The sequence below is a fragment of the Trachypithecus francoisi genome, unplaced genomic scaffold (assembly GCF_009764315.1).
Source record: "Trachypithecus francoisi isolate TF-2019V2 unplaced genomic scaffold, Tfra_2.0 Lachesis_group17, whole genome shotgun sequence".
Classification (NCBI taxonomy): Eukaryota; Metazoa; Chordata; class Mammalia; order Primates; family Cercopithecidae; genus Trachypithecus; species Trachypithecus francoisi.
Window position 1 is genome coordinate 89,535,161 of NW_022681462.1, and position 144,179 is coordinate 89,679,339.

The window sequence follows — 144,179 nt, forward strand, 5'->3', positions numbered from 1 at the left end:
TACTTTACCTAGTCCACCAATTTAAATGTTGATATCATCTGGAAATGCTCTCAAAGACACACATAGAAATAATGTTTAATCTGGGAAGCCTGTTTCCCAGTTCAGTGGAAACACAGTGGAAACCATCACAATACATTTGCTTTCATAAATAATGAGTTATCCAAGTGGGCCTGTTATAATCATGTAAGTCCTTAACAGCAGAGAGCTTTTTCCAGCTGGAGGCCGAAAGAGAAGTCGGAGGGATTTGAAGTGTGAGTCCTGAATAAACCTTGGCTACTACAAAGATAGAGGGCCCTATGGAAAGCATGAAGAGGAATATGCGCAGCCTATAGGAGCAGAAAGAACCCCTGACTGGCAGCCAGCAGGGAAATGGGGACCTTATTCCAACAACCGGCCATCTAAAGGAACTAAATTTGGCAACAACCTGGGTGAGTTTGGGAGCAATTCCTTCCCCAGAGCCCCTAGATGAGATCCCTGCCTGGTCAGCAAGACCCACTTTCTCCCATGAGATCCTAAGCAGAGCACCCAGTTACAACGTACTAGGACATTGACCTACAGAAACTGTGAGATAACAAATTTGTTATTTAAGCTTGTAAGTTTATGGTAATTCGTTATACAAAACTAATATTCCCTACTGTTGTGCTTCTTTGGTTCCTCTGCCCTCCTGCCTCTGCATTCAGCACCTATAGAAGTGAGATTTGGGGTTCATTGAGTTAAAGGCCTTTCAAACCACATCTTCCAAGCACTGAGGGTAGCCAAAACTCCCAATTAATCTATTAAAGTATTCTAATTTAGAATTGCAATATTGCTTTAATTGAAGAGAATGGAGAAGAATCTATCATAGAGTTTTCCATAACCAGTTATCAGTACCTGAACTCCCTAAATCAGAAAATTATGCCCTAAACTCACCAGTGACACAGTAGGTTGTTGGGTTGATGGATAAATTCTGAAAATTTGATTCAAACTCACACCTTTCTGAGTTAAAATGTCCATTTCTCTTCTCTTAGAGTATCTTCAAAACAGCTTGTTGAGATAAGCAAGGCAGGAGTTTATCACCCCAGTACTAAAGATGAGGAAATTGAGGTCCTGAGGGAACCCGGAGGCTCTCTCACAGTCGATCACTGAGAATCTGACAACCTGCACTCAAAAATACTGCTATGAAAGGTTATGAGTGTCAGTTACATGCATTTTACAATTTGTTATGGAAGTTTTTGTACATGTTAATTTGTTTCATTATCAGGTGTTATTATTAAGATAATTTCTATTTGGAAGTAAGGAAACAATGTTAGAGAGTTTATATAATTTATTGAAAATCACAACGGCTAGTAACTATGAGAGCTACCTTAAAAATCTGTCCAATGCCTAGCTTTCCGTTTACCTGAAATAATGAAAGACCTATTAGGGTGTTAGATCAAGCCCCAAATAATTTGAATCCTTTTTGAGTTAAGTTGGCCATGGGGGCAAATCAAGACAGCTTAATTCTGTTTGATGGTAGGCTTCCTGCCTACTTTACCATGTCTGACATTAAAAGCTGCTTATGATTTTCACTGTGGCAAAGACCAAGGTATTCTCACATCTGTCCTATGTATATGTTTCAATGCTCGAACAGTCATGAGCCAATATTTGCTCATAGAATATCAAATCTACATGTACTTAGTGTGTCAAAAGAGAGTTCTTTCAAATTTTTGTAGGGTTAGGGAAGATAAAAGAAATGGGGGAAGGCTTGACAGATGATAGGAGAGGTGGGGGAGGGAGAGAGTGGGATGATGGTTCCAGGAATATGGAGGAACTTGGAGAAATGCCCAGGATTGGGAGTGGGAGCTAGGGAATGAGACCCAGAGAAAATAAGGGAGGTGATACAGACAGACTCAAAGTGTAAGGAGGCCTTGAACGTCAGGGCAGGAAGTTTGAAATTGATGATGGAGGGACAGAGGAGACAGAGAGACATGTAGGGAAGTGGGGAGTAGTGTTGTCACAGGAGCCCTGGAGGCCTGTCATGGGCATTGGGAGTCTGAGCGAACTGGGGCTTTGAGAAGAAAATATTGCAGAGGAAAGGAGAATTGGAAATTCTCCTGTGCCTCACAGATATATAAATAAAGCACAATAAGGACTATAATGAGGAAATAAATGTCATAAAAATGTTTGATAGCAGATGGAACATACAAACACAAAAAGATGCCAATAGCCTCCAGCCAAGAGAAATAAGGGAAGGAGTTCGGTGTAGGTGACCCCGAAGCTCTGTTTCAGCTTGCATATTCTGTAATTTTTATGCTTTGATTTATTGAATTTCACTAGTGTTTGCCAGCTACTGCCTATGTAGAAAGCACTATGCTGCATAGTAGAGAGTGAGGAGTGAGAGGAAATGTGAGGTTGAATATAATCTAGTTCCCTGCTTGGAAGAAGATTTCTGTATATTGGGGGAGAAGACCCTTCAAACTGTATCACATTCCAGAGCGAGCAAGTGCCCTAAGAGGATTATATATAGAATGGAAACCTCAACAGGAGGATGGGTAGACTTCAAGTCATCTGTGAAGTTGATGGTTTTAGACACAGGCAAGCCCTATGTCTGGTAGTTCCCTTCTAGACAGAGGAAAACCCGTGTCTAAAGGGGTAAGAAAAATGCTCTGTGTATAATAATTATGGTAAGCAGAATTCCAATTTGATCTCCAGTGAATCCCATCCTTGTATAAGCCCCTCCTCTTGACTGCAGATGGAACTCTAGGCTTGCTTTGTCAGAGGTGGTGGATGTCATTCCCATAATTATGTTATGTTGTATGGCAAAGGCGTGGAAATATTCACTCCTGTGTTTGTGTTTCTTTATATAAGACTCCATCTCAGCACAGTGGAGAGAGATTTCCTGCCACCTTTGACGAAATGAGTTGCCATTTGTGAGAATTCCACTTGGCAAGGAAGTATGGGACCCTCTAGGAATCGAGAGCATTCCCCAGCTGAAGACAACAAAAAATAACAACCTCAATCTTACAACTCCAAGGAACTACATGCCATTAGATTGGTGCAAGAATAATTGTGGTTTCTGTCATGAAAAGTATGGTAAAACCCACAATTACTTTTGCACCGACCTAATACCAACAAGCAGATGAGCTTGGAAAACACCCCTGAACTCCAGAAAGGAAAGTAGCTCAGGGCATACCTAGAGTGTAGTCTTGCAAGATCCTGAGCAGAGGATCCAGCTAACACATGCCTGGACTCTAGACCAATAGACAGTAAGATAGTAAAGGGATGTTTCTCAAGCCACCAAATTTGTGGTAATTTGTTGCACAGCAATAGAAATATGATACTATAAGCTATCAGGTTAAGTTTGAGCTCTGAGTACATGTTGGGGGTTGGTGGGATGGAAGGCTGAAAAGATTGGGAAGAGACAATTTAGTCTAGTCCAAATTAGAATCTATGCACTGAATGTAGTCTTATTCAAATTAGAACTAAATGAAATTCCAGTGGTTGGGACAATGTTGGAAAACACCATGTGAACTACCATGTTCTGTGGTAATGGTCATGGCATAGTTTGGGCAGTAAGAGGGAGACTGAATATTCACAAACTGGTAGGAGTTATCCCCATACTGTCTTTCTGGCACTTGCCTGGCTTGCGCAAGTTTGCAGCCATTGCCAGGATTTTCTATGGGGCTCCTCCACTCTTTTTGAAGTTGTTAAAGTCTCACAGCACAAGGTAGTGGAGAAGCACAAGGCAGGAATGAACTATGGTTAGACAGAAGTACCACAGAATTCTGGAAGTTTGAGGTGGGTAGAAGCCTTAAAGGTATGTCTCCTATTTCTCTCTATGATGCATGGCCCTTCTCTATAAAGTTTCTGATACATGTACATCCACCCAAATTACTAACCAATGGCTCACTGCTGTGGAAAGACTGGATTGTTAAAGCACGTCAGTCACGAGAAGTTTTATTAATCTGAGCTGTAATTTAATGAAATGGCAATTGTCAGAGGTGAGAGGTGCCTTTAAGATTATCAGTTTAAAAGAGGAGAAAACAAGACCCATATAGGAGAAGATAATTATACATGCTCCCATAGTCACTCGATAACAGGGCCAGATAGAACCAGCACCCCTTCTACCAGCAGCCTCTCAAGTATGGAACTGACAAATCAAGGAGGAAGGATTTATTTAAACATGCTATTAGGTACAAAATATGGCCGACTTTGCCTTTCAAAATTTATATCCAAACCCAACAATTATCCAAGCATTGCCATGGCTTACTAGAGAGAGCCCTGTCAAATTGGTTACAAGTACATATACCTTTCTGCCATCTGTTCTTCTTGACTATTTCTACTTCCCTTTATTTGTTGAGTATATATTTACTGCATAAATGTGAATCTTTTCCTTTAGAAAAGCAGGGCTAGCAGTAGGTTCATGTTTACTTCTAGGGTTGTCCTCTTAATATTAGGGGGTGACATCCCTTCTTATCTATGAAACATGCTTTTCTCTCTCTGGGCACAGTTCTCATTGGCTTCCTCTCAATTTCAAGTAGATGTTGAAAATAAAAATCTGCCAAGCACTCCAATTATAGTTGCTCTCCAAAACCAGAGCAGCAGAATTGCACCACTAGAATGACACATGAATGTTGGAATGACAGTTGAGGAAATGATAACAGCTCAGAATCACCCAACATGGGCACTCTTACCTGCAAAGCAACTTCTGTCTCTTCTTTCCTCTGAAATTCTCCCATAGGGAAGACACAGAGGAAGGGACAAGAAAGAGAAAAAAGGAAAAAGGAGCATGGGAGGGAGGAAAATTGAGGAAGAGAGGCACAGTAGAGTATTGAAAGAAGAGAAAAGAAAGGGAACATATAACGTTAGATTTTTTTTTTTCCTGACTCAAAACATTAAAAGCAATTTATCAACCTGTGTGTGCACCCAGACATATTTCCCTTGATTGGAATGCTGTGGCTACTTCAGTCGCACAACCAGCCGCCCATTAAACACATATTGATATCCTGGAAATTTGGGTGGAGGTCAGTGACTATCTTAAAACGAAGTGAAATTCCTGTAGCCAGGATGGCTGAGTGAAGCCCCTTGCACCCTACTGTAGGGTCTGTCCAAGGCTTCATCTGAAGGAAATGACAAATAGCCACTCTCCAATAGCAGAATTGCCCCCCTGAGAAGCATTCCTGGGAAAGAGCATAAAACCACAATCAAATGACCATGCTGCTTCCCATATTAAGTGAGTGGTTCATGTGTGGGCTTTGGACAGAAGTCTAAATCTCCAGACAGACACTTGGACGGCTGTTGTTCCTAATGACTCCACTGGCCTTGACATGTGAGCAAGCAGAACATGTACCCATTAGAAGCAAATTTTTATTAGAGTGGCCATTCCAGGGATTATTAGGAACTTGTAAAGAATGTAATTACCACTTAAGCTGTATTCAGTTGAATATATTTGAACTATAATTGAAAACAAATGAATGCTTAACTGTATGGTGGGTTAGGCCTCCATAACCAACTGTTATCTTATTATTTACATTAATTAAAACAACATGCACTGGGATTTATTTGCAAGTGTGCAGTTACAATTCAATAAAGGCTCAAAACAGATTTCTTTATTTAGCGTCTGCTCTTGCAGCATTGGCTCAGTGTTGGCCAGTATGATTTTTGCCACAAACTCTTCTGATCCACTGAAATGAGAAAAGAGAGATATGTATTTCTTTTCATTAAAATAAAATGAATGCTTTCAAAAAAGCATGTAAACTCATCAAATTCTTTCTTTTCTTTGGTGTAACAGGAAGGCTCTGAATGGTTGTGGCCACCTGACCACTTTAATCTTGATGATTTTCAAAAGAAATCAGCTTTCAGCTTTTGTTGATCATTATGTGTTTGGCGCTTTGAACTGCTGAGAGTATTGTATCTGTTTATAAGCAAATGCAATCATCAAGAATCTCCTAGTATTGTTTTGCCTCATATTTGATGTTTTTTCCCAACGTATTAGGAAAAAGTAATTTTAGGGGAGTTTTCTGTAATTCTTTAACTTGCCTTCTGAGGAAATCTCTAAGAGCCTATATTGGAAATACTGGAGCTGACTCTAGCTCCCTTGTTCAATGCAATACTGGGACATGACTTTGTGTCCCTGGACTTTAATTTTGCAATCTGTAAAAACAGGGATAAAAATTTGGTCTTATCTACCTAGCAGGGATATGTTGAGACTGCAGAAGATAGCACTGGAAGGGTTTTGAAATCTATCATGAATATCCCAGAGGTCAGGATCATGACCCATGGTCATCACAGACCCATGAAGTTGGTCTTCATTGAAGGCAGCAAGAGTCTGACACTTAGTAGATGCTCCATTAATGTTTCTTGAACGGTTTTATGGTATGCATTTTTACTACTTATTGAGATACATTTAGGACAAGCAGAAATGAACCTCAGCCTCAGTTGTGAGGATTTATGTAGTTTGAAAGAAAAGTGCATGTGTTTGCCACAGTGAGCTGCAGGAATGCCTCCTGAAGAGCATTCTGCAAGTGTCTTTTCCACCTGTCCTTCCACAGTTTTCCTTGATCCTGTTGTCACAGCTAGCTAACTGATTCTTTGGAGGCATTGCCCTGTTTCATTTTGCTTGTGGTCATCAACCTTATTGTCAATTTAAGGGACATCTTTGCTTAGCTAAACACAAATATCCGTACATTATTACATCTTCCAGTGACCATAGGACGTGGCAATGAGAGATGCGAACCTGAGGGCAGTGCCCGGAAGAAGAAGAAGATGTGCCACAGAGAGGACAGGAGCTCAGGATTCAAAATTATTTAAAAGATTCTGTCATAAGATCCTGACAGAGATAGGGCAAAGGGATTTAATTTTAAGGAACCAAATTCTAGGAAGTCAAAACTAGTTACAGGTGAAGTTCTGGTAAATTATCCTTTATAAAACAACTACAAAATGGACACGGCAGACAAGATTTCATCAAACCTGATCTTAGTCTACTTTCCCATCTTGGTTAGTCATCACTCTCACCACCTGTTTACTCATGAGACACATATAATCTACATGTGAACAGGCAGCAATGTCCCCTTCTCTGAACACGTCATATTTTTATTCTTGGGTGCCTTTGTACCTACTGTTATCTCTGCCCGCAATACCTACTTCCTGTCTCCCTTGGAAGCTCAGAGTTTTATGAAGATATAATTTCATGTCTGCCTCCTCCACAACCCATGAGCCTCTTGAGGGCAGAATCTCGTCTCAATCATTTTTACACTTTCGAATCTCAGTCAGGTGCTGGCAGGGAGTGTTGACTTACTGAAGGCATATATGTCATTGGTGTCTGATACAACTTTCTGTGAAGATGTGAATGTTCTAGATGTGTGCTGTCTGGTCCAACAGCCACTAGCTATATGTGACTATTGAGCACCTGAAGTGTGGCTAGTGCAACTGAGGAGCTAAAGTTTTAATTTTAATAAATTTAAATAGTCACATGTGACTAGTGACTGCTGCACTGGACAACACAGCTATAGGTAATGATAAAAGAATGGCCAAAAGAGATTCTAAGAAATGCTGCTCACGATCTATGACAAGAGGACTGGTATAAACCCAAATGAGTGAGACGAGAAAGGGCATTCTACTCAACCCCATTTCTCCCTCATGTGATGTTGATCATGTAGTTCTGCAGCTAGCTTGGAAGCCAGAAGATGCCAGTATGCATAGCTGTGCTTTCTCTCCCTGACTTGACTCCACTCCTGAATGGTCAACACACTCTGTTGGGTTGGTGCCTGTAAAAAGAATCCTTTCCATAAAGTATGAAGAGGGCTTTGGAAAGGGAATCAAATTCAGTGACAAGGGAGGGAATGAACTTCTTAGAGTCCACTGAAGGAGCCCTTTTAATACAAGGCAGTGCTGTAAGACCCTTCTCAGGGTGGAGTTGCCTTGTCTTTGGCACACCATTCCTGAAAGGCCAGGAAGGGCCCAGCTCAGACAGGGAGACAGAGAATGTCTGGGTTGGGAAAGAGAAAGAGCACTGCAGGGTCACCAGTTGGAACAGACTGAAACCAAACCCAGCTGGAGGTCAGGCGACATGCTTTCCAGATGTCTCCCAGGGACTGGCTCCCATTACTTTCTGCAAAAGAGGTGCTTGAAATTAAAGTGAAATCACCACAGCTCCATAGTCATGTCTTTGACTCCCTAACACTGCCCCGTCCTTGCTGGGGAGTATTTAAATGTTCATCACCTTGAGAGTTTCTGACCATGGCTTCAGAAGATCCATGAGTCCCCGGAATGGTAGGTCAATTTTGTGTGTGTAAGTATTTTCTAGAAAAATGAATCAAAGCATTTGTAAAACGTTCAAGATTTATAAATCAAAAGATTTAGAACTGCCGTTCTATTTTACATTCTACCTGCCCTGTCTCATATGAAGAACCAAAGGCTAAGAGAGCAAAAATGACATTTCCCAGGCCATGCACTGAGTCAGTGGCAGAACAAGAATGGAAGAGGAGAGACCAAAGGGTAGAGCTCATAGCTCCTCATCAGAGATCCCATCCTCTCTTCCCCAGCAATCATCAGCACTTTTGAAAGTAGTTGGTCTACCTAATATGCACCCATCATGTCAATGTCAGCCTTTATTTCTCCAGTGTTCATAATATATCGTGAGAAACTTAGTTGTGCTTGGGTGAAGTCCAGAGTGAAAGTCAGGTCTTCATGATTCCCAGTGGTCTCTGGAAACTGCAGAATTAACACAAATAATCTGTTCATTCTCAAAGCAACCAAATATTATCTGTAGACTGAATAAATTACATTTTCCACATACAAATGAGTGCCTTAAAATGAATGCAGATGCTATTGAGATAAAACAAAATGCTAATTTATCTAAAGTTAATGTATTTCAAACAAAGCACTAAAAGTTAAACAACCACAATTGGGGCTACAAGCTTTGAAGTATTTTGATACCATAAAGGAATCCTCACACTCACAAGAGTATGAACCATTAAAGTACGTCTACTATATTTTCCTGATTTGGCAATGAATAAATAAAGTAAGTTCAAGTTTATTTCTCTATAGCTAGTGTTTCAAATGTTTTTTCTATTCATTAAATAAAAAAAGCTGTTGACATATCTCAAGTGACGGTGCCCTATCCCATGACCAGGGTCCCTAATGCTGCCAGGCATTCTCCATTTCATGGAGGCTGCTGCCACTTAGAAGAAGCACACAGGTTTCTGATTTGTAGGAATAGGACGTAGGTACCCCTACGTATCATTTCTAGGGATATTGGCCTTATCTGTGTATAGATGGGTTGAGGTTATAATAGCTTTTTCAAAACTGAGGACAACTGGTACAGCTATGGATTGTAATGGGAAGGTGGCTCTGGGGTTGACTGGATCCCATTCTGCCAACTGCATGATGGGCGGACTGTCTCATCCTAGGTCCCAGAAGGAAACAAATGGCCAGTGCAATCTTCCTGGTTTCCTTATAATAAAGACACCATTTATTATGCTCTCTGCTTTGTTTATTCTCACTGAGATTTTTCATAAATAAAAACAAATTTGTGGATTATACAGTTATGCATATGTAAAACATACTTGTTGGGACCCTCCAGTTGTCTCACATCATTGTTTTCTCCCGAAAGTCCTTAATTAAATTCTAGGCCAAATAAATCCAAGGGAATAAGACCACACATAGTACTTTAAACTGTGTTTTAGGAGATGATGGATAATGCCCTCACGGTAGCAGCTTCTTAAAGACATTTCAACTCAGAGTTGTTTGTTTAGACATCTAGAGACAGGCACCCCATTCTGCAACCAGAGCACAGAGGACCTCCTTCTGCCTGAGTTTTTGGAAGTAAACAGACAAATGGCCCTGGTCCTGCTATAGGAGGCACACATGACATCTCCCCAAGAAGACTGTGGGGTTGCTTGCCAAAAGGAAGTTAACACCAGCAGGGACTGCAGGGGCAGCAGAAATTCTGTTATAAGGAAGCAGGCTCACTAGGAAAACGCATGCAGGTCTTGCTAAGTTTATTTATAGAACCGAGTGGCTCACATGCACCAGACCTACTCCTCGCCCAACATTGGCAGACATGACTCTCTAGTGTTTTACGTCCTCCAGAGTTAGCATAGGCTTTGGGGCTCTATGTCCTTTTTTCCAGCCAATAGCCACCATCTTGTAATGTCACCGTTCCTTCCACTTAACACTTTTTTCTCTACTATGATGCCACTACTCCTGTATCTCATGTTAACATCCCTTCAGTCATCCATTCCTCATCATAATGAATTTTCAGACTTTTTTTCTCCAGAAAGTAGTTTTGACAGTGATCTGTTGGACATAATCATGAATAGTTTGATTGCTAATGAGAAGGCAAAGAATATTATGTCATCAAGGTGAGTGAAGATGATGGGAGATGAAAAAGGGAACTCTATATCAGCCTACTTCAATGGACCAAATACCTATATGTGTTTTGGGAGTTGAGTTCCAGGTGTAAGAAGTTACCAGGGCCATATATGATTAGACTTGGAAATAAGTTCTTCATATAGCACTTCACATCATGGGCTTTTCTGATAATTTATCTTGCTTTTATCAACTACTAATCAAAGCCAGTAGGGATAGATAACTACTGACTCCACCCCTAACCAAAGCAGGATTTCATAATACCTGATTACAAATATGCCTTGTACTTGACATACTCTTGGCATTTTTGCATTCCCAGAAATAGAAGAAAGAAGCTTACAATGTCCACCCAATTTACTAAGAAAGAGACGAGTTTTGGAGGTTTAGAATGATGTGGTTTGGACCAAAAGATATGATTGGTAAGTGTCACAAAAGTGCCATGTAAATCTGGAAGATGGTACTTTTACAGATGCTTGAAATAGTCCCAGCCCAGCAAACCCAGTTGATAACGAGTATCTTTTGTCAACAGAGGAGGCCTCCTGAAACTAATTTATAAAAGTAGTTAACAGTGGACCAAGTGCTTTCAACCACAGGATGTTGAGGATTTTTCACTAGAGACTGAACTTTTAGAAATAACATTTGTCAATGTTGTTTTTATAAGATGATTGATTATTTTAGTTAGCAAGAACTTAATGAACACCTACACTAGATGGATCAGTAACACAAACATGAAAACAGGCTTAGTTTTGGGTATGAGGCACACCCAGATTCAAATGGCTTCTAGGGAGCACACTTGGTCGTTGGTTTGAAAGTTAATTCAACACAAAAATATCTTTCTGAACAAAATTTCTGTAAATAAGAAAAAATATAAACCCAGAATTATAGCAATGGAAACACAAATTTCAGTTTCTACAAAAATAGTTTTTTAAAGATCATAGACGATGAGAAAATTAAAAAGGAAACATACTGGCATATTAGAATTGTATGGCTAATTTTTCTCATTTTATATTTAAAGAAACTTAGGCTCAGGTAGGGAAGGGACATTTTTGAAGTAACAGTAAAAAATTTCATAAAATTCCAACTTAACTCCAAGTCTAGTATGTTGCTCCTTTCTCTCCTAATCTTCATTGTTTTCCTATTGCCTTCCTGCTACTGGTAACAGTTTTGAGTTTTTTTGTACTGAGGCACTGATGAGGCCAGGGGAAAGTGCACAGGAAGTCATCATTTGCCTGCACATAAGCAACCAGGCTTTTTATTCCCTCAGTTGAAAATGCAGGCTGTTTTTTAGTTGGGTGACATAGCAATTAAAAAATTCTGTATGACTGAACATTCTGGTCACCTCTACAGAGGGTTATATTTCCCATATGTACTTTTCCACAGAAGCCATCGTAGAGCTGTGGTGTGATTCTTTCTTCCCTTCCCTCCAGTTGTCTGGGTCTTTCCCACACATTGTAAGGAATAGGACAGTCCCTCTGATGTGCTGGTACCTGGCCACCATGCAGATCATGTGGGGAGAGAGGCAGGCTGCTTCAGGGAATCCTGCCACAGAGGCTGGGTGGGAGAGAACAGGAGCTCGGATGTGAAGAACAGGGACAAAGGAGCAAGGTAGAGCAGCACCAGCGTTTTCAGAGTCAAGGCAAGAAACTGTGAGAAGCCCATCTTAGAAACTCTCTTCTCTGAGCTATCCCAATAATGCGATTTTATTATACTGTTGGGCCCTAAGATAACATTCTTCTACCAGGAAGAGGGAGATTGACTATTTTATCAGTCATTAATTTTAGTAAGTATTTTTGAGTCTTATTCATATAATGAAAACTAGACTAGTTGGAAAAACAACTGGCAAACTGTGTGTGTGTATGTGTGTGTGAGTGTGTGTGTGTGTATTAATCATATATATCACATGTATGATATATATGTGGTATATATTATATGTATGTATACTTCTTGATTCTGCTCAGCTTTCTGTTCCCACGTGAGTATAGAATTTATGTTGGGCTCTGCAAAAGACAAACCTCCCCACTCAAAGCTTTTGCTCATTCTGGGATTCAAGAGTATTACAAACTACCAATGCAAGGCAAGGTTGGACAAATGGGCAAATGAAGAGCGCTGATAGAGACAGACCCTTGGGAGACTTTGCTATTGATAATTCCTTGACTGAGAGTCCCACCAGGGAGCTCTTGCAGTGGCTGGTTTCAAACACCTCTGGTAGCTCCAACAATGACATGCACCTCTGTACTCTCACCCTGGTCTCAGCATTGAGGCCTGAAAATACTTGCATTTTCTTTTCCTTAAGAACAAAGATAATCAGTCCTGTTTTTATTCACATGTTTCCTCTTATTTTATCCCTTGCCAGGACCCCCTGAGGCAGATCCCAGGTAATTCTGGCAGTTACAGGCTACCTCGGAATAGGGCTATTTTTTGTTTGCTGTCTGGGTCAGGTCCAGAGAAGCTTTATGGAGGACCCTTTATATTCTCAACCTGGGTTATCATGGAGTTCACAAAGGAGGAATACCTGGTGTTCTAACAAAATTATTCAGGAAAAGAAAGAATAGCATTGGTATTCATTTGCCAGGTATATATTTATTAAAATAGGGCTCAGTGTTGGAAATAGAAAGAAATAGATAATCCCTGCTGTGGAGAGGCCTACACTGTGGTGGGAAAGCAGACATGGAAACAGGCAATCACAAAGTGGTGTGCTGCTAGCAGACAGGCATGCATGCAGTATAATAGTAGCATAGAGAATAAAATCATCTCCCATGTGAGAAGGAGTCATAAAAGAGGTGAGGACTGAGTTGAGCTATAAGGAATAATCTAGGGTTTACCAATCAGGAAAGGGTAAAAAACATAAACAGACAAAAGACACAGCATATGCAATACTGCAGAAGACATATTATAGTTAATCTATTACTCTAACTCAAGTGGGATAAGGTGTAGTTTATATTTCCCTCTGAAGCCATTGCAATTTTCCCTTCACCTATTGGATTTGTTGTTTGTTTTGAGAAATAAACAGATAAGGAGGAAAGAATTAAGGGCAGAGTGGGATAGGGAGATAAATAAGAAAAAAAGTAAATTTGCTAGACCCTTCCTTACATTATTACCACACTAAAAGAAAGATGGGAAAAATCTCCTTCAAAGTCACTGATTCATTTGTGCAAACCCCTAGTAACACCTAGCAACTTCCTATTATTGAAATTGTGAAACTAAGCCTGGAATGGAACATTCGATATCAGCCTTAGTCATTGATCCCATTGATTCAGCATGGTGCTTCATGGAATCCAGGAGATTGCCTAGATCAGGATTCATTATTTCTGTTTCCCCCAAAGTGCCAGCAAAGCACCTTCAAGTGGAGCCAGCTGATCTGAACAGCATTTGAGCATGCGGTGCTCCCATGAGTTACCAGTATGTGAGTTACAGGCAAGATGTGCACACAGGGATAGACACCACTGACTCCAAGAGGCCCTCAAGGGAGGAAGACTTCTTGGTCCATCAAGTTTGGTGATACACCTGGATCCTTCAGCAATGGTATACAAAAGAGCGCTCCCTGAAGAATAGGCTCCTGAATGCAACATTATTTATGGAAAGTGAAGCAGTATAGCGAAGGACCTGGCCTCTTCCTTTCTCCTGGGCTCTGAGTAACTCCCTTGGGAAGGCTGTCCAATCATGGCAGTCAGAGGTTACGTCCAAGTATTGTTTGAGGGGAGCAACAAAGAGCCAACTGCAGGTGTAGGCATGCCCCCTCCTCCATCCTAGGCCTTCTGGAGAAGGCTGTGCTTTCTGAGAAAGGCCTAATGAAAAGGATCAAGCTCACACAGAGTCCCTGCTGTGCAGGAAGATTGCTTCCAAGAAGCGATTCATTTTTAGTTTAACAACTGTGCGTTTGGTCCCCACACAATTTATCTTCATGCAAAATCACATACCTGTGTGCCAGATGTGCACAGCTGTATATGAGCAACTGCTGATCTATCTGTATCACATGCCAAGTGCCTGTTTCTTTAAATTAGGGTGGGTTGAGATTTGGGCCGTGTGAAAATTTCATTTTGAAACCAGAAACCAAGCAAGCCCTGACTATGGGGCCAGGGGCAGGGGTGGGGGTGGTGATTTGAGCATAGTATGATGATGAACCAAGGTTGACTTAGTCTTTTTCAGGACCCCCCAGAAACTCCCCCTTTCACGACCCCTAAGATTCAGCTGCATTCTAGGTCTGGAGAGGTTAGGCTATCTGGAGACTTAGTTCTGCCAAAGTGTGCGGCCCTTGTAAATGCCTGTGGTGAAACTGCAAAACCTCTGCCCAGCCCTCAGGAGCTCTTGAAGCAAAATAGAACTTGACATGTTTAGATGGTGTTTCAGTTTTTACCCTCCGAATTCAGAAGAAGCAAGATCACAGTACACGAAACGAGGGCTACTACCCCAGTAGCAGGGCATTGCAATCTACCCAAGAGCAGGCAACTGAAGTGATGAGGGGATCGTTCCTCCGGAAACACACATCTTTGTGTGCACTGAGGGATCCACAGCAGAACACGTGGACGTCTCCCCTCTGGTCTTGCCTGTTTGTCCTTTCACGGCCAGAGAAAGTCAATAGGAAAAGGAGACTCATCCATCATTTTGTCAGTTTATGACCTATTTTTGAGTATCCACTAATGCTAGGTGTCCAGGTAGATATCAACAGGAGGTAAAGGAGTACAGTGCTTGACCCATAATAAATATTCAATATATGTTAATTGCTGATAAGGTGATTGCAGATGTGCTTTTTTTTTTCAATTTTTGAGGACCTACCAGATGTCAGATACATAAAGTCCCCTGTTAATTCTTATATCGCAACAAAGCAGGCAATATTACTCCTATTTTTCCAGTAGGAAAACTGAGGCTCAGAGAGGTTACAAAACTTATTTAAAAAGTCATATATCTCATACATGGTGGAGTTAGGCTTAAGATTTAGCTGTGTTTGATTTCAAATTCTGTCTTCGTTCCACTATGCTGCTGTTGTTTCTTCTCTAGCATTTCTCAGAGCCTCAGGAGAAGGCTTTTCCCTCTGGGAGTGTACTGCATTTGCTCCTTCTGGCCTGGGGACCTGCCTCTTTAATAGGTAACCTGGATGAAAGACCCCAGAGCGGCCTCCCCATAGTTACACCTCCTAGTTCCTTTCTGGTTCTCACATGGGCAGGCACTGATAAATCAGCTCACAGTACACAGGCTCAGTTTGAATTTCAACAAAATTTTCTAAAAACAGTAACCAGATGCAATTCAAATCACATTGTGTCCACATAAGGAATCTATTCCAAGAAAAGTCAGAGGATGCGTCTCAGTCAGAGGAGTGGCTTCTAATCTTCCCTGGCCTTGTTTTAGAACTCCAAGAAGAAATAATATCCAGATTAATTTTAGAGTTCAGTCATTGAATTTGGTTTCAGGAAAATTGCATATTAATTTAGTCTTATGACGATGACCCCGAGATCAAAGATCACTCAAGGGTAGTGATCCTTCTAGACACCTGCCACACTCAGAACAATTTCCTCTTTTCAGCTTAAAGAACTGTTTCAGACTTTGTTTTCTCACAGGCTACTTTGAAGAAACAGGCCACCATCCTGGGAGTAAAACAGAGTTCTTCACGAATTACATCATTTATTTTTCAGCAAATATTAATTTAATTTGGTTTAGTTTAACAAGAGCGCATGATCACAGATTTGATAACCAAATGGACGCCTTGACGTAAACTTCAGTCCTGGTTTAGCTCTCTTCCAGGGAGAAAAACAAAATCTTTCAAAGGTAATTGGTATATCACTCTCCCAAAATGGAAAAAATAAAGGAAGGGTAGGCTTTCAATTTTCTTAAACATAACTCAAAATCCACATATAATAATAAATAAATGGTTTAAGGCATTTATGTCATAAATGTCCTGCCATTATTTAGTTATGAATTTTCAGGTTCAGGAATTATGCTAAAACCCAAGAGTCATTATGGAATGTCTGTATATTTGATTTCCAAAGCTCCAGATAGGTTTTAATGTGTTCAATATTATACCACTGTACTCCCCAAACTATTTCTGTATCCTCAGAGACATGTCCTAATAGCAGGCCTCTGTGTCTTCTGCTTAGTGAAAAGTGTGAATAATAGCTCCAAAAAGAATATATTTGTAATATATAGTTTTTTTTTTTTACTTTAACATATGTTCCCACATAGCCAAATGATTCAACTCAGTACAGCTAACAACTTAGAAAGGGATTCATTGAATTTTCCAGGTCTCTTCATGGCCAGAGTTGCTTTGTAAGGAATAATCAACATGTTAAAGTAATCTAGATGTTTATGATTTGATAACTCTTTGGTGCATTGTTTAACAACATGTTTTCAATTTACTTTCCTTCAAATAGCTCCAAATAACCCCGTGATTTTGGATGATTGATTATGGGAATGCTGCTTTTACTGTACATCCAAGGTAATTTTAAAATTACATCTTCTTTTCATTGTTAAGGGGTAAAATCATTTGCAGGTCTTGACATGATTTATCAGAGATAGAGGGACAAAGGGTCAGTCCTGGTCTCACTCTACTAGGACATTATTATGTGATCCCAGAAGGAAAGCAAGCAGCTCTGTGGAAGCTGGGTTCTAGTTCCAACATGTCAATAACCAGTTCTGTGGCCCTAGAAAAGTCATCAATTTCCTGGGCCTCACTTTCCTTCCATATGAAAACAAAACAATTCAAATCGACACTTCTTCCCTAGAGATTCTGATTCATTATAAGTGGAGATGGGCCCAGAAATCTGTATTTTCTGCTTAAGAACCTGATGTTTATAACCAGACTCGTTTGGAAAACACTAGATTAAATAGCTTCTAAGTCCAAGTCTAAAATTGCACAACTCTAGAACCAAGATTTTCTGTTCTCCAGACAATTTTTCTTTCAATGTAACTATTGGATTTTGTAAAATTATTTATCCATTTTAATGACAAAATCTTACTTCACAGTGACTGATGCCTGTTTCTCTCAGGCACTGTGCTCATGTTTGTATGTAAATAACCTGTTTCATCCTGCTAAGAACTTCACACTGTCAGTATGTTAGTATGATTATTAATCCTAGACACTGCAACAAACTCCCCAATCTCAGGTGCTTAACAAAGTAAAGATGTATTTCCTGCATATATAAAATCCTCCTTCACCTTGTAACTATGCCGTCCGAAACACATGTTCTTTATAGAAAGACAGGGACACTCTGAATGATACCTATCTCGACACTTCTGTTCACAGTTCATTGGTTAAAATATCATATAACCTGATCTAATTGAAAGGCAGGGAAATATACAGGAGGAGATACACATCTGGTGAGCAAAATCATTCACAGTAGAGAAGCTAGATTTCACAGTTTAAGAAACTGCAGCTCAGGAAGGCCAATTAAGAGTAGGGTGGGACTGGCCGGGCGCGGTGGCTCACACCTGTAATCCCAGCACTTTGGGAGGCCAAGGCAGGCAGATCACAAGGTCAGGAGATCAAGACCATCCTGACTAACATGGTGAAACACCATCTCTACTAAAAATACAAAAAATTAGCCGGACATGGTGGTGGGTGCCTATAGTCCCAGCTACTCAGGAGGCTGAGGCAGAAGAGTGGCATGAACCTGAACCTGGGAGAGGCGGAGCTTGCAGTGAGCCGAGATTGCACCATTGCACTCCAGCCTGGGTGGCAGAGTGAGACTGTGTCTGGAAAAAAAGGGGGGGGGGTAGGGTGGGACCATACTTGAAGAATGTCACTTGCCATTTCATACAAAAAAAGAAGGTAGAGTTTCCAATAATAGAATGTATATTTTTCCTTAGAGAGAAGATTTTTCAAATACATAAATAGAGAAATGATATTGTTAAAGTTGTCCTTGGTACTGTGTCTTTGCATGCTAAAATCGAAAGACATCTCCCTCCTTCAAGCAGGCAGATATTCCTAATAAGTGGCCATGGGGTCTAAGGAGATTGACTTTGCTGTAGTCTACTGTGAGTGTGACTCACTCATGGCAATGAAATAGGGATATCCAGATGTCAAAAATCATTCTTTCACCTTAGCTTTTTCAAACACTTCTCATCACAGATCATTTCTTCACAACTGAACCCGTGAAATAACAGCTTTGCATATTCAGAGCACACCTGTCATAGATAGATACTGTTTTCTTTCCATCAATTTTTTGATGCTGAGAAACCTCTCAATAATTCAACAATTAATTGTAAGGGTGTGGAGGGACTCCAAGATCTGTGGCAACAGAATTCGGGATGATAGGTCTTGTGTTGGAGGAGCCTCTAGTCTGCAGCAAAACAAAAAAAATCACAACAACAAAGACACTGGATGGTGCCATCATCAGTGTACGTCTGAATTAATGAGGCCTAGAGAAGGAAACAGGTACTTCTGCTGGCTTGAGGAGTCAGGAAGGGCAGGGGAAAGAGAGGGAAAGAGAGAGAGAGAGGATGATGATTGATACAGGTCTGCATGGATGAGGTGTCATCGGTCAGATATATGGAGTGGGGCAGAAGTTGGAATGCATTCCATGGGAGGGGAGAACTTGAGCAGGAACGTTTAGGTAGCAGAGAGTCTTAGCATTTGGGAGAATGCAGTGGGCAGGTGATGGCTAGAAATATGGCTTGAGCTAAATGTTCAAAAATCTAAATATCATACAAAGGAGTTTGGTCTTTACCCTATGTGCATTGGAGGCATCTGAGGTTTTTAACCAGGAGATAAAATATGTGCTGTGGAAGGATTATTTGGGTGTTCTGGAGAGATGGAATGCTGCACTTGCACGACATTTCTGGATAAATCTAAACAACAGTGTAACACTGACAGGTAGTTAACTATGCCCCAATATCTATCTTATTCTGCTGATATATAATAATAGACATTCAAGCCAGGCATGTGACTACTCAGAAGGAAGATGAATTTCTCAGGTTTTCTTACAGTTGGTATGACCACAAAACTAAGTTCCAGTCAATAAGACTTCAGCTTGAAGACTGTGGCTGCTCCTGGATGTTTCGCTTAAAAGACCTCTGACATGCATGGAGGCATCTCTTGTCTTCTTGCTGCTACTTAAAATGCGAATGAGAGGTCTACTCATTTGGGCCCCTTTTTGTCAAGGCCAAGTTGAATTGAAAAGGCCAGTTGATTTCTTCTTCATTTGAATTGCTTTCCCACTTTTGTTAAAAGTCAGTTGGGCTTACATGTGTGGGTCTATTTTTGGGTTCTCTATTCTGTTCCATTGATCAATGTGTCTATCTCTCTGCCAAGAATGCGTTGTGTTAAACACTGTGATTATACAGTCAGTTTTTATGTCAGGTAGAGTAATTCCTCCCAATTTATTATTCTGTCTCAAAACTCATGATCCATTTGAAGAAACACATTTTACTTCATAACCCAAAATACACATACATGTGTATGCACATATACATGAAACATGTTTCATGAAAAACTTACATTGATTATTTGTGATATGGCCTAATTTTTTTCTAACCTATACTATTGTATTCTGTTTCATTCTATTTTTTCATTCAAACATACTGGTCATGATACACTAAAATGACTTCATTATCATCTAATAGATCTCTTGATCTGCAGTTTAAAAAACACTCCACTGGAGGGAGAGGGTAGTGCATATTAACCATAAATCCACCATATCCCACATAGATGAAATCTATAGTGAAAGCCTCATTGGAGGTGGAACAAACAATGAAGCTGTCCCGCTGCACATCATGTTTCTTTTCACTTGGGAGAAGGGCTTGTAGGGAACATACAGCCCGTTTTTTTGAGGATGTTCTCACCAGGAAAAAAAAATCTCCCGTCTCTAAATATGGGATTGGTTTTCTTTAAAAATAGAAAAAAAAAAATGCTCAATACAAAACTTAAAAACTGTAAAATGATATTCATTTTCATGCTAATCAGCAGACCAATTTTTCTTTACATATTGTCTTTTATCCTTATACTATACTGCTCTAAGAGTTATACGTTATAATTTCAATTTTCCATATAATGAAAATACAGACGCATAGAAGTTTAGTGATTTGCCCAGATTTGCATATCTGATTGGCAGCACAGGTCAGACTCAAATATGTGCCATGACCCTGAATCTCATGAATGAAACCAAACTGAGACCCTCCTCGTGGTCAAAAGTCAGGAGCCTGTAAAGGAGGGAGATGGACTCTTCCAGAAAGTTTGTAAGATTCTTCTGAAGATGACATAATAACTGCCAACATGGACCATGAAGCTGAGGGTGACACCCTGAGCTGCTTTCTTTTGGGTCTCCGAGAAAGCCTTCATGGAGTGGAGCCACCACACTAGCCCAAGACAGCTACAGCTGTTCTTCTACATGAGTAGAAAGACAAACTTTTATCGGGTTTAAGTCACTGTTATTTTGGGTTTATGTTATTCACAGTTGAATCTAATCCTAACTGATACAACCACTATCCTGCAAAAACGGTGGCAAAAAATATATATATCACATATCCATCACATAAATCCACTTTTATAAGGAAATGAAGTGAAATTATTACCCCCAATAAAAAGGTGTTTTGCAACATGACCCAGGAATTTAGAAGGACCATTTGTTCACTATTTCTCCCTGTCTCACAGCTCTCGTGGCCTCAGCGGATAAGTATGTGAGAGCACAGTTTTCCTGGTTTCAGAATATGAAGATCCAGGGAACAAAGAACCTCAAAGAACAACACCTGGATTGTCAAGGTTTGGCCGGCAGTGCACTTTCTCCAACCTTACAGTCACACGCAAGGTGAAAAGCTCTCTTGTTTTCTCTTTTCCTAAGTTTTCTTAAAGAAGAAAGAAAAGGGACCAAGGTAAGTGGAATTGAAGAAAAATGAAATATAAACAAACTACACTTTTCCCTGAACAGAAAAGCTCAATTAAGCAAAGACAGAGAGAAGAGACATGTAGGATGCTAATTTAAACCACAGCCCCATGTCTAATGCTTTTAGCCAAGGAAAGAAGAGAAAAGCAAAAAAGAAATCTGAGTCAGAGGGAAGATGTCATGGTGAGTTTCAATGGGAAGAATTCCTTATTAATTCTAAAGAACACGATGCAACATGGATTTAATTATACAAGTCAACCCACCCACATTCCTCCGCTGCCTTTCACACACATGGGCTTCTGAGGATGATGAAAGGTGGGTGGGTAGAAAGGGATAAGGAGGCAAAGCACAGGATGGCTAGGGCCACTGAGAAGATGGCGCTACCCTAGAGCTCTGTGGCTGTGGCTTCACCCTCTCTAAACATGAGCCCCCGGTTGCCCAACTCCAGTTGCTGCAATGGCACCTGACCATGGCCTAGCTAATTCATTCACCTTGGGTCCGGGACACTTCTGTGTTGTTCTATTAACTGTGAGGGAAACTTCTTAAGCCTTTGAGAAATGGAGAGAAGGAGGATAGATAGGAGCGTAAAAAAAATCTCTCAGCTGCTTTTAATTTCCTGTGGGAAACACAACGCAATCTCACCAAGTTTTTCCCTAAGAGCAAGTCTCCATTAAAACTCCAAAGAGTTTAAATGTATTAGAAATTTGAAACACTACTCAGGTTTTCCTAAAGTTTCCTTGGGACTTTTAATCTATACTGTCATCAATACCCCAATCTCTGCACCAGCAAAATAATTAAAAATGTCCCATAACCAAGACCCCATTGTTTCTTCCTGCTTTTTCTTTCACTTTCAGACAATACCTGTGAGGGTCCTAGCTGAGAGAGATCCACTGACCATTCTGTGCTTTAGCTAACTATCTCTGGACAGCTTTAGACTTTTAAACGGAGGACATTCCACTTGGATAGAAAGCCATGATGGAACTATGAAGTCACAGGGCATCAGCATGAGGGTTCAGTTGCAGATAACAAAACAAACAAACACCCACTCTAGCTGTCTCAAGCAAAAGGAATGTGATGCAGGGAACTGCGTGCTTAGAAAACTTTTGAAAGGCTTTAGGCAGACTTCCATGAAAGACTCTCAGGACAGCACCACCGAACTTGTCTGTCAAAGTAGCTACTTCATCTCAACCAATTTTTGAAAGGTGATTTTCAAAAATTTTTCAATGACTCATTTTTAAAAAGTAAAGTTATTTGGAGATAATTTGAGATTTGCATGCAAGTAAGTATTTAAGAAATAATACAGATTGCTGGTAAGATGGCTGAATAGGAACACCTCCACTCGGCAGCTCCCAGCAAGACTGACACAGAAGGTGGATGATTTCTGCATTTCCAACTGAGGTAACCAGTTCATTTCATTGGGACTGGTTGGACAGTGGGTGTAGCCCATGGAGGGTTGAGCTGAAGCAGGCTGGGGCATTGTCTCACCTTGGAAGCACAAGGGGTTGGGAGTTCTCTCCCCTACCCAAGGGAAGCCAAGAGGGACTGTGCCTGAGGAATGGAGCACTCCAGTCCAGATACTGCACTTTTCCTACAGTCTTCGCAACCCACAGACTAGGAGATCCCTCTGGTGTCTACACCACCAGAGCCCTGGGTTTCAAGCACAAAGCTGGGCAGATGTTTGGACAGACACCAAACTAGCTGCAGGAGATTTTTTTTTTTTTCTCATACCCCAGTGGTGCCTGGAATGCCAGAGAGACAGAACAGTTCACTCCCCTGGAAAGGGGGCTGAAGCCAGGGAGCCAAGTGGTTTGGTTTGGCAGGTGCCACCCCCACAGAGCCCAGAAAACTCAGATCCACTGGCTTGAAATTTTCGTAGCCAGCACAACAGTCTGAGCTCGACCCGGGACACTCCAGCTCAGTGTGGGGAGGGGTGTCTGCCATTGCTGAGGCTTGAATAGGTGGTTTTACCTTCACAGTGTAAACAAAGACACCCAGAAGTTTGAACTGGGTGGAGCCTACTGCAGCTCAGCAAGGCCACTGTGGCCAGACTGCCTCTCTGGGCAGGGCATCTCTGAAAAAAAGGCAGCATCCCCAGAAAGGGACTTATAGATAAAACCCTCATCTCCCTGGGACAGAGCTCCTGGGGGAAAGGGCGGCTGTGGGTACAGTTTCAACAACTTAAATGTTTCTGCCTGCCGGCTCTGAAGAGAGTAGCGGATCTCCCAGCACAGCGTTTGAGCTCTGCTAAGGGTCAGACTGCCTCCTCAAGTGGGTCCCTGACCCCTATGTATCCTAACTGGGAGACAACTCCCGGTAGGGGCTGACAGACACCTCATACAGGAGAACTCTGGCTGACATCTGGCAGGTGCCCCTCTGGGACAAAGCTTTCAGAGAAAAGAATAGGCAGCAATCTTTGTTGTTCTGCAGCCTCCGCTTGTGACACCCAGGCAAACAGGGTCTGGAGTGGACCTCCAGAAAACTCCAGCAGACTTGCAGCAGAGGGGTCTGACTGTTAGAGACCCCATATGAAGGTCACCAACATCAAAGACCAAAGGTAGATAAATCCATGAAGATGGGGAGAAACAAAAATTCCAAAAACCAGCTTCTCCTCCAAAGGATCACAACTCCTCACCAGCAAGGGAACAAAACTGGACAGAGAATGAGTTTAATGAACTGACAGAAGTAGGCTTCAGAAAGTGGGTAATAACAAACTCCTCCGAGTTAAAGCAGCATGTTCTAACCCAATGCAAGGAAGCTAAGAACCCTGAAAAAAGGTCAGACAAATTGCTAACTAGAGTAACCAGTTTAGAGAAGAACATAAATGACCTGATGGAGCTGAAAAACACAGCACAAGAACTTCGTTCATAAGTATCGATAGCTAAATCGATCAGGCAGAAGAAATGATATCAGAGATTGAAGATAAACTTTATGAAATAAAGCAAGAAGACAAGATTAGAGAAAAAAGAATGAAAAGGAATGAACAAAGACTCCAAGAAATACGGGGCTATGTGAAAAGACCAAATCTCTGTTTGACTGGTGTACCTGAAGGTGACAGGGAGAATGGAACCAGGTTGGAAAACACTCTTCAGGATATTATCCAGGAAAACTTCCCCAACCTAGCAGGATAGGCCAACATTCAAATTCAGGAAATACAGAGAACACCACAAAGATACTCCTCGATAAGAGCAACCCCAAGACACATAATTGTCAGATTCACCAAGGTTGAAATGAAGGAAAAAATGTTAAGGGCAGCCAGAGAGAAACATCGGATTACCCACAAAGGGAAGCCTATCAGACTAACAGTGGATCTCTCAGCAGAAACCCTACAAGCCAGAAGAGAGTGGGGGCCAATATTCAGCATTCTTAAAGAAAATAATTTTCAACCCAGAATTTCATATCCAGCCAAACTAAGCTTCATAAGTGAAGGAGAAATAAAATCCTTTACAGACAAGCAAATGCTGAGAGATTTTTGTCACCACCAGGCCTGCCTTACAAGAACTCCTGAAGGAAGCATTAAACATAGAAAGGAACAACCAGTACCAGCCACTGCAAAAACATACCAAACGGTAAAGACCATCAACACTATGAAGAAACTGCATAACTAACAGACAAAATAACCAGTTAGCATAATAATGATAGGATCAAATTCAGACATAACAATATTAACATTAAATTTAAATGGGCTAAATGCCCCAATTAAAAGACACAGACTGGCAAATTGGATAAAGAGTCAAGACCCATCGGCATGCTATATTTAGGAGGCCCAACTCATATGCAAGGATACACGTAGGCTCAAAAGAAGGGGATGGAGGAATATTTACCAAGGAAGTGGAAAGCAAAAAGCAAAACAAAACAAATAAAACAAACAAATGAACAAACAAAAAACAAAAGCAGGAGTTGCAATCCTGGTCTCTGATAAAGCAGACTTTAACAAAGATCAAAAGAGACAAAGAAGGGCATTACGGAATGGTAAAGGGATCAATACAGTAAGAAGAGCTAATTATCCTAAATATATATGCACCCAATACAGGAGCACCCAGATTCATAAAGCAAGTGATTAGAGACCTACAAAGAGACTTAGACTCCTACACAATAATAATGGGAGACTTTAACACTTACTGTCAGTATTAGACAAATCAATGAGATAGGAAATTAACAAGGATATTCAGGACTTGAACTCAGCTCTGAATCAAATAGACCTAATAGACATCTACAGAGCTCTCCACCCCAACTCAACAGAATATACATTTTTCTCAGCACCTCATCGCACTTATTCTAAAATTGACCACATAATTGGAAGTAAAACACTCCTCAGCAAATGCAAAAGAATGGAAACCATAACAAACAGTCTCTCAGACCACAGTGTAATCAAATTAGAACTCAGAATTAAGAAACTCACTCAAAACTGCACAACTACATGGAAACTGAATAAGGAGCTCCTGAATGAATCTGGATAAATAATGAAATGAAGGCAGGAATAAAGATGCTCTTTGAAACCAATGAGAACAAAGACACAATGTAACAGAATGTCTGGGACACATTTGAAGCAGTGTGTAGAGGGAAATTTATAGCATTAAATGCCCACAAGAGAAAGTAGGAAAGATCTAATATCACAATTAAAATAACTAGAAAAGCAAGAGCAAACAAATTCACAAGCTAGCAGAAGACAAGAAATAACTAAGATCAGAGCAGAATTGAAGGAGATAGAGACACAAAAACCCTTAAAAAAAATCAGTGAATCCAAGAGCTGGTTTTTTGAAAAGATCAAGAAAATATAGACCACTAGCCAGACTAATAAAGAAGAAACGAGTGAAGAATCAAATAGACACAATAAAAAAAATGATAAAGGGGATATCACCACTGATCCCACAGAAATACAAACTATAAACAGAGAATACTATAAACACCTCTACATAAATAAACTAGAAATCTTGAAAATCTAGAAGAAATGGATAAATTCCTGGACACATACACCCTCCCAAGTCTAAACAAGGAGAAGTCTAATCCCTGAATAGACCAATAAAAGGTTCTGAAATTGAGGCAGTAATTAGTAGCCTACAAACCAAAAAAATGTCCAAGACTAGACAAATTCACAGCTGAATGCTATCAGAGATACAAAGAGGAGCTGGTACCATTACTTCTGAAACTATTCCAAACAACAGCAAAAGAGGGACTCCTCCCTAACTCATTTTATGAGGCAGCATCATCCTGATAGCAAAACCTGGCAGAGACAAAACCACAAAAGAAAGTTTCAGGCCAATATCCCTCATGAACATCGATGTGAAAATCCTTAATAAAATACTGGCAAACAGAATCCAGCAGCATATCAAAAAGCTTATCCACCAGGATCAAGTCGGCTTCATCCCTGGGATGCAAGGCTGGTTCAGCATACACAAATCAATAAATGTAATCCATCACATAAACAGAACCAATGACAAAAACCACATGATTATCTCAATAGATGCAGAAAAGGCCTTCAACAAAATTCAACAGCCCTTCATACTAAAAACTCTCAATAAACTAGGTATTGATGGAACACATCTCAAAATAATAAGAGCTATTTATGACAAACCCACAGCCAATATCATACTGAATGGGCAAAAGCTGTAGGCATTCCCTTTGAAAACCAGCACAAGACAAGGATGCCCTCTCTCACTACTCCTATTCAGCATATTATTGGGAGTTCTGGCCAGACCAATTAGGCAAGAGAAAGAAATAAGGAGTATTGATATAGGAAAAGGGAAGTCAAATTGTCTCTGCTTGCAGATACATGATTGTATATTTGGAAAACCCCACTGTCTCAGCCCAAAATCTCCTTAAGCTGATAAGCAACTTCAGCAAAGTCTCAGGATACAAAATCAACGTACAAAAATCACAAGCATTCCTATACACAAATAACAAACAAACAGCCAAATCATGAGTGAACTCCCATTCACAATTGCTATAAAGAGAATAAAATACCTAGAAATCCAACTTACAAGGGATGTGAAGGACTTCTTCAAGGAGAACTACACACAACTGCTCATCAAAATAAAAGAGGACACAAACAAATGGAAGAACATTTCATGCTCATGGATAGGCAGAATCAGTATCATGAAAATGGCCATACTGCCCAAGGTAATGTATAGATTCAATGCCATCCCCATCAAGCTACCAATGACTTTCTTCATAGAATTGGAAAAAACTATTTTAAACTTCATATGGAACCAAAAAAGAGCCCACATAGCCAAGACAATCCTAAGCAAAAAGAACAAAGCTGGAGGCATCATGCTACCTGACTTCAAACTATACTACAAGGCTACAGTAACCGAAACAGCATGTTACTGGTACCAAAACAGAGATGTAGACCAATGGAACAGAACAGAGGCCTCGAAATAATACCACACATCTATAACCATTTGATCTTTAACAAAGCTGACAAAAGCAAGCATTGGGGAAAGGATTCCCTATTCAATAAATGATGTTGGGAAAACTGGCTATCCATATGCAGAAAACCGAAACCGGACCCCTTCCTTACACCTTATACAAAAATTAATTCAAGATGGATTAAAGACTTAAACATAAGACCTAAAAGCATAAAAATCCTAGAGGAAAACCTAGGCAGTGCCATTGAGGACATATGCATGGACAAAGACTTCATGTCTAAAACACCAAAAGCAATGACAACAAAAGCCAAAACTGACAAATGAGATCTAATTAAACTGAAGAGCTTCTGCACAGCAAAAGAAACTATCATCAGAGTGAACAGACAACCTACACAATGGGAGAAAATTTTTGCAATCTATCCATCTGACAAAGGGCTAATATCCAGAATCTACAAAGAACTTAAGCAAATTTACAAAAAAAAAAAAAAAAAAAAAAAAGCCATCAAAGGTGGGCAAAGGATATGAATAGACATTTCTCAAAAGAAGACATTTATGCAGCCAACAAATATATGAAAAGAAACTCATCATCACTGGTCATTGGAGAAATGCAAATCAAAACTGCAATGAGGTATCATCTCACACCAGTTAGAATGATGATCATTAAAAATTCAGGAAATAACAGATGCTGGAGAGAATGTGGAGAAATAGGGATGCTTTTACACTGCTGATGGGAGTGTAAAGTAGTTCAACCATTGTGGAAGACAGTGTGGTGATTCCTTAAGGATCTAGAACTAGAAATACCATTTGATCCAGCAATCCCATTACTGGGTATATACCCAAAGGATTATAAATCATGCTACTATAAAGGCACATACACACATATGTTTATTGTGGCACTATTCACAATAGCAAAGACTTGGAACCAACCCAAATATCCATCAATGATAGACTGGATAAAGAAAATGTGGCACATATACACCATGGAATACTATGCAGCCATAAAAAGGATGAGTTCATGTCCTTTTCAGGGACATGGATGAAGCTGAAGAGTATCATTCTCAGCAAACTAATGCAAGAACAGAAAACCAAGGACTGCATGTTCTCACTAATAAGTGGGAGTTGAACAATAAGAACACACGGACACGGGGGGGGAATATCACACACTGAGGCCTTTCAGGGTGTGGGGAGCTAGGGGAGGGATAGCATTAGGAAAAACCTAATGCAGGTGATGGGTTGATGGGTGCAGCAAACCACCATGGCACATGTATACCTATGTAACAAAACTGCACATTCTGCACATACACCCCAGAACTTAAAGTATAATAAATAAAATAAAATAAAGACACAATACAAGCTGTGTGTGGTGGCTCACGCCTGTAATCCTAACACTTTGGGAGGCCAAGGCAGGCTGATCACCTGAAGTCGAGAGTTCAAGACCAGTCTGACTGACATGGAGAAACCCCATCTCTACTAAAAATACAAAATTAGCCAGGTGTGGTGATGCATGCCTGTAATCCTAGCTATTCTGGAGGCAGGAGAATCACTTGAACCCGGGAGGTGGTGAGCTGAGATTGTGCCATTGCACTCCAGCCTGGGCGACAAGAGTGAAACTCTGTCTCAAAAAAAAAAAGAAAGAAAGAATACAGAAATTCTAGGCACTTTTTACCCTGTTTCCCCCAATGACAATGTCTTACAAAACCATAACATCACAACCAGGATATTGACATTGGTACGATCTACTTGTCTAATTCAAACTCGCCTGGATTTAGTTGTACTTATGTGCGTGTGTGTGTGTGTGTGTGTGTGTGTGTGTGTGTGTGTGTTTAGTTATTTGCAATTTTATCACTTGTTTAGATTTGTGTATCTGTTACCACAGTCAAGACATAGACCAGGCACTACGTTGGGCTCAAAAGCCGGAGATGACTGTAAGGAATGGTAACGGGCTATCTTGAGTGGTTCGTAAGATGGCTCCAGAGATGATTTCTACTGGAATCCTGGAAGAGTTTTTGCTGTGGCACTTTTTTGTGATAATTCTACAGCCTCCTTTCATAGCAACTTAGACTGAACTTCTGCCATGATTTTGGTGTCTGTATGTTTAAGATAAAGCTAATATTTTGTTATTTCTCCTGGTTTTATTTCATTTCTGGACTAATAATTATTGGCCCTTCTGCTTGGGTGCCAAGGGCTGTGATAGTGGAGACAGAGTTCCTGCTCTGAAGGGCTCATAGTAGGAAGAATCATTATCATAGAACCCACTTTATTTTTATATTTACTCCCATGAAGGTATCAAATTTTGCTCATCTTGGCTCTCACCTGCTCCCTTGCTCCAGCCTCCCCAGAGTCTTGGTGCCATTGAATCCTCTGGGCTCATTCCTTCTCCAGCAGTCTTTCCATTCCCATCCACCTTCTTGGAGCTTCAGAGTTCATTTTATTTCTCATAAAGAATAACATATTCCAGTTCCAGCCAATCTTATTTCCCACCTCTTTCCAAGAGTCATGTGTGAAAACTGCAAACTCCACTCAGAGTGTCCACTCCATGCCCTAAGAGTAGACATTGACCATAGCAAGAGTGAGGAGCATTGGAACAGAGAAGACACTGCAAAATAACAACTACAATCACTATGCCTGCCGTAGAAAACTTCTCTCCCCCGAGTCACCACTGTCTCTTAAATTCAGTTGTATCTTTCTTCAAGAGTAAGCTCAAAACTGCATTATCTAAGAATCTTTATTTATCTCACCCAATTTAGTCTCTCATTTCATCTTGGACAATCACTAATTTATAAAGTTCCCTTCTGATTCCCACATTCCTCACATCACTGTCTTACTCAAAACCTATTAAGTCATCACTGCTGAAAAGACTCTACCTCATTATTATGGCACTCAAGGCCCTCTTCAATCTGTATTCAACTATTCTTTGTAGGCTCATCTCAATAACCTTTCTGCAAACATCCTATGCTCCTTTATTACAAAAGCACTTGCCATTTCCTATAATGTGCCATGCAATTTTGAATTATGGCTTTGTGCATTTCGATCCCTAAGGCTGAAAGTACCGTCATACTTTTTTGGCCAATCAAATCTTACCCCAAGACTACTCAAATGGCTCCTACTTAATGAGGCCTTTCCTGATTTACCCTTCCCTTCTTGATCCCTGTTGGGAACCTACAATCAACTGTGCTTTGACACATGCAGTAAATCAATTGTAATGTAGCCGGTGGGTATTTGATGTATCCACTGAAGAGTGAGCATAGGAAGGAGGCTTGAGTATGGTTCACGTTTCTATCTGTAGAACCTCACACAGGTATGGAGGGGCACAGTGGAAAGGAATAGGAAATATTCTCTGTTTAAACCAGAGAAATTCTGGAACATACTGCATACTACTAGAATTTTTATTAAGATTTAGGTATCTGGAAGAAATGGTTTAAAGGAGGTCTGGGGCTTGAGGATTGGGACCCTATGTCATTGGGGTTATAATCTTGAAACAAAAGAAGGTAAAAATCTGGCTTTAGTGTCTGAGGAAGTCCTAGAAATTAGTAAACTCATTTTGAACTGGAATATAATTAAGTAAGGTTCAGAGGCCCTATTTTGAAACACTGGAATTTCAGAGAAAAAATATGCTTGAGATGAAATACAGTAATTTCACTTGGTTATCCTTGAAGCAGATTCCTGGTAACTCATTTCAAGTTTTTGTGTTGTAGGATGATAATACCTGAAAGTTCAGAAAGGCTTTTACAAAGTCTCATCAGCAACTATAATTCCTAGGATAACTATTCCAAGATTTGGGACACCTTTGAGTGATGGCAAAAACAAGAGTAATGGCAGTTCCAACAGCAAGAGCAGTTTCAGAGGTGGTAAGAGCAGCAGCAGATGGGCTTGGGGCCCACAGGGAAACTAGCAGCAATGGTGATACCACCATTGACTGAACACCTACTGTGAGCATGAAAAGCTGCCAGATGCCTAATAGACATTATAGTTAACCTTCATAACTACAATTTAAAATATATATAATCCATATTTTGCAAATAAAGACACTGTCTCAAAATGAGGAGGTAACTTGCTTAGATTCATATTGTTAAGTAGTAGCAGAATTTGGATTCGCTCCTGCCACATTACAATTTCTCTTAAAAGTGAGAATACTTGAAAGGACATATGTCCCAAGAAATTTTAGAGTATAAAGGCGCTGAGTGAAACTGTTGCTGCTGTTATTCATGTCAGAATCATTAAGGCTGGCACAGTCTTGCGATACCAGTAGGTCTAAAATAAGTGGTTGAATTAAATTGAAAGGAACTGATACTAATGCCACAGTCTAATCCCACTGTCTTCACCCACAATGTGTTTAGGAATCTTCTCTGCCTCATTTAAAATGTATTTCCAGCATTCTTCACTTGGTGGGAGAAGTTCCCAGAGTTACCTCTCAAGAAGGAAAGTAACCATTAAATGTGCCACTGATTTTTGGAGGGTTGGAGGGAGGCTAACTAGAACCCATCAATGGTTAACCTCAACAGGAAGAGGAAAGAATGATTGTAGTTATTAATGTGGTTTAGTTAAGTCTGGCTTAGCAAACTGGGAATCTGAGGCTAAGAAAAACAACAACAACAAACACATGCCCAGTACTGCCATTTTGTCCTCCCTTTCTCTGGGGTCACTCCTGAATCACCCACAAGCATCTTCCCTATGTTTCTACCAATCTCAGCAAAGAGCTCTTCAACCATTTCATTGATTTGGTCTGCTCTATCATGACTATTTTTGCCATGGTCTTCTCTCGTTCACCTCCCCGTCTTTTCATGGGCTGTTGGGGTCACTTGACTTTAGCCCCTCTCCTAGATTTTAGAACCTATCCTTAATTAAAGATATATCCAATTCCATGATCTAACTCTTAGGTGTTTTCTAGAAGAAAGTCTCTAAGAGAAAGGTGGATTTTAAGCCTACAATACACATGTTGATCTAGAGCTTACTTTAAAAAAATTCTAAGCCTTTTCTAATACATATTGATGACCAAATTACAGGATAAAATAAAGTGTAGAATTCTTATCATGAGTTGGTGCTAGTCATGGGAGCTGATAGGTTAAGTGGCCAGCAGGTGGTCTCTTTTCACCAGCCATCATGCCAAACCCATCCATTGAGGGTGTAGTTGGAAAAAAATCCCAGCTGCAATCTCTTAGGCATTTCAGCATTCTAAGCACTAACAAAATAAGAGACTGTAAAGATTCCTTGTGAACAATCCATATTTTAGGCCTAAGGGTTTCTAGAATTTTGGACAAGATATGTCCGTTTCAGAAGCCCTGGTAAGTTTATAGATCTTTGAAAGTGAATTTGACCCTCTCTTCTTGATTTTAAGCAGTATTGGGATACATGGTACAAAGAGATGCCGCAGGAGACTTTTCAGAGGAACGTGATCATACCAAGGTGTCTTCTATCCTATCTTTACTGCTGTCCTCCTTAGCCTCTCCAGTTCTTATTGTCTACTCCCCATGGTGTAGTCTGCTACTAATGAATTCTCTGAGTTTTTATTTTCAACAATTTTACTTGTATTTCCAACAATTAGCTGTCTTTTACACAATTTTCCAATGTTCACTTTCTACTCTGTAACATGGGTCCTCTATTTGCCTGTAATCTTTGGCAGCTTGGGGGTATGTCTGGCTCTAGTGTTCTACCTTCCTTAATCTAGCTTCAGTGAGTTAGCAGTTGATTATATTTTCTGAGGCCTGCCATGTCTCATGGACTACAGTCCTGGTTCCAGTTAAGATTTCGTTTTCCAAATAGGAAGATAACTCCTTATTTTAATATATCCTCCTGGCTACTTATGGGAGGGAGGTCGCAGAGCAGACATGGGAAGTTTTTAGGGGTAACATAAACAGAGGAGACTATTGAGCCTTCTCTATTTACTGAGTTTCTGCAGGTCATTCTCTTTTAGCTGGCAACATCTGTGAACCGGCTTTGCCTGCCATACAGAAAGCTGACTTTTCTTGTACCAACCACACTTTTCTCCTTCATCTATTTACGGTTCACACACTTTCTCAAACTAACCCTCCTGTGTTATATCATTTCACTCAGTCATCACTTCCACTCTTCCACTAAAAGACTTTCTGTTTACTTTTACCAAATCACATGATATGAGATAAATGTTCAAATCCTTATTTATGGGCATTTAAAGATTGCAACACTCCTTTTACAAGGCAGCTATTTGATTCCAGTATGGATAAGCTACAAAGCTAGAGTTGGCCTCCATCGTGACTTGCAAAATGAAGGGCACTGAAGTTATTTTTACTCATAAAAAGGTAAATAATGAGGCACAGTCCTGGAAACAAACAGAACCAGAGTGTACCCTGCAGAATGCCAGGATGGTCTATTGGAGTGACATCACTATAGCGGTACAGTCACAGTGGGAGAATCAGTATAGATTCCCAAATTCTGTGAGCTGTTAGCCAATTATATTGCCTAATCAAACTTGTCTACAGTAACAACACTTAAAACAAGTGCTAACATTTATTGAATGTTTAGGACAGTTCTGGCACTACATAGACATTTTTCATCTAATCCTCACAACTACCATTAGGAATAATTTCCATTCTACAGATAAGGACACTAAAGCCCAAAGCAGTTATACCACTTGCCCCAGATCACACAGTCAGAAAATGGCAGAGCTAGGTGTGTCAAGTCTGTTTTGAGTTGCTATAAATTAATACCTAAGACTGAGTAATGTATAAAGAAAAGAAGTTTTATTTTGGCTCATGGTTCTACAGGCTGTACAGGAAGCATTGTGCCAGCATCTGCTTCTAGTGAGGGCCTCAGAGAGCTTACAATCATGGTAGAAGGCAAAGAGGAAGCTAGAGTGCCACGTGGTGAGAGGGAGCAAGAGAGGAAGAGGAGGAGGTGCCAGGGTCCTTTAAACAAGCAGCTTACCTGTGAACTGATTACTATGAGGATGGCACCAAGTCATTTATAAGGGGTCCACCCCCATGACCCAGACATCTCCTACTAGGCCCCACCTCCAACACTGGGGATCACATTTCAATATGAGATTTAGAGGCAACACAACTCTCAAGCCGTATTACTTGGGTTAAAACCCAACCCTCTGGCTCCAGAGTCCCTGCCCTCAGCCATAGTGCTCTGCCACTTCTCCAAGGATAGGTCTCCATTCTGTTCCCCATACATGAGCCAGAGCTCACTGTCGCTCAAGGGAGCCATTTCTATTGCTTCACAGAAATTTCAGGATGCCTTTCCTCATGTTGAACTAAAATCTGCCTGCCCGTAATTCTTCAGTTGAGTCTTTTTCTACTTTCAGATACATCCAGAATATTTTGTTCTTGTTGTTTCTTATTTTCTTTTAACAACCTTTAGAGATTTGAAGATATAAATTGACCCTCTAATTCATACCTGAATATTATTTTTGTGGTTAGTGAAAATAATCTTATCCTGATATAAAAACTGTTGCATCGAGTAATGAAACAGCTCTCTACCTTTCCAGCTAGTGGTTGGCAAAATAGGTCCACAATGGAGTGTAAAGTGCTTGAGGAGTAATCTCAAGGCGATAAGCTATGCTGATAAAAATTTACATAGTTATCCACAGTGTTGTTTATATTAACCACAAATTATAAATAACCTGTGTCCAAAATAATGGAATTTATAAATAGATTATAATTTATCCATGTGATGATAAAATACACATTCATTAAAATTTATGCTTTCAAATTACACTTAAGGATGAGAAATTCTCAGAATAATGTTAATTTTGAAAAGTAGGATTTAAAACAATATTTAGAGTGTTGTCCTAGTTTTGAAAAAAACATGCAAAAAGAAAAAAATACTAGTGAATACATGCAAAAATACATAGAATGCCTAGAAAAAAGAATGAAAAAATGCACCATTGTAGTAATAATGAATTATCTTTTATCTATTTTAATAAATACTCTGTATATTTTCTAAATTTTCTAAAATGGCATTCATTACTTTTGAAGTCAAGGAATACATTGTTGTTGTTGTTGGTATTGGTGGTGGTAATATGTGTGTGTGTGTGTGTGTGTGTATGTGTGTGTGTGTGTTTAAAGGTCACACTATGTCTAAGAATTACCCTCAGCTGAAGTTGGACTTCAAGATTGGGGAGAGGGGCAAATGACATTGGAATAGGGTGCTTCTACCATCCATTATGATCCCAATGTTTGGCCCCCAAATTGCTTTGAATGCCCCTGTGCATTTAAGAACTCAGCAACCAGGATATAAGAGTGACTGGGGCCTCTTCCCTCCTCCACACTCCATCTCTTGTGCTGTTGTAGTGGACAATGTCAGTTAAATTTAAAGCTTAGATAAACAACAAATCTTGCATAAGACATACTTATATTTTAAAATTACTGATTACCTAAAAATCAGACGTAGCTGGGAGTCCTCTATTTTAGCTGCTATATCTAGCAACCCTACCTCTAAATCCCTTCAGATGCCTTTTCAACATTTTTGTAAATATAAAAATTTCCCTCCTCTCCTTTATTGGTCCACCCTGGGAACATTTCTTTATTAAATCACTCACCCAGGAGTCTTGCTTTTGATGCTTCTGTGGAACTTAAACTCAGGAGAATCTTCTTCCCCTTTGCTGCCCCCATATCTCTTTCTCTATCTATTCAGCTCTCTCTCTTTCTTAGTTATCTCTCTGGCATTTCTCCCTCGAAGCATTTCTCAAAAATTGCCCTCATTTACTTTTCCATGGATTATCTAAAAAATAAACATCCTCAGGATTTTCTCCAATGTGTAAACACATTACCAGTACAAATAATAATCAAAACACAAAACTGACAAAGGATACAAATATAGAGTTGATAAAATCTGTTGATAAGAGAATAATTAAGTAGGCTATGAAATACAACCCAGGAAAATTGACCATAATGTAAATAGTAACCACAAAACTCCATGATTTTAGAAATGATACATGATGTTTGTTATTGACAAAAAATAGATACACCCTAATTATATTATTTAGAGATAATTAACTGATCAGTTGAAAATAATTTAAAATGCAGATAAAAATGGAATGTGCAGATTAAGAATTTAATTAGCTTGGAGTTCACTCAAGAAAATGTTTCTTCACTGGAAATTCAACAGTGCTGACAAAATTCTGAGGGAAATAATTTTATTCGAAGTCCTCAGGGTCAAAGTCAAGAGGTAAAAAATGTTATGCTCAAAGTGTTCTGTGTTGATGGACAATCTTGGCAAAGTTTGTCAAAACATAAGAAGCACATGGAATCTCATTCTGCTGCCTAGGGAGGGATACCGAGGGAGAGGTGGGTGTGAGAGGGGCTTAGGTCATGCCATGGAGCCATAATGAAAGCTGCTTTGTATTGGCCAGGCATGGAGTAATAATAGCAGCAATTCTGAAGGTAATTGCCATAGTGGCCTAAATACATACTTTTGATCAATAGGAAAATTGTGGAACACTTACTAAGGTGTTGGACCCTAGGCTAGACATGAGATCACCATCATCTCTGTGATCACATGAACTGTTTTTCCCACTTGCTATATGAATATTGAGACTTAATGAGGTTTAATAGTGTTAAATTCACACAGCCAGAGATGTCTGACGCCAAAGCTGAGCTCTTAACACCTGTGCTTTGTGTCAGGCAATATGTCTTCCCCATTCGTAGAGCACCTCACTTTGGGTGGACTTCAGTGTCAGATGAAGGACATAGGAATCAAATCTGTCGATGCTGGAGAGTGTTATGCAGAGTTCTGGAACCATATCATTCCTTTCTTAAGTTATTCCAGAAATAAGTACAGGGTCAGGGGAAGACTAGAAGCAAAGAGAACAACTTAAAATATTTTAATATTAAGAAATGACAAAGGCTTGACCCAACTGAGTGACAGTAGGGATGAAGTACAAAGGAAGTATAGAAATATACTGTGTGGGTGTAATTACCAGGGTTTGGTGGTTAACTAAATATAGGTCATGGAGGAATGGGGTCAAAAATGAATCCAGACTTAAGTTTGAGTGATTGGAAAGTTGTGCTGCAGAGAAAGGAAATTCACTGTAAGAATTTCAGACCCGAGGGGGCGGAGCAAGATGGCCAAATAGGAACAGCTCCAGTCTCCAACTCCCAGTGCGAGCGACACAGAAGACCAGTGATTTCTGCATTTTCAACTGAGGTACTGGGGTCATCTCACTAGGGAGTGAGAGACAATCGGTGCTGGTCAGCTGCTGCAGCCCGACCAGCGAGAGCTGAAGCAGGGCGAGGCATCGCCTCACCTGGGAAGCGCAAGGGGGAAGGGAATCCCTTTTCCTAGGCAGGGGAACGGAGACACACAACACCTGGAAAATCGGGTAACTCCTACCCCAATACTGCGCTTTAAGCAAACGGGCACACCAGGAGACCATATCCCACACCTGGCCGGGAAGGTCCCATGGCCACAGAGCCTCCCTCATTGCTAGCACAGCAGTCTGCGATCTAACATCAAGGCAGCAGCAAGGCTGGGGGAGGGGTGCCCGCCATTGCTGAGGCTTAAGTAGGTAAATAAAGCCGCTGGGAAGCTCGAACTGGCTGGAGCTCACAGCAGCTCAAGGAAACCTGCCTGTCTCTGTAGACTCCACCTCTGGGAACAGGGCACAGCTAAAAAAACAACAGGGGAAGCAGCAGAGGCCTGTGCAGACGCGAATGACTCTGTCTGACAGCTTTGAAGACAGCAGTGGATCTCCCAACATGGAGGTTGAGATCTGAGAACGGTCAGACTGCCTGCTCAAGTGGGTCCCTGACCCCTGAGTAGCCTAACTGGGAGTCATCCCCCACTAGGGGCAGTCTGACACCCCACACCTCACAGGGTGGAGTACACCCCTGAGAGGAAGCTTCCAAAGGAAGAATCAGACAGGTACACTCGCTGTTCAGCAATATTCTATCTTCTGCAACCTCTGCTGCTGATACCCAGGCAAACAGGGTCTGGAGTGGACCTCAAGCAATCTCCAACAGACCTGCAGCTGAGGGTCCTGACTGTCAGAAGGAAAACTATCAAACAGGAAGGACACCTATACCAAAACCCCATCAGTACGTCACCATCATCAAAGACCAGAGACAGATAAAACCACAAAGATGGGGAAGAAGCAGGGCAGAAAAGCTGGAAATTCAAAAAATAAGAGTTCATCTCCCCCTGCAAAGGAGAGCAGCTCATCACCAGCAACGGATCGAAGCTGGTCAGAGAATGACTTTGACGAGATGAGAGAAGAAGGCTTCAGTCCATCAAACTTCTCAGAGCTAAAGGAGGAATTACATACCCAGCGCAAAGAAACTAAAAATCTTGAAAAAAGAGTGGAAGAATTGACAGCTAGAATAATTAATGTAGAGAAGGTCATAAACAAAATGACAGAGATGAAAACCATGACACGAGAAATACGTGACAAACCCACAAGCTTCAGTAACCGACTCGATCAACTGGAAGAAAGAGTATCAGCGATTGAGGATCAAATGAATGAAATGAAGCGAGAAGAGAAACCAAAAGTAAAAAGAAGAAAAAGAAATGAACAAAGCCTGCAAGAAGTATGGGATTATGTAAAAAGACCAAATCCACATCTGATTGGGGTGCCTGAAAGTGAGGGGGAAAATGGAACCAAGTGGAAAACACTCTTCAGGATATCATCCAGGAGAACTTCCCCAACCTAGTAGGGCAGGCCAACATTCAAATTCAGGAAATACAGAGAACGCCACAAAGATACTCCTCGAGAAGAGCAACTCCAAGACACATAATTGCCAGATTCACCAAAGTTGAAATGAAGGAAAAAATCTTAAGGGCAGCCAGAGAGAAAGGTCGGGTTACCCACAAAGGGAAGCCCATCAGACTAATAGCAGATCTGTCAGCAGAAACTCTCCAAGCCAGAAGAGAGTGGGGGCCAATATTCAACGTTCTTAAAGAAAAGGATTTTAAACCCAGAATTTCATATCCAGCCAAACTAAGTTTCATAAGTGAAGGAGAAATAAAATCCTTTACAGATAAGCAAATGCTTACAGATTTTGTCACCACCAGGCCTGCCTTACAAGAGACCCTGAAGGAAGCCCTAAACATGGAAAGGAACAACTGGTACTAGCCATTGCAAAAACATGCCAAAATGTAAAGACCATCAAGGCTAGGAAGAAACTGCATCACATAATGAGCAAAATAACCACTTAATATCATAATGGCAGGATCAAGTTCACACATAACAATATTAACCTTAATGTAAATGGACTAAATGCTCCAATTAAAAGACACAGACTGGCAAACTGATAAAGAGTCAAGACCCATCAGTCTGCTGTATTCAGGAGACCCATCTCACATGCAGAGACATACATAGGCTCAAAATAAAGGGATGGAGGAAGATCTACCAAGCAAATGGAGAACAAAAAAAAAAAAGCAGGGTTGCAATCCTAGTCTCTGATAAAACAGACTTTAAACCATCGAAGATCAAAAGAGACAAAGAAGGACATTACATAATGGTAAAGGGATCAATTCAACAGGAAGAGCTAACTATCCTAAATATATGCACCCAATACAGGAGCACCCAAATTCATAAAGCAAGTCCTTAGAGACTACAAAGAGACGTAGACTCCCATACAATAATAATGGGAGACTTCTACACTCCACTGTCAACATTAGACAGATCAACGAGACAGAAAGTTAACAAGGATATCCAGGAATTGAACTCATCTCTGCACCAAGCGGACCTATAGACATCTATAGAACCTCTCACCCCAAATCAACAGAATATACATTCTCTCAGCACCACATTGCACTTATTCCAAAATGGACACATATTGGAAGTAAAGCACTCCTCAGAATGTAAAAGAACAGAAATTATAACAAACTGTCTCTCAGACCACAGTGCAATCAAACTAGAACTCAGGACTAAGAAACTCAATCAAAACCGCTCAACTACATGGAAACTGAACAACCTGCTCCTGAATGACTACTGGGTACATAACGAAATGAAGGCAGAAATAAAGATGTTCTTTGAAACCAATGAGAACAAAGATACAACATACCAGAATCTCTGGGACACATTTAAAGCAGTGTGTAGAGGGAAATTTATAGCACTAAATGCCCACAAGAGAAAGCTGGAAAGATCTAAAATTGACACTCTAACATCACAATTAAAACAACTAGAGAGGCAAGAGCAAACACATTCAAAAGCTAGCAGAAGGCAAGAAATAACTAAGATCAGAGCAGAACTGAAGGAGATAGAGACACAAAAAACCCTCCAAAAAATCAATGAATCCAGGAGTTGTTTTTTTGAAAAGATCAACAAAACTGACAGACCGCGAGCAAGACTAATAAAGAAGAAAAGAGAGAAGAATCAAATAGACACAATAAAAAATGATAAAGGGGATATCACCACTCACCCCACAGAAATACAAACTACCGTCAGAGAATACTTAAAACACCTCTACGCAAATCAACTAGAAAATCTAGAAGAAATGGATAATTTCCTGGACACTTACACTCTCCCAAGACTAAACCAGGAAGAAGTTGATCCCTGAATAGACCAATAGCAGGCTCTGAAATTGAGGCAATAATTAATAGCCTACCAACCAGAAAATGTCCAGGACCAGATGGATTCACAGCTGAATTCTACCAGAGGTACAAGGAGGAGCTGGTACCATTCCTTCTGAAACTATTCCAATCCATAGAAAAAGAGGGAATCCTCCCTAACTCATTTTATGAGGCCAACATCATCCTGATACCAAAGCCTGGCAGAGACACAACAAAAAAAGAGAATTTTAGACCAATATCCCTGATGGACATCGATGCAAAAATCCTCAATAAAATACTGGCAAACCGGATTCAGCAGCACATCAAAAAGGTTATCCCCCATGATCAAGTGGGCTTCATCCCTGGGATGTAAGGCTGGTTCAACATTCGCAAATCAATAAACGTAATCCAGCATATAAACAGAACCAAAGACAAGAACCACATGATTATCTCAATAGATGCAGAAAAGGCTTTTGACAAAATTCAACAGCCCTTCATGCTAAAAACGCTCCATAAATTCGGTATTGATGGAACGAACCTCAAAATAATAAGAGCTATTTATGACAAACCCACAGCCAATATCATACTGAATGGGCAAAAACTGGAAAAATTCCCTTTGAAAACTGGCACAAGACAGGGATGCCCTCTCTCACCACTCCTATTCAACATAGTGTTGGAAGTTCTGGCTAGGGCAATCAGGCAAGAGAAAGAAATCAAGGGTATCCAGTTAGGAAAAGAAGAAGTCAAACTGTCCCTGTTTGCAGATGACATGATTGTATATTTAGAAAACCCCATTGTCTCAGCCCAAATCTCCTTAAGCTGATAAGCAACTTCAGCAAAGTCTCAGGATACAAAATTATGTGCAAAAATCACAAGCATTCTTATACACCAGTAACAGACAAACAGCCAAATCAGGAATGAACTTCCATTCAAAATTGCTTCAAAGAGAATAAAATACCTAGGAATCCAACTTACAAGGGATGTCAAGGACCTCTTCAAAGAGAGCTACAAACCACTGCTCAGTGAAATCAAAGGGGACACAAACAAATGGAAGAACATACCATGCTCATGGATAGGAAGAATCAATATCGTGAAAATGGCCATACTGCCCAAGGTGATTTATAGATTCAATGCCTTCCCCATCAAGCTACCAATGAGTTCTTCACAGAATTGGAAAAAACGGCTTTAAAGTTCATATGGAACCAAAAAAGAGCCCGCATTGCCAAGACAACTAAGTCAAAAGGACAAAGCTGGAGGCGTCACGCTACCTGACTTCAAACTATACTACAAGGCTACAGTAACCAAAACAGCATGGTACTGGTACCAAAACAGCATGGTACTGGTACCAAAACAGAGATATAGACCAATGGAACAGAACAGAGTCCTCAGAAATAATACCACACATCTACAGCCATCTGATCTTTGACAAACCTGAGGAAACAAGAAATGGGGAAAGGATTCCCTATTTAATAAATGGTGCTGGGAAAACTGGCTAGCCATAAGTAGAAAGCTGAAACTGGATCCTTTCCTTACTCCTTATACGAAAATTAATTCAAGATGGATTAGAGACTTAAATGTTAGACCTAATACCATAAAAACCCTAGAAGAAAACCTAGGTAGTACCATTCAGGACATAGGCGTGGGCAAGGACTTCATGTCTAAAACACCAAAAGCAATGGCAGCAAAAGCCAAAATTGACAAATGGGATCTAATTCAACTAAAGAGCTTCTGCACAGCAAAAGAAACTACCATCAGAGTGAACAGGCAACCTACAGAATGGGAGAAATTTTTGCAATCTACTCATCTGACAAAGGGCTGATATCCAGAACCTACAAAGAACTCAAACAAATTTACAAGAAAAAAACAACCCCATCAAAAAGTGGGCAAAGGATATGAACAGACATTTCTCAAAAGACGACATGCATACAGCCAACAGACACATGAAAAAATGCTCATCATCACTCGCCATCAGAGAAATGCAAATCAAAACCACAATGAGATACCATCTCACACCAGTTAGAACGGCAATCATTAAAAAGTCAGGAAACAACAGGTGCTGGAGAGGATGTGGAGAAATAGGAACACTTTTACACTGTTGGTGGGATTGGAAACTAGTTCAACCATTATGGAAAACAGTATGGCGATTCCTCAAGGATCTAGAACTAGATGTACCATATGACCCAGCCATCCCACTACTGGGTATATACGCAAAGGATTATAAATCATGCTGCTACAAAGACACATGCACGCGTATGTTTATTGTGGCACTATTCACAATAGCAAAGACTTGGAATCAACCCAAATGTCCATCTGTGACAGACTGGATTAAGAAAATGTGGCACATATACACCATGGAATACTATGCAGCCATAAAAAAGGATGAGTTTGCATCGTTCGTAGGGACGTGGATGCAGCTAGAAACCATCAGTTTTAGCAAACTGTCACAAGAACAGAAAACCAAACACCCCATGTTCTCACTCATAGGTGGGAACTGAACAATGAGATCACTTGGACTCGGGAAGGGGAGCATCACACATCAGGGCCTATCATGGGGAGCGGGGAGCAGGGAGGGATTTCATTGGGAGTTATACCTGATATAAACGACGAATTGATGGGTGCTGACGAGTTGATGGGTGCAGCACACCAACATGGCACAAGTATACATATGTAACAAACCTACACGTTATGCACATGTACCCTAGAACTTAAAGTATAATAATAAAATAAAAAAAAAAGAAAATGTAACAATGTTTACAAAGTAACCATATCAAAATGACAATTACATAAGGGACTTGTATATGGACTAAGTATGGGCTTCTTCTAAACATTGGAAAAGACCAAGGAAAATTATTTCACTTGTCATTTTCCTTGTATATACCAAGCTCTTCTTGGGTGTCACTATGTCATTGTTTGATTAAAAAAAAAAAGAATTTCAGACCCATACTGGTTGTCCCACCTAAACTTCCATTTGTATGTAAAATACATGAACTTCATAATTACAAGTTTAGGTGTGCAAACTATTGCCATTGTTATATTCTACAAGTTGTCAATATAATTTTGAATTTTTTGTCCACAATTTGACTTCTTCAGTAAAACATAAATCTCTCCATTATAGAAGAAACTCGATCAAATTCAGTTTTGTTATTGTTGTTTTTTTTTTTTTTTTTTTTTTTGAGACGGAGTCTCGCTCTGTCGCCCGGGCTGGAGTGCAGTGGCGGATCTCAGCTCACTGCAAGCTCCGCCTCCCAGGTTTACGCCATTCTCCTGCCTCAGCCTCCCGAGTAGCTGGGACTACAGGCGCCCGCCACCTTGCCCGGCTAGTTTTTTGTATTTTTTAGTAGAGACGGGGTTTCACCGTGTTAGCCAGGATGGTCTCGATCTCCTGACCTCGTGATCCGCCCGTCTCGGCCTCCCAAAGTGCTGGGATTACAGGCTTGAGCCACCGCGGGAGCACTTCAGGTTGCACATTTATTCCTCAGCAAGACTATTCTTCCTTTATTATCATTCTCCCTAGTGTTGAGACGAAATGGTAGCTCTGGTGTGAGATGCAGAGCAGTGCACAGGGGAGGGTGGGAATAAGTGGGAAAGTCAGAGACTTATGCAACTACAACCTTGTTTTGGTGGTGGCAGAGTTAGACTCATCTACATCTTGGTCTAGGTCCTTTGGTACCATATTGGAATATTGTTGCCTTATCATTGTTAGATGCATGCACCTTCCTAATATTGGCCCACAGAGAGGGGGCCTGAGCTCCTATCGGTGGCAGCAAGGTCAGCCCACATGTTTTGCTATGTGACCAGCGTCTAATCTAGGTCACTGGAGCACATGACCCTTGACTCCCACTCCCTGTAGGAATACAGAAAAGTTAGCGCCTAGCTCTTCTCTCCATGCCACCTGGGACCCACCTGCAGGGCCTGGGGAGGCTGCTCGCTGACTCGTGTGCCTCACAGAGTCACTGTGCCTGCTCAGGCATCATATGCTATCAAAAGCTTCTCTCCAACGCTTACTTTCTTTTCACCTATGCACCATTTTTGTCTAGGAGGAAGGTAAAGATGGCCATGAAATGCTCAGACTGATGTGGGGAGTTTCTGTGTCTCTCTTTTCCCAGGAGCTTACTCAGGGTGGAAGGTAGGTCATAGGCCAGTATCTAATCCAGTGACTTTCTCTAATCCTTCTTTTCCTCCCCAGTTTGTGGGTGTTCAGATTGTCTGGGGTTAAGTGGAGAGGATAGGAGATCTGAATTCCTACAAACACATTTGCTTTGTACATCTATGTCTTTTAACATCAGCGTTTTAATATTCAGTAGATAAGAATTTTCTCCTCTGCTCTCTGATCCCACCATGAGAAATAATCCCTGTGATGAATGGTCTTAACTATACAAGTTGATGAGGGGGAACCAGAAGGAGAAAAAAAAAATGTTGCTTAATATCTTACATTATGACATTTAACCACACAGTAGGTCAGCAGGTATAACAAGAACATCATAACAAGAATCTAGCTAGAACTTGACCAAAACTAAACCAAATCCAATGGAAACTTTTTTTTTCTTGGCACACCTTCTGAATGTTGCCGTAGACCAGAGGACAGAATAATGTAGAAAAACATCTTCTTTTTCCAATCTTAAGCTGATCATCGTTTAGTTGGAAATAAATCTGAGATCCTAAATGGCAACAAAAACAAAAACAGCTCAAGCAAACAGGCAGTATTCACTAATGATGACTTTGGTGAAATAGAGGAAAGGAATTGGCAGGAAGAAGAAGGGAGGCCATGGAAAGTGAATGTCCCTTTGCAGCCATCATTTTTCTAGGGTTGCAGTAGGGGTACAAAGGCAGGGCAACAATCCCCTTTCAGACATGACATGCTGGGGAGTTGGAATTAGTGAAGAGGAGATAACACCCTATTTAAAAATTTAGTTGCTTCCAGTTTCTTTGGGTCACTCATGGTTGTGGTTCCACTGAACTGCTTGCTGTAAATAGAAAGATTTTTCTAGTTAGACTTAAATGATAAAAATCTGGTTTAGTGGACTGTATGACTATAAAAAAATGTCATAGCCAACCATTTTAGGGCAAGCTAGAAAAGGTGAAATAGTAAAGAGGTATGAAATACACATATCCATACATTCATTTATTTAACTAATTCATTGAGCCAACAACTGTAGTGCACCTACTGTATTCCAGGCCTATGCTAAGCAGTAGAATACAGAAACCAATAAAAAGGAGTATGCACTATCTAGATGCTCACTGTGAGGTAAAGGGACACACAGCAACCAGCTATGTTACATGAGATTATTCTATGGCCAAGGTATGTTAGGGGAAGAGACCAGCTTTACCTAGCTGGGGATTGGGAAGGTATCACAAAGATAGCAGGGAATAATCAAATGTATCCTTTGAAGGAAAGAACATCTTGGAGTTAAAAAGACTTTGATGAGGACCAGAGGCCACAGAGAGCACAGCATGTTTAAGGAAATGCCTAGACTTTAGAGTGAGAGGACCTCAGAGAACTTTGCAGGAAGCAAATGGAAATGAGCCTGGAAAGTAGGCAGGGGCTGGATAATTAAGGACCCCTTAGCCCATCATATAAAATCAGGACATTATCCTTTGATGGAGGAGCACCATTGGCTGGTTTTTTAGCAGGGAACGCGTGACCAAATGTATCACATTTTAGAGACAACACTTTAGTGCTATTGTGTTGAGTTAATTACAAGGACTCCACAGTGGAAACTGGAAGTCTATTGTATACTATAGGGGAACTAAAATGGGGTCCAACCTAAATCAATAGGAGTGGGAATGGAAGAAAGGGCAGGTTCAAGAGGTGGTATGGTGTAGAACTAAGGCGTTAGGATGTGTGTAAAGGCAAGGGGGGAATAAAGACAATGTCCAGGTTTTTGGCTCAAATGGGGAATAATAGAGCATACAAGATAGAGAGAAAGAGCATACAGGATAGAGGAGGTTTCCTGGGGATTAGAGGGTGGAAGTTCAGTTTTAGACATGCCAAATTTGAGATGCCTGTGGGACATCAAAATGGAGATGTCTTACAGCTGTTTGACATACAGGTCTGCAGCTCAGTATAGAGGTCTGGGCTGATTTATATTTGGGAGTCATGTCTCTGAGGCTGTGAATCAGTCCTGTCGAGAATGTTGATATTTATGAACTAAGAGAGAAGAAGAGTAGCCAGTGAAAGAGACTGAAAAGAGTAAGTCAGAGGTACAGGAGAATATGGGGCCTGATTACCAGGACACAAGGAAGGAGAGAGCATTAGGAAGAAGGGAATGGTTAGCATATTCAAATTCTATAGCAAAGTCACATGGGGCCATTGTAGTAAAGCTGGAGGGCAAAATGACTACTTGCCAGGGAGAGGCAGATTTTGCTCCAATACATGGGAGAGCTTTCTCGCAATCGATACATCTAGTCCCCTGCATACAGCAGGCAATTGGTAAATATTTGCTTGAAATAAGGGTTATTTAATGATGGAATTATTTGTCTGATGAGGACCACACAGGAGTTCATTAAGCAAAGGTAAGCTGCTCAAGTGACAGGGATGCTGTAAAAGGGATCCCTGCGTTGGTTGGAGATCTGTATAAAGAAAGCCCTTTGAACAGTTTGGATGGCAAATGTTTGGTGTGAGTGTAGTGGTTTTTTGTTTTTCATTTTAAAATAAAATTACTTTGGCCAAATAAAGAGTGAAACCCAGCCCACTCCTTACTCGTCATGCCATTTGACGTAATTCTTGTAACCCTTGTGTCATAATTTCCTCACCCATAAACTTGGGACATATCATCTGTCCTATCTACTCCCCCGGAGAATAAATGTGCTTGTTCAGTGTTTGGGAACATGAAGAAAAAAAGAAGGATCATGATACAGGACAGGTCTGGGGGATCTAAGCTTGGCTTTGCTACCATTTTCCTAGGTTGACTTAGACAAACTAGATTTTACGTTTATAAAATGAAGGGGCTAGGCAAGAAGTCGAAGCTCTCTTCTGCCCCCATTTTCTTTCAGGCTGTGATGTTCATTTCTTTGGCATGATCACCATCACCATCATTCCCAGGTTCAGGGCACAGGCAGGTGGAAAGGACTTTTTAAATGCACACTGGCTCAGGTGACCCCCAGTGCAGACGAGTGATGGGGGTAGGGACGAATCTCAGTATTGTGTCCACTTTCCAGATGACATTGCTTCTCAATAAAGTCAACCATGACAGGCCTGGGGTCACAGAACTGACAGACGCTGGAATGGAACCTTCAGCTTGGTTCTTTTCTCTCCAAAACCATGCTCTGTCCACCTCCCTACAGCATTGTGTACTTATGTTGGGCATTGTTATTATTCAACAGCAACCCTGGATTGATAAGGAAGAGGTCAATCCTGCCTTCAGAAGGCCCGACTTAGAGTCCAGTCTTAAGCCCTTGTTTCATGTTCAACATTGAGAAGGTCATTTCCCCATTGTGGAGATGCTCAATTTCTGCATATACAAAGAAGAGAGCCATTGCATCCTGCAGCTTCTGAAGGTCGTGAAGAGGGTGAAATGAGATGAGGGAGGCAGGCTGGGAATCACTATGCACATTGCAGGGCCTGTGTTTCTGTGAGGTTTGCAAGCACATGGTACAGTTGATTGCACAGCGATTACAGTGCTTTTCAATGTTGTGGGGGTCAGCATGCCTGCGCTGGGAGCTGGTTCTCTCCCAATGGCTTGGGTAAAATACCCTTCAGAGGGGCTGCATCCTCCCTCCCTTTCAATCCAAATATTTAGCTTCAAGCTTGCTTCAGCTGTGCTTTGGCAAGAAGTGTTCGGGAGGAGGAGGCTGCTCTGAGGGGCCCTCGTTTGAAGCCCTGGATGTCCTACAGTGATATGGGGCCTTGGCCAAGCAAGTTGAGCTTTGAGGCCAGCAGCAGGTTTGAGACATTCCGGGGGCTGCTGACTTCAGCTGAGGGGGCTCAAAGCCCAGATCCCCACACAGCTGTGGACTCTCAAGGATCTCTCTCTCTCTCTCTCTGTTTCTTGGGCAGAGCTTCATATGCATCTGAGCCAGCCCTGCAGCAGCCCTTAGCAGCCCTTCTCTGGGGCTGGGTTATCTGTATGCCCAGGAAATCACTGGGCTGAGGGTACAAGATGGGATCTTGGCTTTCTCAAAAGAAGAATGAATTATTATCATTGAGTCCTCTGGGGGAACTCTTGGGGCTGGACTCACCATTACTCCCAGTGACCTACTTGGGAGATTTCTGTTTCTTGTTCCTGAAACCTTAGATTCTGAGGGCTGTTTCTACCATGAGATATAGGACTCATTAACTTAAAAATATGACCACTGCCGATCAGTTTGGGCCCACTGTACCCATAGAATAGCCGGCAAAGAAAAGAGTTTGTGTACTGGCAGTTGTAATACACCCTGATCATAAGGAGAAAGCATGGTTATTTCACAAAGAGGGTAGGGAAGGGTAGGAAGAATATTTACTTTTTCCTCAGGAGATGCCCTACTCTCTAAATAACTGAATTCCTATTGAATGTATTGAGAGAAGTTGGCACTTAGGTATTGTGAATGCTGCCACCTATATTAGAATCAAAGGTAAGAAAAAATTGGAGAGCAATGGAAGTTGAAGAATAAGATCAATTGAACATATACGGAAGAGGTGTGTCTCTCCTTTAGGTCCAGGTGTGACCTTGGCATTGTATAAGGGCAGGAGGCAGAGGAAGGTGGATGTCCTTCTCTCCAATGGCTCTGCACTCACTCACCTTTCTCAGAATAATTGGTTGTGAGGACAAAAATGATGTCACTATACCACACCATCTCCTTATTTGAGGCAATAAGGATTTAGGTGAACTTGAATATACCATTATGATTGAGAGAAAGTGGAGAATCATTTGGGGAAACAAACTAAAAAAGCAGGTTTGTTGACTCAATGATTCATAAAATGGTCACTGCTTTATTTTCTGTAGCTGGACATTTTCTCCTCTCTTTAAGGTGAGTGACTTGAATAGATTGATGTTCTTGGGGAAGAATACCTATCTCAAAGGTGGAATCACTGATTAATGTTTTCCAGGGATATGTTTATCACTGAATCTGCAATGGCTACAGCAATTCCCGGCAACATGGGTACTCAGAAAATATTTGATGAGTAAACAGAAGGAAGGAAGGGAGAAAGGAAGGTGGGAAAGAAGTAAAGGCAGGGAAGGAGAGGTGAGAGGAGGGGATGAGAGGGAAGCAAGGAGGCAGCAGAGTGGTAGGGAGAGAGAGAGAAAAGGGAGGGAGGGAGGGAAGGAAAGAAGGAAGGAAAGGAAGGAGGGAGGGAGGGAAGGAAAGAAGGAAGGAAGGAAGGAAAGAAAGAAGGAAAGGAGGGAGGGAGGGAAGGAAGGAAGGAAAGGAGGGAGGGAGGGAGACAAGGAGAGAGGAAGGAAGGAGGGAGGGAGGGAGGAAGGAGGCGGGGAGAGAGGGAGGGAGGGAGGGAGGGAGGGAGGAAGGAAGGAAGGAAGGAAGGAAGGAAGGAAGGAAGGAAGGAAGGGAGTTTCTTATTTGTGGCTCATCAGACTTAGAGGTCACACTTGTGATACTATTCCGTGATAATGTATTTGGTATCCTGGAGGTGGGAAAAATTCATTTTTGTCTCATTAAATTTATAAAACCCATGGCTTTTTCCTAAGGGAAGAACTGTGTTTATAGAATGGTGAAGTGTTTCAAAGTAAATTGATCCTGCATGCAAAAGTGTATAACAATTTTGTTGACATCAGATTTTTACTATGGTAAGTTCAGAAGGTTGATGTTCAGAAAGCTGATGTTCCTTGACTGTCCCTCTTGGTCTGGTAGAGGTTTCTTTCTGTCACTCCCGTATCGTAACTGCATCACTTTGTATTATGGCTCCTCCTCACCTAAGACAGTTTACTTCTGCCTGCTCTTAAGCAGCAAGAATTGAAAGAAAATGTGTAGACTTAGAAGAAATAATACCCCAGAGCCACCTTTAAATGCATTTTTCCAAGGCATATCAAAATATCCTTGGAATTTGTTGTGAAAATTTGACCACATCCTAGTTAGCATGAGGTTAAAATTAACAGTAACATGTGTTTTAGGGATCTCAATTTGCAAAATATTAATAGAGTTCATGGGCAGTTAACTGCAATAAAGGGAGGAAATGAAGTTTATAGTGCAGGGCCCTGGGGATTACAGCTTTCTCTACCCCTGAGCACGTTCATATCCCAGAACTCACGTAAAGTGAGGAAGGCCATAAAAGGAACAAAGAACGAAAGCTCAAGGTTGATGTTATAGGTCTCTTTCTCTTCCCTCCTGGGAGGGCTTCCAGTGCGTCCAGGGGTAGCCTTACTTAGCCTTAGTTTCCTTCTGCCCATTCAGAAACCCATGATTCACCCTGAGGTGCAAAAACAGGGACCTTCAGTGAGACTCATAGCTGCTGACACATCAGAAAGGAGACCTGACCAATTTCTTATCAATTCTGTGGAAATGTGATTCTTATTGCATTTTCCTCTCAAGTTAAACTACTTAGGCATAAAAAAATTTAAAAAAATGCATGAAGACATTCCAGATTGAGAGTCAGTAGACATGGATTTATGCATTCTCTGCTTTTGACTCTCTGGTGACTTGAAGGAAATCATGCCTGCCTTCTACACTTTTGCCTCCTCACCTAAACAGAAGTAGTAGGGCTAGGGGATCTCTAGGGGCTCTTCCTGCTCTTTAGTCTGTAGTTTAATGTGAATCTGACTTTTGTCCAGTGGACTTTCTTAGGAAAATTTACCAAAGAATGATTATTGAATACAAGATTCAGATATTAGAGCCAGGAAAAGTCCATGCAAACTAAAGTAATCACAATAGCAAGAAAGGCGAGACGGAGATTGAATGATGGGAGAGGAAAGAGGTCATTCCAGGCAAAGAGAAGGCTTAGGGTAAAGACCTGAGGTGTGAAGATACAAGGCATGATTTGAAATTCAATGGGAGAGCAAGGTAATTGGAGCAAGTTGAAGAAGGAAACAAAAGAGGAGGACCTCCACAGCCTTCCCAGGACTTCATCTGGACCATTTCTGGGGCCACCTTCAGGGACACACGTCAGTGTAGTATATAGGAACATTTTTGGACTCAAAATGTCAAAAAAGGTGGCTGATCTGGACTGTTTCTGATGAGGGCCCTACTGGTCTCGCCTGCCGAGTTAGTGCTCTTGTAGCTGAGACCTGACTTTCTCACTCCAGTTGGTAGCTGTCCTCATGTCAGTTCCTTTCACACTAGCTCCTCCACAGGCCTTTGCCATACTCACCTTCTGCTTCTAGAATGGGAGTCATTCTGCCTTCGAGAGAGCCTCCATGGAAAGAATCTGGGAGTGATGACTTTCCAGGGTGTTAACATATGAAATCTTTCACCCTCTTCATATATACATATAGTTTTTTTTTGTTTTTTTTTTTAGGTAGAGTCTTGCTCTGTTGCCCAGGCTAGAGTACAGCAGTGCAATCTCAGCTCACTGCAACCTCTGCCTCCCAGGTTCAAGCGATTCTCTTGCCTCAGCCTCCTGAGTAGCTGGGACAATAGGTGCATGCCACTACTCCCGGCTAATTTTTGTATTTTTAGTAGAGATGGGGTTTCACCATGTTGGTCAGGCTGGTCTTGAACTCCTGATCTCGTTATCCACCCGCCTTGGCCTCCCAAAGTGCTGGGATTACAGGGTGAGCCACCATGCCCGGCCCCCTCTTCATATTCTTTTGTTGTTGTTGTTGTTGTTTTTTGTTTTGAGACGGAGTCTCGCTCTGTCACCCAGGCTGAAGTGCAGTGGCCGGATCTCAGCTCATTGCAAGCTCTGCCTCCCGGGTTTATGCCATTCCCCTGCCTCAGCCTCCGAGTAGCTGGGACTACAGGCGCCCGCCACCTCACCCGCCTCTTCATATTCTTAAGGCTCAATCTTCTGAGCTTCCAGGAGGCCTAATGGTACCCAGTACTCACACCACTTCTGCTCTTGGCAAAGTTATCAGGAGCCTTCTATCACTTCAATCTTTGGGACAGTGAAGTTCAGTGGAGCTCAGACTATCATGAACCCTTGCTAGTATCCATTGACTGGGTTTGACACCCAGGCACTCTCATTAGATTCTAATCACTTTTTGCCACAGTGAGGTCTGAGACTTAGTACTCTCTGGGTCACCCTGCTGACATCTCTATTCCCTCTGACCTTGTCACTAGAACTGGGATCTGGCCTTGTATTTTTCTTAGTCATGAGCCCCTACTTTGTTAAGTGTTTCAGGCTCCCCAGGACCACAGTTCTCAGCTCATTTATCTACAAATATTAATATCCTGCCTTGTGCTTGCCTGGATTCTTTATCTGACTGGCAGGTGCTCTGGGGTAGACCACCTTCTGAACTGTGACCTAGGTTGCAACAGCCTCTCACACCTGTATCCTTAGGCTCATTTGTGTTGCATGCTTCAATTCCCAAAACATTCATCACACATTCTTCTTACATAAACTTTATTTCTTGTCCTTGATTTGTGAGCAGTTAGGGCAATAGCCCCCCACAGAAATATCAAAAGCTGTTTGTTATTACAAAGACCTCATTCTACTCTCATTAAAGATGTTGGGAAAGAATGTCATGATTCTAGCTCATATTCTTGATGGGAATAATTTGATAACTACCTGATAAAACTTTTTAGTCTCATAATCACTTGCTCTGAATCTCCAGAACACTGAGAAATTGAAGGAAATATGTAGGGGTTGTTTGTTCCTTTATTTGCTTATTTTAATTAAAGTCAGCATTTTCACAAAAGTTGTGGTCTTTTTAATTGTGCACACTTTGTGCCTTAGTTTATCTGTGTTCAGTTCCTGGCCAGAGATCATTTGTTTTCATAGGAATGTACATGTGTCTGAAGCATCAGAGCTACAGGCACTGCTCCCACCCCGTCCCTGCAGACTTCATCCTGCTCAGTCCAAGGCAAGGGAACTATCCACTGGCTCAGACCCATTATGAGAGAAGTCTAGAATTGTCTTATCTATTAGTCCTGGGCCAAAAGGAAACTGAGGAAGCTCTTCAGTACACAAGAGTCTAATGGATGGCAGGTCTCTCAACCCCCACAAGCATGCCCACCACAGGCAGAAGATGCCCACTGCCATCCCTCACCAAGCTGATTGAACACTCACAATCTCATGGGACTGCTCAGTGCTGAGTTAACAGAACCCCTTTGGAGCCTGCGAACTGGATTCCTCAGTACATCCAACAAGGGCTTCTACACTTTTTCCTCACCCAAGACATACTGAACTTTTTTCCCTCAAATGGGCCAATGCAATTGGTGCCTGTATGGTAGACACATCTGACAGCAATAGCTTAACTGAAGCCTACCCTGAGAATGACCCTGTACAGCAGATGGACCTGACAGCAATAATTTAAGAAATGAGGGTGCTCATGTGGAGGTTGCTGAGGAGAGGGTACTCAGTGAGGATGTTATGTAAACTGCATGTGTTTTTGTGCCAGCAGTTCTGGTTTTCCTGTCCAGCCTGCCACCACTGAACCATCCCTGTATGTAAGTTCCCGCAAATAAAACCATAGGCCTCTTTTGCTGGCTCTAGGTCTCTTCTCTAGCCTCTTGAACCCAGTGCCATCCCTACTGAAGTTAATAGGGGTCTGGCATGACAGTGTCACAGCATGCTTCAATGCCTGCAAAATAGACCGAGTCTTATGGTTTTGGCTCTGTTGAGTTTATTCTGATGAAGGCAAGGTTCTTATCCTTTTCACTCATCCATAGTCAAGGAGAAAGGCCATCCATGGGAGCTGACGCCCCAAGGGGAGATCACCTATTACCCTAGATAACTCAGGTCTGGTCTCCCCAGCACAAGTGTCAATATAGGTAAAATTACTTCTGATTCCAATCCCAAAGTTCTTCATATTTCTTGCTTTTCCAGCAGATTCCCTTAAGCAGCCCAAAATCCTCTGAAGGGCTTGACATGTGCTGAGCTCCTGAAGGCTGTGGGTAAAGCCAACTGTGGAGCTTCAGGGGATGTTTGCATGCTGAGCAGGCTTAGCAGAGACACTGTGCCAAGGAGTGTTTTTAGAGTGAAGAGGAATTTGAGTTTTTCTCATCTAGGACCAGGAAAGATTACTGGTATGACTCAGAGGATTACAGTAAGAGAGCCTTTTCAATAATGGGGTAAAGAGGAAATCAGACTGAGTTTGTAGGAGGCATCTTGGGGTTTTAATCCCTGCTCAACAACTTACCAACTCGGGGGCTATAAGCCATTTATTTCTCTTAGCCTTGCTATCTTTATCAATTAAATAGAGATAATAATACGCAGGTACCCTGAGAATTACATGTGGCCATGGTTATAAAATATCTAAACAACATTTGGTACACAGTAAGTGCTCAATCTATAGAAGCTGTTTACTACAATAAAGGAGAGTTAAGGCAGGTTACTGGAATTACTTCATCATTTTCTCTAGATCTGAGAGATTCCAAAGGAGCTGATATAACCAGACATATGGCCTAGTTAGTTCTAGGAAAATCTATAACAAAACTCACTTTTCTTATAAGCTTCAGCAGAACTAAGAGAAATAACTGCCCCAAAGTTTGGAGAAGAGCAAAAGGCTGAATTCAGGACCTATTTGTCTTGCAGACAAGTAGAAGCTCCCTACGGCATACTCAACACCGCATATGTGCACAGAGGTGCACAAACACAAAGGTGCAGACACACATGCACACGTGCACATATTCACATAAGGAGCTCCCACTCCAAGACTGAGCTACCTCCCTTGCCCACTGTTCTTAAGCTCCTATGCTGTATCAAAGGAGAAGAAACTGATGTTTCAAGCTTGTTGAATTCTAACTCATCAAAATAGTTTGGTTTACCCCCTGTGCTACTTTACAAGGCACTTAGGCATTTTTTCATGGGGTTGCGAAATCATGTTTCATCAGTAATAAACAGGATCAACCCCCAAAGACTGAAGCTCAATTTCAAGCTCAGAACCCAGGAGGTCAGAGTGGATTCTATCACAGAAAATCACAAACTCCCTTTCCTTAGCAAAGCAAAACATATTCTGGGAGAAAGAGAGGAGGCTTCAAGTCAAGCACAGCAGTTTCTAATATTTTTCCACTTGACTTTTCTTAATTAGTGTTGACTAGCTTAACGAAGCAATTAAGGGGCTTATTTGCTTTTTAAAATCACATGTGAAATTTAAGAAACCTTGAAATAGAAGATATATTTGTCCCCAAGATCTTACTCCACAAGGGATATCAGTTTGAATATTCTCCAACCACTAGAAAGTGAGAACAACTGGCCCTGTTCTCCAAATGAGGCCTAAGCAAAACAGAAATCGCAGTAGCCGGTTCTGCGTGTAGAAATCCTCAGTAAGTGAACGGCTGCTTTTCAGATGTTATTTCTGAGACTTCCATTGAAAACAATGATAATTAGTTTTTGATAATAAAGACATCTACCACTTATTGATTAATTATGAGCTAAGAAGTGTGTTGCAGACTTTTCATATGTTATTTCAATTTAAATCTGTAAATGTTCCCTTCCCTTTTTACTAGAGTAAGAAAATAAGGATTCAGAGCGGGTGAATGGCATGCCCAGGGTCACACACCTGTCAGGACCTCGACTGGAACTTTTCTCATTCAGACACATGGTTGTCCCATGACATTTCACTTTCTTCCCTTGTGACAGTTCTAAACCAGGAGAATTGTGGCTTAAGCACACCAAAGATCATTAAATAACTAAACTTGTGTGTGCATGTTTACACCTACATTTATATAAATAGCATATACAATAGTAAAAAATTGTTATTTTTAATAATTATATCTAATTATCTGTATGACAATCTAACAAGCCCCTAATAGATAGTATATTAATCATATGATTATAGTTTAAGTTATTTACATGAAATAATAAGCTTACATATCACAATTTATAATTGATATAAACAAATTGATAATACAAATAAATATATAGTATATTAAATGTGATATGTATGTAACATATACATGAGACCTACAAATCCATATGTAATACAAGCCATAATATAACATGATATATAAAACATATAATACATAATATTGTGATATATATAATGTGTTTGTATAAAATACACAACACATGATATATAATACATGGAAATTATGTCTTTAATAATTGTGTATAATTACAGAATTATCAGAAATTTTGATACTGGGTTAACAATTAGATTTTAATAAATAATTATACTTATAGGACAATATTCTATATTATAACTCAATAAATAAATTTAATTATTAAATAATAATATTATGGAGTAATTAACTGGACTATCCAGAGTTTAATGTGTGCATCTGGTCATACACAAGTTCACATTTATTGTCTATCATGTGCTAGAAACAGTGCAAAACACTTTATATATCACCTTTTTAAACCTTTCCACAAACCAGCAAGGTAGGTACCATTCACTGAAAAGAAATTGAGGCTTTTATCAGTCAAATATTCTTTTTTTGTTTTTCTTTTAGGGGCACAGAGCTAGCAAAAGAGCCAGGAATCAACCCTTATTTTGTCTTATTCCAAATGACATCAAGTGTTTGTATTCTACCAAGTCAGATAAGTAAAGTGACAAAACACAGGAAGGACAAAGAGATTATGTCTTCATGCTTCCCTGCTCCTTGAAAATGTAGTATATGCCAAGTTTTCATTGATTCAGTGGGGAAGGCAAGGGACGCTGGCCTGGTGCCAATTCAACCACTCTCTCAGTCTCTTGTTTATTCAGCAAGCTGTTCCTCTGGGTCCTGGGGAAGAGGGAATTATTTGGGGTGGCAGCCCATGGCATATGTCCTGATGCAGCCTGTGGCATATGTCCAAGCCCCTGCCACTGCGACACTCTTGTGACCAGGGTCCATATGCTCATGGCACTCCCTTGGACTTAGCTATTTTTTCATTGCCTCTGGGACTGCAGGCTCAATACTTGGCACTGGAAACACTGCCAGCAGCAGCACAGTTTGGGAGTACATCCCACAAGGGCACTGAGTCAACAGTGCCAACAGGAGGAAAACATATGAGCCCAGGGAGATTTCTTAACTATTTACCCAGTGGGGGAAATTGTTTATTTTCTACATATCTCCCAAAGAGCCCATTTATGAGCTCCATTTATGACTTCAAACAGGTAAGTTGGCAGAGACATGGCAGTGAAGATAAGATGATGACTAATTAATAGCCTTGCAACAGGTTTCAACACCCAGATCTACAACTACCATTATTATTTTTCTTAACCACTAACATTTATTTTCAAATACAAACATGCTTTTAAGTATTTTTCTTAATACAGATAATAGTTTTATCTTGTTCTTGGCACCATTTCCTCTTCCCAATAGGGTTATAAATAGGGTATTCCATTTGGCAAGGGTCTTGTCCATGGCATTGGAGAGACGGTTCTATAGTTACTGTAACAAAACAGCACATAGTTGGCATATTTCTCCCCAAACTTTCCTAACATTTACACTGCCATCTGCATACTTTTCACTTGACTTCACTCTGAAAATTGACTGTTCCTCTGATACATACCAGAGACTTGGCTACTTGGACATTTGGAAACAAAATAGAAGGAACAAAACATGAAAAAGGAAGCATTCTTCCCATTTCTGATCCCAGGCACTCAATACTTGTAGTAGTACAGTAGTTTGTAAGAATGGTTGAAGGTAGCTTCCTTTGAGGTCAATTTTAATTTTAAGATTTTAGGATTCTGTGAATGAAGGGATAATTCATTAATTAATATACTAATATCAATAACTGCTTTATTTTCCTGAGTTCATACGGCTATCTGCCCATATTTAAATATATATGTAGAAAAATGTGGGATCACTATGTGTAAGAAAACTCAAAAATGAGTCTTAAAAACACAATAAAGTTAAAATGGAAGATCCAGACCTAAAACCCTTTCCAAAGTTCTGCTCCCAACATTTCAAATAAGTGTCAGATAACGCAAATGAGTTTTTAAGAGGATTAAGATGCTAGAACATAATATATCTGGAAGTTCAAGGATTTCCATTGTTGTGAGACAAAGAATGCATAAGAATACAAATCTCCATAGTTTTGTCTTCCAGATAACCGGATAACCCTCACCAGCTGGGCTTCACTTTCTTTTCAGGTTTAAATAAAGGAGGGGGAAGGTTTCAGCAATAGCTGCAGCAGTTATTGATGAATTGAGGATTCTCCAAAATGAGACTTTTAGAGAGATAGAATACACATAGCCCTTGCCTGGAGAACTGGATAAATTCACTCTGTCTTCATCAAACATGGTTAGCCCAGGCATCATTTGAATGAATGTGAAGGAAAAACTAACTTCTCGATGTTTTTTCCTGAAACTCTGCCTGTGCATTTGCTCATGTCATATGAGCATATAGAAGAGAAGCCAGGTCATTGAGTTAATATTGGCCCACAGCACATTTTATGGAAGGCTATTTGGTGCCTAGTCATTCCCAGGACGTCTTCATATGAGGATTTACTGAGCCAAAAATTTAAGATTTATTTGAGAAGTCACCCAAGTGATGAGTCCATTTGTGGATACAAAGATATTAGTGATTAGAATGGTTGTGTTGGAGATGAGAAGTTGCATTGCTGTTGCTGCTGTTGTTTTATTCTTTTTCTTTGCTCTTATGCAAAATACTGTAGGAAAATAATTTCGTTTTACCAAGTTTAATGTGAGATTTTACTTGTGATTTTGATATTTTGATCCCAAGCCTTACAGTTGGAGAAGTCAAATTTTCTGTTTTTGTTTTAAAAATCGTTTTAGCTTATAGAATGAAGGAGTGGACACTGGCTAACTTTACAGAATATTTTATCCATAATTAAGAATCTAATGAAGCTGAAACAAGAACATTGTTTCTTATGGGTTTAGAATAATATAGATGATGTATTTTCATTACAAGTGCTTTGGAGATAAAAATTTGAGGGAGAATAAACCAGTACACACCTGCACACTCACACACACACTCACACACACATTTACACACATACAGAAAAAAAAATACTTTTTTAAGCCTTACCTGCTGACATATGTTGTGTTTAAATGAATATTCACTACATCCAACTCTTGTCACTTTCATCCATCTTAGGTATTTAACATTAAATATCGAACATTAACATTTAACATTAATATTTAACATTAACATGATGTCTAATAACATTAACACAGAGCTATGGTTGAGTTTGTAAGACAATATCACATGCACAACATATATTTGTGTAAGGCATGATGCTGGGTTCTGGATGTTGACTGAGAGATGAAAGAATGGACATCATTTTGACATTGGAAAAATTCATAAATTTGGTGGAGAACAAACATTTGTCATACAAGCTAAATGAGTGTAAGTTGCATTTTAAACTCAGCAGTTCACAAATTTATCGGTTACAACCTTAACATCTTCTTTGATACCAACTTCCAATTCATCTATCTTATACTTTTCTTACCTTGGCCTCCCCAAATTATCTCAGTTCATCTCTCTTCTTCAGTCAGTCAGTGTCTGCTTCCTGTGAGTAGACCTACAATTCTGTACTAACCTGTCACTCTGTAATTCAAGTCTCTCTTGATTGGCACTGTCTAAAATGGTAGCCCCTAGCCACATCTGGCTTTTACATTAATATTAAAATTAAATTAAACTTTCAGATTTTTATTCAAACCAGTCACCTTTCAAGTGCCCTACAGCCACATATGGCCCATTGCTACTATTGGTGAATGACGCTGGTATTTCCACTGGCTCAGAAAGCTCTGAGACAGATCTGCTCTAAAGCACAGTTCAAAGCTCGCTTGCCAGGCTCTTCTCCCCATGGTTTCCTCAGGCAAGCGAGCCTCCAATAAGTTAAATATCCATTGTTTTCTGCATATATTCTGAGCTTCACTGACTTGGGGGCTTTCCTATTTCCAAAGCTTCAAGTGTTCTTTTGAAATCCTATTGTCATTTAAGGCCTAGAATAAAGAATTGTTTCCCCTTCTTTTAAGAGGCCTTTTCTTTTCTTTTCTTTCTTTTTTTCTGTTTGTCACACAGCCTTTATTTCTCCCTCACTTTTTTTTTTATTATAATACTTTAAGTTCTAGGGTACATGTGCACAACATGCAGGTTTGTTACATAAGTATACATGTGCCATGTTGGTGTGCTGCACCCATTAAGCCTTTTCGAATCTTCCCAGTGAGAGCTTTGACTCCTCTGGAATCTGAGAGCACACTTTGTGCCTCAGCTGTGCTTCACTTAGAGCTCTGTTTCAGCGACAAGAGTTGGATGCAACGGATGTCCAGTTCTTCAAACACAGCATATGTGAGCAGATAAGCCTTAAAAAATTGTGAACTGCTGAGTTCAAAATGTAAGTCTTCAGAAGATTTTTTTTTTTTTTTTTTTTTTTTGCTCCAGTAGTTGGTTATGCTAGTTTTTTGAGGTCAGGGGAAGCATGTAATTTTCATATTTCATGACCTCTGGTTTTTCTTCTTTGTGTGTTTTATTTTACTTATTTTTTTTTTAAGTTTTGAGGACACTAAAGATAAAATAAACGAATAAAAAGGGAAGAAGGACACAATTGGTGACAAAATCTGAAGGTGAAAATGAAGAAATAGAGTTACATCAACCATATATGAGGGAAGGATGGGGTTGCTGCACACTGTAGAATAAAGTCCTATAATTAAACTCTTTTTCTGTTAATTTGCTTTCTGGATCTATGTGAGTTAATTATTGTCACTAAACCTGTCATTTGTTTTTGTTTTATTTTATCTGTAGAATAAAAATAGTAATGCTTACCACATAGGTTGTTGTAAATATCCCTTAAGGTAATATAAGTAAAAGCGCCTCTTAAAGAAAAAAAAAAAATGTCTCATACAAATGTGAGTGGTTGTTTACAGCAAGCTTCCAGAAAAGGAGGGTTTGGAATGGGGAGAAACACGTTCTCCTGTCCCTTCACAAACCCCCTTTCTTCTGACAAAGCCCTGCCGACTGATAAAGTTCCAGTAGGCTCTTTGTGAGTTATCCACAGGGTTCTCTTTTTATCTCACAGAAATATTTATATAACTATACATTTCTATAATATTTTTTATTCCACCCTCCTTGGGATGTAGTTATGACTGTTGAATATTTACTTTTCAGACATTCCTTCTCCCTTTGAAGAAATCCACAAAAGAAAAAGCAAAATACTGACAAGTTTTCAAAGCCATGATTTACAGGAATGAATTCTGAAAAGCAAGTGGCTAACATCCGAGTTCATCATCAAATAATATTTCTAAAGCACCCTCTAGTGTCTGGCCCCAAGCCAGATGATTCAACGCCTGGAGAAGCTACAGACTTTTTAAAAGTAAAATAGACTCATGTCTGCTCTTGAGAAGCAAGTCGGCATCATTTAGGATGTCTTAGGAATGTCTCTCTAAATAAGGATTAAAAATGGATTGCTGTAGAAAAATTAATACAGGTACAAACACTAATAATATTGAATGCAATTTAAATTCCATTTTAAAATAGATAATAGGGTTTAAAATAACATGTCGAAAATTGTACTGGAATTAGCAAAATTTAAAATCTTAGGAAGAAAAATCCTGATTTGTATGTGAAAAGGTGTTGAACTGAGGAAAATTAAGACTAGCAAGAGTAGATAGGGGTTGTCTAGTAGGAATCATAGACCCATCAGCCATCTGATTATGCTGTGACTGATACTAGCCTGTAGTTTTCATCCAGTAAATCATCAAGTGGTGCAGTAGAAAGAGCATGGTATGTAGAATCATAAGACTCATAGTTTGGGGTCAACTCTACTACTCACTTGGCCATGTGGTTTGGAACACATCACAAAAGATTTATGAGCCTTCGCTTCTTCACATGTAAAATTGTGATGATTTTGCCAACTTCATAGAATTGTTTAGACTTTAGAGTATTACATAGGATACAACGGACTAGTTCCTTGAACAAAGTACTTGCCCCCGAAATGTTACTATTTTTTCTAGTTGTGTGATTGATTTTGCAATCCGCAATTTAATATTATGCATTCAATAGGTTTATAATATGCATTCAATATGACTCTTGCATATATTTCATAAAAACAAATTTGAATATTTTTCTCATTTTCTCATTCACATTCTTTGAGAATGGCATCATAGTTTTATTTTGATAATGAAGTAATAGAGTCAATTCCTGAATAGGCTAGTTGACTTTAATGAGAAATACCCATTTATTCATTAATTTCATTTTCAACTCTTAAATCCATAATGGCCCCTTCACTATGGGTTTCTTATATTAATAAGATGGACCAGATACTTTTATCACCTACAAAAAAAAATCTTTGTAGGCGGAGCAATAAAGAGTACTGAATCATTTTAAGAAGTCACATAGAAAATGACTTTTGAACATGGAAGGACTCGGCTTGATCAAGCAAATTCTATTTCAAAGTTTTACTTGCAAGGTTATTTATTACTGTGTGGAATCTCACTCCTGTGGCTGGGGTCAAGAAAAATGGGGACACAGGTGTCTGCCTATTTGCACAGGCATTAAAAAGTATTGTAAAATGAGCTTCAGCCTTTTAAGTTACTGTCTTCTTTATAATAATAATCTTTTCCATTTTACAAGGTCTATATTATTTTTAGGTAAGAAAACACTGTAGAGTTCATGTTTTATTGTTCCTTGCAGTTATATAAATTATATTTGGCCAAAACAAATGTAATTCCTACTGTGTGAACTGGGAACCCAAAATGTTGATTTTCCTCAAGTTATAAACAATGTGAAGATATGTTATACTAGGTCACAATTTTCCAGAGCAGAGCAAAATATATAACTCAGTTTTAATAACAAAACTGCATATATCATTAAAGCTTCCTACTCCACACAGAATGTATTATATTACTCTGCCCAGCAAGAGACATCCTTTGTGTAGACCACAATTTCTAAAATACCATTTGATTGAATAGAAAACAGGTTAGCCATTTGTTAGTTTAAAAGAAAACATAATGGGTAAATGCTCATGGACATTCTGCTTTGTCTTTGCTAGTGAATATTAAATTTCTTCTCACTAAGTTTAAATGTCACAGATTTTGTAAACAACAAGGTCTGGGGGAAAACCATTATGACCCTTTTCTGACTATTAGATGAATCTTCATATTTTTAGCAACTTAGAAGCAGATGTCCTCTCCTTTTCAGCACCAATAAACCTTATTTATACATGTACTATATCAACTTCAAGCCTTATTGTAATTATTTACGTACAAGTCTGCCTCCCCAAATAGACTTGCAACTTAAGGCAAAATCCAGACTGCATTATGTTTGTATTCTGAGCCCCTGGTTCAATGTCTACCACAAAGTTGGAACTCTAGAAATATGAAATAAAAGAGTATATGCTGAAAATTCACCACCAAATTGTTAATTTACCCACCTGCCGTTCCTTTCAGAATAACTCCAAAATTTAAGAAATTGTAAGTACTATCTTTACAACACTGATAGGAATCAGGAACTATTTCCTTTATTAAAAACTCACAGATGGGATTATTAGCTAGTCTCTCCTCCTTATTTCACAGATGGGGATTTGAGGGACCAGAAGAAGGACGCTTCTTTACTCTTGCTATATCATAAAACTGATACCAATTATGTTTATATGATATAAAAATAGTCCATGTTAATTCTAAACATTTTGACAAGTTCAAACATACATAAAGGAGCCAACAACCACATGAGAAGATAACTTGAAAAGTCATTAAATGTAAATCAAAACCACAATGAGGTATTACCTCAAACTTATGAGGAAAGCAAAGCAGAAACCAGAAACTACCAAATGTTGGTGAGTATGTGGAGAAACTGGAACCCTTGTGTGCTGTTAGTGGGCTTGTACAATGGTGCAACTGCTATGGAATAGTATGACAGTTCTTCCAAAAATTAAAAATAGAATCACAGCATGATCTAGTCATTTTACTTCTGGGTATATATCCAAGAGAACTGAAAGCAGGGTCTTGAAGAGATATCTGCATGTCCTTGTTTATAGAGGCAAAACCCAAATGTCCATCAGGGTATTAATGGACAAACAAAATAAGAAATGGAATCTTACCCAATCTTAAAACAGGAAGGTAATCTGTCACATTCTACAACATGGATGAACCTTGAGGACATTATTTTTAGTAAAACATTCCAGTCACAAAAAATCAAATACTGTATTACTTCACTAATATGAGCTATCCAAATTAGTCAAATTCATACAGACTGAAAATAAAATGTGATTTTTCAGGGGCTACAGGGAGGCAGTACTGGGTAGTTGTTCAATGTATGTAGAGTCTCAGTTTTGCAAAATAAAAATTTCTGGAAGTATGTTGCATCATAATGTGAATATACTCAACACTACTGAATATACACTTAAAAATGGTTAAGATAGTATTTTATTTTTTTCTACACTTAAAAATGTATGAAAATACACATAAAGGAAAATAATTAAAAAATATATAAAATAACATCAGAAAAGGTATAATTAATATATTTAGTTGTTTTATGCAATATTTATCTATTTGAGATCATACTATGTAATAATATACCTTATTTTTATAACAAAAATAGGACAAAAGCATTATTTTATTTGATTTTTATTTTTATTATACTTTAAGTTCTAGGGTACATGTGCATAAGGTGCAGGTTTGTTACATATGTATACTTGTGCCATGTTGGTGTGCTGCACCCATCAACTCGTCATTTATATCAGGTATAACTCCCAATGCAATCCCTCCCCCCTCCCCATGATAGGCCCTGATGTGTGATGTTCCCCTTCCCGAGTCCAAGTGATCTCATTGTTCAGTTCCCACCTATGAGTGAGAACATGTGGTGTTTGGTTTTCTGTTCTTGTGATAGTTTGCTAAGAATGATGGTTTCCAGCTGCATCCATGTCCCCACAAAGGACGAAACTCATCCTTTTTTATGGCTGCATAATATTCCATGGTGTATATGTGCCACATTTTCTTAATCCAGTCTGTCACAGATGGACATTTGGGTTGATTCCAAGTCTTTGCTATTGTGAATAGTGCCACAATAAACATACGTGTGCATGTGTCTTTATAGCAGCATGATTTATATCCTTTGGGTATACCCCAGTAATGGGATGGCTGGGTCATATGGTACATCTAGTTCTAGATCCTTGAGGAATTGCCATACTGTTTTCCATAATGGTTGAACTAGTTTCCAATTCCCCAACAGTGTAAAAGTGTTCCTATTTCTCCACATCCTCTCCAGCACCTGTTGTTTCCTGACTTTTTAATGATTGCCATTCTAACTGGTGTGAGATGGTATCTCATTGTGGTTTTGATTTGCATTTCTCTGATGCGAGTGATGATGAGCATTTTTTCATGTGTCTGTTGGCTGTATGCATGTCTTCTTTTGAGAAATGTCTGTTCATATCTTTGCCCACTTTTTGATGGGGTTGTTTGTTTTTTTTTCTTGTAAATTTGTTTGAGTTCTTTGTAGTTCTGGATATCAGCCCTTTGTCAGATGAGTAGATTGCAAAAATTTTCTCCCATTCTGTAGGTTGCCTGTTCACTCTGATGGTAGTTTCTTTCGCTGTGCAAAGCTCTTTAGTTTGAATTAGATCCCATTTGTCAATTTTGGCTTTTGCTGCCGTTGCTTTTGGTGTTTTAGACATGAAGCCCTTGCCCATGCCTATGTCCTGAATGGTATTACCTAGGTTTTCTTCTAGGGTTTTTATGGTATTAGGTCTAATATTTAAGTCTCTAATCCATCTTGAATTAATTTTCATATAAGGAGTAAGGAAAGGATCCAGTTTCAGCTTTCTACTTACGGCTAGCCAATTTTCCCAGCACCATTTATTAAATAGGGAATCCTTTCCCCATTTCTTGTTCCTCTCAGGTTTGTCAAAGATCAGATGGCTGTAGATGTGTGGTATTATTTCTGAGGACTCTGTTCTGTTCTATTGGTCTATATCTCTGTTTTGGTACCAGTACCATGCTGTTTTGGTTACTGTAGCCTTGTAGTATAGTTTGAAGTCAGGTAGCGTGATGCCTCCAGCTTTGTTCTTTTGACTTAGGATTGTCTTGGCAATGCGGGCACTTTTTTGTTCCATATGAACTTTAAAGCCGTTTTTTCCAATTCTGTGAAGAAACTCATTGGTAGCTTGATGGGGATGGCATTGAATCTATAAATCACCTTGGGCAGTATGGCCATTTTCACGATATTGATTCTTCCTATCCATGAGCATGGTATGTTCTTCCATTTGTTTGTGTCCCCTTTGATTTCACTGAGCAGTGGTTTGTAGCTCTCTTTGAAGAGGTCCTTTACATCCCTTGTAAGTTGGATTCCTAGGTATTTTATTCTCTTTGAAGTAATTGTGAATGGAAGTTCATTCCTGATTTGGCTCTCTGTTTGTCTGTTACTGGTGTATAAGAATGCTTGTGATTTTTGCACATGAATTTTGTATCCTGAGACTTTGCTGAAGTTGCTTATCAGCTTAAGGAGATTCTGGGCTGAGACAATGGGGTTTTCTAAATATACAATCATGTCATCTGCAAACAGGGACAGTTTGACTTCTTCTTTTCCTAACTGGATACCCTTGATTTCTTTCTCTTGCCTGATTGCCCTAGCCAGAACTTCCACACTATGTTGAATAGGAGTGGTGAGAGAAGGCATCCCTGTCTTGTGCCAGTTTTCAAAGGGAATTTTTTCAGTTTTTGCCCATTCAGTATGATATTGGCTGTGGGTTTGTCATAAATAGCTCTTATTATTTTGAGGTTCGTTCCATCAATACCGAATTTATTGAGCTTTTTAGCATGAAGGGCTGTTGAATTTTGTCAAAAGCCTTTTCTGCATCTATTGAGATAATCATGTGGTTCTTGTCTTTGGTTCTGTTTATATGCTGGATTACGTTATTGATTTGCGAATATTGAAGCAGCCTTGCATCCCAGGGATGAAGCCCACTTGATCATGGTGGATAAGCTTTTTGATGTGCTGCTGAATCCGTTTGCCAGTATTTTATTGAGGATTTTTGCATCGATGTCCATCAGGGATATTGGTCTAAAATTCTCTCTTTTTTGTTGTGTCTCTGCCAGGCTTTGGTATCAGGATGATGTTGGCCTCATAAAATGAGTTAGGAGGATTCCCTCTTTTTCTATTGATTGGAATAGTTTCAGAAGGAATGGTACCAGCTCCTCCTTGTAGCTCTGGTAGAGTTCAGCTGTGAATCCATCTGGTCCTGGACATTTTTTGGTTGGTAGGCTATTAATTATTGCCTCAATTTCAGAGCCTGCTATTGGTCTATTCAGGGATTCAACTTCTTCCTGGTTTAGTCTTGGAAGAGTGTAAGTGTCCAGGAAATTATCCATTTCTTCCAGATTTTCTAGTTTATTTGCATAGAGGTGTTTATAGTATTCTCTGATGGTAGTTTGTATTTCTGTGTGGTCAGTGGTGATATGCCCTTTATCATTTTTTATTGCGTCTATTTGATTCTTCTCTCTTTTCTTCTTTATTAGTCTTGCTAGCGGTCTGTCAGTTTTGTTGATCTTTTCAAAAAACCAACTCCTGGATTCATTGAGTTTTTGGAGGGTTTTTGTGTCTCTATCTCCTTCAGTTCTGCTCTGATCTTAGTTATTTCTTGCCTTCTGCTAGCTTTTGAATGTGTTTGCTCTTGCTTCCAGTTCTTTTAATTGTGATGTTAGAGTGTCAATTTTAGATCTTTCCAGCTTTCTCTTGTGGCATTCAGTGCTATAAATTTCCCTCTACACACTGCTTTAAATGTGTCCCAGAGATTCTGGTATGTTGTATCTTTGTTCTCATTGGTTTCAAAGAACATCTTTATTTCTGCCTTCATTTCGTCATGTACCCAGTAGTCATTCAGGAGCAGGTTGTGCAGTTTCCATGTAGTTGAGCGGTTTTGATTGAATTTCTTAGTCCTGAGTTCTAGTTTGATTGCACTGTGGTCTGAGAGACAGTTTGTTATAATTTCTGGTCTTGTACATTTGCTAAGGAGTGCTTTACTTCCAATTATGTGGTCCATTTTGGAATAAGTGCAATGTGGTGCTGAGAAGAATGTATATTCTGTTGATTTGGGGTGGAGAGTTCTATAGATGTCTATTAGGTCCGCTTGGTGCAGAGATGAGTTCAATTCCTGGATATCCTTGTTAACTTTCTGTCTCGTTGATCTGTCTAATGTTGACAGTGGACTGTTGAAGTCTCCCATTATTATTGTATGGGAGTCTAAGTCTCTTTGTAAGTCTCTAAGGACTTGCTTTATGAATTTGGGTGCTCCTGTATTGGGTGCATATATACTTAGGATAGTTAGCTCTTCCTGTTGAATTGATCCTTTTACCATTATGTAATGTCCTTCTTTGTCTCTTTTGATCTTTGATGGTTTAAAGTCTTTTTTATCAGAGACTAGTATTGCAACCCCTGCTTTTCTTTGTTCTCCATTTGCTTGGTAGATCTTCCTTCATCCCTTTATTTTGAGCCTATGTATGTCTCTGCATGTGAGATGGGTCTCCTGAATACAGCAGACTGATGGGTCTTGACTCTTTATCCAGTTTGCCAGTCTGTGTCTTTTAATTGGAGCATTTAGTCCATTTACATTTAAGGTTAATATTGTTATGTGTGAACTTGATCTTGCCATTATGATATCTTGCTCCGCCCCCGACAAAAGCATTTTTAACTATCGAAATACCAACTTGAAAAGTTCAATGAGAGCTCATAACATGAATAAACCATAATTTGCTTAACCACATCCCAATATTTAAATTATTGTACTTTTTTAAAAAAATTATTCATTTATTTATTTATTTATTTTTGAGATGGAGTCTCACTTTGTTGCCCAGGTTGGAGTGCAATGGTGCCATCTTGGCTAACTGCAACTTCCATCTCCCAAGTTCAAGTTATTCTCCTGCCTCAGCCTCCTGAGTAGCTGAGACTACAGGTGTATGCCACCATGCCCATCTAATTTTCGTATTTTTAGTAGAGATGGGGTTTCACCATGTTGGCCAGGCTGGCCTCAAACTCCTGACCTTAGGTGATCTGCCTGTCCCAGTCTCTCAAAGTGCAGGGATTACAGGTGTGAGCCACCATGCTTGGACTAAATTATCGTACTTTTGTAAGTAATGTTTTATTTTCTATTTTTGTACATTTGTTGTCTACGTTTCTGATTGAGCCTCAGAAGTGAAATTAACAGAATGAACATTTAAAACTACCTGCCATATATTGCGAAATTTAATATTGCTTTACTATTCATTCATAGAAGTAGGAGATGAATGACTCTGTGCTATCACACCATCTTCTGCATTGATTCTTCCTCACCTTCTTATCATTGTCATCATCATCATCAATAAATTTGTAAGGAAGGAAACAGCATTGCTTACTGATTTTCATTTCTTTGCTTGTTAGTAAAACTGATACAACTGAATGTACTTTCCAGTTACTTGTGTAAATTATTTTTTTACATTCAGATATAGCATAAATTGATCAATATTTGAGACCGTCATGAAGAAACTTAATTTTTTATCTATCATATTGGGCTGCAAATATTTTTCCTAGCTTCACATCTATTTTTAAATTCTGTTTTGTAAATATACAATTATAAATCTCTGTACAGAGACATATTTAATTTATTTTTATTTAAATTTTTATTTGATTTTCAACTAACTATGGTGTAGTCAGTGATTTTGAGATTTCAGTGAACATCTCATGAAATATTTAGTAAAATTTTCAGTACTACATCTTGAAAAGTCTTGTTGTTTTGCATAGGACAGTTTAGGACCTACACATGAAGTCTGGAATAACTGGTGCAACAACATCAATGGCAATCATAACGACAAAAACAAGAAAAAAAAAAAAAAAAACCTGTAGCTACATCTCTTTGAGTGTCTGCTTTCTGCCAGGCACTGAGTTGACTGATATAACTCATTAGCTTAAATCATATGACAGCCTTATGAAGCACGTGCTATTATTATCACCATTTTTTGCAGAGCATCCAAGTGGCATAATATGTTATGTAATTTGCTACAATCACTCAGTGGTTAGTTGGAACTGAGTTTTGACTTCAGTCCATCTGTCTTCAGAAATCTGGGGCTCTCTCACCACTGAGATATGTTGCCTCTAAAAGTTACTAAGCTGCCTCAAAATCTTTGCAAGATTCATTTAAGGACTTATTAAAATTGCCTTTATGTTTCTAGATGTATTTTTTTCCTTAATATTTTGGATTTTGCAATGTTTTTACTGTTTTTGGATGACTTTTAATTTTTTCTCATTATATTTTCTTGTTGATTACTTTTAGTATCCGCACACTCTACTGAATTCTTACTAATGTTAACTGGTTACAGTTAATTTTCTTGAGCTTTCTAGTTGTTATTTCTTATGGAAATTGTATTCCTACTTGCGTTCAATATCTTACAGTAATAGCCACAAGTTCTATAACCATTGAGTACTAAAGGGCAGAGCATGTATGTGTGTTTTGTTTCTAAATATCATGAATATCATTTAGGTTTTCACAACTAGGGATAGTGAAGGTTGTCAGGTTAGTAAAGTATTACTTATCATGTTCTACGTATATTTTTAATTTAAGATTTTCTCAATAAAAATAAAAGTTTTATTGTATTTAAAACTATTTGGCATTTTATTTATATGATAATATACGATTTTTAACCTCCTTCTTTGTCTTACATAAAAAACAAAAATGGCATCTACATTTCCATGGCAGTTGTCATACTCTAATCAGTTTTAAGCGGTTTGCATGCATTTTCATACTTCATCTTCACGAAAACCCTGTGCGGTAGTCACTGACATATTTTCTTTTCCAATTAACAGATGAGAGGACTGAAGCAAAGAATGGTTAGTGACCTCCACAAGGCTATATAATGAGTTAAAAGAAGACCTGAGATTTAAGTCCAAAATGATCTGCCTCTAGAGCCAATGTTCCTAATCACTCAGACACATGAGGATACCAGTGGAAAGAGGTTTTGAGAAGTCGTCCAGAATTAAAACCTGTATCAGGGAGACAGAGAAGGCCAACGTATACATACCTACAAGAACTGGATGCAGCTTAACTCTAAAAGAAAAAAAAATAGTCTATTTAATAAGAGTCCTCACTTTTTGGAAATCATCTCAGGGTACACTTTTATATGTTAAGGGTAAGTTTCCTGTATACCCATCCCCATTTCTGTCTCTTCATAATGGGCAGTAAGTGAGGCATATAAAGGAAAAGATCAATTGTTTTGCCTGCTGATCAGAACTGCAGAACTATCCTCTGATATCTTGAAATCAGGAACTCTGAGTGACCATGAGGAATCAGAGAGGAGGAAGGTTGCAAGGAAGGAGTGTCTAAGCAGAGAAATTGGGCTCACGGATATGAGCATTCTGGTGCCAGCTCAGAGACCAGAGGAACACATTCCATGAGACATTATTCAAGAGATTTATTACAAGCAAGAGCTTTATACTGGTGGCCCTACTGATTTGCCCTCTCTTTAGAATGCTCTGCCTCTTTTGCAAAATATCAGAATGAGTTGCACAATATAGAAACAGTATACATAATCAGACAAGCAGGGAATCTCAGCTATGAGAAGGGAGAAGAAGGAAGTGACAGCCAAGAATCATCTAATGTAAAAGGAAAACCACCAATGAGAAAGAATAACTGAAGAGCTAAGAGTGGAGGGAAATAAAGAATAAATATAAAACTAAATATAAAAACAGAAGGATACCTTCCTCTTGAAATAGAAAATAAGAAATTGAACCAGACTAGAAGAAGTTTGTTTCTCCTAGTTAGTTCTCAGCATTAAAACATTAGATCTGGCCATGTGCGTGGCCATTCCTTTTTCCATTTTTTCTCCTCTAAACATATTGAAGGCCAAACTACATTTTGAGGACTATGTTTAAGACACTAGGGAATGATTACAATGATTTTCACCATATGTGGTTAACATTTTTGGAAGTTTTGGCACTTAAATTCACAGGTTTTAGTTATCTATAATATTGATCTGTAATAAATAGTCCACTCCTTAGTGACGGTAATAAATGACACATCACTCCATTATACTTTTGTTGATTTGCACACACTATGGGGAGCGTATTTTATTTAACAATGCAAAGAGTGTCCACGTTAAGTTTGTTTTGTTGCTATGTGTACTGTTTAGTCCCAGGATACCTTGAACTGGAAAGAAGCCCTGTTGAGGGACAGGATTACATAATTCCACCTTTTTGGTAAACTGTCTTGGGCCTTGGTGTCCCCAGCTCAGATGTCCGTATATCGAGGGGTATGTGGATCTTGCATTGTTCATTCTGGTTTGACCTTAAGCCAAAACCTTTTACAGAAGCCTGAGTCCTGGGGCTTCTTCCTAAGCAACCACCACTGTCACAGAAGTAGCCAATCCCTTCTTATTACTGCAACTTGCGTTGACAGGAAATGGGGTGCTGACCCTTTTCAAAAGAAGGGCAATGAAAAACCATTCCCCTGCAGGTGGAGTTTTCTGGCTCGTGTATGGCTTAGAAATGAAATTAGGCATTGGAAATTTCATTCAGGTCAGTCCAAATGCTGCAAAGTACAACAAATGCAGACCTTTCCACATTTGGTAATCAAGTTCAATTTCTCTCCACATTGTTCCTCTAAAGCAGACAGCTGTGAAACGTGTATTAATTGCCTTCTGTGTACCCAGTTGCTGCCAGAGTTTATAGACACAGACCATCCAGAATGAGCTTTTACAGGGTTGTGAGCTAGTCTGGGAGACCAGAGTCACCCACACAAACTGCTCAGTGAACAAGGCAGCCTATGACAGAGTGGCCAGCCATGTGGTTCAGACAATAGAGTTCAGAGCCAACAACAACTGCTAAGTGCATTGTAGAGCCAACTCCAAGAGAAATGGGAATATGACAAAATGGTATAAATAAGATGCCTGATTTGGATATTTCAACCTCCACTGTTTCCTTTCTTCCAACTTCAATTTCCCTGTAACAGTTCAAAACCACTTTGTAGCAGTAATCACTTTAAAATGAATTTTAAACTAATAGGCACCCACTCTAAAACAATGTTCTTATTTTGGATGGACCCACCATCCATCCATCACCCTGACCCACTCCAGCAAAATGATGCGTAATCCATCTCAGAGCTTTCTGCACATTGTTCTCCTGTTCAAAAACATAAATGGCTTCCTACAGCCAACATCAATCAGCCTCTGCTTGGAGATCCATAGTCTCCCCAGCAGGGCCCTGCCTCACCTGGATTTGCAGCACAATGGTTTTTTCCTTCAGGACCTCTTCAAGAAAGTCCTCTACATCCCCCATACTGACTCCCTCATTCTGTGATCTCATGCGGTCATGCTAGCTTATAGAGTTGACGACATATCTGATTTGACTGTTTCCTAAGTGCAGGCCTTGTTTTGTCCAGTTGGATGATATTTTTCTCCAGTACAGTCCTATGCAATGTGATTGGAACTATTTTTACTTTTCCTACAAGAGAGGACACATGGTTTATAAATGTTCAATGTTTAATAAATCTCCAAGTTGTTAGTATTAATTTCAGTAGAACTAGAGCATACGGTAATTGTGAATGCAGACCCAGGACTAGGGGTGAGGCAAGTGAGGTGCTTAGGGTATAAAATTTAAGGTGGCACTCACTCTCAGCTGTGGACCCTGCACTTGTGGGACCCTAAGAGTGAGTGCCTCCTTAAACTGTGTCCCAGATGCTTTGCTCCTCTCACCCTAGAAGCTGCCATAATTGGATGGTATTATGAAGCATGTTTGCAGGATCTGTATTTCCACCATAGAAATAAACATTGGCTTTGTTTCTCCCATAGTTATTCATAAACAAGATCAACATGTGTGTATGCATACAAAGGGGCTAATTCCTTCAGGATGGCCCTCTACAATGGTGACAAAAGCATAAAAATAGTAGAGTTAAGATGCCACCTCCTTCCTCAACCTCAAAGAAGGTATGGCTTTGGTGAAAAGAACTTGTCTCTGAGTCAGATCTAATTGGCATCAAAGCCTAACTTCACTCTTTGCTACCTAATCTTAACTGAACCTCTACATATTATTTGGCAAAGCTGTAGAATAATAAGAATGAAAAGACACACACACACACAATAAATAAATAAAAGGAGGAGGGGGGAAAGAAAAGCAGATAATAATCATAGATTTTTTATGAGGACTGATTAGAATTACATATAAGAAAACAGCCCTAGCTAATACTTCATTATTATTATTATTCTTGTTGTTGATAATTTTGGCTTGTTGTTTTGAGTGCACTCATAAAAACAGTTGCTTAAGCATGGCATTCTATGCACATATATCTCTAAATGCACATAAAAATCATAATATATATTAATGTACTCGTACAAAAATTGCTTACCTAATAATGCTGGTGAGAGATAAAATAGAAATTCTAGCCACTAAGAAAAATGAAATATTGAATGGGGCCACTTAGAAAGTGTCTTTGGATTCAATGTTCTGTGCAACAGGAACCATTTCTTTTATTGATCTTCAAATTAGGAGACATCAAAGTTAATGGCAGTGTTGATACCCATTAACAAATCTCAAGACACAATAGGAGCAGAAGATATGGGGACAAAATGACCCAAGCTTGAATTGCTAGTAGCACCCAAAGCAAACGATGATTTCTCTGGGAACAAAATGGCACTAAAATGAAGTGGGTCATTTTCTAATTATTCATACCCACGTAGTAAAATATATACCATCTATGCCATGATGTAAGACAGTCACATGCTTTCTGAAACTGTTCCATTTAGATATCATGGTTATGTGTGTTGTGATGATCTTGGTAAATTCATAAAACAGTCCAGTTGAGACCATTTCTACCATTAGGCATGATGTTTCCATGACTTATTCTGTCAAGAGTAGACTGGCATTGAATCAATAAATATGTGTACACGTAGCTTTGAACCACAAATGATCTTACATAAATTAATGAGGCAATTGAGACTGTGTAGACCTGTTTTGAAAAATAATTCATAAGACCAAAATGGCAAAAAATGGTAAAATATTTACTTCTAGCCACTATATTAGGGTTATATGCAATCAGGTCACTTCCCAGGGCCTAATGAACTATTAGCAGTGACACCAGAATTTGGGTATAAAAGTTTTTACATAAGCAATTTGAAAAATGAATTAATTCGTTTTTCCAACCTCACTGAAAAGTCTTTTATTTCTTATTTTTTTGCTTGAGTTGTTTAATTCTTTTGCTTGAGTGTCCTGAGAAGTTTAATGTATGCCAAATTCTGAGGCAGTGACATTAAAGAGAGGTTTAAACCTTATTCTAAGGACAGTGGCCTTTAAATATGATCTTAAAGAGAAAAGAAAGGAACCAATGAAATGATCTCATATTAATATCCCATTAATAATGTAATATTTAGGACAAGTAAGTTAAGCCAAATGTTAACTGAAATGTCTCCCAGTTGGGTTAGAGTCTGAACATCCCCCTCCAGTGTAAACACTCCAGCCTTGTGCCCAGGAATTACAGCGTGGGCCAAGGACCAACTCACACAGCTTTCATTGCCCAATCAGCATGCAGTTAAAACAACTAAAATAACATGACATAAACACACAAGACACGTTGAAAAACAAACTCTTACACACACATGACAAAGAAAAAAACTTGATATTAAACAGCCCCAAATTATCTTCTATTAACAACTCAATTCTATTGGTAGCCCACCACACTGATGGCTTGAAATCTTCCAGCTCTCATTTAAGAGTCTCAGGGAGTCTGATTTACTTCTCAATGGCCCATTCATCCTTTGAACGTTTACTCTGTAGCCTGTGCAGTTATAACCTAAGTTGGATTTCATACATGAAAACTGACCTCCAGCACCCAATATTTTTGCCAAGTCTCAGTAAAGGCTCTTGGAATAATTTAGAGTTTGCCATAATGACAAGTTTAAGATTCAATTATTAAGTGTAGTAATTTATTTTTACTATGTTTGTAAAATGGCTTTCGCCCAACTAATTTCACTCCCCTTCACAGCCAAAAGGCCTAAGATAGCAACGATGATCCTCACAGCAACACACAACAGGGCAGTTCGCTCTTGGTTGTTTAATGCCACGTCAAACAGAAGGATTTCTACAGGACTCAGATGGAGACATTTCTCTCTTGCCTTAGTTTGGGCAAAAAATTGATGTCCTTCAGATAGCTGTAATGGATGGTGAGGACGGCAGAGAGTAATCAGGCCCAGCCCGAGGCAAATGCCAAAAGTTTCCCAGAAGTATAAATCTTGTTTCCTGCCTTACTTCACAGAATTAAGCCTTAAACAAGTCATGTTCTGTGGCTTGGATGCTGTGTTTATATCAGCTTTGGCTCCCTGGCTTGTGGTTGGGAACATTGTATTGGTCTGTAACTCAGGAAGGTTTTCCTGAAGCAAGAAATCACTACGCTGGTATCTTTATCTCCCATTCCATTTTATTTGTTCTATTAATACTGGCAAACAAGCTCTGAATGGTAAGTGGATTCATAGGAGACAGTGACATTGACCAGGTGCAGCTCGCAAAGCCAGTGATTTAGCGCTCTGAGTTGGTAACCATCTTTCCTAGGAGTTGTATGAAAGATGCCTCTTCATAAAGGATTTTGTTTTGGAAAATAATAACAGTACCTCATCTGTGCATGGCTCATTCTCGATAGGTTCAGGAAAAAATCTTTTCTGTAGAGTTCAGGGTAGGCTGAGACCTTGTGGTCTCTCAGTGTCTTAAATGAAACCAAATCCTCTGGGGAGTGCATTCGTTTATGGTTAGCAACAGGCGACTTCCTGTTTCAAAGCAAAATGGGCTTGAAGAGGCTTATAAAAAAGACTCAAAAGGTTTCTTGGACATCAAATGACTCTAGTAAAACATTTCGATGAGTTAAGTGTAAATGTACCAGCAGCATACGGATTAAATTCCCTTCTAAATAAACATTAACAGAGAACATGTTTGGCAAAATGCATTCTGAGTTTTGCAAAACTCAAAACATTTGAAAAAGGAGTGTGAGATATTTGATGAACTCAGAAAGCAGCCGGACTGCCCATCCCATACTTGAATATTGTCTTTGGATGTTCTGCAGATGTCAAATAAATTAGGATGCAGATATTAAGGCCAATGTCTGCTGCAGAAATGACCAGCTGTCTGTCAGTTAGGATGGCGTTTTTGTGTATACCCTGTTCCTGTATGTGTGGCTGAACAGAGCAGTGGGGGGCCTGTAACCCTTTCCTCACCTACAGGCATTTCAGTCCTCTTTCCTGGATTCAGTCCTGTAAGACCTTCTATTATTCACAGCTTTTCCAACTGTTTCGCTGCCTGTGAGATATTTTGGCTTCCAAAGAGGATTCCTGCTTTGCTATATATTTACAATGAAACTTTGGTGTCAGCAGGCAGATGACAGCCTTGGCGTTGCTTGGGCCAAGGCCTTTTATCCAGAAGCCACTGTCCTTGTCAAGACTCTTATTATCTCTCACTATCTCTTTTTTCTGACATGCTCCCGAAACAAAATTTATGAATCCTTGGAGATAGTGGAAGTAACAGTGGAACAGAAAAGATTAAGGGGAGAAACATTTTACATGGCCATCAACTACACTTGGTAACTATTAATAAATGTAGAAAATAATCAAATGTTACCCTAAGGGTTGAGTATTAGTGATCATATCAATGGCGAAGCCACTGAATTAGACAAGCACCATTAGAAATCTTTTCCATTATTAAGTCCGATAGAGCAGGAAAACATACCATTGGTATCCTTTTTACAAAGTATTTGACCCAGAATAACAAATAGTCATGTCATAGGGCAAACCTCATACAATTTGGACGTCACTACCTTGTAGTCTGTAATTACACTGACTTACGATCATTTTGGTCTTGAACAGTACTTGCAGAAAGTAGATTTGAAGAAAATTAACAGGCCAATACTCGGCAAGTATTCTGTTGAAATATTTAAAAGACTAAAGGTTTAGCTCAGTGTATTTTGGCAAATAATATTATTTATAGATAAGTAATGATCCACTACCATACCAAAAATAATACAGACAATTAATATGCTACTCATTGAAATGTTTATTAAAGCCTTTATAGGGAGCACCCACTTCTCTTTTTGGAATTATTCAACAGCCAAACAACTGTCAGCATCTTCTCTTCTGCTATTTTCATGCATTCATTAAATGGTTTTTCCATTAAGGCCATGGTGAGGCTGAGTCTGTTGATTTCATTTCTCTCTACTTTCAAATTACTCTACATATGGTTGCCAGAGTTTTCTTTCAAAAGGACTAGTCTTGTCATTCACCTGTTCAATAATCTTTGATGCCTACCAGGTGCCTCCAGAATAAAGCCCAAGTTCTTTAACCTGGTGTTCAAAACCCTCTGGTCTGGCCCTAATTCACCTTTCAGTTCATGTTCCACCACCTCATAATCTGGTCATACCAGACAAATTCCCTATTCCCAGATTCCACATGTTCAATATGCTCTCATAGTATTTACTTCTTCTCAGCATTTTGCACACTTGTAAATATTTGCTAAATTATTTGTTTAAACAGAGTTTTCCCACTAAACTCCCAGTTAAGTGAGGGTAAGGGTTGTGTCTGCCTCATGTATTCTGTTTCCTCAGGGTCCATATCAGTGACTGGAACACAGTAGGTGCCCTGTGATACCTGTGAACTCATGGAGCCACCTCTCTGTTTTCTTGTGGCACTGACTGTGTGTTTATATTATAGCACTTATGAATTCCAGGTTTGTCTATCTGACTTTCCTACCATGATTCTTTGAGCCTAGAGGGCAGAGACTGTGCCTTCATTCATTTCTGTATCCTTAGCACCTGGTGTAGTGCTTAGCACACCCTGAATACTCAATACATATCTGATGAAGTTAAAGAACATTTGCTGCAGGTTCTAAAAAATCATGCCATTCCTTAGGTAAGCCTACAGGCATGGTGACAATTTTGAGATGTAGCTCTCACTCCTGCATAAAAGGCAACATTCTAGGGCAGGCAAGTTATAGGTCATAGGCCAAGTCTGTCTGCCACCATCTCTTTTTGTAAATAATTTTATTGGAATATTCATTTTTATACTGTCAATGTCTGCTTTCATACTACAATAGCAGGTTTGAATAATGGCAGAGACCAAGGACTTTCAAAGCCCAAAATATTTTCTATTTGGTCTTTTATACATGAAGTTTGCTGTCCACTGTTCTAGGGAAAACACACAAATAAGAATACTAATTGTATTTACTTTATATACTGGTTATGAGTATTAAATTAAGTAACATCTATAAAATGCTTAGTACCATCTTTGGCATATATTAATTGCCAAACTGTTAGGTATTATCATCATTATAGTATCTTAATTATTTTCTAACAGTTGCAAACATAGGGAGGAGCAGGCCAGTAGAAACTCGATACAGGCCATTCTAGAAGCAGGGATGGAAGAAGTCAAATCTAAGAGCTTGGCATTGAGCTAGAAGCAAAGTACGAAACAGACCAAGTGTTGATAGAAATGTAATTTGATATCAGTATATGACCATCATATACCTTGATGGTTTTATTATCACCCCCATTTTACAGATAAGAAACCTAAGACACCAAATCCTCGTCTATTTGTCATAGATACTCAAGCTAGAAGTCACGGGGCTGAGACTAGAAATCAGAACTTGAAAGGACCGTCCACATGAGAAAGAAACCGAAACAACTCTGTTCCCTGTCTCAGGCAAACAATCATCAACTGGGCTAGGACAATTTGGGAGAAAGAATGACCAAAGCAACCAAAACCTTGCAAGTCGTGGGAATCCAGAAAGGAAGCATTAACACTGAAATCAATCTCCTGAGTAATAAACATATAAAGAGCTGATCAATGTCATTAGTGATTAGGGGAATACTAATCAAAACCACACTGAGGTATTATTTAACAAACAGATACATTTTGCAATTGGCACATGTTTTAAAAGTCTGATATTGCCAAGTGTTTGAAAGGATAAATTGGAGGAAGATTTTAAACTTTGCTGATGGGATTGTAAAATTTGTGCAACCACTTTGGAAAACAGCTTTACACGACCTTTCAAATTTGAACATTTATATATCTTATAGCACAACAAATATACTCTTAGATATGTACCCAACAACAGTTGCACATACACGAGAGGGAATGCATGCGTGAATGTTCACGACAGCCCTATTTTTAACAGTTAAAGCCTAGGTACTCATCAACAGAAGAATGTACAAGGCCTCAGCAAAGGACTTTCACACAACAATCCAAACAGATGAAGTATAGCAATTAACAATAGGGATTCACCTTAGTAATATAATATTAAGATATTAAGCAGCAACTAAATAAGTCACTAAATTTTTCTTATAGCATGGCATGATACATTTCTGTGAAATTAAAAGCTATTGAACTAAATAAAGAACATATAGAGATGCAGTAAAAATATATAGAATTTTAAATAATATATAGAGATGTAATAAAATATAGCAAGAAAACGATGAACACAGGAGTTAGAATGGTAATTTCTTAGTATGTAGGAAAGCAATTTCAAGATCCAATTGAGCTGTGTTTCACAAGGGTGGAAGTTCATTTATTCCTGTATTCATTCAACAAATAGTATTAAATATTTATATATTAAATGTTGTTAAATGATAAAAATTATTAAGCACCAATTAGGTGTAAAGCACTGGTATAAGTATAAGGGTAGTAATGGAACAGACAAACATGACTTTTACCTTCAAAAGGCTTGTGTTCCAATGGGAGAACGGTTCTGGAGAAGACTAGGATTCAAAAAGTGTTTCTGTCTTAATGAGGACAATAACATTCATCTTCGGAAATGGAAAGAAAGAGTCTTCCCAAATTTCTTCCTGTATGTAACTTGTAAGTTCAGCAGGACTTCTGTAAAACAAATCCAAGTTGATAATAAATAACAAATTCATAGATACCTGAGCGTAGCATACCAAACCAACACTCAGAAGATATATTTGTAGAAAATATAAAGACATTGGTAACTACTTCACACCACTTACACACAGCTCCTCTTCCAGCACCAAGAAATTGATTATTTTAATTGATGAATTTATTAATAAACATGTATTGAATCTCAACTATACATGAGTCCCTGTGCTTGAATTTGAATGGCTTTAAACAGTTGTTACTGAAACTTTAACAACATGCCCCAGCAGCAATGACTGCAGAAGAGATTTGGTCTCAAATAGTACAGATTTGTGAATTCATATGAAGCTACATAGCCGGCAAGGTTGACACAAGATATTTTCCTAATGACTCATGAAGGTAACAGGTTTGCATAAAGCATGACTCCTTGCAATTTATTTGGGGGAGTTGCTGATTGCTGCATGCTTAAAGCTCAAAATTCTAACTCTGGTTAATGAAAAGGTTAGAGCTGCTGAGTCTGACATGAAAGACCTGAGAACTACTCAGGTTATGGGCATCCTCACTTTCTCCTGTGCACAACTCTGATTCCTCTGTAGTTAGTCCTCACAACTCTCTCTTTCAGCCTTACTCTCTTACTACATAACTTCATTGTCACTAATTCCTGAGCAGTTTCTCACAAGTTTTCATCTTGATTTGACTTTACTTTCTGCTCACAGAAAAGAAACAGGTTAACTTCTTCTATTTCTTTGTTTTTATAAACAAACGGTTGGATGAGCCCAGCTTAATGCATCCTCCAATGTTCGCTAGGACCCACAGAGTAGGACTTAAGGTTATTGTTGAAATTACTGGTAAATTGGATTCCATGCTCCTTTTGAGGCACTGCATCAAAGTGGGCACTACTAATTCAATTATCTGCTAATCCGAACAGAGGACCAGGCCGAGAGCTGGAACCATGATAATAGGGCTTCCATGTTCTTCTGCAGAACAGCTTCAGGGAACTGTCCACACTGCCCAGGATGCCACCTCAGGGTGAAACATCCAAGGCTTGCTAGTTAGTGAGAGGCACTCATCGGTAAGAAGCTTTCTTTCTAATTTTAACCAGTTGTCAGTACATAAGACAGGAGGGAATCAGAACCTAATTGTGGCTATAAGAATGGATGCTGTGCAGAAATCACGTGACTGGGAGAGTGAATCCCTCTATCAGACAGGAAAAAATAATGCTCAAAAGGGAAGAGCCAAGGACTATTGGTCCACACTGTGAAAGAAGCAGTTTGTTTGTTTTGTGGGTGCGTTTTCCCTCTGTAAACATGTTCTGAGGCCAAGTGATTGGTAAATGTCTTATAAACTGGAAGTATAAACACAGACATTCTCTTCCAAAAATGGATCTTTAGGACTTCGCTAGAGAACTTGCTATTGTTTCTTCTGAATTCTGAATCTGGTCTTAATGAAAATGTTACACATCTAATATTTGAGGTGCTAATCCCAATATCAAAGAGAAGAAATGTTGAAAAGGCTTTGAGACACCGTACCAAAAGCCATTTCTGCTTCTGTGAAGGACACTTAAATGACATGGCTTAATAAAGGAAGAAGAGAAAAGAGATGAGTGTGTGTATTTGTGTATGTGTGTGTGTGTGTGTGTGTGTTGGGGTGGGGAGAGCTGGTACTTTGAAGAGCATTCTCCTTTAACCACATGTTCTGAGGCCTCTGTTCATGCCAAGTGACAGTTCAGTTTTCAAAGTCATTGTTATGTGCTTCTATTTTTTTCTCACAACATGACACCTTTCCTCTAAACTGGTCATGAATTGCTTTGAAATAGCTATTTTGATACAACTCAGAACATGTGGTTAATAAAACATCTATACATTGAGTGTATTGAATGCTTCACCAAATGGTGGACTTCTAAATAAATGGTCTCTCTGCAAATAAGATGGTTCTTCCCCTACCAACTTGCAGAGGGCTGGCCTAGAATTCAGCTCCTAATACATCTGTTCTCAGTTCAAGAGCCCCCTACTCTGTCCTCCTAAATGATATCATTCAGCTGGATAAGAAAATTATAATATTTAAACTGTCTTGGAAGAAGAACAATATGTTTGGGGAGAGCATGTAGTGTGTACTGCCAAGGGAATGTACTCAAGTGTTCAGAGACAATCCTTCCTTACACATCTTTCCAGAAGAGAGAGGGCAGAGACTCTACAGCCTCTTACGTAAACCTTGCCCTGTGCAAGGGCCCCCTGGGTTTTCCCTAGAGGGTCGTATTTGTGGAGAATGTCTATTTTTGGTTTATGTAACACATCCTTTGTCATTTGGCTTCGGATGATATGTACATATTGGGGGATCTCTGAGAACACACTCAGTGTGTGTGTTCTGAGCTTATCAGTCAATTGGTGTTTAACTGCAGGCATCATCTCACCTCTGAGTTTCACATTTACTGAATCTGATATTGTGAAGAATATATGTTTTCTGATTTCTCCCCCTCCCCTTCTTCTCCCTCCCAATTCAAATCAACACAGTGGAATTACCAAACTAAAGAAAGGAGGTTGGTCACTAGTCTTACCCTATAAGGAATCACCAATTAAAAGTTGAACTATAATTACCTCTCTTTCTCACTCTCACTCCTCGTAAAAAGATTAGGATATTTTCCCACTTTTCTCACTTATACCAGTACTAGATTTGCAATCTTCTCTTCCTGCCTTTCCTCTGGTGTCCTCTTCATTGAACTTAAACTCCACATTGATGACCACCCCTGCCCCCAACCCATTTATCCTCAGCCTCCTTAAATCTAGCGTATTTCAGCCAACTTCAAACACAGCCACCCTTTGACTTTCATCAGTGAGTAAACACATGTCTACTTGTGATAAACTATACAATGAACACCCCACTCTTCTGATTCAATCTATCTTTTTCAGACCTAATGCCAACAACCTAGCAAGAGTCCTTGATTTCTCCCAAATCTTCTTAATCACTTTCCTGTCTCTGTTTCAGCTGAAGATCCACAGATCATTATTCTGACTTCCTAAATATGCAAGGTTCCCACCTCTGTACTTTAGCACAAATAGCCTCTACACAGGACTAACCTCTGTTTACACATCCTAGATATGTTTTAAGACCAAAACACAGTTGCCTTCACAAAGCTTCCTCCTATGTCTAGATGCCAGGTTTAACTTAGTCTTCCTTCTGCTCTTCACAGCACTGTGTTGCTTTGGTATAGTATATAGCTATATTTCACTATTCAGCTAAGTCCTATCCGTGGACACCAACTACAGCAAACGGGATGAGATTGGTAAATGAGATGACATATGGGACACTGACCATGAGATCTGTGAGGAGGACAGTGGAGTCTCGCTCTGTCTCTTCCTTCATTCTTTGGTTAAACATCAGCTTCTCATTGAGATTTACTTTGGTCCTTTTTGAAATCATAGCCCCACCAAAACAAAGAGGATGCTGATCCTCTTTCCCGGCCTTACTTTTTTTCTAGAGCATGTATCACTTCTTAACATATTATGTGATGTATCTTGTTATTGTATTTATTATTTATTTTCCCCCATTCACTTGGATGTGAACTCAACAAAGACAAGAATTTTGTCTGTTATGTTTACTGTTGTATCAGAAACCTTAGAATAAACTCTAGATCCAACAGAAGCTGCTTAGTAAATATTGGTCATTGTTGATAATATTGTGGTCAGTCGCATAGCTAATACATTTGAGACACAGAGAAGATCATTTTTTAGATGCATTTCCTCTGTAAGACAAAATTATTTTAAGTTATGGTCAGGAAATAAGGCAAAAGATAATAAGAGCCAAAAATAGCAGACACGGACTAATTTATTTCATTCATATCTTTAATCATATTATTAAAAATATAAATTAATATTAAAGTTCAAAAAACCCAATTCTGCATAACTATTTATTTAACAGTTATTATATGTACCTAAGAGTTTGAATGTTGATTCTTTGGTTGCAGCCTGATATAAAAATATTGTGTAAATAATTATCTAATAACCAATAACCGAATTTTAAGAAAAACAAAATATCTTAAAAGGTACAATTAAGTCATGTCATTAATGTTTGATTTTATGTACATATTCTTTTGTTGTACAACAGTGAACAATGTTAAAGAATAAAGTATCTTCATAGCTTATGAAGATACGACTTAAATTCAGTAAAATATTTATATATTCATATGTGAACTAATGTGTACTTATCAAACAGAAATATCATGTTTCACTTCACAGTTTGTATTCTGACCATTGACTTAAATTTTACAAATAAATAAATGAATAAATAAACACTCCAAGCAGTCACAGGAATGACTCAGATTTTGTCTCTTTGCCTTTAAAAGTCATGATTTTCACATAAATAGAATTAAAAGCAAAAATCATGTGATTATCCCAATAGACATATAAAAAGCTTCAGTAAAATCCAAAATTCCTTCATGATAATAACTCTCAAGAAACTAGGTGTCAAAGGGACCTCAAAGTAATAAAAGCCATCTATTATAAACCCATAGCCAATATTATACTGAATGGAAAAAGTGGAAGCATTCTCCTTGAAAACTGAACAAGATAACACTCTCACCACTTCTATTCAACATAGTACAGGGACTGCTAGCCAGAGTGATCAGGCAAGAGAAAGAAATAGAAAGCATCCAAATAGGAAAAGAAATACAACTGTCAGTCTTTGTGGATAATATGATCCTATACCTAGAAAACACTAAAGAATCTGCCAAAAGGCTCTGGAACTGATAAATGACTTAATTAAGTTTCAGGATACAAAATCCATGTACGAAAGTCAGTAGCATTTCTATACACTAATAATATTCAAGCTGAGAGCCAAATCAAGAACATGATCCTGTTTACAATAGTCACACACACAAAAAAACCTAGGAATACAGCTAATGAAGGAGGTGAAAGATCTCTACAAGGGTAACTACAGAACACTGCTCAAAGAAATCACAGATGACACAAACAAATGGCAAAACATTCTATGCTCATGCATTGGAAGAATCAATATTGTTAAAATGGCCAGACTGCCCAAAGCAATCTGCAGATAAAATGCTGTTCCTATCAAACTACCAATGTCATTTTTCACAGAACTAGAAAAAACCATCCTAAAATTCACATGGTATTGAAAAAAGAGTCCAAATAATCAAAGTAACCCTAAGTAAACAAAAAAGAAAACTGGGGTTATCACATTACCCTACTTTCAACTATCCTACATGTCTACAGTAACCAAAACAGCATGGTACTGGTATAAAAACAGACACATAGACCAATGGAACAGAATAGAGAACCCAGAAACAAAGCAGCACACCTACAGTTATGTGATCTTTGACAAAGATGACACTAATTAGCAACGGGGAAAAGACTCCCTATTCAATAAATGGTGCTAGGATAACTGGCTAGCCATACGCAGAATAATGAAACTGGACTCCTACCTTTTACCATATACAAAAATTAGCCCAAGATGGATTAAAGATTTAAATGTAAGACCTCAGACTACAAGAATCCTAGAAAAAACCTAGCAAATACCATTCTGGACATATCAACCTTGGGAAATAATTTATGACTAAGTCCTCAAAAGCAATTGCAACAAAAACAAAAACTGACAAGTGTGACCTAATTAAACTAAGCTTCTGCATAGCAAAAGAAACTATTAACAAGGTAAACAGACAGCATACAAAATGGGATAAAATATTCACAAACTAGACCTTAGTCCTACAAAGGTCTAGTACCCAGAATCTAATAAGGAATTTATAAACTCAACAAGCACAAAACAACCTCATTAAAAAATGGGCAAAGGACATGAACAGACAATCCTCAAAAGAAGACACATCTGGCAAACAAACGTTTGAAAAAATGATGTTCCATATCACTAATCATCAGAGAAATGGGAATCAAAACCACAATGAGATATCATCTCACACCAGTAGGACTGACTAGTATTAAAATGTCAAAAAACAACAGATGCTGGCAAAGCTGTGGGAAAAAAAATGGACTGTTGGTGGGATTGTAAATTGATTTAGCCAGTGTGGAAAGTAGTTTGGAACTTTCTCAAAGAACTTAAAACAGAACCACCCTTCAACCCAGCCATCCCATTACTGGGTATATATTCAAAAGAAAACATACCATTCTACAAAAAAGACACATGCACTCAAAAATTCATCACAGCATTATTTACAATAGCAAAGATATGGAATTAACCTAGGTGCCCTGTACTGGATAAAGAAAATGTGGTACCTATATAACATGGAATACTATAAAGTCATAAAAAGAATGAAATCATTTCTCTTGCAGCAATATGGATGCAGCTGGAGGTCATTATCTTAAGTAAATTAATGCAGGAAGAGAAAACCAAAAGCCATGTTTTCACTTATAAATGAGTGTTAAACATAGGGTACTCATGGACATAAAGATGGCAACAGTAGAAACTGGGGACTACTGGAGGGGGAAGGAAAGAAGGGGAAAAAGGGTTGAAAAACTATCTATTGGTTACTCTGCTCAGTACCTGGGTAATGAGATCATTATTAATGCAACCTTAGCATCATGTAATATACCCAGATTAAAAATTGCATGCGTACTGACTTAATTTAAAATAAAAGTTAAAAGAATGTAAGAACATTGATTTTGTATCCTGAGACGTTGCTGAAGTTGCTTATCAGCTTAAGGAGATTTTGGGCTGAGACAATGGGGTTTTCTAAATACACAATCATGTCATTTGCAAACAGAGACAATTTGACTTCCTCTCTTCCCATTTGAATTCTCTTTATTTCTTTCTCTTGCCTCATTGCCCTGGCCAGAACTTCCAATACTATGTTGAAGGAGTGGTGAGAGAGGGCATCCTTGTCTTGTGCTGGTTTTCAAAGGGAATGCTTTTGCCCATTCAGTATGATATTGGCTGTGGGTTTGTCATAGATAGTTCTTATTATTTTAAGATATGTTTCAACAGTGCCTAGTTTATTGAGAGCTTTTAGGATGAAGGGGTGTTGAATTTTATCGAAGGCCTTTTCTGCATTTGTTGAGATAATCACTTGGTTTTTGTCATTGGTTCTGTTTATGTCATGGATTACGTTTATTGATTTGCATATGTTCAACCAGTCTTGCATCCCAGGGACGAAGCTGACTTGATCACAGCGGATAAGCTTTTTATGTGCTGCTGGATTCAGTTTGCCAGTATTTTACTAAGGATTTTCACATTGATGTTCATGAGGGATATTGGCCTGAAATTTTCTTTTTTTATTGGGTCTCTGTCAAGTTTTGGTATCAGGATATGCTGGCCTCATAAAATGAGTTAGGGAGGAGTCCATCTTTTTCTCTTATTCGGAATAGCTTCAGAAGGAATGGTACCAGCTCCTCTTTGTACCTCTGGAAGAATTCAGCTGTGAATCCGTCTGGTCCTGGACTTTTTTTTGGTTGGTAGGCTACTAATTACTGCCTCAATTTCAGAACTTGTTATTGGTCTATTCATGGATTCGAGTTCTTCCTGGTTTGGATTTGAGAGGGTGTATGTGTCCAGGAATTTATCTATTTCTTCTAGATTTTCTGGTTTATTTGTGTAGAGATGTTTATAGCATTCTCTGATGGTAGTTTGTATTTCTGTGGGATCAGTGGTAATATCCCCTTTATCATTTTTTATTGTGTCTCTTTGATTCTTCTCTCTTTTCTTCTTTATCGGTCTGGCTAGCAGTCTATCTATTTCGTTAATCTTTTAAAAAATACCAGCTCCTGAATTCCCTAGAAGAAAACCTAGGCAATACAGTTCAGGACACAGGCATGGGCAAAGAATACATGACTAAAACACCAAAAGCAATTCCAGCAAAAGCCAAAATTGACAAATGGGAGCTAATTAAACTAAAGAAAAAAAATACCATGAGAAAGAACAGGCAACCTATAGAATGTGAGAACATTTTTGTCATATATCCATCTGACAAAGGGCTAATATCCAGAATCTACAAGGAACTTAAAGAAATTTACAAGAAAAAACAACTCCATCAAAAAGTGGACAAAGGATATGAAAAGACACTTTTCAGAAGAAGACATTCATGCAGCCAACAAACATATGAAAAGAAGCTCATCATCACTGGTCATCAGAGAAATGCAAATCAAAACCATAGTGAGATACCATCTCACACCAGTTAGAATGGCAATCATTAAAAAGTCAGGAAACAACAGATGCTGGAGAGGATGTGGAGAAATAGGAACGCTTTTACATAGTCGGTGGGAGTGTAAATTAGTTCAACCATTGTGGAAGACAGTGTGGTGATTCCTGAAGGACCTAGAACTAGAAATACCATTTGACCCAGCCATCCCATTACCAGGTATATACCCAAAGGATTATGAATCATTTTACTATAAAGACACATGCACACGTATGTTTATTGTGGCACTATTCACAATAGCAAAGACTTGGAACCAACCCAAATGTCCATCAATGATAGACTGGATTAAGAAAATGTGGCACATATACACCATGGAATACTATGCAGCCATAAAAAGATGAGTTCATGTCCTTTGCAAGGACATGGATGAAGCTGGAAACCATCATTCTCAGCAAACTAACATAGGGACCGAAAACCAAACACTGCATATTCTCACTCATAAGTGGGAGTTGAATAATGAGAACACATGGACACAGTGAGGGGAATATCACACACTGGGGCCTGTCAGGGGAAAAGGGGGTAGGGGAGGGATAGCATTACGAGAAATACCTAATGTAGATGACAGGTTGATGGGTGCAGCAAACCACCATGACATGTGTATACCTATGTAAGAAACCTGCATGTTCTGTACAGGTATCCCAGAACTTAAAGTGTAATAAAAAAAGGTAATTAATAAGCAGCAAAAAAAAAAGTAAGAAAAATCATGGGTTATCATTATTTATTTCAAATCTGCTATGTAAATGCAACAATGGCTAATACCACAGGAGATGGATACAAATTATACCTAAAATGAACTCCAACAATTCTGAGTCCCAATTCATAGATTTTCAAAACAAACACATGTAGCTGAATGTATATGTATCAACACCAACTTATAACTGAGTATTCTCTGAATTAAGGTACATAGAATGGAATGTTTATTCAAGGATAATTAATATAAATATGCACTTTTTAAGCTTTTATGTATAAATGAACTTTATAATATAACTATGTGTCATATATTTATTTTTAAATAACTTTAGTCTAAGTAAACAAATATTAAATAATTATTTTAAGTGTTTTATATTTAAATATTTTTAAAATTAAAAAAAATTTACTATATATTATGTATACCATATATGACTAATATGTGTTAAACATTATGTAACATGTTGTATATTTAATAAATATAAATTATAGATAATTATAAACATAGAATTAATTAATGTATAGTTATATATGTGATATGTAATTTACATATACTTATATATGTATATATAATTAAAATCCGACAGTAACCACAGCAATCATTTAGAATTTAGACCCAGAGAGTTTTGCTTCAGGAAGGAGTATGGTGTCATCATTGTAGCCTAGAATTGTTGGTACAAGGCAAGAATAAAAAGCATTATCTTTAAAAATGTTGTATTAAAATTATCTACCGACAATGCCCACTCCTTTTCCTCTCTGGCTGTATCTCGTGCCCAGGTGCTCCATGAGTGTTGAACACATCCCACTGCCAAAAGTTGATAAAAGTGCAGAACAGTTGTTAAGGAATGCATTTCAATGCAGTAAGCTTTTCCTCTTTAAAGGCCCAAGGGAAGGGGTAGAAAGCAAGACGGTCATCTCATCAATTCAACCTCAGCCGTGCTGAGAGCCACGGTGGTCCTCACCCACGTAGAATCTGCGATGCACTGCCCCTGCCCTGGCCATTCTGGATCATCGCTTTTGTTCTCAGGAGGTCTTCCTGGCAGCTCAGAGATTCTCAGTGGCCACAGGCCCCAGGGTTCCTCAGGACATAGCTCTGGGCTTCTCTGTAGCCGCAGGGGCAGCCAGAGTTCTCAAGGCCCAGGACTATATTAGGAAATATATGCGCCAGGGGAACAACAAACATGTTTGTTTCTTCCAGCACAGTCTGCGCTGCTTATCTCAGACACCTCCCTTTCTTCAGGAGAAATCACAGCCCTGGGAGGAATGTTCCCTTAGGGTTTGGGAAGCTTTTACTCCATCTAAATGAGGTCTTGCCCTTGGTATTTGTGAAATCTTTTCAAAAGGAATTATTTCTTTAAGGCCAACGGATAGTGTTTGAATTATTTCTCTGGGGCTGACAATGTTTAAAATATGAAATGAGAGCCACTGTGTAAAGGAGGCATTCCTGAAGTTGAGCAAGATAGCTTTCTTGCCTTTCATTCATTTGCTTGAAGGACCATCAGCAGATGTCATCACAGATGACATCTATTTGGTTTGCTGTTAATCACTGTGCTCAGGGCTGTAAGAGTTCTGCGCCATTGGAGAGAGAAGACAGACAGCATTTGAATCCATGTCTTTGCTCCGCTCATTATTCACAACGCTTGGTGCTTATACAATGCTCTAAACCAGGGGGCATGAGAGTTCACCCATCACAGACCAGACACACCTGCTCCCCAGGACTCATTCTTCCCTGTTCTTTCATGAAATGTGGCACAGTCCATGACTTTCCTTATGCACTTGCCATTAATGAAAATTCCTTAATTCGCTGCTAGCCACAAAACAGTATTGTTTCACTAAGGAAAATGTTAAGTCATTTGTAGTAGTCAAAACTCCAAATTTCACTTAAAGTTATAGTTATCCTTTCCCAGCCTGGGCCTTTGGCAGGCAAGGCCTTGTAGTGGGAAAGGGAACTGTGGTGGGTGTCTTCTCCAGTTTCCTGCTTTCTGTTTGTACCCTTCTTCCTCCAGCTGAGAGCCAAGGCTACCGATTTCTTCCCCCAGGAATGGAGAGAGAAAAGACATGTGAGGTAAATGGCAGGAAAGGCCTTATTAAACTGGTATTCTTGGATTTGCTGTCAATACTCTCTGGGTTCTTTCTCTTCTGGATGCTTCTGTGGGATCTTTGAAAAGTCTTCTCCCATCACTAATGATCTCTCCTTGCAGTTATCTTCCAGCTGGTCCCTAAAACCTCACATTTCAGCCTGAGGGCAACTGCAAGAAGCTCTGTCCTCAGCGCCTCCTTTCCCTCCAGGTGGCCTCTTGGGCAGGACTGAAGACAATCCCCAGTGAACACTCTTTCCTGTAGCTCACACACAGTCTCTTTGGGGTTGCTTCACAACTTTCTCTAGAATGTTGTTCTTAAGATCTTTTGTCTGAAAATCTTGGATGAAACAGAGACAGGATCTCATTTGAATACTACAATAACAATCCAGTTCATACTTGCCTACCAATTTTTAATTTACAAGTGCTTTGAAAGCCATCTATGTGTGAAGATGAAAATGTCAAATAAGGCAGCAAGAAGACATAACTGAGAGAGTGTTTGATTCAGTGATACCAGATGTAAGCCTAGAGTAGGGAGCTTTTGTGTTGAGAGGGTGCTCGGGGCTCTGACACCTCTTGTTTTCTTCTAACCAAAATGCATGAAGGCCAAGAAAATTCCTATCTCCTAAGCCATGTAGCTCATTTAGATACTCTTGCAACACTGTGGCACAAATAAAGGGCATTGCATCACTTTCATTTTTAGATTCTATGGAGGTATTGTACCAGAAAGGGAACAGAGAAAGTTTTAGGAATATAGCCATGCATTACTTAACAATGGAGATACATTGTGAGAAATGCATTGTTAGGCAATTTCATTCTTATGCAAGCATTACAGAGTGTACTTACACAAATTTAGATGGCATAGCCCACTACATGCCTAGGCTATATGGAAAAGCTCATTGCTTCTAGGCTGCAAACCTGGACAGCAGGTTACTGTGCTGAATACTGTAGGCAATTATAACACAATGGTAAGCATTTGTGTATCTAAACATATCTAAATATAGAAAAGGTACAGTAAAAATACAGTATAAAATATAAAAAACTGTATGCTTGCATAGAGCACTTACTATGAATGAAGCTGACAGAACTGGAAGTTGCTCTGAGTAAGTCAGCGAGTGGGTGGTGAGTGAATGTGAATACACAGGACACTAATGTACACTACTGTAGACCTTATTAACACTGTACACTTAGGCAACACTAAATTTATGAAAAAATTCTTCAGCAATAACATTAGTTTGTTGTAACTTTTTAACTTCATATACCTCTTAATTTTTTAACTTTTTGACTCTTTTGTAATCACACTTAGCTTAAAACACAAATGCATTGTATAATTGTACAAAAATATTTTCTTACTTTAAGTCCTTATTTTTAAGCTTTTATCTATGTGTAATTTTTTCTATTTTTTAAGCTTATTTGTTAAAAACTAAGACACACACACAGTAGCTTAGGCCCACGTAGGTTCAGGATCATTAATATCATTGTCTTCCACCTCCACATCTGATTCCACTGGAAGGTCTTCAGAGGCAATGATATGCATGGTGCTAGCATCTCTTGTGACAACAATGTCTTTTTCTAGAATCCTTCCGGAAGGACCTGCCTGCAGCTTTTTTACGGTTAACTTTTTGTTGTTGTTGTAAGTAGGAGTACACTCTAAAATAATGATGAAAAACGTAGTGTAGTAAATACATAAGCAGGTAACATAGGCATTTATCACCACTATCATCAAGTATTATCTACTGTATATAATTGTATATGCTATATTTTTATATAATTGGTAGTGCAGGAGATCTGTGTGCACCAGCATCACCACAAACACATGAGTAATGCATTATGCTATGATGTATGGCAGCTATGATGTCATTAGGTGATAGGAAATTTTCAGCTCCATTATCTTATGGAATAAGATATTGACATTGTCTATGCAGTTTGTCATTGACCAACATGTCCTTATGTGTTGCATGGCAGTATAGGTGATGAAGTTGTATTTTAAACAATTGATGAAGGAAAATTACAAACAAAATTATGGACAACTTGGCAACCAATCAATCAGTTCAAATAAAATAATCCAGAAAGATAAAAATAGTCATGACAATTAAGTGACTTACATAAGAAATTATGAATATTCCTAGGTATTCAAGAAGTACTCATTGATAGAAAATGAAGACCTGCATGAGAATGAGGACATAACTACAACCTAACCTTTTCTCTCCAAACTTTTTCTCTGCCTGGTAGGAGGTATTTGTTGTTAATCCCTCCATGACCTAGAGATAGCTGAATGTCACTGAGGGTGGTACATGCATACATTTTACCATACAGAGTTGCATCTACAATCATATGCCACAACAGGGTTCTAGATCATCCTTCAAATCATCCTTTGATGGTCTTTGCAAAGTCTTGAGCTAAAATAATGCCTTCCAGCATTGCTCTGGAGAGGGGTCTGGCCAATATTTGCAAATCATTACCCTACACTGACCAAATGAGGGATGCTGCTTATGAAAATTCACCTGAACGTGTTCTAATCTTGTTTTTTTATGCTGCACCTTTGACACTTTCACAGAATTATTTTATCTGACTCTTAAAATGACTTTATAGAAGTATTAATATTTTAGATAAAATAACAAGGCTTATAAAGGTTAAATTATTTCCTGAAGATCATATCAAAGAGGCAGAGATGATTGTATTTGCCCTTCTTTAATAATACCTCAATTATGTAGAATGTAATAAAAGAATTCAAAATAGAAACCTCCCCATCAATCATCTATTGAATTTTACAACTTTGTTACTCAAAGATTCTTGCTTCATAGATGAAAACGCGCTAAGTCACACAGCTGATAAGTGGGAGAAATCCTAACTCAGTCTAAGGCTTTCTCTACAATATAACATTGCATTGTGTATATTTTTCTTTCTAAAAATATGTAATTTCTTTATTTAATTTTTAGGTAATTTTAAAATTACACTTACTATGAAATGCATAAATGTGGCTGTCACTTACTCCTACTCTCTACCCTCTTACTTCCTCATTTAACCAGCCAGCAGCTTGAACCACAAGACAGAATGAATTAAAAATCCAATGTAAGTACTTTTTGTTTATATCAATTTCAGTGCTGGCCCCCAACATACAAACCAATATCAACAGTTTGAAATTACTGTGTTAACATTTTCTGTTTCTAAACTAAGCTAAACATCAGAGCAAATTGTATTGCAACACCGATTTGTTTTAATTCCAACTACAACTGAGATTCTTATCCAAGACATGTTAAACTTTCCCATAGTTACCCGTATAATGAAGAAATTAAGTTCATGGACTATATTGGCTTACAAATTTGAGTAAAAGTGAAAAAAACTTACAATTTTTTTACAACTCAACAATCTTTTTTCCCTATTAAATTACTTTCCTCTGTCTCAGATAAAAAAAACATTATGTTTCATCCAGTAAACATTCCATTTTAGCTTACAGTTTGTAGCAATAGCCCTCAGTGGAAATATATTAACAAGAAGATTTTGATAAAATTGATATTTAAAAATCCTATTATCACATTTACGGGAAAATAAAGAATAATCTACATATACTCTACCCTTGCGCAGATAGACAAGAAAAAATCTAATCATTTAAAGTTTTTTTTAATATCTCATGATATGGTAACTGAAGTTCTCCTTCGAATACAAGATTATATGTTTTCCACCCTTACTCATTTTCTCAGGGGTCATTTAACTTTCTCCTGGCATAAAATTAAACCCTTGGCAGGAAAATTTTCCTAAAAATTAGAAAAACTGCTTTTGGACTAAATCTATTCCTAGTTGGTTCTCATAGTCATATAGTTGTAAGTACACACTTTAATGCTAACACGCTTATTAGAGGATCATATAAAATATAAAAATCTGAAAACAAAATAAAATTTCAATGGAAAAGACTGATTAAATTCATTATGACAGAACGCTACAATGTAATATTATTCACTACTTTAAAAAAACCTATAAAAGATCTTTTTATGACCTGAGATATTGCTCATGAAATGGAGTTTTTTTTTTTTTTTCTTTTTTTTTTTTTTAATTATACTTCCAGGTCTGGGGTGCATGTGCAGAACATGCAGGTTTGTTACATAGGTATACATACGCCGTAGTGGTCTGCTGCAGCCATCAACCCATCATCTACATTTCTCCTAAAGCTATCCCTCCCCTGGCACCCTACCTCATGACAGGCCCTAGTATGTGATATTCCCTTCCCTGTGTCCATGTGTTCTCATTATTCAACTCCTACTTATGAGTGCAAACATATGGTATTTGGTTTTCTGTTTCTGTTAGTTTGCTGAGAATGATGGTTTCCAGCTTCATCCATGTCCTTGCAAAGGACATGAACTCATCCTTTTTTATGGCTGCATAGTATTCCATGGTGTATATGTGCCACATTTTCTTAATCCAGTCTATCATTGATGGATATTTGGGTTGGTTCCAAGTCTTTGCTATTGTGAATAGCGCTGCAATAAACATATGTGTGCATGTGTCTTTATAGTAGAATGATTTATCATCCTTTGGTTATACACCCGGTAATGGGATGGCTGGATCAAATGGTATTTCTAGTTCTAGATCCTTCAGGAATCACTGCATTGTCTTCCACAATGGTTGAACTAATTTACACTCCCACTAACTGTGTAAAAGCATTCCTATTTCTCCACATCCTCTCCAGCATCTGTTGTTTCCTGACTTTTTAATGATTGCCATTCTAACTGGTGTGAGATGGTATCTCATTGTGGTTTTGATTTGCATTTCTCTAATGACCAGTGATGAAGAGCTTTTTTTTCATGTTTGTTGGCTGCATAAATGTCTTCTTTTAAGAAGAGTCTGTTCATATCCTTTGCCCACTTTTTGATGGAGTTGTTTGTTTTTGTCTTATAAATTTGTTTAAGTTCTTTGTTGATTCTTGATATTAGCCCTTTGTCAGGATACATGGCAAAACTTTTCTCACATTCTGTAGGTTGCCTGTTCACTCTGATGGTAGTTTCTTTTGTTCTGCTGAAGTTCTTTAGTCAAATTAGATCCCATTTGTCAATTTTGGCTTTTATTGCAATTGCTTTTGGTGTTTTCCTCATGAAGTCTTTGCCCATGCCCATGTCCTGAATGGTACTGCCTAGGTTTTCTTCTAGGGTTTTTATGGTCTTAGGTCTTAACATTCACAACTTTAATCCATCTTGAGTTAATTTTTAAAATTGAGTTAATTAAATTAACTCCAAATTGAGTTAATTTAATCCATCTTGAGTTACACTTTCCTAACGGTGTAAGGAAAGGGTCCAGTTTCAGTTTTCTCCGTATGGCTAGCCAGTTTTCCCAACAGCATTTATTCAATAAGGAATCCTTTTAACATTGCCTTTTTTTTTTGTCAGGTTGATGGAACGTAACTCAAAATAATAAGAGCTATTTATGACAAATCCTCAGCCAATATAATACTGAATGGGCAAAAGCTGGAAGCATTGTCTTTGAAAACCAGCACAAGACAAGGATGCCTTCTCTCACCACTCCTATTCAACATGGTATTGGAAGTTCTGGCTAGGGCAATCAGGCAAGAGAAAGAAATAAGGGTTATTCAAATAGGAAGAGAGTAAGTCAAATTATCTCTGTTTGCAAATGACATGATTGTATATTTAGAAAACCCCATTGTCTCAGCCCCAGAACTCCTTAAGCTGATAAGCAACTTCAGCAAAGTCTCAGGATACAAAATCAATGTGCAAAAATCACAAGCATTCCTATACACCAATAATAGACAAACAGAGAGTCAAATCATGAGCAAATTATCATTCACAATTATTACAAAGAGAATAAAATACCTAGGAATACAACTTAGAAGAGATGTGAAGGACCTCTTCAAGGAGAACTACAAACTATTGCTCAAGGAAATAAGAGAGGACACAAACAAATGGGAAAACATTCCATGCTCATGGATAGAAAGAATCAATATCATGAAAATGGCCATGCTGCCCAAAGTAATTTATATATTTCATACCATTTCCATCAAGCTACCATTGAATTTCTTCACAGAATTAGAAAAAACTACACTAAATTTCATATGGAACCAAAAAAGAGCCCACATAGCCAAGACAATCCTAAGCAAAAAGAACAAAGCTGGAGGCATCATGCTACCTGACTTCAAACTATACTACAAGGCTGCAGTAACCAAAACAGCATGGTACTGGCACCAAAACAGATGTATAGACCAATCGAACAGAACAGAGGTCTCAGAAATAGCACCACACATCTACAACCATCTGATTTTTGAAATGGAGTTAATTTTTAAAAGCTTATTACAAGAAACATACTACATGTTATCAGCTGCAAGACGCACATTTTCATCTCTTAACATTTCTAGAATCTGAACGCATCTTGAAATCCATGGTGTACAATTGTAGGCCAGGTAGCAGTGGTGGCATCATTGTTTTTGCTGGCATATGTTTGAGCTTGGCTGCTATTTCTGGTGTAATGATTGGATAACTGCCATTTCTCATTGTTTCAGTCAACAAACCATTCAAGGACAACTTGTGGAAGAAATATGAATCCCGGTTATTACTTAAAAATCTTACATAAACTCTTGCTTCTAATAGTGAAAAGTGTGCTAGCAACAAAGCTCACATAAAATGAAGCACTGAAAGCTTTCCTCACTAAAACTGGAAGAAAGACAAGGATGCATATTCCCACCACTATTATTTAAAATAGGAATGGAAGTCTTAGCTGTGTAACAAAGCCAGAATTAAAACAAAAAAAGCCGTACATATTGAAAATAAATAAATAAAACTATCTCTATTTGCAGAAGGCATGCATGATTATCTACATAAAAAATATTTTAAAATCTACAAAAAAAAAATCTAGTTCCTTGAATGAATATGGTGGTAAAACAGGATCATAGAGTACAAGGGAAATCCATAAACATCAATCATATTTCTACTAGCATTAATGATAATTGGAATTCAACATTAAAAATACAATGCTATTTGCAATAGCTCCCCCAAAAAACTTAGCTATAAATCTCACAAAATATGTATAAAATCTACATGCTGAGAAATGCAAAATACTGATGAAAAAATTAAAGAAGACCCAAATAATTAGAAGACATATATGTTCATGTACTGAAAGACCCAGTATAGTGAAGATGTCAGCTCCTCTCAAACTTGTCAATTGTTTTAAAACTATTTCAAGCATAGTGCCAGAAAGACTTTTTGTAGATACAGACAAGCTGATTTTAAACTTTATGTGGAAAGGCACAAGGGTTAGAATAGCCAAAACGATTTTGGAAAAGAAAAATAAAATTGGGGTAGTCATTCTACCCAATTACAAGATTTACTCTAATGCTACAATATCTAACCTAGTGAAAATATAGACATATAAATAAATGAAACAGAATAGAGCCTCCAGAAATAGACCTGCTCTAATATGGTCAATCAATTTTTGACCAAGTTTTAAGAAACAATTTAACAAAGAAAGACTAGTCTTTTCAACAAACAGTGTTGGAACAATTAACATACATATGCAAATGATATACCTTAACATAATTTTTATATAAAAATTAACTCAGAATGAACCATGGGTAAATATAAAATGTGAACCAATTAACCTTTTCTACTCTTTTGGTTCTGGAATAAATACTTTTAAAAAATGAACAAAAAGAGAGGTTTAGGCAAGTGGGTACTGATTGTGTTGATTTTGCAAAAGCAAAGGATCTTATCCATGGATATGATATGATGAGGTGATTTATTGAACTTGGAACTCCCTGAAGACAAATTTAGTTCTTATTACTCACACCTATCCTCCCACCAGATGATTCTTCAAGATACACATATCAGGAATAATCTGCAAAGCAATAATCAACTTGAGATTATTCCTGGCAATTGTAAACGTATCATGGTTGGAGAATTACCCACAACATTTTTTAAAAATGAATTGCTATCTTTATTGGGAAAGAGAATACTGCCTATAGCTTTGCCTTTTTAAAACTCTCAAATTCTGGAATGTGATGAGAAATCCAATATTTCAGAAAAGGTGTAACAATGCTAGTGGTGGATTTGCATTTGTTTTCTATCTCTGCCCCCTCATGCACATACATTTCCAAATGCGGGCTCTGGGAAACCAAAGGCAACCCTTCTCTTTCTGAACTCCATCAGTAATGACTCCAGTAACAATAACTGTCAGGGGCTGGAATAGTAAACATTTTGTAAAAGCAAATGGCTTCCAAATGTGCCCTTTCTCCGTGAGCACGTCCCTTGTGAGCCTGATTCAGAAAGCCGGAGCAGGTAAAAGCACCAAGTCCAAAGCCTGATGACAGGATCAAGCAGCTGAAACCTGTGACTGGTAACCTCAACCCCACCTACAATCTCTTCTCTCTTTCCACTCCAAGGTGAGTTTACTTGGCCTGTTGATTTGATCTACAATACTGGCCCTTTATGAGTTTTCTGTACTGTGTTTATCCTGGGAACCATTTACCAAGCCACTAGGTATCTAAGTACAACCTGGCCTACTGGCAGGGGGATTGCTAGGTGGAGGGGAGTAGATGATCGGCTCCCTTGACCTTTGGGTCTCCTATCTGGAAGAAAATATTTTAATTTTACTAAGACTTAGTATCTATGTTTTCAGAATGGCCACTTAATCTCTGGAAATTAACACTATGACTAAATCAAGAGCCCCAAAGCTATTTATTTACTTGTCTTATGGGAACCCACAGTATTATGTAATATTCATAAAATGCAATATATACCACTAGATTTAAAAACAATGCTTTCAAAAATTTTGAGTATGTAATTAAGGAAAAGGGTAGTGACAAAAGAATTATGTACCATTTTATTAAAGCACTCTCTAATGGGGATGTCTGCATTAAATGGAAACCATATAGGAGCACAATAGCAACTTTTATTGCTAGGTAGTGGGATTATTAGTGATTTTTATTTTTTAGGTTATAATCATGAACCAGATGATGACATTTTGGTCAACAACAGGCCACATGTACGACCCTGATTCCATAAGATTGCAATACTCTAGTTTTATTGCACCTTTTCTATGTTTAGGCACACAAATACTTGTCATTTTGTTAGAATGGCCTATGGTATTCAATACAGAAACATGCTGCCCAGGGTTATAGCCTACGAACAACAGGCTATACTAAATAGGTAGGTGTGTAGTAGGCTATACCATCTAGGTTTGTACCAGTACATTCTGTAATATTCACAGAATGATGAAACCACCTAATAATGCCTTCCTCAGAACACATCCTCATCATTAAGGGATGCATGACTGTATTTACGTGTTCTCAATTTTTTTGCCTACAACATATATATATATTTTTAAATCTTGAAAAGTAACACTTCAAAACATAACTATTATCTCTACATTTTGGAAATAGATCAGATTTTTATATCTTTCTATAGTGGGATCATTCTACTCTTCCGTAGTTACAAGTTATCAATTAAAGATGTATTATTTTATAATTAAAATACTAAACTGAAGGATTTTTATTGGCATCTTAGTGAAAAGGAAAGTGTTTTATTGTATCTTATTAAATAATTGTTTTAATCCTCCCCAAAAGCACTTTCCTTGGCACATCCTGGCTTAGTGTCTTAGGGACTCTGGTGTTTGGGGTTGCCGCCTTTCAACTTTCTCCTTCATTCCTAGGGAATTTCCTTGTTTTCCCTGCTGACGAAAAGTGTTCTGTGGAAACAAGGGGCCAGCCCATGTTACAGAACTAAAAGGATTGTTTTAAAAAGCAGATAATTTCTCATCTAACTGCACAGCTTCTGGCCACCAGAGCAGCTGAATGAAGCTTGAAAAACTCAGGGACATCCAAAGGTGCTTGCAATAAGCAAAGTAAAACTGCACACTCCCCAGCCAGGGCGCTCAAGGCCCCACCACAAACAGCTTCACTCAAGCCTGCAGCTGCTGGTTGTTTTCTATGAGAGCTGGGAGAAGATGCACCGGGCCAGGACCTCTGCGTAACTTACACAGATGCTGGGCCTTTTGCAAAGTCTGCTGGACATACACCATCTTCAAAGAACCCCCACCCCATACATCCCTTTGAAGAACTTGCTTTACTCAGGACGAAATATCAAGATTCTTGCTGTTTAACTTTCACAGGAAGCCAAGGCACTGATAAATGAGAGCTCATCCATACATGTTTTCACTCTGTTACCTAAGAAACTATCTTCAAAACAGAAGTCCTCATAAATACTCTGGAGATGCATCAGACACTCTCCGGTGCTGCGCGACACTGTGTATATTGTTTGGCAAGTGTTCATGGGGGAAGATAAACTAGCACATCTTGCCAGGATTCTATTACTCTTGACCCTGACCTTGGCTGGAGGCTGTTTCCAGTTACACTCCATCTTAAAGAAAGACAGCGCCTACTCTTTCCCTAAGATTCCCTCTTCCCTTCTCTTTTCAGTTTCCCCAAGCACAGTGCCTCATTGGAGGGAAGAAATATTTGTTGGCTACTGCTTCTCATTCTTAGCTTTCTCATCTGAACACCGACACTCAAATGATACCATGAAACCTTTAGGTAATGGAGGCTTACTGTTAGAAAGCACTTGATCTTTGCACAATATTGCTCACTGTGATTATTTTCTTCCCTTGAGTCATGACTCAACTTAACAGTGCCCTCTCTGCAATAAGAAGTTCCTCAGGTTCCAACGTATGGTCTACCAGGGTAGTATTTTCCATCCCTCACTCCCACCAGCTCAGGCTAGGCTCACTTCAGACATTTTCCAGGGGAAAAAGTAAGTTTCCCATTGAGATGGCACCATAAACTACAAAGCTTGGGGAGACTCATGGGGCGTGGCTGAAAGCTTCATGCACAGATTTTTTTCTACATAGTAATTGTAACTGAAGCAGAATACTACAATTTTGAGAGGCTCGGGTTTAATAGTACCCTTAAAAGTGAAAATAATGGCTGTATTGGTCCGTTCTTACACTGTTATAAAGACATATCTGAGACTGGGTAATTTATAAAAAAGAGATTCGATGGTCTCACAGTCCTGCAGGCTCTGTGGGAAGCACGATGCTGACATCTGCTTGGATTCTGAGGAGGTCTCAGGAAATTTACAAATGTGGCAGAAAATGAAGGGAAAGCAGGCTCATCTTACATGGCTGGAGTGGGAGGAAGGTGGCGGGAGGTGCTACACACTTTCAAACAACCAGATCTAAGGAGAATTCACTCACTATTACGAGAACAGTGCCCAGTGGGAAATCTGCTCCCAAAATCCAATCACCTCCCACCAGGCCCTACCTCCAATATTGGGCATTACAATTCTACATGAGATTTCAGAGGGGACGCAGAGTCAAACCTATCAATGGCTAATATTAATATTTATTGAGCAGTTACAATATGTTTTTTAAATGTATCTCATTTTATTCTTAAAATAATTCAATGTAGTAAGTATTATCCCAACTTCACTTATGAGAAAACAAAAGCTTGATGTGGATAAGTAATGGTCCTGTGGGAAATTAAATGGTAACTGACAAAACAAGGTTTGAATCCAGATTGTTCCATTCCACAGATTGGATTCCCCGCACCCTGGCTCTGCTCCACTGTAACATGACATGACACTGAGAGATCTGAAACAGTTGGAAAAAAGGGAAATTTATGAGGAATAAAGTATCCTCATGCAATTGCCTAATATTTGAGATTTGTTTTACTCTCACAGCAAAATGTGAACCTCTAAGTTGTTAGATATTATTTAAAAATATTCATGAGATGCACTGTCATACATAGGGACCCTATTATTTCCCTATGTAGAGATACAAAAATCTAACCTAATTCTAAAATATAGAGATAACTGTTACATTTTTGAGTGTTGCTGCTTTCAAGTCTTTTAAAAAAGTGTTCTAGGCAAGAACTTGAGAACACAGAAATAGTATGGAAAATAAAAATCCCTAGTAATCTCACCACCCAGTAATAAAAGTGCCCCCCTTTTTTTTTAACCCATATGTTGTTTCAGTTTAATGCAGACGTCCCTCATCATAGAGTGCAATATTGACATGGTTCATAACTCTTTTACCACTGTCTTTTTCCTTAGTCACATCTTTAACATTTTTGAAAACATGATTGTTAAATCCAGCTGATACACATTTTCTGAATAGTACATAATTCATTTATCTATTGTTCTCTTCTTGAGCATTTGGATTTTTGCTGGATTTTCACATAGTGACCAAACAGATACATAAGAAATACTTCTATATATTTCTAGTTATTTGTCAGAGTCCAGAGTGCTAACCATTTTTCTCCCCAGTGAAATAAGCAGGGCAGAGAATCTAAACAGGTTTAAGACCTTATATGAACAATACCAATGTGTCACACAATTAAGGTATTTTAAATTTCCTTAGGCGGCCTACAGGAGTCTGCATTTGCCTACACATCCCCCTCAACAGATGGTGTCAATCTCTGCTAATATGACAGGCAAAGAATGGTTATCTCTAATATTTTAAGAATGTTTGTGGAATTAAATTTGTTTCCATATGTATTTTGAGTGTTTTAAAAATTGCTCTTCATTTTCTGTTTCATTGTTTTGCCCATTTAATAAAAGAAACTTTAAAAATTTAATTCTAAAGATACTTAGAATATTAATGTGTTAAGGTTAATCTTTGACAAAAATATTTTCCCAAGTTTCTGCCTTGGAGTTTTTGTATGCAATATATGTTGATGGAATTCTTTTGTGTGATAATATATATCAATTTTATTATAATTTATTTATTTTGCTGTTATTTAATTGGTTGTCATTTTCTTTGTGTGTGTGCCGGTGTGCATGTAAAAAGCCTTCCATACTTCAAAATTGGGTACCTAGTTACTTATTTTTTATAGTTTCTTCACACATTTCTCTTTTTGTATTTAATTTTATATTAATTTAAAATTAATAGTGACATATGAAATGAGTTAGAAGTTTAACTATATATTTTCCCCAACTAGTTGTCCTGTTTATTTTTCCTGGTGAATAAAAATTAAGAAGAATGGATATCTATAACACTCAGTCTTTTCATCCAGGGGCAGAAGGTGTTTTTTTTAAAAATTATTTTAAAATTGTTATTAAAGTTTTATTGTGTTCTTTGCATATTTTTGGCAGGCTGAATATTTTGTAGGCGTTTTTATTGTTAGTAAAAATAGACTATTTTCCAAATGTCTTCAAACCAATTTATGCATTTACATGAGAAAACTATTGCTTTTGATTTTTTGTATTATTCTAATAACTGTAAGCTATTATTAATTCTAAAAAATTTTAGTTGAATATCTCCTGAATTTTTGTTAATATTGTTTTTAATCTAGAAACCCAAATTATTGTTGGTAAACACCTGTGTGTGTGTGTGTGTGTGTGTGTGTGTGTGTGTGTGTGTATGTATGTGTATTCTCTCAAAAGCAAATTCTGGTATTTGCTCTATGTACTGTTACCAAATTTACAATTATTATTTGGCCTATACGCTATGCCTTCTGCTTCTAGCACTGGACATCATTACATTAATACTATATTAACTCCAATCTTGAATTATTAAATTGTAATCATCGTTCAGGCATTTTTAAAAGGATATGTGAGAGGCATATTTTCTAAACCCTAATGTATCATAAAGAGAAAGAACTTCTGTCTTTGTGGTCATCTATGATATGAACAAACTCTTTCCTTTTATTATTCCTTATCTGTGCATGTTGGAGTACAAATTCAATACAATAGAAGCAGAAAACTGGGATAAAAATTTCAAGGCTAGTTGGATAAGAAAAGTGTTCAGTTGCACAGGAAGGATAAGACAAATTATTTTTATCTAGTAAATGAATCCAGTAGACTTCTTACATGGCTTCTGCTGTACATCAATTTTAAAGGTCAGGGCAGTGGTAGTACTCGTTAAATCTTAGAATATCTCCTAAATCCCCAGTTCTCTGGAGTTAGCTAAACCCAAACTGTTTAAGTCTCTGAGAACTTGTTAACCTAATTATTTAATAATAGTGACATCTCTAAAACAAAATTTGCTCACAGTCAGCAGTCAGTAACTTCTTCTTAGCCAGGGTAGAACTCTTTTATTGCACTCTCTAAACAGCTTATTATTTGTAAACATTACTGTATTATTCTGTTTTCAAAAGACAGGCAATAAGATATTTGTATTTCTAGAGATAATCTCAGCTGGGAAATAAGGTGCTATGTTTTTAAATAGTATATAATACAGAGTCAAATTATAAGCAATTTTAATTAGCTTTAGAAGTTAACAAATATTTTTTATCATTAAGAAACTATAGAATTTTCACCTTCTAAATGAAAATTTTAAAATTTCATGTTTTTAGTGAGAACACATGGGCACAGGGAAGGGAACAGCACACACTGGGTCCTGTCATGGGGTCGGGGAAGGGGGAGAAGCAGGATAAACAGCTAATGCATGTGGGGCTTAATACCTAGGCGATGGCTTGATAGATTCAGCAAACACCATGGTACACGTTTACCTATGTAACAAAACTGCACGTCTTGCATATGTACCCTGGAACTTAAAATAAAATAAAATAAAAATTTTTTAAAAGAAAAATAAATGAAAAAGAAAATTTTAAAAAGTTAAAACATTAAAAAATTATGTTCTTGATACAGAGAAAAATCATTAGTTTATTAGTTATTTTTTCTCTTGCCATGTTTCTATAAATGCAAGAAAATTAAGAATCGAAAAGCAAACATGCTCTATTTCTTTCTTCACCCCACACTATATCTCTGCATTTATTTCTATAATAAATAGAAGGGTACTAGGAAGGGTACTAGGGAAGATGATAGGGATTATAAAAAGATATATGCTGGCCAGGCACGGAGGCTCACGCCTGTAATCCCAGCACTTTGGGAGGCCCAGGTGGGCAGATCACGAGGTCAGGAGTTTGAGACCAGCTTGACCAACACAGTGAAACCACGTCTCTACTAAAAATACACAATTAGCTGGGCATTAATCCCAGCTACTCAGGAGGCTGAGGCAGGAGAATCGCTCGAACCCGAGAGGCAGAGGTTGCAGTGAGTCGAGATCGCTCCATTGCACTCCAGCCTGAGCAATAGAGCCAGACACTGTCTCAAACGAAAAATACATATATATATATGTGTGTGTGTGCGCGTGTGTGTGTATACACATATATATGAGAGCAAGAAATTTCACATCCTTAAGAGAAATGACACTAAGTATTGACAGGAAAAAAAAACCACAAAAACTAAACTGGAATGTTGAAGTTCCAACTAGCCTTAAGGAGATAAATCTACATAATCTTACTTTAAATCTGATTCTAGAATAGGATATATTAGGAGATATTGAATTAAAGAAAGAAAAAATGTAGGGGTAGATCACACTTTAATTTGCAATAGATAAAGTTGACTAATAAAGGAATGAGACTGTGCCTTAATGTCTACACATTTAGGTAATCAAAACAATGTAACATAAGAAAGTCCAAATTAGACTCAAGAATCCAGAAAGCATTTTATAAATGATAAAGATGGCACGACAAATTATTGGGGGAGGATAAAGAGTAGAAATGATATTCAGAAAACTAGCAGCCAATTAGGGAAAAAAATAAAGTAAAACCCCACTTCATTCACCACATCACAATAAACTCAAATTGATCAAAGAAAATGAAACAATAGGTATTATAAAATATATATGGATAAAAGCTCAGAGTGGTGAAGATGACTCTAAGAATGACATAAAATGCAAAATTGATTAAATTGATAATTTAAATTAGAAACATAATGAAGTGAAAAGACAAATGGCAAACAGAAAAAGACATACGTGCATCACAGATGATCAAACGTTGAGCTGATAAATATAAAATATAAACAACTCTTAAAAATCAAATGGCAAATAATTGACCCAGGAAAAATATGGGCAAAGAATATAAACAGGAAAGCACTGTGTAAGAAATACAAACAACCAACAGATAGATAGAAAAAAGTCAACCTCCTTACTAATAAAATACATATAAATTAAAGTAACAATGAAATAATAGCATGTTTGACATAGAGACTGACAAAGATAATCAATTTTGCCAAAATTTGATGTTGATAAGGATATCAGGAAAATACCTTGCTATTTACTACTGGTAGGAACATAATAAAAATTAATTTTTGAGTAGAAATTGGAGATACAAATCAAACAAATATCCGTGATTTTTTATTCTATGAAACATGATGTTCATTGTAAATTATTTATATTTTCATACTAATAAAACATTAAGGAATAATCAAATAGTCTAATAATAACAAATAAATCTTTTATAATACAATCATGCCATAGATTATTATGTCTCATTAAAAATGAGGAAAATAAGGTAGATTTTATGCATATACTCACATAAAAAAATGCCCAAAATGTTTTGTTAATTTAGAATAAAAGGTTCATAATAATCCATTTTGTATAATTTTATTTCTCTTTTTTTTTTTCTTGAGATGGAGTTTCACTCTTGTCACCCAGGTTAGAGTGCCATGGCACGATCTCAGCTCACTGCCACCTCCACCTCCTGGGTTCAAGTGATTCCCCTGCCTCCTCCTCCCTAGTAGCTGAGATTACAGGTTCCCACCACCATGCCCAGCTAATTTTTGTATTTTTGGTAGAGATGGGATTTCATCATGTTGTCCAGGGTGGTCTCAAACTCCTGACCTCAGATGACCCAGCTGCCTTGGCCTCCCAAAGTGCTGGGATTACAGGCGTGAGCCACAACGCCTGTCCTGTATGATTTCATTTCTGCTTTGTAAAAGCATGTATATTTTACAACTGCACTCACAACTCACCTCTTTCTCTTTCTTATCTCTGTCTCTATCTCTCCATAGTCTGCATTGGAAATATCTGAAAAAACACCAACATTTATCTGTGATTATTAAGGATATGTGAATTTAGTGGACTATCTCCTTTAGATAATATATTGCTATATTTTATGACTTTTTACCATAGGAAATATTTTTACTTAAAAATGTCAAATATTTTAAAAGAAAACATTATTAAAAATATGTGGAAACATGGGAAATGAATATACTTCATTTGTTTTGGAGGTATATTTGGGATAATTGCTTTGTTTTTTCATTTATTGACATCTCCAATTGCTACAACATCCTTTGTGTTATAAACCATGGAAGATGCTGAATTGGAATCGACACCAATAGCTAACTTCCTTCTACTTGGCCTTACTGTTACTGGAGAGGTTGAAACCTAAAATGACATTCCCAAATTCCTTGGCAGGTAAGCTTTCAGATGTCATTTAGCTTTGATCATTTAGATTTACTCATGTGAAATCTACAGACTTCTAAGCATTCAAACTGCAAGGATGATGTGAAGATGGTGATGATTATGATGGTGATTAGTGTGGTGGTGATGGTAACGGTGGTGGTGACAATTGTCTGCAGCAGCATCAGCAGATGTCCTAGTGATGAGTAGCTGCCTTCCTAAGAATTAATATAATTTAGGTCACCCAGTTTGCCACTTCTGGAGCTGGCAGCAGTAGTAGCAATTTCTCACTTCAGTGTTTCCCTGATAATAAAAGTCTTTGAATTGCCCTGGGTCTGCTCAAGTCAGAGTTTGTTTCTTCAAACATTCAGAAGATTCTTCTAAGCTGGGTAATATCCACCAATGAGTCTCCTTGTTCTTAAACTAGAGTGTTGTCTAGTACCTAAATTCTGATTGAGGTATTGCCAAATAAATAAGTGAAGAGATGGAAACATATAGAAAACAAATATAAAGTACCTGGGTAAAAATGAGCAAATATGAATCACTAGTGATACATTTGTATGGCTTCATAAAGTATACATGATTGAGTCATTACTGACAACCTTTCTAGATGTATTTAAGTTATAGATTCTGGGATTTTTTAAAGTTACACTTAAACCTTTCAATACCTACTTTTATTGTGTTCCACTTTGTTACACTTTACAGAAATTACATTTTTACTAATTGAAGGCTTGTGGCAACCCCGCCTCAATCAGGTCTGTCTACATCATTTTTCAAACAGCATGTTCTCACTTCATGTCCTGTGCCACATTTTGGTAATTTTCATAATATTTCAAGCTTTTCATTATTATTATATCTGTTATGGTGCTCTGTGATCAGTGATGTTCGATGTTACTGTTGTAATTGTTTTGGGCAAAAATGATCTACGCTCACATAAGTCTGCAAACTTAATTGATGAATGTATGTGTTATGGGTGCTCCATCAACAGTCTGTTCCCCCATCTCTTTCCCTCTCTGTGGGCCTTCCTATTTCATGAGACACAAACATATTGAAATTAAACAATTTAGTGACCTTAAAATGACTTCTGAGTGTTCAAGTGAAAGGAAGAGTTGCACATCTCTCACTTTAAATAAAAAACTATAAATAAATAAGCCTAGTGAGGAAGGCACACCAAAAGCCAAAATAGCTCAAATGTTAGACCTCTTGTGATGAACAGCCAAATTGTAAATTCAAAGGAAATGTTTCTGAAGGAAATTAAATGTGCTACTTTAGGGAAGAAATGACTATAAGAAAGCAAAAGCAAAACAGCCTTACTGCTAATATGGTTAAAAAAATGTTTAAGTGGTCTAGATAGAAAATCAAACCAGCCACAACATTCTTTTAAACAAAAGCCCAAAGCCTAATCCGGAGCAAGGTCCTAACTCTCTTCAATCCCATGAAGACTGAGAGAGGTGAGGGAGCTGCAGAATAAAACTTGGAAGCCAGCAGAGGTTGGTTCATGAGGTTTAAGGAAAGAAGCCATCCTCAGAAAATAAAGTGCAAGGTGAAGCAACAGGTGCTGATATAGAGGCCATAGCAAGTTATCCAGAAAATCTAGCTAAGATTATTGATGAAGGTGGCTAAATAACAGATTTTTCAATGTGGATGAAACATCCTTATATTGGAATTTTCACAGCTAGAGAGGTGAAGTCAATGCTTGGTTTAGAAGCTTCAAAGAATAGGCTGACTCTCTTGTTAGGGGCTAATGTAGCTGGTGACTTTAAATTGAAGCCAATGTTCATTTACCATCCCAAAAGTTCTAGGGACCTTAATAATTAGGCTAAATCTACTCTGCCTGTGCTCTATAAATGGAACAACAAAGCCTAGATGACAGCACATCTGTCTATAGCATGATTTGCTGAATATGTTAAGCCCATGGTTGAGATTACTACTTAGAAAAAAAAAATTCTTTCAAAATATCACTGCTCACTGACAATACACGTGGTCACTCAAGAGCTCTGATGGAGATGCACGAGGAGACCAATGTTGTTTTCATGCCTGCTAACACAACATCCATTCTGCAACTCATGGATCAAGGAGTAATTTTGACTTTGAAGTTTTATTATTTAAAAAATATATTTTGTAAGGCGATAGTACCATAGATTGAGGCTTGCCACATTGATGGACTCTTCCTTTCACACACACACACAGTTCTCTACATCATGTGATGCTGCTTGATAGCATTTTACCCACAGTAGAATTTTTTTCAAAATAGAAGTCACTCCTTGCACATTCTGCTACTATTTTATCAAGCAAGTTTCTGTAATGTTCTTAATTCTTTGTTGTCATTTCAACAATGTTCTCAGCACCTTCACCAGGCGTAGATTCCATCTCAAGAAACCACTTTCTCTGATCATCCATAAGAAGCTACTCCCCATCTGTTAAAAGTTTTATCATGAAATTGTTAAAGTTTTATCATGAGATCGTTGCAATTCAGTCACATCTTCAGGCTCCATTTCTAATGTGAGTTTTCTTGCTGTTTCTACCACATCTGCAGTTACTTCTTTCATTGGGCCAATATAATAAGATGTAGGGAAAAGTGTGATGGGGCTTCTTGTTCCCTCACTTCTAATAAACAATTAAATGAAAAAGGCCTCCTCCCCTCCCTCCCTCATCCCTGAAAGCTGTCTTTTGTGAGTGTGATGCCAGGATGCTCTGGTGTGTCTTATAACCATAAAGGAAGTCATTTTGAGGGTGAAATGGGGAGAAAGTCAGACTACTCAGTTTTCTTCAACTGGGGCTCTGCTTTGGAATCACAGAACAAAGATATGGATATTTTGTTAATTCTCTCAAGAGTGATAGTAAATAGTACCACTACAGATGCATAGAAGTTAATTAATTGAATGCAATAGATTTCTTAAGGCATTAGGGCTAAATTCTCTGGAGATCCAGTTGAGAAAAGCTCCGTAATGAGTGGGATAATGGTACTCACTGCTATTATTCTGTATTTCTTTTTGTGAAAAATAGTACATTTCCTTATTATTTAAGGTAATTAGAAGTGGAGTTTTCTGAAACTTGCAGCTGAAAGCAATTTAGCTCATACACCCCTTACCATGAGACATAGTGAGTTTCGCTTCACCTCTCTGTTTCCTCGTTGATGGACATGGCAACTAATGTGAAGTCAGTAAGTATTTATTGTTAGCAAAGCAGTTTGACATCTTCAAAGTTACAAATCATGGCTCTGTTATAAGTTCCTTTTAGAAGGGTGATAATTTGTTAGGTTCATTCAGACCCTGAAATTTGAAAACATTTTATTCATCATTTAGAAAAACAAAAGTAGATTGTCCTGAGCACTGTTAGGATGAATAAACTTTTAAGACTTAATGATTTAATAACTAGCCATGAGAATAATTCAGTCCCAACAATTGCTGACTGTTGACAGTGTAAGTATAAACATGACCTCCATTCATTCATTTGCTGACAGGCCTTCAGAAGCTTGAGGACATGAATGGCAAGTGTGTATCAAGCATGGGGCAATTTGTTTAAGTTGGATATTGCCTTGAGGGAAGAGTAGGAACAGTGTTTTCTCAGCAGTTTTTCACTTGCCTTACTGACATGACGAAAGACACCTAGAAAACAGGAACCAGGAGGCTTTGTGGAAGCTAAGTTGATGAGATCACCGAACTAACCCTCGGTGTTACTTAGAATGGTCATCACTTTTCTTTAACACTGCTAAAGATTCTCCCCGGTGAAATTAGGCAAGAAAATAAAAAAGCATCCAGATTGAAAAAGAAGTAAATTTGTCTAGTCCCACATGACATAATGGTCTATGTAGAGGATTCGATGAAACATACTAAAATGAGCTATTAGAATGAATGAGTTGGTAAACTTGCAGGGTACGAGATCAATACACAAAAACTAATTGTATTTCTATATACGGGCACTGAACAATTAAAAATTGAAGTAAAAATTTAACAATATCACCAAAATATGAAATACTAAGGGATAAATCTGACAAATAACATCCAAAATCTATATGCTGAAAACTTACAAACACTTGCTTGCTAAGAGAAATTTTAGAAGATCCTAATAAATGCGGAGATACACTGTGTTCATAATTTGAAATCTGAATATTGTTAAAATGTTCATTTTTCCCAAATTGACCTCTAGATTCAATGCAACTTCAATTAAACATGTGGTTTTTGTTTGTTTGTTTGTTTGTTTTAATAGAATTGGACAGGCTGATTCTACAATTCAAATAGAAATACAAAGGACCTCCGTAGAAAAGCCAAAACAACTTTTTAAAAGATAAAATAGTTGGAGGATTTACATTATCTGATTCCAAACCTTATTATAAAGCTACAGGAATTGAGAGAGTGTAATATTTATCTAAATACAGACAAATGGAATAATAGAATAAAAGGGACTGGGCGCGGTGGCCCATGCCTGTAATTCCAGCACTTTGGGAGGCCAAGGCAGGCAGATCACGCGGTCAGGAGATCAAGATCATCCTGGTCAACATGATGAAACCCCATCTCTACTAAAAATAACAACAACAACAACAACAATTAGCTGGGTGTGGTGGTGCGTGCCTGTAATCCCAGATCTCACCACTGCACTTCAGCCTGGTGACAGAGGGAGACTCTGTCTCAATTTAAAAAAAAAAAAAAAAAAAAAAAAAAAAAAAAAAGGAGATTCAGAAGTAGGTCCACACATATATAACTGTCTCCCAGGCTGGAGTGCAGTGGCGCGATCTCGGCTCACTGCAAGCTCCGCCTCCCGGGTTCACGCCATTCTCCTGCCTCAGCCTCCCGAGTAGCTGGACTACAGGCGCCGCCACCTTGCCCGGCTACTTTTTTTGTATTTTTAGTAGAGATGGGGTTTCACCGTGTTAGCCAGGATGGTCTCGATCTCCTGACCTCGTGATCCGCCCACCTCGGCCTCCCAAAGTGCTGGGATTACAAGCGTGAGCCACCTCGCCCGGCCGAATATGTTTTTAATAAATTAGAAAAACAAAAAAATTTTAATTCATACATTTTGCCATGTATAAAAATTAACTCAAAATTGATTTTATACCTTAATTTATAAACCAAAATCATAACTTTCAGATTAAAACACTGGAGAAAACTTTTGTGGTTTTGGTACATTTAAGTTCTTTCAAACTTTGATAACTTCGGTTATTATTTATGTTATTTCAAACATTGATAACATGGGTGTCATCAAAATTAAAAACTTCTCTTTTTGAGACACTGTTTAAAAGTAAAGAAAACCACAAACTTGGAGAAAATATTTGATAAAGAACATATATCTGATAAAGAACTTGATTCCAAGTTTTTAAAAAGTTTCAAAATTCAATTATAAGGCAACAAGCAAATCAATACGAAATCTGAACAGATATTTTATTGACGAAGATGTATGAATAAAAATAAGCCCATGAAAAGATGTTCAGTATTATGAATCATTAAAGAAAGGCAAATTAAAATGAAAATGAGATACCTACTAGAATGGCTAACATGAAAAAGACTGATCATCTCAGGTGTTGAAAAGTGTACGGAGGAACTCTCATTCAATGCTGGTGGGAATGTTACACAGAACAGCCATGTTGCAAAATAGTTTGGCAGCTTCTTAGTTAAAGATGCAGCTGTTATATCATTAAGCTATTATAGTCTTATGTATTTACTGAAGAGAAATAAAATTACATATCTATAGAAATACTTCAACACAAATGTTCACAGAAACGTTATAATAATCAGAAGTAGACACCAACTCAAATATCCATCAACAAATAAATGGATAAACAAATTGTGGCATATCCATACCATGAAATACTACTCACATATAAAGGAATGAACATACACTCAACAACATGGATAAACCTCAAAATAATTGTGCGGAATGCAAAAAGATAGGCCAGGCCAAAAAGAGTACATACTGTATTATTTCATATATATAACGTTCTGGAAAAATGTAAGCTAACAATATCAAAAAGCATATTGGGGTTTACCTGGGGACATGAGCAGGAATGGGGAGGGGGAGGAGAGAAGGATTACAAAGGAATACAGTGAAATGCTTGTGATGAATATTCTCCTTGTCTTGATAGTGGCGATAAGTATATACACATGTTAAAACGTATCAGATTATACTATCTATGTCTAGGTTATAATGTATAAAATTATACTATTCATGTCTAGGTTATTTATGTCAATTACACCTCAATGAGTCTGTTAAAATAATTTAGGAGGGTGATGAGTCTTCATAAAGGGTAAGGTCAGAGTGCTATGGGAACATAAAATGTGGCAACTTCCTCTAGGTTCCTTCTCAGAGCACCTACCTAAACTGATAAGAGGCTATATAAGGTCTTGGGAGCGTTTTGAAAATGTAAGAAGGAATTTATATCAAGGAAACTAATAGCCAAGTCATGACTGGAGATAACTTAAAAGCATCAGAAATAAGAAAGGTAGCACATTTAGAGTTTTTTTTCAGATTTAATAAAAGTTATGTTAACAGTAACTTAAAAGAATCATGTTTTATAGTACATTATTATTATTAGAAAAAAAATCCCAGCACCTATTATGTACTGAGTATTTGTATAGTCTCTGCATATAGAGATATGAAATATGCCTACATATATAAATATGCCTATATATAAAAATATGCCTATATCTGCCTCTCTATATACAAAATATATAATATATATATAAATATATTAGAAAAATATATAGAGAGAGCTAGGAATAATATGAACAATAATAGTCAAACATTAGTAAATATTATTTAAATAGCATAAAAAGTTACACCACATTATAATTAGTGTAATTAAGACAAGATTTCATCAGGGTTGCATGTAGCATGTGACATGTGCAGAAAATGGATTCAACAAGAGTACCTAGAGGTACTAAACTCAGAGGGATGGATTTACCTTAAATAAGTTTCATAGAAATCAACATATATGCTAGACAATGACTCACTGATTTACATTGAGAATTAAAATTTCTGAATGTGTAAGAATGCTTATACTATCAGGTGAGCACATACTCTCCAAGACTGGAAACACTGAAATCATTCTTAGAATTTTGCTTTGAAAGCATGTAGCCAGAGCTCAGCACAGAAAGAGATGAGTCTTTACTACAGAAATAGACCTATCAATGCTAAGCCCAGTCCATTTGAGCACCCTTTCCTCTGGACCGTGAGGGAGTCACAAGTATGACAATTTTTTGTTTTTCCTCTAAAGAATCTGGAAGCAAAGAATCTTTCTTCTGTGGGTGCATATTTTACTGGTGAAATTATGTCCCCCAAATCCCTGTATTGAAGTCCTAGACCCAGTACCCTACTGACCTACTGAGGTCACCCTCTGAGAAATAGGGGTTTTGCTGATGATCAAATTAAGATGTGATCATTAGGATGAGCCCTAATTTAAAATGGCATTTGAAGATGAAGGCAGAGATTGAAGTGATGCATCTATAAGCAAATGATGTCAAAAATTGCCAGAAAATCACCAGAAGCCGGGAAAAGAGTCATGGAACATATTCTTGTTCACAGCTCTTGGAAGGAATCAACACTGCTGATACCTTGATCCTAGACCTCTAGCCACCAGAACTGTGAAAAGATAAATTTCTGTTGTTTCAGCCACCCAGTTTTTAGTCTTTTGTTTACTGCAAATTAATACACAAATTTTCTTCCATGATGTTGGTCAACATTTATGTCTAGTTTTTCTTTCTATGCCCTAGACTACGTCCTTCAATTAGATTTCTACACCCACTGCTGTGGTTCAGAAGATACTCTGTCTCCTAGTCCCCTAAAGGGACTCCTGCAGAAATATCCCATCCACTCTGATTTAATTTTACTGGTTTAGTTCTTAGAGGTAGAGGTGGTTTTCACATAAAAGTCATATTCTCTCACACTTTTATAATGCATTTGTATAAAGCACTATTCTGGGAACAATCTGATTTTTCATTTGGTTACCCAAGTACCCTGTGAGATAAAAAGAATCCTACCATTCACACCTTATATCCAAATTGCAGGTGTTAACTTTAGACAAATTGAACAGAGTTTGAGCAAAGAACAATTCATGAATTGGGCAGCACCCAGAACCAGATGTTCAGAGAGCTCTACTCTGCAATGTGGGCAATGAACGTTTACACACAACAATGGAAGTAAAATACAGAAAAGCTTGATTGTTTACAGCTAGGCATTTGCCTCATTTGGACATGATCTGATGAGCTGGAGTCATGTGATTGGCTGACACCCTTATGATTGGCTGAGACCTAGCTGTTACAAAACATCAACTCTTAGTTAGCTTTCGATTTTTTTACATATAAAAAGGTTGCAGGTTTTTTTATTTTTATTTTTATTTTTTTTTGAGACAGAGTCTCACTCTATCTCCCAGGCTGGATGGAGTGCAGTGGTGTGATCTTGGCTCACTGCCACCTCTGTCTCCCAGGTTCAAGTGATCATCCTGCCTTAGCCTCCCGAGTAGCTGGGATTACAGGTGCGTGTCACCACGCCCGGCTAATTTTTGTATTGTTAGTGGAGATGGAGTTTGACCATGTTGGTCAGGCTGGTCTCGAAATCCTGACCTTGTGATCTGCCCGCCTCAATCTCCCAAAGTGCTGGGATTACAGGCATGCACCTGCTTTTTTTTTTTTTTTTTTCTTCCTATTTTTGAGATGGAGTTTCACCCTGTTGTCCAGGCTGGAGTGCAGTGGCGCAATCTCAGTGAGTGGTTGCTCACTGCAACCTCTGCCTCCTGGGTTTAAGCAATTCTCCTGCCTCAACCTCTTGAGTAGCTGCGATTACAGGCGCCCACCACCATGCCTGACTAATTTGTGTATTTTTAGTAGAGATGGGTTTTACCATGTTGGCCAGGCTGGTCACAGTTTCTTACCTAAGAAATTAAAGTAGGGAAACATCCCCAGGCCAATTATTTAATTCCTGCTTATTTAACATAGGCATCTCATGTTAATTGGCTACAATGGCCAGATTCAAGTCAAAGAGGTTTGATTTTCAAAAACAAGGCATAAAATACAATGGAGATATCAACAACTTAAGAACCCTACAGAGTATTTGACACAATGACCAAATGAAATAAGGTGGAAATGTTGGAATTGAATTACTTATTCATAATCACCAGCCGCCTAAATTCTTGGGTATTGAGAACAACTTCCACATCCTTCTTTGATTTAGTTTTTTATAGAGATTTTTGATCGCTTTTGATACTAACTGAGGTATTAGTATAGTTCATGCATTCACTCATTTACTCATCCCTCAGCATTTACTAAATGCCTACTCTGTTCTAAGCATCATGCCAAGTGTTGTGTTATTTAGTGGTAAGCCATACAGGCATGGTCCCCTCTTTCATGTTACACACTGTCTAATGGGAAAATGCTATTTAATTAATATACCATCATAAATTGTGGTAAGCATTAGAAGGAAAAAAAGACTCTGAGTGTTATTAGAAAGAATAATGTAAAACCAAATGCTTAAATACTTTGTATTTTTATTAAACATATCAGTCAAGTAAAAGAAATCTAACAGAAAGTTTTAAAGAAGCAACAACACTGGGGAATGGGACATAATTTCAGAAAGAGCAATGCCTGGGCTGGCCTCAGGAGTGATGGGATCCAGGTAAGCTAAATACTGGATGGTGATACCAGTACTGTTTATTTCCTCTTCTCTTGTCTATTTCTCTCTGTGTGTCAACTCCATTCACTTCTATTCCAAATCTCCTTTGTCCATTCTGGTGTGTCTAGGCTTATATCTTCACAGATTGAAGGCAATGCATGACAAGGGCCTTCCTTGCTAGCTCTGGTTACTTGGTAGAAAAAGCCCCTAAGAAATACTCCAATGGGCTCGGAATGAGTGTTTCATTCTGAGGAGCTACCCTTTAATTGTAAAACCATAACTTAAGTACAGGATATTGAAGAGTAGACAACACTAAAAGAAACTGCATAAAAATTCCAGGTAGCTTAAACAGCTTTCACTTAAGTATTTCCTTCAACAAGCTAGGCGGCAACTGTGAGCAAGCAAGAAAGGATGAGGGAGGAAGCCATATGCCATTTGCTCAGGAATTGGCTGGACTCTCATTGCTTTGGCCTCCTTCTGTGCTCCGCCAGTGTTTCCCATTACATTCAGTGTGTGCAAAGCCACAAGCAGCTCCAGAGCAGTGCAGGGGGTTACTGCTGTCTTCAGCCTGGCAGAGATTGGGCATACATACTAATTAGGATCATGGGAGCTCTTGGGGTGCCTTACATTCCACTGAATGGCAGTTGCGAACCTCATCTTCTGATTTGCCACAGTCAAAGGTACATTAACTGGTACAGCATTGCCCACATGCATTGTTTACTACTCCTTAGCAGCACGTTCATAACTTTCTGTACCTTCTAAAAGATGTTTATCATTTTGGGGTTCAGCATGTATTCATCTCTTTTGAGTGAAAGAACCATATGCTTGCCTGTAACAGGGTAAACATTTACAACTTTATATTTGTGAAAAATGTGTTTATAAGCACAGGTCCATGTTGGACAGGAAAGCTTATTTACTACTTTTAAGCACAGAAAACATGTTTTTTTATTTACTTCTGTTGGAATGAGAGAGAACTGTCACAGCCAAGAGGAGCCTAAGGAGTCTGGACCACAGAATGGAATGTGACATCCTGGATGAGATTTCTACATTACGCAAAAGCTAAGAACATCTGAATTTAGTATGGACATTAGCTAATCATAATGTTTCAATATTGTTCATTGATTTTAATCAATGTACCATACTAATGTAAAATTAATAATTGGGAAAAATGGGAATGGCTCTGTGGGAACTTGCTGGGCTACCTGTACAAATTCTATGTAAATCGGAAACTGTTATTTTTAAGAAATTGGAGATGAGGCATTCTTTATAAAAATTCATTTCACATATCACAATGAGTCATGGTGTATTCCCACCTACTCATCAAGGTCAGAGGTATTGGTTATTATGATTGAAAAGCACAGAAAAGAAGGGAGCGGTGTTCTGAATCCCATGAAATGGTAGCAATTACATTTGGTTACAATCTTTGGTATTTGAAGACTGAATTTTCAAAACCTTTGGTATTTGTTATGAATTATTAATGGTGCACAGTTAAAATGCAATTTTTCACTGATAAACCGATGACAGAATTTGAGATTTTAAAAGTACCATTCAATAAATACAAATTGCTGTTATGTTTATCTCTAACCACATCTGTTTACAGAATGCATAATAGCTCTTCTTTTCCTTATGTAATAATCCCAAGCTGAGAATCTTCACTCCTTCATGGTTTTCTCATACTCTCTTCCTCCTCTGCTGTTCTTTTTGTCCCTTTTCTTTGACTCTTCCAGCAATATTTTTTGAGCATTAGCTCTCTTACAGTCACTATGCTTAGGCACCATCAACTAATACATCACTAGTGGGAGAGATACATGCTAACACAAAATGAATTCACTGTGCAAGGATAAATAAGACAGCTGTCTTTCGTTTGCAAAGGATCTTTCAATGGTTCTAGGTTAGAAGGACAGATTGGCACAAACTAATCATTGAAGAGAAAGTCTGCTATAGGGTAGGAGAAGTCAGAAGACCCATGTTGGCCATGAGGGTATGGAAGACTTGAGGTGGGCCCCTTCCATGGCCCCTGTTTCCTCATGGGTCCATGGGATAAAGATGCCTCCAGCTCAACATTTGGGTGTTTGACTATAAGGGCTAGGGGCTCTTTAAGAAATATTTGCTCCATATGATATTTAAAGATTTCTAATTCTCCAAGGATTGGCCAAGGAGGGTTTTCCTGTTTTTCCAAGCTGCCCTGCAGAACATATTATACTGTCCAGAAATGATGTTTAAAGTTTCAATAGCTTCTGGTTCTCTGGGCCACATCACCTTGCAGTCGCCCTCAAATTGTTTCTGAATCACGTTTCCTCTGGCATGAAGCAGGAGCCCTCGGTTCACATTACGCCTTACAATGCACAGTGCTCTCACCCTGCTGCAGAGGAGCTTTAATGTCAGAATGAAAAATGATAAAGCATAAATGAAATAGCAACCACATGTTTTCTGCAGTGTGGCCCTGGGCCTGCAAGGCCTTTCAAAGGAGGGAGTAAACCAATTTTGCAGCACTCAGTAACAGAGATAGAGCCTGCTGAAAGGGGAGACTGCCTCCACAGTCCACAACCTGGGGGAAACTGGGGACAGGAAGGATTGATTTGCTGGCCAGAGTCACCCTAGAAACTGCCACTGTATGTGGAATACAGTACAGTGAGGGAGATAAGAAATCAGTGGGGAATAGAGAAAGTAGAGGACTACATTCAAGTCTCTATTAGATCAGTCTATCCAGTTGGTTCTACACTTTGATTGTCACATGCTTCTTTCCTTCTCATTCCTAGCCTTTCTTGTTCTCAGTTGGGTTCCTGTGGTGTCCTTCTGACTGTCTAATTACTACAAGTAAAGTGATTGAAAAAAAAAAAAAACTGAACTTTTTATGTTCCCTTATAGTAAAGCAAGTCTAGACTCCTTTATACAATTTAAAATTTCTTTATGATCTGACATCTCTTTTCCTGAGACTTCTTCAGGACACACTCACCTTATGTCTTCACAAACTACTCACAGTTCTCTTGACATACCATGCTTATGGACTTTTGTGTCCTTGCCCATGCCTTTCCCCAGCCTGAGAAGCCTATGCCTCCCATTGACTGACAGAAGAATTAATACTTATTCTTCAAGGTTCAATTCAGACATCACCTACTCTGTGAGGCCTATCTGATAGCTGTTATAGAAAAATTGTACTTCCACAACTCTCTGGATAAATGTGGTCTCTTCTGCATTTATTACAGCATTTATCTAATTAGATATTGTAAATACTTATTTACAATTCTGTCCTTGGCTTAACACCATGTGCAACTCAAACACAGGAGCTCTTTTCTAAACCCTGTTGTCCACTGGTGTACTGGGACAAGATATATCACTTGCAAGGGCGAATTGTATGTGTCTATCCCACCTCTGAGTTCACTGATGGCATATTAGTAGTTCAAAATCAACCATAGTGAAATTTATAGTGCAGAAATTGGCAAATACTACCAATCAGGCTCGCCCCTCACCTCCCAAAAAACAATTGTGAAACATTTACTGACATTCTTACATTCATCTTCACTGCTTACATTCATTCATCTTCAAAACCTAGCACAGGTTCTGAAATAGTGTTTACCAAAAGCCAGATGAATAAGTATATAAATTAATGATCTAGAATCAATGAACTAGTAAATGATTACATTAGTACCTACTTAGTCTCATCAGTACTTTCATAATACATTTTCATCTGCAAAAGGAGGACATCCTAACTACCTGTACAGAGAACAGCAAGGTGAGATGGATGGGGAAATGTTGAAATACATAAATCACATCACATATACAAATCTCAAGAGATCCAAATTTGTTTCTTTATTTTCAATACCTGTGTAGCAATGTTGCCAAATGGGTGATGAATGAAGGGTTGAAGGATGGCCTGAATCCTTCCTATAGGCCACATACTCTTTTTTTCTGTCATCCATAGGCTTTAGGTGCCATCTGTAACAATTTTCAGATCCTTATACTTCTAATAAATGAATCAAATTGCTTGCAATATATCCCATCATCTAGACTTAAATAGCTTAATTCTTACTAAAGAAGTATATAAAATTAATGGCCTTTGAATCTTGTTTAATTTGTATTGACTCATCACTATGAATCTCATGTGCTACCCCCAATCACTTTCACCCCTACTTCAGCTTCAAAAACTAGATCTGATTGAATCTCAGCCTACTGCCAAAATCTAGAAAGAATTTTTATTTAATATAAGGCCTACAAAAATGTATTGAGAAATATAATCTGGGATCTATTCTTGCTAGGCTTCTGAAACCAGATTGAGCATACTGGCATGAATAGTGCAAATGATCTTTTGTGCCTTCACCTGAATTTCCAACTTGTTTGAGAATAAAAGATCCAGGGAACATAAATGCTGTCCCTCTACTGTGATGACTACTGCTTTTTGACTATACCAGACTTTTTCTACTCTTCTCCACACCATTTTTTAGGCTTTCCCTTTCTGAAACCATTTGGAGAGTGCAACTCTTTCCACAGGGTTAGACAGGAACTTCCTACGTGTATGAGTGGAGATGGCTCAGTGGACAGGCGAGGGGAGTAAGTAAGGTTAGAGTTGGGTCATGTTACCATTGAACCTGAAAGCCCTAGAAGTGCCAGGATCTAAATGGCAGGCTAGACAGTCATATACAGAGAGTTCAACTTTTTCTTTTTTCTAATTTACTTCAAAAGAAAGAATGAAAGGAAATATTCTATCTTGACAAGATTATGGGTAACATTGTTTTCTTTTTGAAAATTTAATAATTTATGTTACTTTTAATAAGTAGCATAAATTTAAGATGCATTCTTTAAATAAGTATGAAACAGACACTTTTAACTTGAGGGTTAGGGGAGAATTATCCTGGCACATTCGAGTGGAGGAAGGTCTTTCCAGATATTCACCAGAAGGGCAAGGCGTTATGGACTGGTCTTCCCACTAAGAGGCCAAGTCAAAGCTTTGAGAAGCCAAGAGCCTTTTTCTTCTTGGCAAATCCTCAGGGGATCTACATAAACAGAGATGAGTGTGGGTCCTTGTCCTCGGTCTTCCATCATTCATTGTGTGTAGTTCCCAGTTCAGAGTTGAAGGAGAAGCCAGCATCCCCAGAAAGCCTCCTCTTTACCTCCTCTCTCTCTCTCTCACTGTACGGCAAACTTAAGATAAAGCATGAGATTTGCATTTGTCAAGGAAAGTAAGACTGAAGCTCAATAAGTGGCAAAACAGAAACTGCTAAGTATTTTTCCTCTGAGGGCAAGAGAGTATTTCAGAGTCCTTCCCTTTAGCACCCACAGAATATAGCACAGTTCCCGGCTTCTCGTAGTTTCTAAATTGAAGCACAAAAATGTACATTCATTTGTGTAAGAGTAAACAGACTAAAGCTGAGGGCTTGCGTCTTTGGCACCTCTGAAAGTTGCTAATTGAAATATTACTGGAGCCACAGTGTAAGGGGTGGGCCTGTGAAGGGCAGGGTAGACTGCTGCATGGGAAAGTACAGTCTTGACAATGTGCCCAGGGAAGTTTAGAAACAGGAAACTTAGACACAGCCAGTTAAATATAATGCCAGGCTCTGAGCAGGAGAAATTTGGTTGGTGACTTTATGAGTGGCACTCTACAACTCTACAAGTTACTGGGCAGTAGATATTATTAAAATTCTGAAAAGGGAGGTAGAATGGCTGGTCTTTCTGTAAAAAAGCCAGTTGGCTATATTACTTAAGCAAGCAGTCAGGCAGGCTGGTGGGTGGCTGTATTTCTTTAACTCCTGCTCCCTTTGACCTCTGTCTTTGGAGCCTGGTCAGAGGATCCGTGATACACATAGCTGAGGCTGGCCTTTATACCTTGAGTGTCTAGATAGATGTGAGTGCACAGAGGATCTAGTCTTTACTATTTCAATATTTCTACAGGCACCACAGTCCTCTTTGATAATTCAAATTTGGGGCTAGAATAAGACAATTTCTTTGCAGAAGCAACACAAAAATGTTTTAAGGGTACTCTAGAATTATAGGCGATATGGTTTAGCTGTGTCCTCACCCAAATCTCATCTTGAATTCCCACATGTTGTGAGAGGGACCCAGTGGGAGGTAACTGAATCATGGGGGCAGGTATTTCCCATGGTGTTCTCATGATCATGAATAAGTCTCACATGATCTGATGGTTTTGAAAAATGGATGTCTCCCTGCACAAGCTCTCTTTCCGCCTGCTGCCATCCATGTAAGACATGACTTGCTCCTCCTCGCCTTCTGCCATGATTGTGAGGCTTCCCCAGCCACGTGGAACTGTCATTCCAATTAAACCTCTTTCCTTTCTAAATTGCCCAGTCTCAGGTGTGTCTTTATCAGCAGCGTGAAAACGGACTAATACAACAGGTTTCCAATCTATGTGCCCAGGTTCCCTAGGATGTCGCAGCATATTTATAGGGAAGCCACAGGCTTTTAAATTTTCTTAATTGAAAAAATTAATTTCAAGGGGAACACAGCCAGGGACACTGGCATCTGTATTGCATCATGTGAAGTACCGACTTTAGGTAGGGCACAGTTTTAACATTAGATTGTATCACATCCCTTTCAGTGATGCTATATTTTTGCAAATCACCAAAAATTTTTTTGGTGGTTGAGGATAAAAAGCACACACTGCATATAAATTAATGTGAAATGGGAAACAAGAGTGCCAGCATTCAGTCTGACTCCAAATTTTGTGGTTTCACAGGGTTCACTGAGTACATTCATTAGTGAGTAATTGTAGAATTTTTTTCTTTTTCTTTTTGAGATGGAGTTTCGCTTTCGCCCAAGCTGGAGTGAAGAGGCATGATCTCAGCTCATCGCAACCTCTGCCCCCTGGGTTCAAGTGATTCTCCTGCCTCAACCTCCCGAGAAGCCGGGATTACAGGCATGTGCAACCATGCCTGGCTAATTTTTGTATTTTTAATAGAGATGGGTTTTTGCCATGTTGGCCAAGCTGTTCTTGAACTCCTGACCTCAGGTGATCCTCCCGCTTTGGCTTCCCAAAGTGCTAGGATTACAAGAAAGAGCCACTGCACCCAGCCATAATTGTAGTTTTTAAAGAATGTAATAAAAATGTTTTTTCCCTTGTTATGCTCAGTATATTCTTATTTTTTTCAAATGACTACTAAACTGTTAAGGCAGAAATGCTTATCAAGCTCTTTGGAACTAACTACTTACTAAGGGGAAATATATATTAGTATGTTTTTGGTCTATGAGTACTGTGAAAAACTTATTGAGACACTTAAGTACACTGTCCTTCAAGAAAGTCTGGTACCTTCTGTGGTTGGTGATCTTACAAAAGGACAACTCTCAAGATTCCTATTCTAGTTTAGGCTTCCTAGACCTGAGGGGATGAAGAAAGTAACTGGTTCCAGTAAGTATTCGACAAATATTTCTTGGTGAATATTTCCTCTGAACGTTTATTGAGCCAGGTACTAAATGAAGCATTTGAAGTGCATTATCTCATTGAATTCTTAAAAAATGTCACAAAGAAGTAGGTATTATATCTTACAGATGAAGAAACCAAGGCTCAAAAGGTTAAATGAATTTCGTAAGTCACGCAGCTAGTAAATGTCATTTGAACACAAAATGGTTTGACTTGAAGCTAGTGCTTTTACATCACACCACACTTTCCCCAAATGGATGGGTGTATGGCTGCGGGGACAAATCAAAGGCCTGGCCTTTCTGAACAGGGAGAATACTTTAAATGCCATAGAATAGTGGAGAGAGCTAGATTGGGTATTTTATTGTGTGAAAAAAAAAATCAATCAAATACGCTCCTCTAGCATACTGAATAAATAAAATCAGAATGCCTAATATATCTACATTGAATTCTGCAAAGTTTACCCTCTCTTTTACCTTTCAAAAGTACACAAGAACTATATTCTCTGTTACCACACAGTTAAGTCCTAAGGACTTAGTAAAGTCATAGGCTGGTCCAAGTTCAAAGAAGACAATCCCTTCAGCTCTGCATCTCCTTCATCTGACTAATTTGGACCGCTGGTCCCAATGCTTGGCATGTTTGAGATATTTCAGCTTCAATCAAGCATATCTATTTGCATAAAATATTTAGATATTAAATTTCTAATGCTAAAAATAATCCTTCAGAGCAGAAGTATGTTTTTCTTAACCTCATTTGTTTCCAAAAAGAGAGAATAAGAAAGAAAAGAAATGCATCATGCTTTACATAAAGGAAATAGCTCTAGGCAAAGCTTGCTAAATATTTTAATGGTTTAAACATTCATTTTAGCAAGTTTTCTTTAATTTTCTTAACTTTGTTCCTTTTGAACTGGCTCAACCTTCATGTTTAATCCTTGGAGCTTTCAAGGAACAGCTCACAGAAAGTTATATACACAAATATAACAAACATTTCAAATAAAGCACAATGCATAAAACAGAGAACAGGAGAACTCTGACAACAGCTGCTAGATTTAACACTAATAGTTTTGAAAGATTTTGGCTTGAAGGTTAAGAGTATCTTATGACAATAAGCAGGCTTTGTATATAATGTCAACAGTCCCGTTGCAACATGTCCAGTTTTAATTTATTCTTTTTCATTTGTATAAGACAAATAATATAATTATGGATGTCTGGTTCATGACATTAAGTTTTAAAAAGTCCAAAATCAATCTTATTTTTCAGGAATAACAACTTTTTAAAATTTCTGGTCTATATGCTTGTAATGGTTTAGTCTAAACATGATAATATGCTCCAAGTCTTTATGCATTTATTTTATTTAAATGAGTGTTTGGTGCATTGGTGCTTCTGTGACTGTGAAAGTGATTAAACTTTCCACCCAATTTGCTTCTTCAGAGGGTATCATAACTGATAGTCTAGAGATGGGAGTTGTGTGCAAGGACCTCCCTCCTGCCCCACCGACCCGGCACACATAGAAGTTTTCAGAATCAGCCTCTGGTCTGCCCCTGGCAAAAGCTCTGGCACCATCCCAGGCAGATCAGAGAGTTTTTACATACATTCACACATAGACAGAAACACATATGTGCATAAAACACTCACATACACCCACAATCTTGTAAGGAAGACTCTGTCAGTCTTGGCTTAAGATGTCGGGTCATAAATCTCAGAAGGGTGTTTCATAATTGATTAAACATTTAGAAGACACAAAATAAATGAAACTCACAACTAGGCTGCTATATAGGAGGCAGATGAGAGTGACGTGTGGCTTTCAGAAGGAGGGAGGGTTCAGCACAGAGTTGAGGATGAGTTCCCTCTCACGAACATAGAAGTCAACAACAAATGCCCAGCAAGACAGTACCACAGAGTGACCTGGACTTCCTTTTGTGTTTGGGCTGAGAACACCAGCTCTCTCTTCACATCGAGGTGGACTATACAACAGACCTGGTTTCTGTAGCTCAGAGTTCAGGTCAGGTGACAAAACCAGGCAAGCTCACAATTTTGGAGTCCTGCTCCCAAAGGCATACCTCGGCCTAGAGCGCCACTCTCTAGAAGAAATTCCACAGTTAAAAAACTAACAATCATATTTTTTAGTATATCCTGTGTGACAGGCACTGTAATGGGTGGTTTACTAATATTTTCTCACTGATTCTTCTCTGCTATTCTATGAAACAGGTACTATTATCTTCATTTTGTATGTAAGAAAATTGAATTAGTAAACTTTCCCAAACATATGGCAAATACAGGACTCAGATTCACATCTTTCTCCTTAAAAAATCTGCAGCAATCACTTATCTGTCATTCCAAGGATAAAAATGCCTGACATTGAACAAATGACCTCATGAATGATTATGTGATTTTTTTCTTGGTTATATTGCCCCCTATGGGAGTTCAAGATTGTCCCTTTTCACATGTCTTTCTACTCCATGGCACTTTCTTGTGCAAACATTAGAAGTACTCGCTCCCTACACTTGCACATCCCTAAGTGCCTGCCAGTTAGTTGAGCCCACCCTGAAACACACATACACATGCACAGGTGTCTGTGATAACCTCTGATATCTCATTAAACTACTGAATATCAGTACTGAACATCAGGTAAGACCTAGACACCGCAGGATTCAACTCTCTCATTTTACTGATGAAGTACACTGAAGGGACTGGTCTAAGAATAAAGAGGACACCATTCCACATACATTCCCAGAGTCTTTATTTTTTATGCAGAGCCGTGTTTTGTTCAGGAGATAAGCAGAACAAATGTGAGATCCATGCTGTCATGGGTTTGTAGTCAAGAAGAATTAGATAGGTGACCTGGGAATTGCAACTCAGTGTGGTAAGTGCTTTTCCTAGGATAAACATCATGTGCTAAGAGAGGAAGACAGGGGCACTGGCACACAGTAGAAGCCTGCTACCCAGGTCTCCTGTACCTCTGTCTTTTATTTAGATAGAAATGTAATAAAATTACTGATGGCCATTTTCAGCACTTGTAGAAGTTGATGCTGTATGCTTATTTCTCTAGCAACAATGACCATGAAGGTGTCTATAGCCCCAGAATTGAGAATTGCACTCGGCTTTGTTTCCATAGCATGAAGGGACTTCTGATTTTACATGGCACTTACACTTTTGTCACCAGACTATGAGCTTCTTGAGGGCAGCAATCATTTCTATGCATTGTATACCCAGGGTTAGCATCAGGCCTGGCACATGGAGAAGGTTCAATGTAAGTGTGTTGAATGAACAAAGGCCACAGTTAGATAGAAACTCAATATGGAAGAAGTGTTGCCTCTTTACATCACTCCCTTGGTCTGAAATGGTACCCACTGCACTGCATGAAGCCTGGGCTTCCATGCAGAATGCTTCCACAAGCCTGTGCAGCTGGTGTTTTAACCACTATTAGACTCTGGGGTCTCAAACATGATGGTTTCACTAAATCTACCCTCTTATTCCACTTTGAGAAACAGACAAGCCCCTATATGGCCAGAAACTAAGCCTAGACACAGAATCAGCTTCACTGCAGAGAAAAGCTCCATCTTAAAGCAAGCATTCTTGGGCATTGTGGTGTGTGGTAGGGGAGAGCAGCAGCACCAGGATACTTAGGTAATCAGCTCAGCTCTGTCACTAACCATGTGTTAGTGACTCCACGTGAGTTCCATGTGTGGAATTCACTCCCCTTAATGTCCAAGATCAGCAAGATGAAGGAATTAGGTGAAAGATGGTTTCTGTAGTCTTATGTGACTCTAACATCCTGTAGTTCCTGTAGTTCATTGGTCTGGGCAAAGATTTTATGACTAAAACCTCAAAAGGAAACACAACAAAAACAGAAATAGACAAATGAGACTTAAACTAAAAAGCTTCTGCACAGCAAAATAAATAATTAAGAGTAAATAGATAACCTATAGAATGGGAGAAAATATTTGCAAACAATGCATCTCACAAAAGGCTAATACCAAGGATCTACTAGAACTCAAAGAACCCAGCAAGAGAAAAACAAGTAACCCCATTAAAAAGTGGCCAAAGGACATGAACAGACATTTTTCAAAGGAAGACACAAAAGTGACCAACAAACATGAAAGAATGTTCAACATCACAAATCATCAGAGGAATGCAAATTAAAATTATATATACATATTTTGAGACAGAGTCTCACTATGTTGCCCAGGCTGGAGTGCAGTGGAGTGATCTTGGCTCGCTGCAACCTCTGCCTTCCAGGTTCAAGCGATTCTCTGACTTCATTCTCCCGAATAGCTGGGATTACAGGGATCCACCACCATGCCAGGCTAATTTTTGTATTTTTAGTGGACATAGGGTTTTGCCATGTTGGCCAGGCTGGTCTTGAACTCCTGACCTCAAGTGATCCACCTGCCTCAGCCTCCCAAAGTGCTGACATTACAGGCATGAGCCACCATGCCTGGCTGGCCATGATATATATATATGTGTGTGTGTGTGTGTGTGTGTGTGTGTGTGTGTGTATGTGTGTGTGTGTGTGTGTATATATTTTTTCCTTTTTAAACTAGCCATTCTGATTGGTGTCAAAATACAACAGGAATCATTCTATCAAAAAGTCACTTGTATGGTTATTGCAGCAGTATTCACAACAGCAAAGTCATGGAATCAGTCTAAGTGTCCATCAACGAATGTTTGGATAAAAAACATAGGTATGGAACACTACGTAGTCATAAAAAAGAATGTAATCAAGTTTTTGCACCAATATGGATGGAACTGGAGGCCATTATCCTCAGTGAAATGACTCAGAAACAGAAAGTCAAAAAGTACATGTTCTCATTTCTAAGTGGGAGCTAAACAATGGGTACACAGGGACACTGAGAGTGGGATAATAGACACTGGAGACTCCAAAGGTGGGAGGGTGAGAAGTAGGAGAGAGATGAAATGTTACCTATTGGATACAATGTACAGTGTTCAGATGATGGGTACACTAAAAGCCCGGACTTCACCACTATGCAATATATCCATGAACACAATTGCACTTGCACCCCTAAACCCATAAAAATAAAACATTTAAAATATATACAAAAAATCCTAATTCTGCAGCCGTGTCCCACTATCTTCTTACTGCCAGACACTCTCTCCAAGATCCCAGGGGTTTGTTTCACATGACCTTCCTCAGAGTGGAAGCACGTAGGGGATTTTGTCGAATGAGACAAAATCCACATCTATGTTTAATCTTTTCCCTTTCTTTAAAGTTCACTGTTTTCTTTCCTTTCCATCTTTTTACACTTTCAACAAAATTTTATTTTTCACATATTGTATGAGTACTTATCAAAAATATTTATTTTTATTGATTGCATACTACTATTGACTTAAAAAATAACTCAAACCAGAAGAAAAACACTTAAAATATAGAAAAATACCAGAAATAACTAAAAGTCTTATCTCAATTTTTATATATTCTTCTGTTTAAGAGTGGTAGGATACGGTGATCAGTCACAGCCTTTAAGCATAAAAGTTCAGTATATTGGGACAAAATCTTTTGGTAGATATAGAAAAGAAACACTTTTGAAAGAGAGAAAGGATTTATGAACATGCTTCAATTGTTTATTTCTTTCATTTGTTATGAAAGAAATAATGTCACCCAGGCTGGAGTGCAGTGGTACGATCTTGGCTCACTGCAACCCCCACCTCCTGGGTTCAAGAGATTCTCTTGCCTCAGCCTCACAAGTAGCTGGGACTATGGGCATGCACCACCATGCCCAGTTAATTTTTGTATTTTTAGTAGAGATGGGGTTTCACCACACTGGCCAGGCTGGTCTCGAATTCCTGACCCTGTGATTCACCCGCCTTGGCCTCCCAAAGTGCTGGGATTATAGGCTTGAGACATGGTGCCCAGCCTTAACTGCTTAATAAATGTATACCTAGTATATTTTTAAGGATTTTAGTGGATGTCAAATTGTGAGTTTTAAGGTTCCAATGGATAAAATTCACTGAATAATTGTATTCTTCTAATGTTCACATTTTACTATCAATACTGGCAGTTACATTCTTTAGAATGATTGAAATTTATGAAGAAACATTTTAGAAGAGCGCTGGGCAACAATGTGGGAGAGCACAAAAATATTGCAACAATTCATGAAGATTTTAAAGGATTAAAACAGCTTAAAGACATTGTTGGTGACACTGTTTTTCTCTTGGCTTTGTAGCTGTTCCTCACATTGTAGAGAGATTCCACATCTAAAACTTGCTACCACCACCATGGTTACTTGAAATGGGTCTGCCCTGCTGCTTTTTCTTATAGTGTTGCTCATCATTACACAAGCTGACATACTTATCAGAAAAGCATCTGGGTAGAAATGACAAAAGCTGGACTCACTTTAGTAAATGTTCATGTAAGAATAGATGGAAGCTCACAAAATTAATGGAAGAGTTGTAGTAACTTCAGGGACAGTAGTCCCACCTCTTCCAGGATGCTGTCTTCACTACTTCTCCCCAGTGTCAATGTGTATCCTGGTGTCAGCTTTATTCTCTCCTGTGTCCCTATAATGCAGAGGACATGGTTACCCTAGGTCTATAATCATCATATCCATGATAATCCTCTGAGAAAGAAAAGGAATTTTTTCTACTTGATCTACTTAGGAGGGTCCTAGAAAAAACACTGATTGCTATAGCGTGGATCATATTCCTATTCCCACATCGATCACTCTCACCAGAGTTTTGGAACATTATTATTATCTGGATCTGAGTCCTATGCTCACATAGCCTCTCAAAAATGGGGTAATGGAATTGGAAGCATGCAAAAACTCATGGATTCAATGAGGGAGGAGTAGATCCCAAAGAAAATTTTTCTACTATCAGAACAAGGGAGCAAAAGGACCAGACATACAGAAACAACAATTGCACATTACATATGATAATAATTACAGCATAATTTATGGGCAGCTTAATAATGTATGTCAGGCTTTTATACATAATTTATATTTACATACAATTTCATTTCTGATAACAAATATATGAAAAGATATTTCCCTTCATTCATTGATGAAGAAACTAAAGATTAAAAGGTTATGCTTAGCAGGGTGTGGTGGCTCATGTCTGTAATCCCAGCAGTTCAGAAGGCTGAGATAGGAGGATCATTTGAGCTCAGGAGTTTGAGACCAGCTTGGGAAATGTGGAGACATCCCTGCCTCTACCAAAAAGTAAAAATAAAAAAAATTAGCCAGGCATGGCAACATGTGTCTTTAGTCCCTGTTACTTGAGAGGCTGAGGCAGAAGGATCACTTGTGCTCCAGATTGTGGTGAGCTATGATGGTGCCACTGCTCTCTAGCCTGGGTGTCAGAGCCAGACACTGTCACACACATAAAAAATGTTAGGCTGTATAGGAATTGCTATGGCTGTGGAGAAAGGTAGAAGAGTCACCCGTAGTTTGAGAAATATTTCCGGATGTCTTTGTTTGACACATCTAAGTCATTGCTCTGGAGGAAGATATAATACAATAAAATACAAATTAATAAATTGTATTGATTATGGATCAAATGAACATTAGAGGGGAGAGATATATAGATACATATAGAATCAAAATCATGACTATTGAAAGAACATTTGACTCTCAAAAATAGTCTACAGTGCTAGAGCTACAAAAGCCTTTGGAAATTAAATCACACCTTAAATAAGCACTCAAAAATGCTGAAATTAGATAAATTGCACAATTTGAAAATGACAATTTAATAAATGGATTTCTAAATTCAATATTTGCCTTAACTTTACCGGATATCATCTTTTAGCCACCATTTAGAGAAACTGACAAAATAACCATGAAAGAGAAGCAAGATATTATAGAAACAAAGATGATAAAATATTTGAAAAAATATATAATATTCCAAGGGAAATAGTTATTAAAATGTTTGATATATGAATATGTGACCATAGTTTGATGACAAAAGGTAAAAATATAATTAATTTATTGTATCCTTCAATTTAACCAAGAAAGTTTGCAAATCTCTATAAAGGTGAGCAAAATATCAAGTTTATAAATCAAGTTTATAAAGATAGCATTCCAAAAAAAGCTTTTTATGACCTATATCATAAAAGAGATATTTATCATATTAATATCTCAGATAAAAATATGGGTTAAAAAGTAATGCATGTATCTACATATGTTCAGCTAAAGATGATAAAGGATTTGGTACCATGAACAATAGAACTGTTGGTAAAAACAAACAAACAAACAAACAACTTGAGCTGAATCACGTAAAGGCTCTCTAATGAGAAGTTTTTGAAAATATGTGCTCATCTCCTCATCAAAATATAGTTACAAACAGGGTCTTTATTTAGCTAGTGACACTGTATCAAAATAATGGTCACAAGTAGAGTGTCAAAATGTCAATAATGAATTAGAAATTACAAGGATGTTTCTATGAATAATCTGCATACCAGTTTATATTACTCAGTAAAAAGTCATAATACACAGTTCATTTACAGAATAAAAAGAACATTTTAAAGTTTTTATTTCATATTTTGATTTTTTTTTACCCCATTAGTAGTAAAATGTTTTACTATTCTCTCAGCATCTATGGACAAAGAGTTAAGAGGACATAGAAACCATTCTCAAGTCAGGGAAAGGCTAAGAGTATTTCCCGTAAAAAGAATCATTCAGATGGTTGAAAGATGATCATTTCAACATAGGGTCAACAAAAGACAATATTTCAGACAGAACAAACTCGCGGCATTTTGAATACACAAACTGATGACCGCTACCACACTCAATGAGTTAGTATTAGAACACCTTAAGGATATGAGTGGAAAACAAGTTCTATCAAGGTAGATTAGGATCAAATTGTTAGTATCCTTAGGGCCATATGGAGGCACAACATTCTTCTAGCTTTTGTTTATCCCTGATTATTTTTTCTTTAGGAGAATAGTGGTATTCCTTATCTGTAAAATGGAATAAACAATTCCTTAAGAGTTAAGAATTTAATTATTTACAGGAAAGAACCTGACCGAAGGCTGGGTCTACTGTAGATGATTGAAAAATATATTCTGGCATATACAAAGTACTCTACCTAGTTAAAATATGCACAGTCTTTTTTCAAACTCACTGAAAACACCAGGATTGAGGGTTCAGTATTAACAGAAAAATGATGTAATTTCGCTAAAGAAGATATACTCTATCTGCGTTAAATCTGTTCATTAACTTATTCTTCAGCATTAAAAATAATAACAAAGGAATCTTTCTGAAACTGATTATACTTCCTTTTATTACTAAAAATGCATATTGCTAAATTCAACTCATTTTTGCATGACATGGTATACACAGCTTTGCTTCCATTTCTAGTCATGAAGTTTTGCTGAGGTTCAGAGCACTTAGATGGTTGTATATTTTCTGGCTCATATGAAATCCAAGGTAATGAGCTTTAACACTACAAAGGCTCTGGAATGCTTTCAAAAACATTTGCTTCCCACAAGACAAATTAGCTGAACCAAGCAATAAAATGTGACATTAAGCATTCAATACTCCCATTTTTATGTAGTCCCAGGTCAGCTCAAAATGACCCCATTGGGGGCATTTCTGTAATGCCCTTGCTCATGGTTCTACTAAAACCCTGTCTCTAAAAAGCTAATCAATAGTTATTTACGCCTTGTAGACCTCCAAAGAAAGTCTACCTCATAAATTGAACTCAAGGCATTTTGGAAGCTTCTGGACCTAATGCAGTTTATAAGGACCCTCTGTCAAGTGGACCACCATGCGTGCACATATAGATCTACATGTGTCTACGTGCATTTGCAATTTATCACTTTTACTTGTTTGGTATTGTATCCTATGATCTTGAAGAAAATTCTAAAGTTGTGTAATGATCAGTGAGATCCTACTGATTTTAACATTTTTAAACAGTCATATTTAGACTGCCTAGTTTTTGAGTATCTTGTTTTTAGAATATGAGATGTGTTCATCTCACTCAGAGTATCATATTCTATTCCAGGAAAAACATTTCTCTAGGCAAACTGTAATGGGTCTAAAGAAGAGAGGACAGGAGAGGGAAGAAAGGTTAAAGCACATCCTACATGGAAGACTTGTGAAGACTGTTGTGCCTAGGAAGAAAAGAAAGTTGAGAGGTGGAGAGAAGAAAGGCAGCCTCTGCATGTCCCCTACTGTTAGGTAGAAGGGACCCTGGGGCTTTTAGATGAGGAGCAAGGAACAAAGCAATAGGGAGATAGAGTTTAGATCAATATGAAAAAGACATTTCTAAAACAATGGTGCAAGAAAGAGTGAACTCTCCAAGTAGAAACTAGATAAGAGTGACGTTTCAGACTCTTATCAGCCTTGGAATGAAACACCTCAGAGATCCTTACAGCACACAGCTTTGTCCTGCTTGTAGGGTTTCAGGATATCCTAATCAAGCCTGAGCTTCTCAATATGCAAAGCCTTCCATACCCTAAGGATCCCAAGTTTTCTTAAATTCCCAAACCAGCTTTTTACTTTTGTAAAAGAGAAAGTACAAAAGCCAAGGCATTAATTTTTAAAAATTCAAATTCACTTTAAGAAATTTTACCTTGATTATTTTTGAGAATTAAAACAAAATTATACTAGAAAAACTGAGAAAATTGCTCACTCAGCTTGGTGAACTCCTGCTTGTTTTACGGCCTGTCAAAAATTATAGGTGCCTCCTCCTTTTAGGCCATTCTACACTTTGATTAATAGCAAAGAGAAAACTTCAAGACATGAAGGAACACTCTCCAATCTGCTTTACGTGTCCTTCATTTTTTAGAAATGTACTATCCTAACAATTTACAGGTGCTTTCTGCACTTCTTTCACCCTTAGCTTGGAGCTATCCTAATAGTTCTAGGTCTTTAAGCTGACAGCTGTCATTTGTGCATAGGGGCAAAAACAGAGAAGCAGTCATGGCTGGTAGTCAAACTTTGGTGGAGAATGTCAAGGCTGCCATTGCGTCAAGGACACTCCACTTTCCTTTTCTATTACAATGCTGAGAACTATTTAATTATGACCCCTTCTCCTGAAGAATTCTAGTGATGACCTCCATTTACTATGCAACTCATCATAGCACAGTTTTGCTTTTTCAGAGCTGCAAAGGCACACATTTCCCTAATCTGTTGGGGAAACCAGAAAGAGGAATGTGCACATACTGATTACTCCCACTATATCTAAGAGCAGCAATCATGACTGCACCTGTTCTGGTGAAAACAAAAGAAAATGATTAGAGTAGTGCCATGGGATCTCTGGCCCTTTGACACTGCTTGAAAGATTCCTTTGCAAAAATCTAATGGTCACAGTATCAGGGCAATGGCACAAGTCAGAATTAAAGACTGCACAAGGAAAAATTGCCAAGAGACTAAGTAGAACTGCCAAAGAGCTGGAATAACACCCAAGGCAGAGATGCAGATATGACCCACAGGGATGCAGGACTCACAGTTTTTGTTTGTTTGTTTGTTTCTTTGTTTTTTGACATGGAGTCTCGCTCAGTCGCCCAGGCTGGAGTGCAGTGGCACAATCTCAGCTCACTGCAAGCTCTACCTCCTGGGTTCATGCCATTCTCCTGCGTCAGCCTCCGGAGTAGCTGGAACTACAGGGGCCCACCACCACGTCTGGCTAATTTTTTTTTTCCTGTATTTTTAGTAGAGATGGGGTTTCACCGTGTTAGCCAGGATGGTCTTGATTTCCTGACCTCGTGATCTGCCCACCCCGGCCTCCCAAAGGGCTGGGATTACAGGTGTGAGCCACCGCGCCTGGCCAGGACTCACTGTTTTACGTCCTGCTGATTCTCTCATGAGGTGCTGAGGAGTTTCTGGCTGCTAGAGACCTTCAGCTCTCTTCCAAATCAAAGGATCTCTGAAAGTCCATTCTAGGTTTAAGGCTTTACTTTCTCCAAGACCCCTAAGTTATATATCAACCCACAGCAATTCTGAGTTCAAGAATCAATAAATCAGCCAACCACCAAACACATACAGTCTGTGTGCGTGGAACAAATTTAAAGCAGAGTCACTTTCTCCCACTGTCTAGCCTGAAACGAAGATAAGGCATGCACCTGCAGACAATTTTGCTGATAGTCACCCCAGTCAGTAGATACATAACACCAGCGCACGCAGCAAATATGCCCATTTCACTCGTGTTTTTAGCTAAGCTGGACAGGACCAAGTGGAGAGATTTGGAGGGACAAGTCTTTGAATCAACATTCTGTTTGTCTGGTGGTTCTCAAATTTGTTTAGCTTGCCAATTACCAGGCAATTCTATAGTATGTTTTGTGAAATACTAAAGAATGTTAATGCTATATGTGTGTGTGTGTGTGTGTATATCATAAAATATTGTGTAACATATATCAGTTTATATAGGATTGTGCTATATTACAAAGTGGTAGTTGTTTCCAAAAGTGTAAGAAAAAATATATCTTTAAAAATAAACTTAAAACTATGACTATGTTATGAGTGGCAGCCACTTAGGGACAGCAAGATGAAGGCCAATGTAGTTTTCTGAAATGCAAAGGAAGATATTTACATTTATATATATTATATATATGAAGATATTTACATTTGTATATATAATATACATATATATCATTTAAAAATCAATAATTAAGTCAAACACTAAAATTTATAATATATAAAGGAAGATATTTACATTCATATATACATAATATAAACATATGTATACATATAATTGATTTAAGTATCAATAGTTAAGTCAAACACTAAAATTTAGGAGAGAGTTTAATACAAAATGAGACTTATTCTGTGATTTTGCTTGAGAAAGCAACTTTGAAGAAGCTTAAAAATACACTAATCTTCATCTTCTCCATGCTTCCATGAAATAAGTTTTTAACAGCTTATAAGGGCCCCTCCAGAGCTATTATGGGAGTGTTGTCTCACTCCTCAGTATCCCAGCATACGTAGAGATGTAATTTTCATGTCCTGTTCTTCTGCTGACATTAATAAGGCTCCCTTAACCACGTGAGGGCAGAGTATGATCTCAGCTCCACATCGAGCCAATGTTGGGAAGTTATAACCTGTTTCCTCAGCCTATTATTTTCCCATACTTGAGGGTCATACCGGCTGACAAGGTGGGGTCAGAATATGTGCTACATACAGGATGAAGGGCATGGCTTTTGAGAATGAGGGCTGAGGCTTTCCCCAGTGTACAGGGATTACTTTATATTGCTCTGGGCAGAGTAAGAGAAGGAGGTCAAAGGTGTGACGACCTGTGTAAACACATCATCCCTCTTGTCTGGAGACCTTAAGGTGGCATTGGCCATGAGATCTCTTCGTTAGCAGTCACACATGACAGTGGAGATCACTGAGGCTGCCTCATAATTTTGTATTCAGCAGCACTCTAGGCCTTATTCTGATCTGTGCTCACCTCACCTTTCTCCTCACTCAGCACCCACCCCCCACACCAACACACTCTCACACACACATTCAGTTCACCCTTCCCCTCACTCAGCACCCACCCCCCACACCCACACACATACACTCACTCACACACACTTACCCGCTCTTCCCCTCACTCAGCACCCACCCCCTCACCAACACACACACTCTCATACACACACACACACTCAGCTCATCTTTCCCTTCAATCAGCACCCACCCCCTCACTAACACACACACACACACATACCACAGTGGGCTACAAAACATATTTGTTGATTTGGTTTACTGAATAATTAACCAACTGCAGATTACTCCCATTATATTAACTTAATGTCATGTCTATTTGGTGTTACTATAACAGAATACCAGAGGCTGGATAATTTATTTTTTTTTAAAAAAGAGACTTATCTAGCTCACATTCTCCAGGCTGGGAAGTAAAAGAAGCATGTTAGCAACATTTCCTAGGGTTCTGGTGAGGACTTTCCACGCTGTGTCTTAAAATGCTGGAGAAGGTCAAAGGGAAAGCAGACATGTGCAAACAGGCAAAGCCCAAGGGGTGTCCTGGCTTTCTAACATCCCACTCTCAAGGGAACATCCCTGTGAAAACGAATCCATTTTCCCCAGAGCGAGAACTCACTCATTACCAAAAGAATGTCAGTGAGTCATTCATGACAGACTCATCCCCATGACCCCACACCTCCCATTAGGCCCCACTTCCCAAGATCACCAAATTGGTGATAACATTTCTGCATGAGTTTTAGGGAAGACAAACTCAAACTATAACACATAATCACTTTCAGAATGTTTTCTGCGTGCAAAAATTCATAGAGGGTGCTATGGTCTGAATGTTTGTGTCCCCCGGAAAGTCTGCACGTTGACATCCTGATCGCTAAGGTGATGGTCATAGGAGGTGGGGTCTTTGGAAGGTATTAGGTCATGTGGGTAGAACGCTCCCTCCATGAATGGGTTTTGTTTCTATATAAAAGAGAGCACAGAGAGTCCACTTATCCCTTTTACCACCAAATCTGCAGGTGCCTTGATCTTGAACTTTCCAGCCTCCAGAATGATGAAAAATAAATTTCTGTTGCTTATAAGCTACTCAAGGTATGACATTTTATTATAGCAGCAGAAATGAACTAAGACAGAGGGTAACACTAATTTTCAACATGATTAATTTAGGCACTATGAGTTGGCCTATTCAAAGAAAAGTAAGCTATATGTAAAACTGATAACATTCATAATATATTTAAAATTTTCACAATGTAGTTTTTTTCATTATAATAAAGTTAAATTTACTTAAAGTTATTTTCTCTCTTTTGCCTCATATGCTACTTTTCTTATTACACATCTAAATTATTTATAGTAATACATTATTCATCTGAAAATATCTTAGCTGAAAGCTCCAACTGTAAGGAATATTACCATGATCCTAGTTTGGTAAATATAGACGTCTCATACATTTCTTGTAAGAATAAATTAAATATACTCGTGTTCTTCTACAGCATTTATTATTCCATGCCAGAGTTTATCACTCCTTTATACTGCAAGAAACTTGATGGTGTAGAATACATCTTAGTGTATTTTCAATCCCTTGGCCTTTTGCTCTCCTGTTGCATTGCAATGACAAATCAGTTTCTAAGGGATAAAATGCATTTCCAAAGTGATATGGTTTGGATCTGTGTCCCCACCAAATCTCGTGTCAAATTGTAATCCCCACTGTTGGAGATGGGGTCTGGTGGGAGGTGACTGGATCGTGGGACCAGGTTTGTGATGAATGGTTTAGCACCATCCCATTTGGTACTGTCCTTGCAATAGTGAGTTCTAATAAGAGCTGGTCATTTAAAAGCGAGTAGTACCTCTTCCCTCTCTCTCTTGCTCCTGCTCCTACTATGTAAGGCACCGGATTCCTCTTTGCCATCCATGATTGGAAGCTTCCTGAAGCCTCCCCCAAAGCAGAAGCGTCTATGCTTCCCATACAGCCTGCAAAACTATGAGCCAATTAAAAACTGTTTTCTTTATAAAATCACCCAGTCTCAGGGTGTTTCTTTATAGCAATGTGAGAACAGACTAAAGCAAACAGTATACTTTGAGGGTAACCCTACTTAGGGGCATTGGCAAATACTGTTCAGAAAGTCCAAACAGTCCACACACTTTAACAAAAGGGGTAGTCTAAGTGTTTTCTCCTCTCAAGCTCAGTTTTTCCATCATAGAATGGAAGATGTGGAGGATGTGATTTTTTTTTTTTCTAGAGATGGAGTCTCACTCTGTCACCCAAGTTGGAGTGCAGTGGTTCTATGATCTCGGCTCACTGCAACTTCCACCTCCCAGGTTCAAGCAATTCTCCTGCCTCAGCCTCCCAAGTAGCTGGGATAATAGGCGCTTGCCACCACGCCCAGTTTTTCTTGTTTTTGTTTTTGCTTTTTTAAAAAATAGAGATGTGGTTTCATCATGCTGGCCAGGCTGGTCTCAAATTCCTGACCTCAGATGATCTGCCCACCTCGGCCTCTCAAATGCTGGGATTACAGGCATGAGCCACCGTGCCCGGCCTGAGGATGAGATCTTTAAGACCAGTACTAATCCTGATACTCAGTGACACTCTATATGCATTCTTATTCTTTGTATGCTATGAGATAGCCATAAGGCAAAGTTCATTTTCCCTTTAATCTTACCCATGTGTCAGAGGTCCCTGATAAATGACATAGGTCCCTGTATCTACTTGGCACCACAAGACAACCATTATAATTATGGGGTGCTATGGCCCTGTTCAGTCGCCACCACAGCTACCTGGAGAAGTTATTTCCACACCGTCCTGGCCAAACAAATCAGTCAGCCGTTTCTGAGGGAGGCCAGCGCCTGTAGTGTATCTCTGCCAGGCAGGCAGGCAGGCAGATGCCATCTTCTGACAAGGAGCTCCTGAGGTTTAGCAAGAGGAAGTCCAGGTTCCAGACTCCTTGTTTTTGCCACTGTTCCCTGCTCAGTCAAGTTTTCCTGCATGCCCTGCTTCATGATCTAGAGGCAGGTCTCTTTCTAGGGAGAACCTTCTTTGCCTTTTGCTTTCTGCTTCTGGATTATACTAAGTTAATCTCATGAAGCTGATTTTTGCATTCAATTACTATTTCTATGCACCCTTAGCAATTATAACTCAACTGTTCATTCAGAGAAGTCTTAGGGTTCTAACAGGTACCCCATGACTCTATTCAGAGCAGAGAGAGACAGATATTCTAGACAGGCTCCAGCCCTCTTCTAAAGAAAGGATGCATACATTTACAGACTGAAGGAGGGTAGACTGCATTTTACTGGTCCCTGTCTCTGACATATAAAATAAAAGAAGAAGGTTCCTCATCTAACAGACCACATGGTAAATTTACAGGTATTATCTGTGAAGTTCTGTCCTTTCTTGTGGCATCCACCATACTGGCACACAGATTTGTCCTTCTGCATCCTACATACGCCCTCTATCAAGGAGGTGAATCTCGTTAACACTCAGTAATGTCTTATGAGGCTTTTTCTAAAGGCCTTCCACATCCTGGAAATTAGCAGAGGCAAATCTGCTTCTCATTATCCTGATAGTCAATCATTTATATCTTTTAACTTGGGGGAGAGTAGAATGCAAAAGAAAGTGAGCCACTTGGCATGTTATTAGCCCTTCTCTGGAGTCAGTTAGGTCACTGCTCCTGGTTCCCCTATCCCACTGAACTGTCCCCTTTCCTGGGTAACAAATTTATTCACGTTGTCGAATGACTGACATTTTGACTATCAATGTAGATGGTGCTATGGTTTGAAGATGATTTGTCCTCACTGAAACTCCTGTTGAGGCTTGGTTCCTAGTATAAATGTGTTGAGAGATGGTGGGACCTGCACTCGGTGTTTGTGTCACAAGGGATTGGCCCTCATGAAGGGATAAATGCAGTCTCATGGTAGTGAGTCAGTTTCTACTCTGTGAGAATGAATTAGTTCTTGAGATAAAGAGGACAGGTTGTTATAAAGCAAGGTTTCCTCTCAGGTTTCATTATTGCAGGTGCCCGCTTCCTCTTACTTGTCCTCCAGGTTATAACACAGCATGAAGCCCTC

General features: G+C 38.6%; 1 long non-coding RNA gene across 1 annotated transcript; it reads left to right on the top strand.

The window, feature by feature from the left end:
- The first annotated feature begins 16,445 nt into the window (after nt 1-16,445).
- Nucleotides 16,446-63,410, top strand: LOC117063029. Its single transcript, XR_004428680.1, has 4 exons — nt 16,446-16,756; nt 20,909-21,062; nt 54,406-54,451; nt 62,006-63,410. It is a non-coding gene; the product is annotated as an uncharacterized LOC117063029 (long non-coding RNA).
- The last annotated feature ends 80,769 nt before the right edge of the window (nt 63,411-144,179 follow it).